We start from the raw sequence: 144,179 nt of genomic DNA, 5'->3' as shown, positions 1-144,179 counted from the left end.
CAAAGAAGGGACATAGAGGTGGGATACACCTCCAAAGAGGGAGAAAAAAAATCAGTGTTTCCATAGAATTACATGAAAAAAAGTATTCCACTTAAAATACAGCCAGATAGGCTCTATTCAAAACTTACTGGGTTATTACAAAGCAAAAGGAGCATAAGGCAAGGTACTTTAAATGCATGAAACCTTGATGCAAGCCATAAATCATAGACAAGATATAGGAGACAAAAATCAACAGCATAGCCATTGGGAGCACCTAAAAAATGCAAGCAGGGTGACACTGAGTGATTCAGGTTTCAGATATTTAGCAGTGCAAGCCTGGGTGAGCTCTGTGCTGTGCTCTTCAGCCACCTCTCAGAGCTGAGGGTGCTGGCAGGGCTCTGCTCCCTCCCCAGCCTGGGTTTGAACTGCTCACAGTGCTTGACACCTGCCCCATGGCACAGAGCTCCTCTCCATCCCCTCCTGCCAAACCTCCTCAGGGCACCATTCCCATATCTCTGCTGCCCAGCACAGGGGCACAATGCCAAATTTCAGTGCTATGATCAGCACAGCAGCTCAGACCAGCAGGATGGATTTGTTAATCTCTGTGGTGCTGTATCCTGGATTGCCACTCTTACTCCCAAGGGATCCCAACAATATTGCCTGACATTTAGGTTTGAAATAGAAAGACCTGGACTACTGTAATAAAAAGGCAAATACTAAGCCTCTGCATTTCCTGATGAGTATAATTCTGCCTAGCTGTAAGGAAGTTTGGGGTACACCAGTCAGCTGGGCCCCCTGTGGGAATTAAACATGGCATCATCTGCTCTGGCACCTACAAAAAATATCAAATCAACAACACAAGCAACCTGTTTCAGGAAAGAGTAAAGAGCTGAAACAGCTATTTTGGCTTACAGTTTGGGAATGCAATGTCTTAATTCTGCCTAAATCCTGCCTTAGGCATGGAACTGTTTTCTAGATCTAGCCCCTAGGACTTGTAAAGTGTAATGACAAATGCTATATTTTACAATTGTAAGTGATATGCAGTCTCATGTGCCATACATGCTATTCCCTTATGCTACTCCATCCTCACACCTAACAGAAATATTACAGATTTACAGCTGACTTAGAAAAGAATCTGATCCAGGCAAGACACAGAATTGTCACTGAGGATCACACAAGCAGAGTTTTTGTAAAAGCCTTCACTGTGTGATGTACCTGGTAAATCACTGATGAGAGGAAATATGGAGCCATTGCTTCTGAAATATATATTATCTTCCTATTAGAGATAGCTCTAAACCTCACTTTTATCTCTGGAAGTCCCTGACCTCTGGCAAGTCTCAGACTCTAAATTTAGAATAGCATCTGAATTTTGCAGCTGGTCTTTCCATTCATAATGAGCCAAGCCAAAACTGAATAGACCCAAATTAGAGGGGAGTATCAAACTCTGGACTCACATCTGAGTTGTGCAGCAGAGGCCTCTTTCAAATGCTCATCATGTACATGTAGCCATGATGTACAATAATTCATTGAAATCACACAGATCTTTTTTTACAGTAAACCCAGGTAATCCCTCATCAAATAGTTGTTAATGATATTAAGCACAAGTTGCCACATATATTAATGTTAACACAAATTAAGCATCCTAAAGCCTGGTGTACCAGACACTTGTGATTGATAGGAGGGTGGGGATCAGATCTGTGCACAAACAAGATCAACTGGAAGTGAATAAAAAAAAAAGCCATCACTCCTCTATAAGTCTGCCATCTGCTTTGCCAATTCTGTTAAAAAAACAACCCAAAAATTACATAAAATTCATCTCTAGAGAGAACCCCAAAGTTCAGTTGCTCCTCCCATTTCTATTTGCAGCTTTCTTCTCCTAATGTCAACTCCATCTGTCTTCCACAGGAACTTAATGTCTTTTGAATTCTCTATTTAATCACTTGCAAGTTTGTCCCCTTGTTTGCTGTGCTGTGCCCTTCATCTGTCAGCTTAGGGCTCAGCACACAGAGCACCCTCCCTTCCCCACCCACAGATCTTGTCCCTCCTTTTCAGTATATTGCATTTTATCAGGTCACTTTTCTGTTATCCTGAGGTTAATTTTTTTTCCACCCAATGTGACCCATTTCTACTTTATAAGCATGTGAATCCCCCATTGTTTTCTCTCATTTTCTATCCCTAGTTTTAAAGAGAATCCTCCCTGTCTTCTGCTTTACAGGATGTCTTAGAGACTGCTCTGGCATCTTTGTGCCTTTAAGTATAATTTTTCTACTTGGAACAGAGAAGGACTTAAAATTCCAGGAAATGTCTCTTCCAGTGGCAGCAGTTTGTTTGGTGCAGGGCTGTTGTTACACAGTGATTTACTTGATTTTTTTTTTTTTTAAAGAATAATTTTGCATTATTCATTTCTGATAAATTGTCAAGAAGCACACTCAAACTCCATTCACTCACTCATATTATAAATGAATGCTAACATATAGAGCATTCTTCTCCTTTAGGGACATAGAGGAATTCTAAACAAGTACTATTATTCCTCTTCTAATTATGCATCTGTGTTTGCAGGGAAGCACAGAGCTATTCAATCCAAATGTAAATCTTCATGGCTGGAACACCCTTGATATTTCTTTCTGGCTACTACAGCAGTCCACCCACAGTACTGCATTTTCCAGGTACCACAGAGAAAAAACAGCCAAACATTATCAGACATAAGCAAGCTTTCTTTGTTTTTTCTTACTCCTGCATTATCCTCAGGTCCTACACTTGGTTTCAGTGTGGTTCTACTTTAGGAGAAGGGAACATTTCTACCAATAGTCAATTAGAGGTGTCAGTCAAGTTGAAACAGGTCCTACAGTATTCTGGAGATAACCCCTCCAGAGCCCTGACCAGAGAGATGCTTTTGCAAATGTGGGAATCTGTGCCACTGGAGGATGCAGCCCAGGTTTTGCTGTGCTTTAATCTGAACTCAGAGCATTCTGGGACAAGGTTTGAAGATTTTTTCAGATATATTCAGTGAAGCTCAGGTATGTTTTTGCAATGTTCTGCCTCTGTGAAAACAGATATGTGGTGCTGCCTTCCAATGTCAAACCTAAAGGAAGCTGATAGAGCTACAAAAAAATATAAGCTACAGCTGAAATAACAGTTCTAAATCCCCCTATGATCAGAATCACTCTCCAGAAATATTAATGCACAGTTTCTGTGTTGGCTGCATCTAGGAGCAAGTTGCATATGAAGTTTTGATTCAATGAATTTCCATTTGCTTATGCTGTAATAGTTACCCCCTTTATTAGAATAATTGTCCCACTGCTGAATGGAAATAAACTTTTGCATCAGAAGCTAAATATGCTAAATATGTTTTGCTTTGGCTAAAATATGTTTATATTATGGAGGTAGCAAGGGAGTCACCTCCATTCTTTGCAGCTCACAGGTCTGGATCATAACAGTGCTCCCCAAGGGCATGTAATAGACATCAGAAAGATAATCCCACTGCAATCCTGAAAAGTGAGCCATGGCCATCTCCAGTTTCTGATATTGCTGGAGAGCACAGTCAGAGAAAACACACTGACCTATCCATTTTTCTGTTTTCCATTAGTTGTTCATTACCCATGTACTTCTGAAGGGAAATATCCTTAATTTATTGGAAAAGTGTCAGCTTTTACAGCTGATGGTGAATGACATGATCCTAAAGATCCCAAGGCTGCATCACGTATTCTCCTGGAGAAATGGAAAAAATATTCAGATCCAAACTTCCCCTCAGCTGAGAAGGAAAATGTAAAAGTTTCTTAGACTTCCAGGCACTAACTATCTCCAGAGAAGCAGGTTAATCTTGTTTCTGAAGGAGTTTTGCACATGCATGAAGGACTGACTTCAATGGACTCCATGGCATGAACAGTTGCTCATCACAAAAAGAAAAATGCCAAATAAAAAACCAAAACAGAACAAAACCTGACAGATTCAAAACCTTGTTCACACGTTAGATTCTAAGCCATTCTTCTTTCAGTCAATATGCATTTTTCTCACAATGGCTAACTCCAAAAGAAACTTATTCAAATTCGTTATTTGCCTTTTTCTCCCAACTCTTTCCCCCATACTGTTTCTTCCAGAGAATCCACAATGTTAAATCTGTCATTACATTCATTTCCATGGCAACAAATGGGATGCCATAAAGAGTGTTTTAATCCAAGGGCAGAGTGGTAGATAAAAGTTAGATTCTAAAACAGAGAATTCTTGCTCAGTATCAAAGGTAATTACAACGGGACTATAAAAGATTACTTGTTGAGCTAATTTTCTTTTATACACACAGAAGAAAAGTTGCTTCTCTTCACAAAGGCCATTTTCAACTTTAAGTGCTGAACTCTCAGAATAATTTTTGTAGGTAGAGGTGATTTAATATGCTAATGTTTGTCTCATCTTTCTTGATTATACTACATGCATCTTTTTTTCTAATCAGCTGATAAGCTAGTTTATATTAAAATATTGAGTAGAAGATGCTATGCTTGATTATCCACAGTGGGATCTGCTTATTTCAGTAGGCTGTGGGGAAACACAGTTTATGAGAGCAGAAACAGGCATATTTATAGTGATTTCCAGCCTGATGGATTCCAAAACCCCTAACAAACCAGAATGGATGCAAAAGAAATTAAATTCTTGATAGTATCTTAATTCCTCCTTCAAGTTTTTCAAGTCCCATGGAGGTGCTCCTAAAAGGATCATGTGGGACAGAGTCTGAAGAAATGCAGCCCCTCATCACCATCTTTGTGCAGTTCTGCACCTTAACTAGCCTCTGCTGCATCCAGACCTTCCTGTGGATCTGGAAATAAATAAATTGGAGGATAGACCATTTTCTGTCACTGGAAGAAGCTACAACTTTTGCAAAAAGGCTGTTAATAGCCAAGAAAAAAAAATAAAGTACAGACATTATGTCTCCTAACAATTCCAAATTAGCCAGAGACTGAAAATGTAGTTTATTCAGTAAGCTACAATCACAACTTACAGACTTCTGTCAAGCCATGTACTATCAGGAAAACAAAATAAAGCCTAAATCTCACTCTAAAACAGCATCAAGAGAACACTAATGTCAGGGCACAAACTGAGGTAAGTGATAAAAGGAACACATAAAAGCAAACATTATACAATATTTTTCCTAGGGTTTAGGCACACCAGGATGCCCACTTAAACCCTTTTTTAATGTGGCCTGCTGGAGAACCAGAGTGCACATGGCAAGGTTCTGTCCCACCAGGTGCTTCCTTTGATGGTGCTTTTTACCTCAGCCCTCCTGTCCTAACTACAGGCTTTGTATTTCCAAATTCACTTTTCTATAACCATCACAGAAAAGTTAAAGAAGTATTGAGTGAGTATTCAAGGTAAGATTTGAACCTAACTTTGAAGTTTTGAGGGGGATGAAAGAGGCTGGTGGAAGTTTCCTAAAAAAGCTCATTGGAAATTTGATTTAACTGGAAAATAACTGACATTTCAGAAAAATGAATAAAACAGCCTTCTTACAAAATCCTCCAGTAAGATAGAACTTGTCTAGTCACACAATGTCTCACCACTCACTGAGCAATAAAAGCAGAAATGACAACCACATGAAATTATATTACCTAGAGTAGCTTGAAGTCTGTTAAGAAATTCAGTTTTATGCTCTCACCAAAGCATTTCATCTTCCAAATTATATATGCATTTTAAACTTTTTGTCTCTGTTCTTACCTTGGTTATAATAGAATTGGGTTTGGGTCTGTTTTGAGTCTGTGTTTTGGATTTTTGCTGGAGACAGTTGATAACCCAGGGATGTTTTGCTATCCCAGAACAGTATTACAGATAAATAAATAAATCTTAACACTATAATTATCAATTGCCAATAAAAGCAATGTCATTTTTCATAATAATATGTCTCTTTCCTGATTTAAATCACACTTTCAAGGGGCCTTTTACATATAGTTGTTGGGTTTTTTTTCTTAGGCAAGTATTTTCTTATGTGCTTTAATACTGAATGGATAAAAAAATTATCTATACAGCTTGAACCAGAATCAATATCCCTAGGAAAAAAAAAAAAAAAAAATCCATAGGACTGTGTTCTCCTTTTGATACAAAGAAAATCACTTCAGTCAAAGAAACTGAAAAAGGAACAGTGAGGCAGAGAGGGGAAAATGTGCTTTTTTGAGTGAATTTGAATGTCCCATTATAATTATGACTTTTTGTCCCTTTTTGTCTGACCATAGGAAAAAAAATCCAAAACCCTACTTCATTTCAAATTACTTCTTCTGCCTTTTCTAACAATGCCATTTTAATTGTATAAAGTCACACATCTGAGCCTCCAGGGGAATATGCACTGTCCAGTTCCTGTGTCTTGCTAGAAAGAAAGTAATCAGTGCTGGTATAATGTTAATCCTTTCAGATGATACATTAAATATTTTGTCCATCCAGATAAAAAAATAATCCTAACATGCTGATAGTTATTCCAAATTGCTTTTTCTAGACTCCAGCCTGTAGCCCACCAAGTGATCCTTGACTTCTCCACACAGGACTCACAGGGAAGCCTAGAGAAGCACATTTATCTAGAAATGTTTCCTAGAAATGTTTTTTTTATTACTGCTAAAAAGCCTAAAGCAAATCACACTGTTTACTGCCAGGAAACTCGTGGGGAGATGTTTGAATGCCTTTATTTCAACAAATGGAATACATATATATTCCCTGTGTTCTTTCATTTAGATCTCTGTGATACTTTTATATCTTCTTTGCTTGCTTTTTAAATCATTTGCAGCCTGTGAGAAAAATAGGAATAGACCTCTATAAAGTGGCAAGTGAAAAGCCAGCTCTATGGTGCTTCTTGCACCCTAAATGTTACATTTGCACACAGTTAACAGCAAGACATTTAAAGAATAGTGCAATAGTAGTTTCCATTCAGCTGTCACTGAGAGGAACAAGAAACCCACCTATCAAAAATCAAGGCTTATTTCATGTCTGCTTCATGCCTGAGTGTCTCTGTTATAATTCAACTAAATTCTGCAGTTTTCTACTGCCATTAACTGGCAGAGCTTTTCCTGGCTAACTAGAAAGACATGAAGACATAAAACATGTGCTAAAATTTGGGGATTTTCTTTTTCAATCTGAGGGCAAATGTCTGAGTTCCTGCCACAGACCACTTCAAGGAATCAGGGTAAGCCCCAGCCTGGAGCACTCAAAGAGTGACCACTTCACTGCACAGCACATTGTGGAGACTCTGACACATCCAGATCTTCATACCTGGGCTGCCCACTTCACCCCTAAGATGCTTTTTGGATCTTTTTATCTAATAATTTATGCAGTCACTATCTGTTGTGGGAAAAAACCTCCAACAAATCAAAAATCTCTGCAATGTGAGCTTTCCTTAATGCTACAAGAGCTCAGGAGTTGCTATATGCATACACAAAATATATGGGAACCATTGTTCTTAAAATGTACAAGGACAATGTGACCCTTTAATGCCTACTAGTCACTTCTCTGTGTTTTTGAAAATAAGATATGGCACTTTGGGCTGGAAAGGACATACTGGAATGATGTCTTTCTCCATCAGCTGCAAGAACTCAGAACAAATACAAGCACAGGCTTCAAAGGGAAGTTGATAATACCAACAGGCAGAAAACAGTAATATTTTTATGCCCAAACTCAACATCACATTATAATATAGCCTGGGACTCCCAGTTTATGCTCTGACCCTCTTTTCCAGTCCTTAAGCATAATCACAAGACAAGTGACAGCAGCAACAGGCAAAGCATGTCTTTAATCTGAAATTTACAGATGGAACTGTTGCTAAAAAGCCCATGAACCTTGGAATCTGTTTATTCCATGGAATAAAGGTTTGTTGTATCAATATACACAGTTACCAGCAAGCCATTAAAAATTAACAAACTCCTACCCTTAAACATCATGCATATATATATGTTTAACAGCCTAGGAATAATAGCTCAGAGACTACACATGGCTGAACATTTAATCTAGAGAGCCTTTGTTTCCTCTTGTCAAAATAAGCTCAGGTTTTGTTATTGAAGAGGTAGGAAACAAGATTAATGGTCCCATGGCTGTGAGTTATTTTTAGCTTGTTTCTCTCTCCACATTGTATTGTTTGCTTGTGCAGTGTAAAGCAAATGAGACTTATATGAAACACACTTGGTTACCATATTTGTCTGGTCATTAATTTCACTATGAAGGATAATGTACATCAATAATCATTTACCTCTAAAAAGTCTCAAGTTGCAGCTTTTTGCTGAGATATTCAAAATGATATAGAGGAATTGTTGTTATCCTCATTAATTTTAATACAAGGTATCTGTCTAAATCATGCATCTATATCCCAAGATTGTTTTGTAATCTAAACCCATTTTTTTTAATGACACAATTTTGCTTAGTTATGTAAAAATGAAGCATGATTTGGCTATTTAACATCTTCTTAACTTTATATTACTACAGAAGATAAAAGAAAATAGAACTTTATCTGCATATGACATGAGAAAACACAGTGTGAGTGTTCTTTGTCAGTGCTTTGTCACAGTGTAGGCAAAAAAACCTTGATGATTCATATTTAACGGTCATTATATTTTGAGAGACCAACAGTGCCACTGATCAAAACATCTGATATGATCTCATTTCAAAGTTATCACTGAATAATTAATTTACTTAAAACTCAGACAAAATAAATATGCAAAACAGTGAGATGATACTTGACAGCTCCTTCATTCCTTTTAATATTTAATGTTTATGTGGGCAGATTGGCAAGAAAATCTAATTGAATTAGCAACATCATAATTTGAAACATGAATATCTAAGATTCAGTGGATGGTCACTGCAAATGGTGAAGTAATTCAGTGGGTCAGATTCAAATGTAGTCAATACACCACCCTACACACAAAATTACAAAATGGAAAATATAAAAGCACGAGGGAAAATACCTGATAGCTATATAATTTTGAAACATCAGAACAAATTTTATATTTGATTATCATTTCATGATTCTTCCAGGGAAAAAAAAATTAAAAAATGTTGAGTATTTTTGCTTTAGCTTTAAAAATGATTTGTGGGTATGTCTTGGCAAACTTTTACACTAAGAGACCATTTCATGTCTAAGCAACAACAGGAGGAATTAATGCTTGAAGCAGCTGAGCAAACTGGCACTGCAGGTGTTTTGGGGAGGCATTAGGGGAATCAAGGGCTGATCAGGCAGTGAACAAGGGAGGTTTCCATTCAGAGCACCATGAAGAATCCTTAGCAGAGTCAGAGAAAGGCAAGGGGTGGAAGGGACCCCACAGACCATTTAGCTCCAACCTCTGCCAAAATAGGGGTGCCACCCTCCAGCTCAGGCTGTGTGCCAGGTGTTGGGCACAAGTCTGAGCACTGACCCAACTCACTTTTCACTCACCATGTTGCAGAGCACCTCAGCTTCTTTCATTAAGAACCTCCTCAGCTTAAAGCTCTTAACGGGTGAAGGAACTCCCCAGAGAGCCTCTCCTGTGTCACCCCTGTACTCTGAACAGCAGCAGGGACAGCTGCTGTAACACAGTGAAGTCTTGTCAAGGTAATCAGGGCATTAATGTGGTGGGTGATAATATCTGAACTGGAAACATGTCCAAGAAGTCAATAAAGCATGTGATCTGACTGCCTTTGGAGAGAACAGGGTGGGGAAAGACCACTGTTTATCAAAATACTTTGTTCCTTTTAAAGACAGTCCTGGGTAGATGAAAGCTGAAGGATGTTGCCACACTAAGTCAATTGATAAAATACAGGAGACAAGATAAAGACAAGGAGATGAAAGCAAGTATTTAAAGATCTTTTCCATCCCTATAATTAACAAGACAGGGATATCCTGCAGGATATGGTGCACCTGATCTCTGATCATCCCTACATCTCACATAAGGGAAGCTCTTGGCTTCAGAAACTGTGCTGTGAGGCAACCCAAATATCACAAATCACATCAGAAAGAGAAGCTGGAAGTCACAGGGTAAACTCACCCTGCTTCAGCTGAGCCATTATCCAAATCTCAGGAGCTGACTGGTTCAGTTACAGCAGGTGAAGCCTTAAAAGAAGGACCTAGAAGAGAGAGAAAAATCAGAAGCAATATTAGAAAAGTATATGTAACTTCTTTTCTTGCATGGTGGCTTGAAGGACTTGATCCAAAGCCCACTAAAGCCAAATAAATATTCCACTGACTTCTGAAATCAAACTGAGGGGCTGATCAAATTCCTGATGAAATAATATTTTGATTGATAAAGCCTCCATTTCTGGGCAGACTCACAAACACTGTCATTGGGTGGGTTGTTCTGTATCACCTCTTTTTAAACAGTAATAGGCAAGACAGAAAGGCAGTATCCCCTCTGGTAAAACCATACAGCAAATTGACTAATATTATTACAGTTATTGACTAACATTATTACACTTATGGTCCAGCAGCTGAATAATCAAACTGGGGTATTTAAATTTAGGCACTTAAATATGAATCCAAACATGTAACAGCAGACTGGTACTGGTCTAAGCCATCACAATTCAGGTAACTGAGACCATTTCTTGCTGCCCAATGCCTGAGTTGGGCAGTGTACTGAGCAACAGTATCTGAAATTAAATGCGACCAGCTGCAAATGGGGGTCCCAGGCAGCTGAAAATCTTTACTGACAGCACTTTCTGAACTAGTTTTTATTGTTACACTGTAAAAAGCTAAATATTTGCTCTAATTCTCATTGAGAGAAGAATAAACATGGATATTTTAGGATTTTTTTCTTAAGTCAGAAATGGAGCCCACTATATCTCTGGCTGAGGATGCTCCTCCAAAAAGTTGTTTCTCAGAGTTCAAAAAGATTTGACTGCAGCACAAATGCATTGGACTTTGGCTCCTAAGCATTTTATACTATCACAGAGCATCACCAGAACATGAAAATGAAACCAAATTGTGTCACCCTAATTGTGGTACTTTCCAAGAGTCCAGGTGTGCATTTTCTCTTCAAACACTTGTTCCTGAAAAGGTTTGAGTGATCCTACCTAACACATCACAGATAACACACTCAAAACCAGCTGTTGGAGGAGTATGAGAGACTAATATTAGTATTAGCCAAGTTTTGAGGGTTAATTTTCTCTAAGATTAAGGGAAGAACTTAAAGAGTTGTACTTGAAGGATTGTACCCAAAGTACTCTTGAGAAAGAATTGTAAGAGAAGATGTGGTCAGAACTGTGACATCCTTCATTTTAATTTTGCTGGGAAGAAATGGAAATATAGATGGTGACAACTCTGGCACTTTGGGGTATGATTATCAAGCTCACTGGTTTCACTTGGACCTTTTGGATGAGGTCCAGGCAAAACTAGTGAGCAATCAAACTTTATCAAGGACATAATGAGACAGTTAAAAACCCCAAGATTCATTGTAGTCCCAGTGAGTCATGAGCTGTAACATTTTCACAAATTTCAGTTGAAGATGAGAGAGGATCATGGCAGTGTTTAAGTCAATGGACCCAAAACCACTTCCAAGATATTAAATATAGGTCTGTGCCCTTGAACACCATGGCTCCATTAATGAGAGAGATTTTTGCATGCAACAGCCATCCTGCCCTGATTTCCACTGCAAAGGAGCCCAGCTCACAGAGCAGTCTTCTGGCCATGCCCTTGGTCTGGGACAACTACCCCAGGAAGGTACATAGCCAAATCAGCCAGAGGCAACACATCTGTCATCCCAAATTCCAGTGAGAACCTAGCAGAGCAATTTAAACAGATCAATACAAAATATTGAACTATTGTGTATTAGTTCAATTTTCTCACAGCAATTGATTTTGTTTCATTAAAAGTGACCTTATGAGTAAATATTTTACAAAATTGAGAAGAAAGTTTCATAGGAATGGAAAAAACCAAACCCAGTCCTTGCACATGGAAGGTAATGTTTTGAAAACTTCATTTTCACAGTAAGTTTTAATTTCTCTGGTGAATTGGTCCCTGAATAAGATAAACATATTTTTTAAGGTATAGCTCCCATACACCCCTTTCATGTTTCTAAAGAAATGGCTATAGGAAGAATTTTATCCAAATTAGAGGTGAACTGATATTAGATCATATCTTAATCCCTTTGAAGCTTCTACATCACACTGCCAATGTGCAAGACTTAAAGTGAATTTATGTGCAGTTCAGGTGTGTTTTAAGACTCCTCAGTTCATCTTTAAGGTATAAACTGCTGTCTGCAAAAACAAAATTGTGACCCCTCCCTCTCCAGTACTACAGTGCCACCTAAAGCTGTCCCTTTGCACAGGGCTCAGCAGGGCTGCAGAACCACACTCCTGCCACTGCCCTGGTTCCTGCCATGGGCTCTGCTCTTCCAGCTTCTGGGAAAGCCCTGCATGGGCAATAAAGGCACATCAACACCCAAAGGTTGCTGTAAGACTGGATATTCCCATGCAAACAGAGTAATTCCATGGTCAGAACAGGGATCCTGGTACACTGGAGACCAGCCACAAGTACATTAGATATTTCTTCAATTTCCCATTGGAATGTACCTGTACAACACAAACTTTGAAACAGCAATATAAATATTATCTCTTAATAACCTCAGGGTAAGAATCAGCCCTATTCTCTTGCCTTGCTTAGAAAGTGACCTTAACATCTGTACCTACAGCACAACACAATTGTTTTGGTTTTTCTCTGAAGCTGCATGATTACAAAAATTTACAATTTATTTGTTTTACTTATTTTATAAGGAGTTTCTTTCCACAATGTATTCTTTCACTCTGCACAGACAGAGCACCGTTGGGTAAAAAAAGATTAAACATTTTCATCAATAGGTAGGAAGGATGAAAAGAAAATAAATGGATTTTGAATTAACATTAAAACATGAAAATGAGTTGAAGGGGGTTTTTTTGTGTTTTATGAAAAGATTCTCTAAGCCATACAGCATTCCTCAAAATGTTCCACATGTTTGGTATCTTTGCTGTGTTTGAAAAAGTAGATGCCTCCTCAAAATGCAATTAAGAGGCTGTATCCACTCATGGGAGCCTCACTCTCTCTGCCAAGCTCATTCTCACAAAGTGACTCTGAATGATCTGGTTAAGCACATATTTAAGGACAAGCTAGAAGAATTCTTAAAAAAAAAAAAAAAGTATTCATCCCATCCAGAGGGGAATTTAAATGTTTCCAAGCACTGGAGCCAGCAAAGCTGCTGAAATGTGAGATAACATTCAACAGAGGATGCCTCTATCAGGATATGACTCTGAATGTGACTTTCATTGTTGCTTGTTTTCCACAAAAGAGCTGGGCACAAGGTCAGGGGCATGACAAACCCACAAAGAGAAAGTAGGTCTTGGATTAAATGCTAGGCTGGATGTTAAAAGCAGAGAAAAATCTAAAATTCTCCAAAGAGGGATACAGGTGATGGCAGGTACTGTGGAATATGGAGAAAAGAACCATTTTAAAATTCATTCTTGTGCATGAATAAAAATCCAAAAGCCCCACAGCAGCAGCTTCTGCATAACATTCTCTGCCAAAAGCAAGCAAAGGGATTTGAAATTCTTGACTATGGTATAAATATTTGCAGGATCTACCTGCAAATTGTACCATCACCTCCTTGAACAGGTTACTGTAGATATGGTGAATGACACCACTGATGTATTGAGTCCTGTGCTGCTGTGCCAGGAAGACAATTCAGGATAATTTGGGAGGAAAAACACCTCATACACTGCCAGCTAGGAGTCCTGCACATATGTTTGTCTTCTGCTTTTCCCTTACCCCTGAACCTCCTGACTGTGGATGCACTGGGCCCCCTTGGAGCTCCCCACATCCATGAGATCTCACTAAATCCTGTTTAGTTTATATTTTCCATTGTGGTCAGGGGTGCATGGGGGACTAGCCCACCCTATCTGAATTTCTTTGCAGCTACAGCTAAAGGTGAAATACCAATAATTCTATCCTATGACATAACTGGCAATGCAAAACTGAGGTTGGATATATATCTTCTTTTTTTTTTTTTTTTAGACTCTAGCACAAATGAACAGTGTGGCACTGTACAATCTGACATACCCCTCATTATGCAAGATTTATTCATTTAAATCCTGTGTTTTCCCAGCCTTTCTCTATGCTCCTTTCTTTGCATCCAATAACACATTAAGAAAAGATACTATTTCTTTTTTTATATGATAACAAAGCAGTTTGGACAAGAAAGCCTTGTTTATTATCTGGCTGTGCAGTTCTAGGATAATGCAAAGCAAAAAGTAATAAAACCTAATAATAATAGTAATGAAAATAACAACAGAATATTGCCAACAGAAAAGTAGACATGGTAGAAAAACAAAGCATGCATCCTTGACTACACAAATGCAAAATTAATGTGCAAATACATTCATAAATTAAAGCATTGAATTCTGCTTGCTGTTATTTCTGAAGCTGCTTTATTCTTTCTTTTTTTCTGAATTATAGCCCAGTCTTATGAGAATTCCATGCAGAAAAGTTTGTTTAACTTGCCAGTTTCATGAGTTTTAGCATAAGTAATCACTGGAAGTGCTATATTTATTATGCAACACAGATTTTTTTTCTTCTTTAAAAATAATGATGATAATCTGAATGCAAATAAAGGAAAATTTAATACAATTACATTGTGTTTAGTAAATATGGAAAAAAGAATAGTTTGTTAATCTATTCTTGACTGAAATAATTGGAAAAATATTTAGGAATAACAATCAGAATCAAGAAAAATCAGAAACCCAGTGTAACTTATTTCCAGAACCTAAAAGGGCTAAATTCACCAGGGCACCTTTTGAGATCCACAGTTTTGTTGAGTCTGCCAGATCTCTGGCAGCTTCACCAGCTGCCTCTGCTTTGTGAGTAAGATCCCACCCCCCCTTTCCACTCTCGAACTAACCATCATTTTCACAAACTTAAATTGCAGCCTGTGCTGCATGTGGAAGGCTCCCACTTCACATGGACAGAAGATGAAATTGTAAAATCATCCAGCACAGTTCACTTTACCAATGCAATGCTGGTTCAGAAGCCCTTGTGCTAAACACCTGACCCATTGTGAAAATGCACAGTATTCAGCAGCCTTTAAAATTTTCCATTTGTTGCCCACAGTGAAGAAAGGAGGAGGAGAAGTGTTTCATACAGACTGTAGGATTTTTTAAAAAAGCACACTGAGACAGTGTATTTTAACTCCTTTAAAGGCCTTTTCATAATGTTCCAAAGGCACCCTGGGGCTTCCTCACCTGTTGTTTCATGCACCCCCTTCCACAGTGATATTTAATCACTCCCCAATGACACCAGGAGAAAGTTCTAAATATAACCACCCAGAAGAATGCTCTGAAGAACTAGGACCCACAGTTTCCTTTACTTTTACACAAAAACCATGATGAACATTGGGGTTTGCTCGTTGAGCAAAATGTGAGCAGAAGTGGAAGCCTGAAGATGGGTCAATACCATGAAGGGCACTGCAGTGCTATTGAGCACGTGAGGTTAAATCCATAAACTATGAACAGCTACTAGCAAAAATGGCTTTAAACTACACTGATCACACCATCAATTGGGAGGAAGTAGTTGGTTTAGAAAAAGAGCCCTAAGAATTTCAGTTAACTGCTTGCACAGTGGGCTATAAGGTGACTTGCAGAGTCTCAGCAAGAGCATATTGGAATAAATGTAGAGTGAATCATTTTCATGAATGAAAAGCTGAAAGCCCCCTCAGTGAAGAGAAAAAAAGAAAAATTGGGGGAAAAATAAAGAGGATCATCAGCTAAATCTCTTTTCTGCAATATTTAGGATAGAAAAGGAAACATGTTGAACAAAAATAACATATATTTCAGGCTCTCAAGAAATGCTTGAGTTCTGCATGGAAATGCATTTACATAAATACTCAAGCTGTAAACATCTACAATAATCATGCAAATATGCTTTTCCAGAATCTTCAGGTTAGAAAAAAATTGTACAACTCATGGTTCTGGCCAGGTGAAGTTGCAGTTTCCTATTCAGAGACCGGAAATGATCCAGGCTAAGAGAATCAGCCCTGGAGAGTGAGCAGGAGTTTACAAACAGACAAGATTCAGGAACGTCTGTTGCAAGCAAGCAAAGTGCTAAAGTCATAAAGAGCAGTACAATATAGAAAGTTTAGAAAGAAAAAGTGAGTACCCACCACAAGCTGTGCTACAAAGAACATTTCTGACACTTCCAGCAGGAATACTTCTGCAAGAGTTTAGCAGCATAAGTATTTCCTGCTCATCCTCTGCAATGTTCAGTGCCGGTGCTCAACAAACACTTCATGGGCATCACTGAACAGTAAACGAGATCAAAAGGCTGAGGACAATTTAAAAACACTCTCTAGTCCAGTAGAAAGTAAGAAAATATTTCCTTTGTGAGTTTTTAAGTCAAACAGGATGCAAGTAAGGCAGATAGAAGGAACATGCTGGAGCATGCTAGGAAGGAGCTACATAGAACATTCATACATAGAAGGAACTAGAGGGCAAAAGCTAAACCTGTCTGATTGCAGAAGTGTTTGTAGTAAGGGTGGCAAAGAAAGAGCAAATTTCACAGGTGGGAAAGACAGGGAAGGAAAATTTAGTTGGGCTGTTGATGGAAAAGTTAGAAAATGACAGGGGACCAAATTACAATCTGTCACAAACAACTGTTACACTGCATTTTCCCAGTTGCCACTGGCAGGCATTCTGTCCTCAAGCAGGAAAAAGTGCATTGGATGGAAGAGAGTGGGGTGGCAGAGGAGAGAGGGACTGTGGGAGAATAACCACTGAAAAATCCCCTTATCTAATACTGCAAACTGAGTTTAAACAGGGAACACAGATCTCCAGGATGACAAAAATACACCAAAATGTAATTTAAAAAATTGGAACAACAAGAAATGCCTTCATAGTGTGCAGCTTTTCCTCCAGAAGTTTTTAAAGATAATTTGTCACTTTTTATAAATGTCAAGTAAACTTTGTTTTGTCTGCAACATCTTTGAATTTATTGCCAAAACTGTCATAGAAACAGCACTAGCAGTTTGATCCAAAGGTCACCAAAGTCAGTGGGAAGAGCAGCAGTTTTTTCATAGGGATTTGGATGAAACAAAAATAAACACTGTACATATTTTAATATAGAATAAATAAAATTCTACAGAGAATTACAAGAACAAAGACAGGGGAAAATTACATTCACTGGGTTACTTTTCCTCTGCCCTTACTACAGCTGTTTTCAGAAGAGACAGAAAGGCAAATTCCCTTTCAGTGCAGCCTATTTAAGTACAGCAAAGATTACACTCTCCATAATCCTATGCCTCTCCTTTATTAAATAGTCCTGCTTTGAGCTACTTCTGTGCTTCTCTTGGGATGGCATGGAGCATATAATTGGATCCACTTCATATGGAGAAAAGAGCCTGTTAACCAGCAGTTGCAACAGCAGATGCTTGTTCACTCGTGAAAATAAAGACAGAAAGTTTCCATCAATCATTTAAAACTCTAAACATACAGGCTGGGTTTGCTCTCAGCAGCTTTGCTGTGCATGCAATTTTTCCCTTTCTAAACCCAGTACCCAGGCTTTCAAAAAATAATTCCTTGCTCTTAAATAATGGTGTGACTGTTAATGAGGAACACAAAAGCCCTCCCTGGCAGTTGGCAGTGCTGCCTTTGCTGTCTGGCACTGCAGGAACTGGATCTTGGAGCAGGTTGGGACAATGCCCCATCCAAATGAAAGCCCTTGGTGAGGTATTGATCAAGATGGAACTGTCCAAAAAGAAGAGATGAGTTCAAAATTCAGCCAGCTTTTATTTGACTATGCAAAGGGCAAAAGGACTCTCCAAAGAGAGAAGATATTAAACATGGTGTATCACATTTCAGTTTTGGCAGTGATAGAGGTGATCTGAGTAAACTGGGGCAAAGTCATGATCCTGATCAAAGACTGCTGCCCTCTGCAACAGACAAAAATGCTTCTTCCCTTGAATCACACATGGAGCCCTCTGCTCTCACATGTCCATTATGCACAGGGCTAATAATGAATTTCAGGGTAAAAATCACTTGCAAAGGTTATTCCTCGGCCTAAGGACTTCCAAAAGAGCACCACAGTTATGCTCATCAGCTTTTTTTTCTTCCTTTTTCCCCCGATTTTCTGCCTTTATTAACCCACAAGGCTTCTTTACACCCTAGATATGGGATTAAACTAGGATTAAACATGTTTATATGATAGATAGTGCATTGCTTAAAAGAGACAACCTCCTACCCAAAGCACCTCTTCCATCAGAATTAGGTGCACCACAGCACTGCAGGTCCAGGACCAACACCCAGGAGCTGGGATGTCTCCTCTGAGCAGCAGGTTCATGACTTTGCTCAGCAGCCAGCTACCATGGGCTGCAAGTGACCACATGCACACCTGCAAACCCCTGAAACCAGGAGGGTGACATGCTTAAAATAACCCCAAATTACCCAGAGGATGAGATAATTTAGTGTACTGTATTGGGGTAACAGCCATGGAAGCATGCAAACAACCTTAAAAAATAAAGGTGTGGCTTTATTTTTAGAAACCACCTTTTTCCTATTTCCATATGTTGCATAAAGGATTCAGACTTCATAGCCAGAGCTTTTCCTGCTGCCCACAAGAATGACATTAGCTGCTCTGCCTTTGGGGCTTTCTGCACATGGGGAAAACAAATGGGATTTGGGAAACAGAGTGATATTTTCTTGAAATAACTTGTTCCTCTGGCATTATGCAAAGCCTGTGTAAGACTGCAGGCGACCAAAGCAGCCACCAAGGGACAGCAGACAATCAAAGCAAGTGCAGTTTTAGTATCTAAGATATAAAATTCAGCTGAAGTAGGAAAATGGCTACATTAGCCTTACAATTTCATCTAGCATTCAAATGATTTTTAAGTTGTTTGGAAAAGTCAATGTTTTAACAAAGTACTGTAGGACAAGAAAGCTTCCTTTATTTTATTTTTTTTTTTCTGGTGAAATTAGGTGGAAGGAGTAATTTTCATAGGAAGCAACAATGCACACTGTAAAAAGATCAAATTTAAACCTTGCATCTCATCCTTCCCTGCATCCTCCCAATAAATACAGCAGGTTTGAGGAAGGCAGGAGTTTAGCAGAACTATCAAGGCTGATTTCATCTTTTTGTTCCATGCAACTACAAAGTAAATTCTCACATTTCAAAATAAATCAAAACAAAATGAAGAGAACAAGAGGTCTGTAAGTCATTAAGAGTTCAACTCTTCCTCTCAGCTTCTGCTTCTTGTTTGTCAGGTATTGTGTTAAATCTCCTGTGAATAATAAAAGGCAAAAACAAGAACATATTTGTAACCCATGATGTGGGGGAACATCTGACTCTGACCTGCAGCAATGAGCAATCTTGCAGTGCTCAGAGCAAACCCAGGGAGCAGGGCACTCACAAGCCCCTGCATCCCAGCAGAGTGCAGCAATCTGCAAACACACACATGGATAAACTTCCTCCTGGGACTGGACACGCTCACAGCAACATAGAGTTCATATTTATAGCTATTAATATTAAAGTAGCTTGTTTTAAAGCCATTTTCTACACAAACCAGTATTTTTTGCCTTGATGAAGGGGATTGTTTCCAGCTGCAGCACTGCTGTAATCAGCACTGGATACAAGGTGGGTGAATTCCCTGACATCACCCCAGAGGAGCCAGCTGCTGTGGGTGTGCTGGACAAGCAGCAGAGGAGTCCCCATGGAGCTGAGGCTCCTTTGCAGGGTGGGGTTCATTCCAGCTGGGGTGTCCTGGGAGCAGAGGAGCTGGCTCAGCCCTGGCAGCTTTCCTGGCATCCTGCATCCCTCCTGCACAGCAGGGCTCCAATATGATATGAGTGCATGGCTGGTGGGATTGGCAAACAAATTTAGGCCAGTTAACGTGGAGGTGGCTCAGGACTGCCAGAAAGAGCACTGAGCAGAGCCAAGGGGACCCACAGCACTTCCCTGCACAGGTCTGGGATGATCCCAGCCAGCCACACTCTGCAGATTAGGCAATGTGATGGCTCTGATGGTATTTGCCACTTCCCAACCATCAGATGAAAGGATGAATTCAACAAATGTAGAAGGCATTTTTGTGCTGAATAATTTACAAAGCATCTTCAGACTGACACTGAGATGCTCAGAGAGTTTGTGGGGTCTCATTTTCTGGAGATATTCCAAACCCACCTGGATGAAATCCTAAGCAACCTACACTAGCAGGAGGGTTGGGTTCTTTATCTCCAGAGGTTCCTTCCAACCCCAACCATTCTGTGACTGAGAATTTTGCTGTGAAGGAGGAACAAGATAACTCCAGCCCTTCCCTTCAATAAATCTATTTTTTCTTACTGACTCTGCTACTCAATCCATTTCTGTCCACCTGCCAAAAGAAACAAGAGACCCAAAAGCACAAGATAAATCATAATAAATCGACTATTTCCCCAATACCCTAATTTACACCTTTATTTTGCTCCAGTAAGGAAATAATGAGACAAAGAAACATAGCCTCATTTATAAAACCTGTTTGCCAAGAAGAGGGGGTTCTGTTTTTTCCAGCAACTTGGAGTTAGCATAACAACACTAGAGAGATTAAATTCAGACAGATTTTTATGATGCATTGCTTCCTATTTATTTCAGAATACATAACTGTGTCCAAAAGAGAAATAAGAATGCAACTGCATGAATCCTCACACGATTTAACAAGTTTTGACTGGCAAAGCACAACAAGCCTGTCAATACAAGTCCAAGTTTGCTTTGTGCCAGCAGTACAAGGGTCCCAGAGTGAGAGATGCCAAAACTAAAGAGGAGCTGCAAAAAGGGGAAAGAAAAGTGGAGAGGAGACTCTTTGGGGGGCTTTATGTATTTTATTCTAATATAGATTTGATGGGTATTTTGATCCCTTAAACATCCTGTCCCAAATCAGTTACACTAAATGTCCTCTCTCACATCCAAAATCATAATTTTAAGCTAAAAATAACAAAAAACATGAGCAATACATATCACAAATAGTCAGTAATGCTCCAATGTATTCACATCACATAAATAGTGAACTGATTATTAGGCTTCGTTTTCTAAGAGTAAGAAGAAGAAAAATTAAGAAAAATGCAATATTTTCCACATAAATTTACTTTTCATATGTTGAGTTATGTGAACTGATCACTGGAGAAATAGAATTGTGATCTATAAGCTTGACATGAAAACAGTAGATATTTTGAAATAGAAAAAAAAGACATTTTAAAAAATACAAACAATAAAAGCATCACATGTATCAGTGAACTTCCTTACTTTAAAAAAAAATAAAATTATGCATGGTTGATATTTATATGCCACTGTTTTTTTATTTCAGCAGTTAGAAGTTTGAAAAATTAGAGTTGCCATGGTTTTTTTTAGAAGCATCTGCTGAGTTAGGAATGCCCTTTTTAGTGATGCCAAACAATCCTAAGGAACCTGGGTATTTCTGAGAACCATAATATAAACCCCACTATGCTGAAATGAATCTTTTCCTAATGGAGAAGTTTTGATTGGAATCCTGGTTCCAGTTCTGTTTCTTGTATCACACAGTCATTTATTTCAGGAAAAATCCCATTAAAACCCAGAGCATATAAATTCACAGCTAAACCTTCTGCTACTGAGTAGGTGCCTTCAAAGCCAAAGGTCTTCTAATTATTTTAAGCTTTGAAAGAAAAAGATTTTGTTTACATTTCTTAATGTTCATCCTGCTTCAATGAGAAGTATAAATAATAGAGTTATAGACAGCTCATTTTCCTCTTTCCCCTGTGACCTTTTCCACAGATTGATCTACAAGAGAAAACATCTTTGGCTCCAGCTTTCAGTCCATTCACCCTGAGAACCACTGTTAATAACAGCCTCAGGTGTGTCCCAGGGTGACACAGTGAAGCTCTCCACAGAGAAACTGGCACAGATGGCAGCTCCATCTCAATATAGACACACACCATAGAACCATAGAATGGTCCAACTCCTGCCATGGGCAGGGACATCTTCCACCAGACCAGAGCCCATCCAGCCTGGCCTTGAACATTTTCAGGGATGGAGCAACCACAGCTTCTCTAGGAAAGCTGCTCCAGTCCCTCACCACATTCACTGTAAATTTTTTTTTCCTAAAATCTAATCTAAGTGTACCCACTTTGGAATTAAAAACCCTTGCCACTTGCTGTATTACTACTGATAAAAAGTATTTTTTTTCTTATAAACCCTTAAAATCTATTCAAAGGTCACCATAAAGCTTCCCACAGCCTCCTCCTCTCCAGAGATGACACATCTTTCAGAAACTAACATTTTATGACATTCCCTTACAGTGAATGATTAATCCTGAAGCTTCCATCTGAAATGCTTTTGCAGATTTTGGTGATTATACAAGATTGGCAATGAAGCAAGAACTCTAAAGAGCTGGCACTGATGTATGAGGCAACAAACACAAGGGCAGGCACACACCTTGGTAACAGTGCAGTGATACTCCAGGAAGGGAAGCAGGATCCATTTCCCAACAAATCTTTGGTCTAGTTTCTTTATAAGAGGCATCTTTTCCATGGTCAGAATTACCTTGAAATGTAATTGTGGGATTTTTTAAATTAATTTTTCTAATTCTGGAACTCAGCACAAGGGGTTTCTTTTAATTATTTCTTAATGGTCAAATGCCAGCTTTTCCTGAGAAGGTCAGTCCCTCAAAAATATTTAGAAAAAATTACAAAGAATGCAAACATTAAAATATTGACAATATAAAATTAATCTGTGAACCATTTCCAGGGGCACAAGTGTCCTAGGCCTTTCAAACAAGTATTTCTGTAAAATCTGGATGGGGATTCTACTGTTAAGCACCTCCAGATTGTGAGGAGAAGGTGCAATGGCATGACTTGAAACACATGGTTATTCAATTTTACTGGTAGGCACAAGTAATACCCTTTAGGTCACAGGCATGGAAATCTCCTACTATAAGTAGCTTTATAATTGCAGGTTCCAAAGGCAATAAATATGTCTGTAATTGGAGGATGTTCTTTCATCCCAGTGTTCAAGCAGGAGAATAGAGCCCACACTACCATCAGCTCTGTCTTGTTTTAGTGGCTGGTAAAATATTAGTTCTATTAAAGCTGGCAGGTTAAGGCTGGAGGCTTAAACTCTTCAAAGGTACCTGCATGTTTTTCAATTACCTGAGTGTTGACAGGAGACCACAGAGGACCCAGACAACCCCTGAGGCATCCAAATGTCTTTGGATGTGCAGCTTTGTGCTTAATAGTTCCAAAGTGATTTTGTTAGAAATGCACAGAATGGTTGCCCCCAGCCTTGTGGATCCAGCTCTGCTGGGCCCCCTGCAAATGCTGGGATGTTTTAGAGCTTTAGAGGGAGTTACTGAGCCAAAGTGCCTCTGTGGGTGTCAGCCTGCAGCAGCAGCTCAGCTCTAACTCCTATTTAAAATAAACAGGAATCTAATCCCTGGTGTCAACTGCCCTGGCATCAGGGCTTTAGAGGGAAGCTTCAGCCTCACTCCCTTGTAATGACCTACATTGAAATGGTTCTCAGAGGAATAATTCAATTAATTCAGTTATCAGCTGGATCCTTCTTCTCACCTCTTCTTAGCACTAGCTGTTTTATTGCCATTTTTCTTATCTTACAAAACAGAAGCAAAAAAATCCTACAAAGTATTTCTTAGATGAGGCTAAGCAACTGAACTTGAATAAAATTATTTGGGGTTATGTCTTGAGCTTGAGGGATTCCTCTTTTTAGTACTAATTATATTTTTCCTTAAAGAACATGAAACAGAGCACAGGAAAATGTACAGAGTGTCTTTTTATCTTTTAATAAGCCAAAATGCAGAAAATCCAAAGGAATTTAATTTGTAGGGTAAGGAAGTACAAGAGTAAAGAGGCAAAACCTGTCACACATTTCAAGAGAGATTGTATTTTCCTCTACAAAATGCAGTGCAGTAGGCACTGTTTAGAGATTGCTTTTCCATTACATTCCAGTGCTGAGGCTATCATCTAGCATTACACAAAATTGCAGAAAACTGAGCAGATCCCACTGTGGGATCTCAGGCTGTCCCAGTACTGCACCCAAGGCAGAGAAGTCAGGAATGTGTGAAAAAAACACACAGGCTGGGACACAGATATGTAGTTTCAAATTTAAAAAAAAAAAAAAAAATATTATCATTTATTATAAATGATATTGATAGCTCTTGATTCACTCTTATCCCCAAGGCCAGAATTTTTGTGATTTCTGTTAAAACAGTGGAACAGCTAGGACAGCAAGCTTGCATACAGCTCCACTCTTATTTCCTTGGATGTCACCCTAAGATATGCCTTGAGAACATTTCACAAATCACCTCTAATGTGGATCATGCAACTGCCAGCAACATTTGAATTAAAGATATGCCTGTTGCTTGGAGGAGCTGAATAAGCTGCAGTCTCAGGATTTCTTTAATTGTTATGAACTAGAAAACCAGGAGATAGGCAAAGACAGGATCCTTCCCTCTTATCCATTTTGTGGATCTTGCTTCCTGACAAAGTTAATTTTTAAGTAAGAGTGCATAGAGAGGTGCAGATGCATACTGCAAATGGCCATCAGCCACAAGCAGATGGTGACAAGACCCAGGAGCTGCCATGGGAGTTCTGGCTCCTTTTGTGCTGGGACAACATCCCCACATTGAGGAGTCAGTCATTTAATAGTATTCTTAACCTGACCTTGCACCTGCTTGTTAATCCAAGTTCTCAAGATGTGAGATTTCAACCGATGGCCAAGTAAATTTCAGAGAGAATTACCTTGCTTCCTGTTTCCTTCAACTAAAAATCTAAGAGAGGCTTAACAACAAATCCACATACCAAATTAAAATAGTTACTTCAGAGCTTGCAGGACAGTGGCTCAAGCAGACCAGACTAATGTATTAGTTCAGGCAGGTGGGATTACCAACATTGCAAACAAATGCTGCTGCTTTTGACCATGACCCTAGGAATGCCATGGTGCATCCAAAGGCATCACCACAGGTTCCAGACCTCCCTGTGCACTCTGGAAGTGCAATGAGGGCACAAACCTGTGCTCATTCTGCATGTACCTGTGCACATATGATTAGATTGGTTCTGCACTTGGTGTCAAAATGATAGGAAAAACTTTAATACAGTGAAAAAAAATTGTGAAAAATGTTTTAAAGAGTTACTGTCTACTGTCATCATCATGTAATAAGTGTTGATTTGGAGGTTTCCACTCTATCTGAAGGAAACCATTAAAAATTTTATCTGAAATTAATCTATTTGCATTTGCAAACCACATCTACTACAGCTTGAGCAAGTGGCACAATCAAGCAAGTGGAATTAGAAAAAATATTATTCAAAATATAAATCCCTAATTTTTACAGCTGCCAGAAAAAAAGACTACTTGGAGCCCCTTCTCATATTAAGATCCATAATTCCCTCTAAATGATGACTTCCTGGACATTTCCCCCAACTCCAAATTTGCTCAGCAAGGTTCAACTTTTACTCTTAATTTTCTAGCTTTTGTAAGTGCTGTTCATTTTCTTATTGTTATTTCTGTCACTGCTTTTCTAGTGTAGCAGTTACTTTGTTGTTTAATGCAAAGAAAAACTCTTTGAAAACCAGGGAGTACTCATAAATCTTGGAATGAAGAACTGCTGGAATACAAGATATGAACTTCCTGCCAAAGAAAGAGAAATAAGTGTCCTCCACCATTCTGTGAAAATTGTGCCTCTCTAAACTGACATGCAAGAATAAATTCCTGGCTTCAGCCTCTACAACATCCTCTGAACAGCCATTGTGAAAGTATTTTTGAGAATAACAGCCCAGCTGTCTGGTTAGCCAATTTGTTTTATTACTTCTATAAGAAAAACAATGTACCAGAAAACAAAGAAAGAGAAAAAAAAAATGCTGTTGAAGAGTAGGGTACATACTGTCATGGAAAATTCAAAGCAGCAATTTTATGGTAAAGTTAAAATTTTTATTCTGGATTTAAAAGTTGTCTTTAGTTTTGAGAGTGAAGTTGGAATTGACCCACAGAGCTTATGGTCCTTACATATTCCAATGCATTAGAAGTTAATAATGTGGATGAACACCACTATGGGTTATATCATTGCATTTTAAGCTGAATTTAAAAGTGGTTATTATGAGGGGTTTTGTTTTGTTTTACAACACACTTTGCATAGGATGTTTTATTTATAATAAAATTGAGAATAAGGAATTGCTCAAAAATTGTCTACACTGTGCTGGTCTTTGAAGCAAAATTCTCAAGATGAACTCTAATACAGAGAAAAAAGTCCAAAGAGCTCTCTTCCCTTCACTCAGTCTCTCCTATACATTAGTTACAGGAATCAAACCTCTGATACAGCAGTCTGCATGCTGACAGACTGTCTTTGAAATCTGTGACAGAGAAAAGCTGATGTGTGAGATGAGGAAAACAAGAGTGAAGAAAATAAGCTCCTTTAGATGACTTGTGAATGCTGAAAAATATTTCACAGAGGTGATTGAGTCAGTATTAGATCTGAAAATGGTTTCTTAAAAACAGAAAGGGAAATTGCTCCATTTACTCAAAAAGCATAAATACTGTAAAGATGGTATTTACCTGATCTGTTCCCTGCATGAAACTGCTCTTATCTGCCGCCTTTAACCACACAGAGAAGACTCAGCCTATTTCAACTATTTTTTCACCTGATGTTAGTTTTAACTGCCAACACAGAAAACAGGGTTGGTTCTCTATTTTTCTGGTGCTATTCTATCCCAGTAAGAACATATTTTATTTCCCCATCATGCCTACTAACAAGTGAGCATTCCATTAAAAGAGATTGTTTATTTATCCAGCCTTTTGGAAATATTTTGTTCTTCAATGATGCACTAGACAAGACATTAACATCCTCTAGTTCCTGCAGTTCATGTCTGGAATTTGGGAGGACTGCTGCCTGAATATTGTCTGCAGTTCTCAGTGAAAACTTCTGTCATCTCATAGAAAGGAGCTGACAGTACTACACACCCACTCCTCTCCCGAATCAAGAATTGAAAGTTTGGAATTTAATAAGCAAAATAAACTCTCAGAAGCATTTGGGGGAAATGGAAGTCAGGGAATGATCAGAATTCTGGCAAAGCAACACAGCATAGAACAGGTTAGGAAATCTAATATGAGAGAGAAAATCCAAGAGGAAAAGATAACTTGGAAGAACTACAAGCTGCCCCCTGAATATTGGGAGGATATGCTAATTTACCTGACCACAAATGGACAATATATGGTTAGGAAAAAAAAAAAAATTACATTTCAAAATTTAATTACAAACGTAATCCTTGGCTTTTTGCTCCTGAGTCCAACATCACCTGAAAATCCTAAGTATTCTCTTTTAAATCTTGCCATGCTCAATGAGAAATAAGGGCATATAAACAAGTAACAGTATTGCATTGAGTTTCATAAGCTTTGAACCCTGGTCCAAATACAGATGTTATGTATCTATCTGGTCATTTATGAGATAGGAAATATGGAGAGGTGATTTCTAGTTTTGGGAATAGCCTAATACAAAATCCTCACATAGCTTCATTTTTAATCCCTCACTGAGTAGTTACTATCCCTTATTTAATAGAGGTGCTTTTACTATTCATGCTCTTAACTGCAGCTACTCTAATTTAGTGGCTACCCTTGTTTAGGAGTCTCACCTTTAGCATAAGCTTCAGATTAAAGTAATTACATTTAATACAAACTGCCCACTTCTGAGGCTGTCCTTGATTTAGAGCTTCAAGGACAAGTACTTAAATATAATAGAAGCCATGGCCTGCAAATGAAGTCCAGAACAAAGATTAGTTCATACACCCAGTCTAACACTATTTATAAGTGCAGTGTGTCAGTGAGATAGAATAGTTCCTGGAAAAGACTATGCTTCATGTTGGAAGAAAGCCTCATTCAGAGCTGAACAAAAGAACCACAACTCCAGTGCACCACACTGCTTTTCCTTAGACACAGAAACAGTCCTTGTAATCATCCTTGCCTTGTTTGTTTTTAAAACCCATATCAACTCATTTGCTGGATGTGTCTGTCTCTGAAACCAATTTCCTGTATGGCTGCAAGGTGACATTTATTGTCTGTTTTGTCTGTCTGTGAAAGGGAAATTTCTGTTAACACCTCATTCTGCCCATTTACATCAGTAAAGCAGAAGCTGTTCCTCCTATGGATTAGCAATGCTTCCCCTACACTTAGGGTGGGACAATATCCTAGAATCATTCCAAATACCTCTGTCAATAATGGACGCCCAGACAAGCTATGATGGGCACTCTCATCAGCAAACAGCCCCAAGTAAACAGAGGTGGCCCTTTGGTTTCTGATTGAAGGATATATTTTACTTCACAAAAACATTGATCCCAAGGTCAAACCCAGCCAAAGGGGCAGCAACCAGTGATGGTCACCCTAGAAGAATCCCACTAACAGGCACAGCTTGTCCATGCACAGCTCTCCCCATATCCTCAGGGAGGGTTCTGGACACAACCTCCAGCCCAAAGCTGAGATCCTCCACAAGTTAAATTATAAAAATAGCCATAGAGCTGCCCAGCTTTGATTCCAGTGAGGACAGAAGGAGGTTTTCCTGCCATCTCAGGATTCATTGCAAAGACCAACACACTAGACTCTTTCTGCCTCTTCTACTGGTCAGGAATGTAATTGTAACTACTCTCATTCTTCTGTTGCTGAGCAGGGCAACACTTTTTCAGGTCTCATTTCAACCTTCTCAGAGCTTCCCCAAGGTATACACATTAGGAAAAAGAATTATAACAAATTTTAACAAGCATAATTAAATTACACACAGTAATATGCAATTACAACATAATGGAAGCATATTAAATTATAACATAAGCATATTATAATATTACATGCTGTTCTTGTGATGATTACATTAAGCCATACATGCCAGACACAGCAATGAATGTTTACCTTCCACATGAATGAAAACTCTGACATATTCAGCTGTTTGATTGATGATTAAATTCTGTCTTCCTCCTCCTATTGAAAAAATTAAACCATCCAGACTGAATTTATCTATGCCTATAAGAAATGCAAGTGCTACATGGAAAAAAAGAGTTGCAATAACATACTGTAAACATGCAATTCAGCTTTTCAACTGCTCCCAGTATTTTCAGTTGTAATCCAGTGTTACCTACTTGGCAGACAACAGTCCACATCTCATCTCTGCTATGATCCCTTCAAGGGTGTGCTTGAGACTGCTTAAGGACATCTAATTGTCTAATTTCTTGAGCTGTACTAAAAAAATCCAAAATAATTGTTTTCTACCTAAATCTACAGTTTTCATACTGCTGTATTTTCAAGACATAATAAACAGTGCTGGAAACACAGTGTCTCACAGACATGGGCAACATACAGGAATGGTGCCCATTCTCAAATCATGTGGCTCTTGCCCTGATCAGTGAAATTGTGAATGTATTTTACAACAATAAATTAAGTACACATCCTTCAAAACAAGTCTTTTAATGCCCTTGGGTTAGCAGGTTTACAAGTTCAATCTCAAGTGAAATGACAGAAAATAATAAGGTAACTACCTTATACTGAACTCATTGAATTCCAGTCAAAAAAAAAAAAAAAAAAACAAAAAAACCCCAAAAAAATAAAACAAAAAAAAAACCATCACCTAACAGAAACTTTGAGTGCAAATGGTTTCAGCATCAAGCAAAAATCACTGTCAATGAAGTGACTAAATTTTACAGCCATTCTTACTGATGACTTCTTGAAGTACTAAAAACATTGATTTAGATGTGGGAGAAGTAGACAGGAATCTATTCTAAAGCAGGAAATGCCTTGACTATGAAAATCAATGCAGCTGGCAAACAGGAGGACAGAAAAATGTGGAAAAAATACAATCATCTTTGAAGTGGCAATGAAGGAAAATGTGAAATAGGCCTCCCAAACACATGGGCTGAACAGAGAATCTTTACCATAAGAATAAAGCAGCAAAGGGGCATTAATTGATTTTTATTAGAAGCAGCACAATAAATAAAATCAGATTATTATGAGCTTTTATAGCTAGTCCATTTTTTAAGTTTACCACAAAATTCCTGTATGCCATGCTAGGGCCAGAATTTTAGCTGACTGTGTAAACTAAACACATTTACCAAAACCTTACAATGTTTTCTATTTTATAGAGGATTTTTGTCCTGTTCTTACCCAAAGAACAGGTGCTCCATAAACATGGCTTTGCCAGGTGATGCTGCATCAACATTACACTTAGGAAAACAAATTGTAAAAAATGTCCTATCAAGAAGTGGCTTGAACTTCCATATAATTAATGTCTTCCAGATAGACACTTCCTTTTCCTTTACAAAACACTAAATGTTTTATACCATAATTTAAAAGAGCCATAAAATACCTCATAAAAATAAAGATTATCTCAAGCTGTAAGATTCAGAACCTAATTACAGCCATTAGTGTTATATAAGTGTTAGAGAATAAGATTATAGTTTCCAGTAAAGACAGAAGTTATCCACATTTCAAAAATATGCATAGAATCTTACATTCAAAACATGCAAAAAATGGAGCTTACACTAGGAATTATATTGCTAGATAATATTTTGAATTGTACATGAAAAAAGAAATGAAAATATGCATTTCATGTGTAAAAAATATACTACATTTCTGTTTCAGCTAATTCTCCATCAGATCCCAGTGACCACAAACTACCTTGTTCTCATGGTGCCTTTCCTCTTCCAAACTGCTGAAAATGGTAACACATGAGCTTCTGTTACTCAAAAATAATGTTTTCCTTCATTGCCTTTGTCTCCTGACATGTTCTTTTCTCTGCAGCTTGAGAAGGATCAAATTTTGCCATTTGATTTGCATGTTATCCTTGGGGGAGAGATAAACACTACAATTCACCTTTAATGGCAAAAATGTGGCAATGGTCATGGCTGATGTACTGATTGTGCAACCCTTTTACACCATTATTTGGCTGAATTTTGGCCAGGGCTGGGCTTTCATTTCCTTATGCCAAACATTATGTGGGTCTGCAAGTGTCATCTTTGGGCCTTAATGCACTGGGTAACAACCAAATGCTCTAATCTTAAAATTTCTGTGGAATAGGTATAAACCAGCATATTTCACTGTTTCCTTCAGGAGATGACAGCCTGTCCCTGTCTTTTATAAATACACTTGCAGGGAATATTAAGTAAAAAGGTTCAGAGTTTATCTTTTAGTTTTCCCCAAAGCTCATCAGAGAGACAGTTATCTATAAGTTACCAATCCCTTTGTGTCTGAAGGTGCCAAATCCAAACACAACCATCCAACCCATCTTTGATAATTACTGTGCAGGGATTTAGTTGAACATGTCATAATGGCAGCTCAGTATTTGGGTGTGTTATATCCCTAGTGGCTAGATGGCTTTTTTCCCCACTCTCCTTCTAGTATTTCTTCCACCTAAAAGATTTCAAATCATACTAGCTGACTGCTGTGTTTAATAGGCATCCTCAATACATTAAACATTGTTCCATGTGAAATGTGCTGTATTACCCTGGTTAGTAATTTAATTTAATAGGATAGTGACAACACATTGACATTGTGCAGGTTTGTGATCTAATGATTTATGAGACAAGTAACATTTGCAGACACATTGATTTTGGTAACTGTGCAATGAACAGAACTGAAAAACAATTTTCCTCCTTTTTTTTTTTCAACATCTTTTTTCCTCCTCTCCCAGTATTACTTTATACTTGGAATGGTCCCTTTTAAAGCTCATTGATGGTTTGAAAAAAAGTTGTAGGTCATGGCATTATTCTTCAAGCCTTCAATACTTGAGGAGGCCCCTGCATCCCAACAAGTGCCAATTAATGTGCTCCACATCACTGGCCCTTGCAAGAGAGACAATAAAATGCACTGACTGTAGTAAACCAATTTAAACTATGGTGAGATTTCCATGCCTTGACACTCAGAGAAAATAAGGACAGCAACCCCATCACATGCAGGGTGCTCCCCTGCACCAGCTGCCTGACACAGGTGGACACGTGCCAGAGATGGCCCAGTTCTCCCAGTCTGAATCTCCTGGGAGTATCTGGTAGAAATCAGGATCCCTCAGTGCTCATAGGAGAAATAGTTTACTGTGCTGCTGCACAGCCACAGCAGCCTTAGTTATCTCATCAGGAAAATCAGACAGTGTGAGTGGAGAGGAGTTAGGACATGCTATGGGAGATTATTATCTGCAAATAGAACATGTGATAGTAGAAATTGCCAGATGTTTTTTCTGATTTTTTTCCATAGCAGTTGTTGGAAAAAAGCACATCAGTTTTATGGCAAGGGAGGGAGTACACAAACATTTGCCATCAAAAATTCACTGCAATAAAAGGGAAAACTTTGTGTGTCCCAGCCAGTAACCAATGGCAGAGAGCAGAGATGCAATGGCACTGATGCTCACATTCAGCTCTTTTTGCAGATAAGAAGCTACTGGAGAGCCACCAAGCCCAGGTGCAGCTCCAGCAGAGGACACCTTACCTGCTGCTGCTCAGCAATGGTCCTGACAGGCAGAGAGAGGGGCTCACCCAGCTCCTGAGGAGAGGGATGCTGCAGCAGACACATCAGGGACTACACAAGCACTGTCCTCCCGTGGGGTGTGCAACTGAACCCATCCACAGCCAGGAGCCAGAGAACATCAATTAGCACTGGCACAGTACAAACAAACAGGGAGCATCTTCCTCCACTCCATATTCAGCAAGAAAAATCACATGCTGCTCAGGCAGACTCAAACTAAAGGTGAAGGTCAGAGTTTACACCATGCTAGGTAAGACCACAATACTGCAAAGTCTAGCTTAAATCTAAAAGATGTCTTGTTCTTTCAAAATTTATCCCAGTTTCAATCTTTGGAGCTGATCCACAAAGGACTAATGGAAGGACTATCCATCCTCTCCCAGCTCCTGTCCTCATTATGACACTCTCATGTGTAGCCCAGCAATTCCTGTTCATCTGCTGTTAGCAACTCAGCCCTGTCACTCAGTTCAACCTGCTTCAATTTATGTCATACCACCTCATGGTTATATCCACTTCACATTTATTTTAAGCTATGTTCTCTTCCTCATTAAATATCTTTTATAGCTTCAGTCAGACTTGGATATTTTATAGCTATGACAGCATTTCAATATGGCTTTAAATATAGCTTTGTCCACTTTGCAAACTCCATCAGGTTACATGTACCTTACCCTTTTTAATTTCTTCTCTAAGTAACATAGTTCTAATGTGGAGAAAAAAGTTTGGGGGTTTTTAGGAATGTGTATTCCCATATATTTGTACACCCTCAAATTGCTGCATCTTACTTGCACAATGCTCCTGGGAGGATTTCTAGCTGTCTCAGTACTGCCTCAATCAAAAACAGCAGAGCTGGCTCTGCCAGAGCCCTGATGAGAAGCAGAACACAATGGATGGCACCCAGTAAGTGCAGTGCTGTGCCCCATTATTTGAGTCAGCTCATTCAGAGCCACCAGGAGTATCTTTACATAGAGCACATTGCTCTGTGTAGGTATAGCATAAAAGACACTTTAATGTGAATGTGTGAGACAGGATTAATGATGGAGGCGATTTAAGAGGGGAAAGAAATCAAGGAGCCATAGGAAAAAGGAGAGACAATTCCAGAGAAGGTTTTTGAATTCACTGCTCTGTTATGGCAAACTTTCTAGTTAAAACCACAAAAAAATGCAATAATAATAACAGCAGGAAATTACTGAGAACCTCCTGAGGCAAAAGCATAGGACCAGCAGAACCATCAATTCCTACCATCACCAATGTGAATTTGACACAGGACTTATAAGCTTATTTTCTTTTGGCTAAAGAATAAGAATTTATGCAAAATGTGCCTATTCGGTACCTAAGGCTAATACCCTTATTCCTCTTGTATCATTAAATTAGGTTTTAAAATAAAATAATTTTCTGGCTTTTGTCAAGGTGTTGATGGATTCAAATCTGTGTGACACTGATCCTTCCATGTCTGTGAATGGGAGGATTATCCACATTAGGAGAGATCTGCAGAGGTCACAACTGTTAAACTGCTATTCAGTTCAGGTTATTTCAGTAAAAACTGAAAGAATTTAAAAACTTTTCTTTTCAATAATACATGAACTTGAATAAAAGCAGTTGGCAAGGTTATCTGCTTCCAGCTCTACCAAACATCACAGCCTCTCACTGGTTTGAGGGTTTGGAGATCAGGACTCCATTTGCTTCTGTCACAGACTCCTCACATGACCCAGAGCACCTCTCACTTACAGACAGGTCTAATTAGATACTCAAAAGTTAAGTGCTGCAGTCTGGAACTTGGACAGAGTCACCCAAGGCCAACAGGAAAGGAAACACCTCCAAACAGTGCTGAACCCACAGCAGCCACAAGTAGAAGTGCTGTAGAAAGCTCTCCAACATTAACTTCATGTTTGGAATATTCTCCACAGGCTGAAGAGACCAAGATTAAAATTTTCTCCTCCACCCTGTGGTCCTGATCTCTTCCTTAAACCAGCAGGCTCTGTACATTAGGTGGGTTTCACCTCTTTTACACACTCCTCCTCTGGCCCAGAAATGTGACTACCAGTTTGTACCCAGCACAACTTCTGTAAACAGCATTGAAGAATCATGAAAGAATGAGAATGATGAGAAGAAATTAATGTTATAAAATTACCAAAAGGAAATTATACATTTGACTTGCAACTAAGAGAAAGGATTGTACAGACAATCTCATATTTGCCAGAAGAGAATAAATACATGAGTTTTATTCCAAGTGCCATAAGTTCCCATCACATTCATGCAAACAAGGTATTAAATGCATTTGCATAAAAACCACCAGATGCTCCCATCCACCACTGTAGTTAGAGGGGAATAAAGCAGGCAGTGGGAGAACAGTACACCCCTCTCAAATGAGCTTTTCTAAATTACACACAATTCTTAAATGCTTGCTAACTTCCTGGTGCTGCAATTATCTCGGCAGTGACAGCAATAACCCAATCAAATGTGGAGAAAATTAGCAATCTAAGCATTTTCAATTATGTTTTTTTCACTCTGGAATCCTGTACTCCAGGAAAATCTTTCCAATTTTCAGACTTGTCAATCCTGTTGAAAATCACCCACTATTCAGGGAAAAATCCTGCATTCACTAATTAGCTGTGAGACACCATGACTATTGAACATCCCAGGAGGTTCCTAGCTTGCCTTCATTGTTCTTCATATTCCTGCATGGACTAAAGATGCTCAGAATGATGGAGAAAGTAAATGCCGAATTCAACATACAGATTCACACAGAACCATCTGCATGGTCAAAATTAGTTCTAAAAAGCTCATTTTACTTAGTGAAGCTCAACTTGATGAGTAGTTTATGATTTACTAAGTTAGCACCACTTCAACTCCTTGCTAGAGTTTTCCATTCCAGAAAAAGAACTTCTATATTTGCTCTTAAGATTGTGGTTTCCTCAGAGAATGTGCAAGATGATCACCCAGAGACACTGCAGATGTCTCTTTACAGAAAGAGTGCTGGACCTCATGGCACATCTCTTTATTGATTTATGGTTTGAAGTGCTTCTAAAATAGTGTTGATTTCACACCAAATTGAATTATTGTGCAATACTGCAACTTTATTTTAGGGCTACATCACAAAATTGCCAGCTAAAATTACATAAATGGTAACACCAACAACTGTGTTCTGGGGAAAAAATGAAAAAAGAAATTAGGAAACAAACTTCTCTTAGAAGTCTGAGCTGGACTATTTGAAAAGTGAGAGCTAAAAACAAAACCAAAAAAATGCAAATCAAATAGATTACAAATCAAATACTTTTGAATGGAAAATACTAATTTCTGCACTCAGTGCTAAGTAATTGAAATACTTTTGAACTTGGTTGTTTTCAAACTTACTTGGAAATTAAGATGAGTACTCCTTCCTAACTGCAGTTTTTTGTTAAGTTACAGGTAAAATTGAAACCTCCCTGAGCCTTCAGTTATCTGAGCCCAGACCTAGGTGATATGACCCATGAAGGATGATCTCAGAGAGAGCTCAACACATCCCAAAGTTATCCTTCTAAACTCACCCCAGCCTGCTACAGCCTTTATCACTGAACCAAAGATGGGCACCACTGCTGTGGGCAGGGAACTCAGATAGAAACTGGTGTCATTTTAAACACAACAGCTGATGCACTAGGTTTGTTTTAAAATTAAGAAATAGTAGATGTTACAGATCTGAGCCCCAGCATGCACAGCAGCTGCAGACACCACTGAATTCTTCTGGAGTTATAACAATCTCACTGCATCTGTAAAATAGACATCTACATGTCTGGCCACTGTGGCTATTATTTTTGTTATTAAAAGAGAGTACAGAAAATCTAAATAAAATGCAGAATGCTGCTGTTGATCATTTACTTATTTCTTTCCTGGAGCAGCCTGCTGTACTGCTAAGAAAAAATAAAATACAATTATGTGTTATAGCATAACACTTAATTAGCTTTACAAGAAGACATTAAGCAACACACCAGATGCTAATGAAATCCTGAAAGTCCATTTTGTAATCAAGCACATATGTACTAATATATTTTAATATCAAACTGGTTTAGCAATTACAAAAAGAAAGTTATAACCTCAAGACCGTACATAAACATAAAATAAGTATTATTTGGAGTAGGATTTGTAGTTTAATCAAAATATAAAAAAATTTAAAATCTGCACACCCAGTGCATTCATCAGATCAAAACAACAGTGACAGCTGGCAGCACTATTGGTAAGTTCCCTGAAGATAAAAATCAGTACCAAGTGAGAAAATGTTGGTTGTCTGAAGGTAGCCTATGAAAGCCTCAAAGAAAAATATGTGCAACCCATTTGATGAAAAGTGACTGAAGATCTGCAAAAAGGGAGAGATGATCAAAGGATTAAGCCAGGAAAATTATCTATTTAAAGTCCTTTAAAGATACGAGTGTGATGCTCTTAAGACTTCTATTTCTGCCCAAATGTAAAGTCACTGAGAACCATAAATTCTGAATAATCCTGAGGATGTCTGTAATTACTGTCACTGCATTGTCCTTGTAGAGGGCAAGTGAGAGCAGCAGGTGGCCTCCAGCTCCCCAGCAAGCCCAGAGCAGGGATTTGAGCCAGACCACATCTTCTCCCAAATTATCCCAGAATTCTGGACCTGCCAGCAGTAAATGAAGCCTCTCTTGCTTCCCCTGCCCTTGCACAGAAAGCTCCAAAGTGGTGCTTCTGGTCATAATAAACAGAGAAATTCAGAGACAATATTTCTGATGCCCTCACTTCATACTAAGTTAGGTTATTTTGCTGGAATAACAGGAGTTTTGTGTGTTTTAAAGCTGCTGTGGTACTGGAGAGCAGGGTACCCAGTAGAGCCAGGGTTGGGAGCAGCCAAGTGGCCATTTCTGGATTGCTGGGGATGGATTTATAAAAAAGGGTGTTTCATGCTTCCATCAAAAACTGGAGTTCCATCCAAAGTGAATGGAAATGGGGCAATTAAGAATTAGCCTGTGTATGAAAATCTAATCCTTTAACTGTTGAGGAAGTATTTTACAACAGAGATATCTCTGTTGCTGTATTGTGGCTCTGCACAGCTGTGTTCACATTCAGTAATAAGGCAAAGAAAAAAAAAAATAATAATAAAAAAAAACCCCAGAAATAAACCATAAATAAACTATCAAACTGTATTTTACAGCAACCCTCCAGAACACTCTACCTAATCCCAGTTATATTACAGACACTAGCACAGTAAATATTTTTAAAGACTGAAGTAATTCAGCAACTCTAGCACCTGAATTGATGCTTAGCAGCACAATGGTTTTTCTTTCTACAGTTTCAAAACACTCATTTCCAAACTCTTTGAGGCAATCAGAAGAAACTGCAGTGGAAACTCATCCCATGTCCACTGTCCAGAATGTCACTGCCCACAGTTAGATTACTGCAGCAACTGAAGAGCTACCAGGTCTCTACAGAATGCTGAATAGGTTTTACACCTATTATCTAATAAATCATGCTTTTTTCTAGCATAGGTGGAACATAAAAATTCATCTAATAGCTTTATATGAAGCTGAGTGCAAAACAAAGAACAAAATGGACAAGATACATTTTTTTAAAACATGGAGACAATTAAACCCAGATAATTCTTCCTCATTTTAAATGAGCAGTTGGATCTGTGTTATCATTATGCAGCTCTCCTTCTCCCTTTCCTCTTAAGGTATTGATTTTTCTTTCCTGCTAATGAACTAGGCACTCTGACAAATGTAAACATCCCAGTGTCCAGTAATTTCACTAGGAAACACCTACAGAAATATTCTGCAGTAGTCACAAAATGCTTGTTTTGTCACTTGTTAATGCCCAGTGCATGAATGTATATAATTGCTCAAGTGCCTCATGAACAACCATTACCTGGTTGAAGAACTTGGACAAATTGTTTGACTTATTCTGCACTCTCATTCTCAGCACGAGCTGGAAACTTGCCAGAGGAATAAACTGCCCAACAGATGTTAATTGTGCACTAGACCACACTGCATGACTCCACATCCTACACAATTTTAAATATTGCAATTAGTCAGAGATGCAAGGGCAGACTCTCCAGACAGCCTTTCACACCTTAAAAAATCCTTTTGGGAAATGTGCAAGGAAGCAAGACAAAGTTAAGAGCTTAATGCAAAACACACAAACAATAGTGATGCTGCCAAAGAGCTCTTCCAGATCTTCCATGTTTTATACCAGGGAAAATAGAGGGAAGTTCAGAAAAATACAAGTAGAGAGGATTTGGGAATGAGGATGTTGAGGACTGGCAGTGAGTGAATAAACCCAGGAAAATCAAAAGGCAGAGAGAGGTTTGTGCCCCACTGTTGTGCAGGGACCCTCTGTGGACCTCTGGCTACATGGGGGTGAAGGGCTGGAAATACAAGGTATGCATAATATGCATGACCTTAGTTTAGATACTATTTTGATTTCTCATCTTTATTGTCTTTTTAAAATGCCTAATTATAAGATTGAAAAATCTGAAAGAAAGTTTAAGTCTCAAATATTTCTTTTCTCAGCCTTGTTCTGGTTGTCAAGTAAACACAAACTTTACAGCTAAAGCTTTTTCCAGAGCTGCTCTTTTGATGAGAAAATAAATAAGTTTTCTTTTAGAGACTGCAATCCAAATATAATTAGATGAGTTTACAAAATATGTTACTTCCCCCCAAATGGAAATCATATTTTAAAGGAGATCTGAATGTGTAACTTCTAAGCAGAATCAAAGAAGTTTATCAACATACAAGTCTTTTATTGTCTGACGGGCATGGAAACTTTGGCTGAGTAGAGATTGATTTGATGCCAGCTTGCTGCAATTAGAAAGTAATTAACATTCTTTCAAACTGAGGACCAGAAGAATGGACTAAGGATGACATTCAGAGAATAAGGAAATAAATTGTGTCTCCTGCTTTTGAATCAGTGATGACAGAATTTGACTGTACTGTAAACTCCACCTGCTGCCTCTAAGTCTAAGCCCAAAATATACAAACAGAGAACTTGTTAATTGGTGAACACAGTATTTGACAAAGAAGCATGCAAGTAGATTTTTATGATTAACCACCATTTTTTCTTGCTCTTTTAAGGTGCTGCCCTATTGTTTTCTGGCTAAGAAATCTCAGATCAGTTATGGACTGAGGATGGCAACACTGTGAACACAGCAAACCCTCATATCCTGTGAGTTCTAATTTGATTTTTTGTAGGGGCAGCTTTTTCTTTTGGTGTTCTTTTCCCCACTTCAATCTCTGTGCAAATGTATGAAACAGCCTTGAACATGTGGCAAAAGTTTTCAGCACCTTCACAAAATACCACAAAGCATTAAATACAGCTTACTGAAATAATTCTTTTCACACAAATACCAATGTTAGCTTTCATCACGAGCAAGTCCTGCAACCAACAGTAGGAAATCCAGAATAAATACTCAGCTCAATATCTGTTCCTTCCATTTTGCTGGCTCTCATGCTGTTAGGAATCTTGCTGAGAGCTATAGAAACCAAGAACACAAAGTATTTTAATTTTTCAAGAAAAGTCATTCCATTCTGGAATAATACAAAAATGCAAATCAGTGATTTCTCATGTGCCTTTTGTTGCAAGTCTTGTATTTTCATGCCTAAACTTGGAAAGAATGGAGAGATGAAGATGAGGCTTTGCTGATTCTCCATTTGAAGTAGTAACTGCTGGGCCACCCTTTCAGCACCCTCTTTGAACAATCATTTCCTGGAAGAAGGGGAATAAAGAGAATGAATTATAGAATGCAGTGCAGGAGAAATTGATCTAAAGACAGGTCAGGATACAGGAAAATGATACTCATTTTTCTCTTTTACTTCTCTGTAATGTCATGTTTCCTAATAATGATACCAACAAACAGGTTTTCAACGGAAATAGGCATGTGAAGACTTTTGACATCACCAGTGAGCATGGAACTCACCACTATTCCATATCCATCATTAACAGTTCTAAATTGCCAGTGAAATAGAAACACAAATATTTAGCAAAACCTCTCAAACAGCAGAAATAAGTGAGAAGAATAAAGAGCTGAAGGGAGGAGAGAAAGCATTTATTTCCTGGCTAGAACTTAGTTTACAGAGAGGATTAAATTTATTTTGCTAATTATAACCATGCTAGTTTTGAATTATATGCAGCAGTGTAGAAAGGAAATTGTGAGGGAGATGGTGTATGAGCCACTGCTAATGCTCAGCAGCAACCACAATAGACAAGATGAAGGTGAAAGCAAAAGGTAAAACTGCACAAGTTACTATTTCTTCACTTCAAGGACTGAAAGAAGAAAAATTTTAAACTAAAGAAAACATAGCATCACCAGAAGTGAAAGTTTCAAAAAGCCATTTGCCAGGGCTACACTTGGTCTGACAGACTTCACAAACAGTAAACACTGTCATACACAAGACAAAGAAAACCCTAAAAAATTTCAGAAGCCACCAAATACCATCCTACCCTCCAAAATAATTAAACAGGAAAAAAAAAAAAAAAAAAAAAAAAAACAGTCTGAAAAAAACCCCTTATTATTTCTGAAAACTGGTATTCTGGCAAGGACCAAAATCATGATCTTATTCAAGAGAACAAAACAAAACAAAAAAATAAATAAAATAAAATTATAATTTAGAAGGCTACTTAGCTTTTATTTCACCCAGGAGCATGTTTATAATGCCATGCCAAGATGAGCTTTCTGGCTAAAACTTGGTCAGGATTTGTATCTACACTGAAGTTAATGACATTGTCCTTCAAGGGTGATGAGTTCCTTGGTAAACAATTGCATGTAACCATAAAGCAAATTAATGCTGAACCCTCAGTTATAGCTCACTGTCAGGGGGTGTACTGCAACCTCAGCAATCCTCCATCCAAACACCCTCTCAGGAGAGCTCTGGTAGAAGATGGATATAGCAGAAATCTGGAGAACTCCCTCATTAATGAGGGAAACTGGGGACTGCAGTCTGGGATTAGCACGAATAAGTCTGAGAAATAAGATGCAAGGTTTGTAAATAGTTGAATGCAATTTCTGGAGCATGATGCCATACACAGCTATGAATTTATCATGTCTGGTTGGTGTCAAATCAAGGCTGAAGATCTCTGTGGAATATACACCATGATGGAGCTGAAGGAAACAGTTTCAGCATAAGATAAAGTTCCATGGCCTCTACTACACAACATCATGGTAAACAACCAAATACCTCAATTTCTCCTTAAAATCTATGATTCCACACTAAGAATAATTTCTGAAGCCACGGAATGAAAGAAAAACATGACTTTTGTACCTTGATGAGGATAAAAGTCTCCTTTTTCACTTTTTATACCCACCAAAGCAAGGAGACTTATTGTCTACACACCTTTAAATAAAAACAGAAGGCCCTCTTTAATGTCAATGCCCATTCCTGATAACAATTAGACAGTTAAAAATAAATGCACCATAACTTGTTTTAAAAATATAATGTGTTTTACAAACAAACAAAATTCTCATGTGCTGTTACAGTAACTGGGGGAGTTAATTATTTTCATGTTTCCTCCACCAAGAAAAATACCTACTGCAACTTTGAGGCCTTTTTTCCAAAATATTGATACAGCCAGAACCTAGGTTGAAAGCAGATACTTTTTGGGTAAGAATGAGAGGAACTGCAGGAGCAGAGAGAAATGGAAATGAAGGCAACAGCTTGGAAGCAGCTTCCACATCCTTAGAAACACAGCTGACATGACAGAGAAAGATTTAGTGTTCAATACAGTTTGAAAGCAGCCTAGAAATACAAGAGATTCTTTTATTTCATGCCTTGCTCTCCCTGTGTTCAGAAAAAACAGAAGGTTTTGCATTTTTTTTAATTAAATGAGGTTGCAGATGAGAAACACCCAAGTCCCTTACCAACATAACAGAAACAAATACAAGACACAGAGATTTTGACTAATTACCCATATCAAATGAAGACAGAGGAGAATACAGCTGTAAGTTTAATAATTGGCTATTGTAACAAGACTGACATCACTGAATGTCCTTGGGATCACCATTTCTTTTGGCAATAAAGCATTCAGAATGGTTATGGTGAACATTACAAATGTTTATTAACATAACAGCTCATTCTGGTTCCACAACAGGCAGGATGTGCATAATGGTGCCACATGCATTATTCATACTGTGCAAGACCAAAATAATTCCTTGCTTCAGTCTTGTGGATTCATAATTCAAGATGAAGAGACAGCCTCTCTCTTACAGCAGAGCTGTTTGTGCTGCTCTTACTTAGGTTCATTTGGGTCTTGCACAGACACAAAGCAGAGGATGTGATTTAACATATCAATCAATGTGAAAAATTGTTAACAGCATTTCCAAGTGCCCCGATAATCTCAGAATTAAAAGCAACACCACAGCCCCTTTTCTCTTGCAAAAGATTGTGTTTTAAACATAGCAGCTGGAAAATAATGTTATATAAAATAGCAGATAAATAAATTGGGAGCAGGAGCACAAAGCAGTGGGTGTAGCAGCCAGAAACCTTTTATTTCCTCCAGGTCCTCTGTTGCTCTGGTAGCTCTAAAATTGGAAACAAACTGGCTTAAACTCCTTCTGTGAGCTCAGAGAACTTAAAGAACAAGGACTTGTTGTGAATGACATTTCAACCCTGTAACAGTGTCTGCCTGAACACCAGACTTAATAAAGGAAGGGTTGACAGGTCCCTACCTACAAAATGCTACAATACAATTGAAATGTCATGTGTGGCCAGCCCTGCCTCAACAGCTCCCACCTCCTGCCCAAAGGAAGATGTGACAATTGCCTTCTTAGTAGCTTTTCTGTCTTTATCCAGGGCACCACAAAATAAATTTCAATACAGACAGTACTGAAATACTGCTTGTGTACCAGGACTCTCTACCAGTTTAGAGTCTTCTGAAGTATTATAGAAAAACAAATATTATTCTTATACATATATATTGATTTCATGTTAATTCAGTTTTGGATCAAGCATACCATTCAGGAATTTCAGACAGAAATTGTCCAAGGCATACAGCCAAAAAAAAGTCTTCAGAAACCTGGTCAGATATGTTGTACTATTTCATTCTAATATTTTCAGATATAATATTTGAATTTTATCTTAACAACCAAAAGTCATTTTGGTTGGGGGAAAAAACACATTTTTAAGATAAATTGTATCAGTCTGAAACAATTAATGTGTAAAGCCAGAGCATTAATAAGATTAACGACAGATTACAGAAATTGAAAGAAAAGCATAAGAAACAGAAGATGAATGTAGTGACCATAACCACAGTATTCACATGTAAGGTCAGGTGGTCCAAGATGAAGGCTTTTCCTGATCCAGATGAAATAAAAACAGACCAGGATGTTTAAAAAGAAAAAAAAAAAAAACAAAAAACAAAAAAAAAAAAAAAAAAAAAAAAAAAAACAAAAAAACAAAAACAAAACAAAACCACCCAAACAGTGAAATTGTCTAACATGCTCTTAAATCTCTTACCACTTTTGACCTAACAACTTCCATTATGAACATCTTATGAAATCTAATTAACAAGAATTTAAGATATTTAATAATTCACTAATTCATCTGTGAATATTAGCTGTACATGATGTGGGAACTGGCAGCCCCTATAACCTACAGAGTGCTGCTCTTAGGCAATCAAAGCAGCTCCTGGTGCAGATTTGGCACACAAAGCCCCCCTTCCCCTGGAGGCTGCCCCGTGCAATTCCCTGCAGTGTTTGGCTTCCAGGAGGCACAAATCAGGTGCCACTTAGAAACCTCTGTGAAACAACACCTCAAGTCCCTAAGCACTTCACAATGTGTGCTGTTTGTGCATCCCTCTCCACTTATCAAATCTGCTCTTCAGCCATTCACTTGGACTGGTGTACTGATGTATAAATCAGACCCATAAATTATGTCTGAAACCACTCTGGTGTCTGACAACAAGCAGGGAGGAAGGATGGCACCTAAGCAGGACAGGGGTGAAAAATGACACAAAAGATGACCTTGTTCTGTCCTTGAAGGTGGCTCAGAGGTGCTGCCCTGCCCTGCCTGAGCAAAGGGAACAGATCTGCCCTGGCTTGATCATGGCAGAGCAACCCTGTGTGCAGCCAAATCCATCACCAGCTCCCACTCTGTCACAGACTCTCTGTTGACAAGTCTCTTCATGTCCCCTTTATAAAAGAAGCCTCTAAACACTATTATGTTGTTTCTATCAAGCAGAGTGAGCAGCTTGTATCTACCCACAAAACATTGCCATGATGCCCATTAAATGTCAAGCCCAAGCCAGAGAAGAAATGGTGAATCCTTTGCATTACAATAACCAGACCACATCTGCCCCACACTTCTATTTTATTCCACAGTTTACTCAATGTTTCAATTTTTGGAGCACAGCAGTGGCATTTTTCCAAGTCCAAATCCAATTAGTCTTTTCATTATATGACTGCAATGCAGAGTATTAAAAAAAAAAAAAATTGATTGTGTTTGGTGTCGTTTATTTAATCTGAGTGTAAGTAAAACTGCTTATTTGATCATTTATCTAGGAGAGAATGTCATAACACAGTTTTACTGATCACACAATTTCATTTTATTTTCATTTGTTATTAGAGACCGCATACAGTGGAACAAAAAAAAAAGTATATTTACAACTTCCAGTAAAGAACTGAATTTCCCACCTGAGTCAACAAACCACCCTGAGTGAGACTGTGGATGTGGAGTCAAGACTATACTGGAATATACACGTGTTTAAATAAAAAGGTATTAAAACTTTGTCAGCAGGAACACAATCAATAACCACTGTGGTGTCTGAAGGAAAAAAAACCACCAAAATCCAGAATGCCAAAGGGAATTTTAGCAGAGCTGCTGTTCAAGCTCTCAACGCATTTCATCATCATAATAAAATTGAGATGATGCAAGTGGCCATTAATGAATACAAGATGACAAACATTACCTAAAAAAAAATTATCAGCATTTTTTATTTTCTTTTGCCTCACAAGCATTTCTAAGCTAAGATTTTTTATCTTGTTTCCTCCTGATGATTTATTTTTTTGCACAGGAGTTCTGTTTTAACTGTCCAAACCAACCACTTCCCCAGCTCTTCAACATAAGAGAAGTTTTGAACAAAATGTGCATGGTATAAAGAATTCATTTAGTTCTAGTTCTATGGTAGCTTTACAGGTTTTCAGCTTAATGTCTGATAACTAACAGACAAATTGCCCTCACTCTTAAGAAAACTGAGGGTCCAATTTGGAAATTTTCAAATGAGGAGCAAAACACTAAAGGAAAAATACAGTGGTCTGTATTTTTAGTGTAGCAATATATCACAATTTAAATAAATATTCTTTAAAAGAAAAAAAATATCTTCTTGAGGAGAGTTGCCTCTCCCATGAGCTGTTCTCCATAATGTAACTACAAAGAAATTGAGAGCCATAAATCTGACCCTTCAGCCCTACAGCAGTGAAATTCTCTCTCCAGTATCATCTGCAGTGCTGGAGAATAGTTTGTTTGGCACATATGCTCTCTGAGTGTGAAGTCATTCCAGAGAAATGAAAGACAGTCTGGTGTAGCTCATTCATTAATTTTCACAGCAGTTGGTGCCCTGTTGGCATTTCAAATTAACGTAAGGAAAAGTTCAAGAGATTTAATTTCATTTCAAATCATGTCTACTATGATTTTCAAGAAACGTTACAAATAGATTAAATTGCATTAGTAAAAGCTAATTGCAGAGCAAAAGAGAAGAATATTAAATGCTAAGTACCAAACTAATTTCAGGGTAACACAGTTTTACCAGCTGAATCATCCCCTGCATGAAATCTCACACTGGAGGAGCTGCAGCAGTGGCTGAGTCACAGTGCAGGGCTGAAGTCCCTGAAGGTGCTGCTCTGTGAGTGTCAAAGGACAACTTGGAATGAAAGGATTTCACTCCTGCTCGTTGCACAGCTCCAAGCCCTCCTCTGCAATTGGATCCAAGGTCTAAATAAACCTGTTCTGATGTGCATAATGAAACTGCAGACCCTCAAGAACATGCAGAGCTCTAATGATGGGGCTGGGGTTTCCTGACACTTGCCTTTGGCCACTCATTTCAAAACTCCCAGTAACTTTTTCTGTACTAAACTGATCTGATCTGACCATGAAATAGGGAACTTACATTAAACCTCCTGCAATCTCAAGTGTAATTGCAGCTCCTTATTTATTTCTGCACTGGTTGGTTTTGCTGTTTGTCCTTTAAGGTCACAGAAAACTCAAGAAATATATTAATTCAAGAAAAAAGGCCATTTGTTGATGGAGACAAAACACTTTCCCCCCCCCCAATAACTGAATATCCAATGTATTTTATGCTTTGCTTCCTTCCTGCTGGGTGGGGAATTTCAGTGCGAAAACAGTCCACTTCCAACAAAAAACCTGATAACTCAAAAAGAAATAAAGGTAATGACACTGGGGAAAAATGAAAACCATAGCCTCAAATTACCTGATTACAAATCAGGGAGCCATTAATGAAGCTGGATAAAAGCTGATGAAAGGACTGAGGTGTAATCACCTAATTTAGATATTAGTAGCACAAACAGCTGCATTTAAGCACCTCCTTTTTATATAATGGACAAAAATAGGTCCACAATGCTATGGCTCTCCTTCTCTGTGAAGGAATCAAAAATGCTTATTTTTCTCCTGGGTTGAATCCCACTCCCTAACTTCATGTTGAGAGGCCAAAATGAGGCACTGGCACCTCCAGAGACTGCACCAAAAGGATATTTGTGAGGCTGGAGGAAAAGTATGAAACTCATCAAATTTCCAAAATTTATTTACTTAAGGGCAGGGCATACATTGCTGTGGCACCACATCACAATTGTGACAAATAGACAAATTTTCACAGGGATAGGGTATTTAACTAAAAATTGTTCTGGCCTTATTTTCTTTCTCTTTAAAAAACCATATTATTTCATGCTGGAACAGAAACAGGAGCTGCTGAGACCAGGTGAATTCAAAGCTGAGTCAGAAGCAGAAACAACACATATCCAATGGCACTTCACAAATACTGCTTGCAACAGGAGTGGGTGAAAACATCCATAAGGAAGCAATTTTATGCCTGCTACATTCAAAGTGTAGGAGGAACACTGTGAGTGCAGTTCTGAGCTCAGTACACAGAAAGACTGCTTTGGTTTGTTTTCAAAGTAGAAGCTGAATAAACAGAATCATTATAATAGCTCAGTGTTTGTTAAAGCTGTAGACCCAAGGAATGAAGTCATGGGATAAAAAATAAAAATATGTGCATTGTAGACTGCTGAATAAGTGAGCTAAAGAACAAGGCTAAGAAGGAAAAAATACAAGATCAGTCTTTGGGACTGAGGATAGCCAACTATCAGCATTGCAGTGAAATTCTGCTCCTTTGGAAAAGCCTCTATCTGTCAAATGAAACATCAGGAATGTTTTTCAGTTGCTTTTAAAAAGATTTCAAAGTAATTAAAAAATTGAGCATAAATGTCAGACTAAAAGCTTGCAAATGCACTGTGTGATTCAGAATGTGCATGATGTATTAATTACATATATAATGCTGAGAGACAATACATTGCTGACAGAAACTTAGTCCCAGATCAGGAAAGGAACTTGGACATTACCACATTCAGTGAGAAAGAGAGAGTGAATCAGACTTTGCTTTCTAAAAGCAATGGAAAGAAATTACATGGTGAGAAATAGATTTTTTAACTGCAATTATCTACAAATAAACTGATTATTTCACCAAATGCTTTTGTCTCTATCAGCAAACAAAAAAAAAAAAAAACCACCACCAACAAAAAAAAAGACAGTAGCAATAGCCTAGATACAAGAAATGATGTAGCATTTGGAGAATTTCACAAGAGTTTCAGTTTAAAGAGCTTTTCATCAGATGTCCTGCAGTTCTGATAACAATTTACATTTGTAATTGAGAACAATACTGAGTGCAAAGTTAATGTGATAAATAACTTACCTCACTTGCACACAATTCCCAATGTGCTTTCTTATTACCCTGACTGACTTACAGATGGCACAGCACTGCTTGTATGATGTTGTCTGGTTTTTTTTTGCAAATATCCAGAAACTACACACAGAAGGTAACAGGATACATTTTCTTCCCTGTTTCTTGGGAAAATATCTGCGTTCATTAAATGAGACCAGATCTTTGTAGGCAACTAATTCAAACACATCACATCTGCTCTTCATTGCATTGATTCTGAAAAGGTGAGTAGAGGCACTTCACCACCCCCCCCCCCCCCCCAAATCGCCAGAGACCTGTGTCCAGCTCAAATTCACCAGAAGAATGTAGAGATAGATGACCTGGGGACAATCAGTGCTTTTTTTTTTTTTTTTTTTTTTTTTAACACATGCCCCAAACACACTCTTTTAATATAAAACAGCAGACAACATACTAAAAGATTAATTTCACTTTTTCACAAGCATAGCTGGAATCTTTTTCCACCTACTCCCTCATTCTTTGCAGTATGCAAGAAAGCTTGCCATAATCATACAGATCAGCATAGCTTATATTTATTGCCTAATTATGAAAAAGTAATAATAAAGATGAAAAATGGCAATATAGATTTTCAGTCATATAATTCCAATGTTCCACTTTGCTAAAATGATGTAAAACACCTACCCTTATTAGCCAGGAATATGCTGAAGCAGTGTTTAAATAAAGAGAAAACCCACAGTCAGGAAGAAAGCAAAAATGCTACAGACACATTTTACAGTCTATAATTAGGTGTTTCACTGCAAATAAGACATGAAAAATACAGTTTTCTGTCTCCATAACTTTATACAATGCACAAGGATCTCAGATTAACACTCATTCTATATCAACAATTTCAGAGTAGAGTTTTGAGACCTCCAAATAAAAGCACAACCCATGACTGGACATAAAGGATTTCTTTTTTTTCTCCTAGATTTGCTATATATCTTCCTTTGTGGTGAAAAGATGCAATTCCCTGCCTTCACAGGTTTATGAAATACTGTTTACATGAGCCAAGGACCAAAATATTTCTTGTTGTTATGGGAAATTGCAACATCTAAGATGCTACAGTCATTTGGTAAACTAAGCCTCACACACCACTATGTTTAAATTACAGCACATTTTGGCACTTTGATGGAGAAAACTACATACATAAAAATCAAATTAAACCAGCAGATATTAAGGTAGCACTAAGGCTGGGACTTTAATTAACTTTCCTGAAAGTCAAACTACTCAAAACATTGGAGATCCTCAGATGGCTCAACATGGAATGAGCAGAGAAATTGAGGCAGATACAAGAAAAACTGTAAAATTATCTAAGTCAAGGTCACAGTAGCAGCAGTAGCCACTGCCTTGGGAGAGGAGTTTGCTCAAAGAAGGAAGGGGTAGAAGTGACTCAGACATGCTGGGAATGCAGTTTTCCCTGATTTAACACCACCCAGCAGAAGAACAAGGGATCTACCATATTCCTATACTGGGGAGGAGCAGCTTGGGCAGGCACTGGAAGCTTGAGGAGCAGCCTCCAGGAACCCACAGCACAGGAGGCAAGGCAGCTGACACTTTTAGAAGCAGGGAGAAAAATGGCTTTTACAAATCTTTTTATTACTGTGACTGTGATGGCAGGTGCTTTCCTCAGCAGTGATCTCTCAAAAAAAACATCTCTTCATTTACTTTTAGTGCACCTGTGTTCCTTCAGTGCCACTTTCTACAGACAAGGAAATAACTGCAGAAAACTCCTCTCTTTTTCTGACATGTCCTATCACAGATCTCATTCTGTCTAAAAGGTGTTTCTGAAGGCTGCTTAACCTGACAACTTCTGGATATAAAGGGTAAGGCAGAAAGAATTCCAAAATAATTCTGCTGAGACAGAGATGTGTTATGGAAAGGGATATTTATCATATTGCAAATATAAGTTCCTCAAAAAAAAAAAAAAGAAAATCTAGAGATAAATTCCCAGCCTTCTTTCTCTCTCTTTAAAAACTCAAATTAATGTTCTGGCTTTATCTAAATCTTCTTTTTCTCCTCTGTGACTGCCTTGTCTCATATTTTGAGTTCAGAAGCTCTTTGAGGTGTCCCAAGCACATGAGCCCACATGACTTAGCTGTCTGTGGATATAGGGGATGGGTACGTGTGAGTTGTTTGGGAATCTCTTTCATCATCTCTATTTGCAGCCTAACTAAGATACTTGAAAACAATTATCACACATCAGACCTTTCATGTTCCTTATCACCTTAATTTCAACAGCAGCACACGTAGCACGGATGTCTGGTGAATTTAAAGCTCACAGTCCTTCTCCTCTTTATGGTTTAAGTCTTATTTTAGCAGCAGAGATTGTTTATCAATATTTTAGCCTCAGATCTGCTACACTAAAAAGGAGGGGGGATGTGAGCAGATGGCAATGGCAAGCTGCATGCCCTGAGTGGGTAAAGCACAAATATGCTTCTTGATCAACCACTGAACAAACTCTTTTACAAATTTATGTGCTGAGGAAGGCCACGCTCAGGCTCTGTGATGGGAACTGACTCAATTTAATTTGTCTTTCTACACTCTCCAGACTATTTCATAAGCAAAACAAAGGCATAAGTTACATTGCATCATGTGTAGAACATTTGAATTTGATGTATTAATTTCCTGTGAAGTGAGTTTGACCTTGTGCCTGCATAAGTCAGAACAGAAAAGTCCCAACAGCTTAAAATAAAAAATAACAATAGAAATACCACCAGTCAAACATACCAGAAACACTCACTGACAAGCAGCACTTCCAGAAGTCCTTTTAGTTTACAACATCATTAACTCTTATTAGCATCTCTAGTGAAAATGACAGCAATGAAAGCAGACCAGGAGCATGAACTCTTCCCTCAGTCTCTTTCAACATCAGGGAATTTGCTTTGATTCAGAGAGGTGCCACCCAGGGCATGTTTTTCTGGTGCAGTGCAGTTACCATGAGAGCCTATTGTGTTTAAACTGCTCCTTAAAAGAGCTTGACTAGCCAGCAGAGAATTGTGTTAAAATTCCCCAACAAAGGTGAAGAGAGGGGTCAGGCTGTTTTGGAGTACTCCTTCACCTTGTTGTCAGTGGAGTAAAAAGATAAGTGCAGCCAAGAGAAGGTTTTAGCACATCCAGGATTCCCTAGTGTCTTCAGTATTTTAGCCACAATTTCACCTCTCTGTGGGTGTTTTTAAGCACATTTTGAGGTAAAACAGCTCTTGGGATGCTCTTTTCCAGGCCAAGGACAAATAGCTGCTACTGGCCTCACACTGGGGCAGTGGCTGTTCCAAGGGCTCTCCTTGCAGATGACAGGCTACTATTCTGCCTTTGATGCATTTTCAAAGCCCTGGTATTTTTCATTTATGGACAAGTATGAAGAATCAAATTGGTTTCCAGTTGTACCATTCAGCCAGAAATCCCACCAAGAGAAGTCCTCCAAGTCAAGAGTAAGGCAACTACAAGATTGATTCCTGCCTAAACTATAACTATCTGCCTCATTAATAATTTTATACTCTGGATCTGTCAATCAGGCACTTTCTGTGAACATTAAATTTATTACAACAAGTTAAAGAAATAAATGGTGTCCAACCTGTCTCTGAGATTAATATCACAAGAAATGGGAAAGGTGAGCATGAGACACCAAGGGCACACCTGTGCCACACTCAGCTGAATCACAGCTTTTATACCTCTGATGCACGCAGACCCAGGTCAGGATTCTGCAGACAGGAATTGTGAAAACAAGGGTGAGAGGACAAGGGCAGACAGAGGGAACTGGGAAAGCTTTTCCAGGTCTCCCAGAAGAGCCATGACCCACCCAGCAGTGGCACACACCTGTCTCAAATACTATGCCTACCTACAGCAGCTACATCCCGCTGCTTATTTTACCATCCTTACATTCAGTTTGAATTTCCAAAGCTACTTGTAGGTATTTAATCCATTCTTAACATCACCTTCAAAGTATTTCAGTAGCCTTATGCCAGGATTTGATTTTTCTTCTGCCTTTTTTTTCCCCAAGTGTGTGGTAGCAAGCTAAAGTCAAACACAAAGAACATGTTCCTTCCATAACATTCAAAATATTTCTAAACAGTTGGGGAAAGGTTTAGGATTTTAACTGTGACAAGGTGCCATAATAAACTAGATGCTTTTATATAACTTAAATACTCCTACAAATGCAAAAGGAACTTTGTTTCTTTGAAACTCCATGGGAAACATGAATTTACTGAAAACTACCCAAGCATGGTATGCAGCAGCACATTGTTTAAAAAGTAGGTAAATCTTTAATTCATGCCAAACCATGATGGCTCCTGCTCATTCATAAAAATAACAGTTCTGCATCTGCAGCAGGACATGGACCCCCTACATTTTTTTTTTTTTCTTACATTAAATAGGTATTATCAAGTGTTCCAAAGGAATTATGCAATTATTTTTTTCTTGAAACTGGAATCACATTATGTGCATGTGAGTGCATTTGATGCAAGTATTTGGACTTACCTTTTTTTTAACATAAGTATCAACAAAGCTCTTAAATATTATTAGATTAAGAGTTTGGGATCAGAGTGAACTGAATCACTTCCCCAGAGCTTATTCCTTCAGGAACAGCACCTTCTAAGTAGAAAGTAAAACCTGGAAACTCTCAACAAAAACAGTCCAAAAAAAAAATAGATCATAAAGGGAAGTAAATTTAAAAAAAAATAAAACAGAGAGGGGTAGAGAATCCCTATCCACTTAGCAGTTAGTGGAAATTTTTGCAGCTCGCCTCCTGTCTTTGACATAAGGAAACCTCATTTTTGGGGTTTTAACAGCCCAAGAATTTTTTCATCTGTTCATTTTGAAACTGAAATAGCTGAGGCTGATCACAGCTCTTCTGTTTCAAGCTCCTGCTGAAGAGCAATTTGGTGTAAATGTCCAGATAATAACAGAGTGTGCCAGTGAAAAAAATCCCTTCCTGCAGCTTCAGTTCTGCCACTTCTCCAAAATGGGCACTTTTTAGAACATTCTAAGCAATACTTTGACTACTATTACTGACTACTAACAACAACTTTATCTTAGGCTCAATTCTTGCAGTGATGTGCTGAAAAGAACCTTCCAGTACAAAGAAATAGGAGTGGAATTAACCAGGTAATATTTTCTAGAAGAACATGAAATGGTCCAGGCAGAGGAAACCTTCCACTTCTGCTGCATTAGCAGAACAAGATTAATTATATGAACCCACAAACTGTAAAAAGCAGAAGACAGTAGAAAGTTCTGTTACAATTAAATGCTGCTGCCAGCTCAGGTAGCAACAGTGTGATTTTCACCTTTGGACTCCTCAGGGTGGGTACTTGGGACCATTATTCTAATGAACAGGAATCTTTCATGTGTGGGCAAGACAAATATTGAATAAGTGCAGCTTTAAAAATCAATATGCACTGTGGATACAAGGAGTGCTGATTTTCTCCTAATTGCTTCACAAACACACATCTAAAACTTTCTTAAATGACTGGTGCCCTCTGCTACAGTATTTATCTCAACACCTGTCTGAGGCTCATAAGTGTTGCCTGAAAATCCATTGCCCTTTGGCCCATATAATAAAATACTATATCACCAAGAAATCCACACTATTAATTCTTATGCATTTATGAAACCTGACCTCTTGCAAAATTCCATGTGCAAGAGCTCAAGGCTGCAGTTGTGACAATGGCTCCATACAAATGGTCTGCACAAAAGAATACTTGCATGCCATGGCTTCCTCTGAGCACTGAGACCTGTGCAAGCTCAGCTCAGGGTCTGACACTTGTACATGAATGGCAGAGACTGAAGAACATCCTGGCTAAGGGGAGGAGAGCCACCATCATCACAGAGCTGATGATTTTCCTTAGGGATGCACGAGCAGGAGGAGTTTAATTACAATGCAGTGCCCTTGTTTTCCCAAGAATGTTCAGCTGCTCACCTGGACTGGGCTTTCAGCTTGCTGAACTAAAATTCTGCTCAAGATTTTCTGCTAGGAAGATGGTTTATCATTCTTTCACTTGGTGGCTCTTCATTGACTTCCAAGCTCTTGTTTCTCCGTCCACAGTGGGAAATAGATAATACAAACTAATACAAAGGATGGGGAACTAATTGCTATAACCAAAGACATGACGAAGGAATATAGTCAAATATGATTACTTAATATACTGACACCCTAATACAAGATCACTTGCAATTAACCATTTCACAAATTAACAGAAACAAGATCTTTGGAAAATGGAATCCTTCTGAAAAGTGCTTATTCAGCTGTGTGTTGTGAGTGCTTGAGGAAAAATAACACATTTCCAGGCTGTGCAGGAGTTTTACCATCCACAGAGGAACTCTCACTGAAAAATCTGGCCCACAATGTTGTGTTTTCTCATTTCCATTTGTGTTTTATGGAATGCTTATGTTTGTCTAACACCATAGTGTTAATTGTTTAATGTTACAGTGTTAATTAGAGGTTCTCTACCAAGAACTACTTCACCCTTCTCATATGCAGAGCTGATTAATTCCTGGGTATGCATTATACTAAAAGGTATATTGACATTCTAACATTTTATAATTATATTATGCTTTAGCAATATTACATTTAATTGCAATAATCACTGTGATATGGCATGTGGGTTGCACTACAATTTAATACATTTTTCATTTTTCTGTCATTAGAATCATGATCTAAATTTCAGTAACTCCTCTTCAATATCTGATCTAATTTTTAATCTTTAAAGAGCACTGCTAGTTATTCTGAAGTTCTTTGATTCATAAATGGAAACTGCAAGTTTGAACTAAATTTCTTTTTCAGATGAGATTCCTACCACACACAGAGATGAGACAGAAGGTCACTGAGTACAAACTGTGCAAACTAAAGGAAAAAAAACACTCCAAAACTGAAAACATCTTTGCCTTTTACTGTTATACTGAAATACTGCTGTATTTCTTTGATAGATCTTTCACACAGTAAACGCTATTGATGTCTAGACATCTTATCTTGTTTCTGGCTTATTGTTAAAATGTCTAGTTTTCCTCTAACTTCACTACCACAACATCCTTCTAAAGACCTAACATCAATACTTCTTGCTTCTACCCCTCCTCCTTCCTCCACAAGTTCTTCCTCTGATACAGAGACTCACTGATCCTAATCCACCCTGTTCCACCTCAATGTAAAACACACAGGTGGTATCTCAGCAGGCATGAGGATGGGAAAGTTTAATCCTTGGGAACATGAAGGATGCTATCAGTACCCAAGTGCAGCCCATAATTTTTCACAGTTTAAAAAAAAAGATACTTAAAGTTACAGGAGTCACCATTTTCCTCTAAAAAGTAACATTTGCACTAAATTTTCTCCTACATGCAATAGGGAGATGTTCTAGTGGTGTCATTTTCCACCAGTCTGGTACACAGCTGGCACCTAAAGGAGATGTCCTGAACATATAACACAAAATTGAGACAGATTGCACATCTGTGGAGCCAGAACCTCAAATCCTGCAAAACATTTTTGAGAAAGCAGACAATTGGTGGTCCTTCCCAAGGACTTTTAGAGATTCCATTTTACCACATGCCTAGTAGTCCTGTCACTGCTTCATGTCAATTTTTGTATTTTTTTCCCTTTCTTCTCATAAAATTTATGTGCTTCATCATATACAGATCATTACTAGAATGGAAATAATTAATTACTTTTGTGAGGAGGAAAAGCATTTCAGGCTGAGGGAAGCAGCTGACATTATCTAATGTCTAAAACAGTTTCCTAGGAAAGATCTTAAAGCAAAGTTAATCTATTTTCCCTTAGAATAACTAATAGTGTCTGTGGTCATGTTTGCTTGCACAAATGTTTGTTCTTTATTCCACTGTCAATAGTGTTCTTTGCCTAAAGGTCACATGCCAGCAAAACATGAAGATAATGGTGTTATTACTCCTTTCCACTTTCACACTGAAGCAGAGAAAGAAATGATAACTAGAATATTTTTTCTATGGCTATATAAATCCTGACTGCCTTGAGAAATTTTTGTGTGAGGTTATTCCAGGGAATTCTTGAGGCAAACACAGTTTAATGTATGCAGAAACCCACACACCCTGAAGTGGAGAGGACAAAACTTCTCAGTCCTGAGTGACTCAGTGAAACTGCTCAGGAGGGGGAGAAGCATCAGTGGTGATGATCTACAGGGTCATACAAAGCAGTTTTACTATGGCCAGCAGCAGCTAAAAGCACCATGGCTTGGTCCATGGCAGTGCAGACACTCTAAGAGCAGCCAGACTGAAAGCCAGGTCAGGATACAATCCTCACCTGCACACCACAACTCTGGACCAGGGAGAACAGACAGAGTCTCCTCTCCCAGGAGCTGAAGGATTTAACAATATTTGTGATACCAAGATGTTAATGATGTGTCTAGCCTTTTCAGATTCATCACATTCTTATTTAAATTAACAGTTCAACCTAGCTTTAGAAAAAAGTGGAAGCTATTTTTCTTTATGCTTGTTCTTTAAAATTTTAAATTTTGTGAGTAGCAATGAATATAAGATTAGGTTTAGTATCTGATCTGAGAAATTTTTTCCTGATACTTTCATATTTAATATAAAAATGAATGTGCGAGTGGTTTTTGAAATGAAAAATTATTCCCGTGCCTTAGAAACCTTCCTCTTTGGAAGCACAGGAAATGTCTGAATTCGTTTTGGAAATTCAATTTAGCTCTTCAAGTCACTTGGGCACATTTGAAAATACTACCCTTGATCCAACTCTTAATAGGAAAAGATTAGTGTGTTCATTAAGTAATCCTGTTGAAATCAAACTTTTGTGAAGTTCTCCATTTTGATGAAAAGAGGTGTTTTTAAAGAAAAACAAGTCAAAAATGTTTTCAATTGCTTGATTAAATACACATTATGGACTATTGCCAAGACAGACAGCTTTAGCTAAGAATCAGATTTTTAGAGAGTTACTACACATAGTCTTTTCTGTATATACTACACTCATTAAGTCATAGTAATCTTCATTTGAGGAGTTGAGTTTGAAGTTGACAGAATTTAAGCAGTTTAAATCTGTGAGCACAAACAGAACCCTGGAAAAAGATTCTCTCTTCACATGAAGAGGTTATTACATAATTGGCCGTCTCTGTTCAAGTCATTGAAATGATTGTTCTTTACAGCTATTACCCTGTGTTTTCAGTTTACATAGTTTTTCCATTTAACACAAGTAGAAGATACCTCACCAAGTTGGCAAAGAGTGTTCAATTAGTAAAAACATTTTGAGCTAAGACAAACTCAATGCAATTATTAGTATAATCTTATTACCAAGATAAATCTTTAGACAAAGTTCAGACAGGAGCCAGTAGCTTCTATATATAATACTAAATTCAATTATACCTAGTTAAACCATTAAATGAGAAAGCCTGGGCTAGGCTGGGAGTTTGTGGATGTTTAAGAAATGGTCCAAGAGAGCTGACAGGTATTAATCCTGTCCTGTTCTTCCTGCATAGGTTTGGCAAGTGATTAAAAGGGGGTTTTGCAGGAGACAGAAGAATGAAAGATCTGTTCCTGCACTATAATTACAACTCCCAGCATATATAATTCCATGTATTTAGTGTACCTGGGATATGGGACCAAAACCCCTCCCCAGGAGGGTGTCACGGACTGCTGTGCATCACTGAGACACTGATGTTTGTTCACTCCTAAATACAGCTCTGCTCCCAAAGCTGCTCCTGAGCAGCTCTGCACTGTGGGACATGTCACTCAGGACACTGGGCAGAGACTCAAATCCAACCCAAGATAACCCAAAATCAATCTGAAACCTCTTCCACTGAGCAGTTAAAATGCTAACAGCTTCCAGATAAATGAACATGCATTTTACAACACTATATTGCTGAAGTTACCAGTGCTGTGAGAAACTGGCAGCCCTTCCTTTTAGCATTTTGCATTCCTAGTGATGCAAACCCAGAAGGACACAGCTCCAAGGTCTGCTCTGCTGAAGCCAATGCAATGTGATCACACAGCCCCAGGACCAGACCCTGACATCAGACATGTTTTTCCCACATATGCTGCTGCCTACAAGAGCATCCACCTTAAAAAAAGTATGGTGATGCTCTTAGATGTTTATATGATTACCTTAAAAGGCCTTGTGGCAATCAGATTCAGTGGTGACCTGCTCTTGGTTTGCAGTCATCTGGCATGGACAGCAACAGCCCTGGCTCACCACAGTGGAGAATTAGACAGGATCTCTTTTTGCTGCTAATTTAAGTCCTGTAGAGGCAAAATGAACCAAATCCTGCCAGACTTTAGAGCTGACTGGGATTTTCCACAGTCACAAAAATAACACAGAAAGGATATTGCACGTGGCACTCAATTCACACCTTAAGTGGTTCTGTAGTACAGCAGATATGGACACCTAGAGTCCCCACATACTAAATAACTAATGGAAGTCAAGGAAATATTTGAAAGAGCACCCAAGACTCATAAAAATACAAAAGCAAATCTATCCAACTTTTGAGTTTTGCATCTGTTCAGATCCAAGCTGTATCTATGACACAATAGCTATTATGGGAAACTTCAGGATCTGCTGTACAGACCAAGAAGTTATTTTTGAGCTCCTAATGAATTCAAAAAAATCATTACTTTTCAGTCTATTGCATTCTTAATTCTCACAATGGATGAGTTTTATTCATTAATACACATTGATGGTTTCAAGATTAGTTTTATACCAAATATTCCAGTGTAACATTTTGGATTTGTGCATAACAGTTGCTTTCCATTAGGAAAAGAGTCACTGAATGCAAGCTGCATTTGCAGAGTTGTTGCCATTCTAAATGCTGCAGAGCATAATATAAATTACAATACCATGCTTTGTGGAAAATCAGTCATTATTGTAATTAACCACCTTCCTTATCACCTTGCACTTTTGCCTTATCACATAATTGACTATCTGCTTGTAATGAGTAACACTCAGGGATTATTGTTACATATACAATTTACAGTAATTACTAGGTTACTGACAATGGAATGACTTATAAAACTAATAGTGCATCTTTGTTTCTCCATGTTCAATTTAAGGAACTTTGCCATTCTCACTTAATTTCAAAACATCAATAAAGCTGTTTCCAAGTTGAAAATTCATTTTGCTTTGTACATAGACTATACATTTCATAGGACTAATATGCATTTCCATATTAGTCACAGTAGCAAAGCTATTTCTCATTCACCCTCAAGTTGATTAAAAACAAAGTGCTCTAATACTGGGTGAAGCTGGATTAAAAGCATATATTAGCTTCTGACATTAAAATGGAGTAATTTTATTTCTTTGTTCCACCATCTGAGACACCATTAGAAGTAGACTTTCAACCAATATTTTGGAATTGCAATTACTGCATTAAGAGGCAAATCTGGACTCCAAGCAATTAATGCATTAAGAGATGTATGTTGACTATAAAGGTGGATACACAAAGTTTTATTATAATTTCTTTTTAAAAATATTACTGCAAAACTGTCAGAAGCAGCTTTCCAGACATTATAGATATATTTTTCTGTTTTTCTAGCCTGCAAAAGAAGAACACTAAAATCCCTGAAGTTAATATGTGACAAGAAGAATCAAAGCATCTCATTTGGAAAACTGCTTAGCAGAGCTGCAAACTGATAAAAGTGTTCTTTCACACACAAAATTCTCAAAAAACTCTCAACAGAAGAACTTTGTTGTCTTTAGCTGCTGGCACTCTCCTATAAACATTATTTTTCGTGGTTTTCTGACAGCTCTCCTCTTCCCTTCTTGCTCCCACCTTGGAGAAGTTAATAGCAGACACTTCAATGCCTCTGTCTCACCCTGGGCCACCAAGTCACCTCTGGAGAGTCCAGCAAAGGATCCATCCTGCTTGTGTTCTTCCCCCTTGGCCACCTCCATCTGCAGCCTCTTGCACCACACAGACACTGTTCCCTGTCCAATCTGATATGGCACAGCCACGGGGAAGCCCTGCTGACTCCAGGACAGTCCAACCACTCACCTTCACCAGAGATCTCTCACCCTCACAGGACAGCAGGTAACTGCCCCCTGCCAGCAGTTTGAGTTCCCAAGAAATCCAAGCCAGCCTGCTTCCCCTGAGAAACCACTCACATCAGCTGGGGCTGCCTTTCCCCTCCTGTCTATTCCCTTCTGCTACCAGCTCTTTCCAAGCTGGGCTGACACATCCAACAGGAGATGGAGCTGGTTTATTTTTAAATCAATTATTAATTTGACCCTGAGTCTCCCCACCAAAGATAATTTTCATGCCTGTGTTATTCCTATTTTTGCACACAAGAATTTATGAGACCAGGATCATTATTTCATGGCTATTAATTGCTTATGCATATTAAAATGCAAGATAAACCTACCTTTTAAATTATTATTATTGTTAGCCAATTGCATGCACAAATTAAAGCAGAAGGAGCAATGTTTGGTTTTAAATATGCCAAACAGTCTGCACATTTCAAATTGCATTGGAATGAGCCAAGATTTTTTTTCCTGCTTCTACCATGGCCAAATCACTTCTGAAGTGTTGATAAATCAAGTCAGCTATTTATCTGCAAGATCAGACTGAGTGGCTTTATTTTTGATGCATCAAGGACAATATAGTACAACTACCTAAAGTGCAAAGATGAGAGCTGGGTTGGAAAGAAATGCTAAGACCAGGGACACTGGAGCCAGAATGCCATGGTGGAGCAGTGGATTGCACAGGGGGGATTTTGTACTTGTTTTCTGTGAGCCAAACCAGCACTGCTTTTGCAGAGTAGCACAATGTACAGCAGCACAGGCACATGCTCTGCAGGTGATGGGCCTCAAGAAATTAGGCTAAAAAATATTCCAAGCCAGTGAAGGCTAATGCAGACTCCCTTAACAGTGGGCTGGGCAAACCCAGCACTTGGCCTGTGGGACACTAAGGGCTGCTGTCCTGGATACAACCCAGAATCCTGCTTTTGACCAGGAACAAACACAAACTGCTTAAGGAAATAGTCCAAGGCCAGGCTGGATGGGCCATGAGCAACTGCTCTAGTGGAAGGTGCACTCAACTCATGGCTTGGAATGTGGCTTGGAACAAAATTATCTGTAAAGTTCCCTTCTAACCCAAATCATACCATGAGTTTATAATAAGCAAGAGAGCACAAATAATATCAGCATCCCCTGTCTCCTCTGCCAAGAACTAGTTAATTGATTTGTTGAATTAGAAATGTAAATAAGACTCATTTTAAATACCCATTAATGGACTTATTCCTCATGCATTTATGCAGACCTCTCCTTAAACATAACCAATTTTGACTTTCAGAAGACTTTGTGGCAGAATAAGCTTAACAACTTAATTACCAGTTTTCCTAGGAAAAAAAATTACTTCCTACTGTTGGTCTTCATCTGTAACTTAATAATTTCTTTTTGGGTCCTTCCAATTGCAAATCTATTCTTCAAAATTGTTTTCAGATCTGTGTATCTGCCACATTCAGTTCAGAATCTCGTCTTCTAAGGAATAGAAGCAGATACCCCACAGCAATCTGACAGTGTCTCAGGACAGTAATGCTCTTCCAGTGCCCCAAGATTACATCAGTTGCATTGGTGCAAAATCTGAATTCCATTTCTTAAAAGGTCAATATGAAAGCCACCCTTAGGAATTAATTCAAGTCAAGTCCAAAGGGAACAAAAATCTACATGGGTACATTGTCTCTGAAAAGGCAGAACTTTTCTGAATGGAAAATTTAGGGGTTTTGGTTTTTTTCTCCTAAATCAACTGATGTCCATAGAAAGGCTGTGTAAAGCTTCAGTCACAAATGTAGAAGGAGAAAAAATAGTAACAAGTCTCATGCCAGTCAAGTGAGCAAGAAACACATGAATAGCAGCATAAGGTAGAGCTTGCCATTATTATAACCCCACAATGACACCAGCCTGCTCAAAATGCTCACTTTCAGTAGAATAAAAAATCAATTCTGCTTTTATGGAGGAATATTCATCCTCATCACTGTTCATTTTTAAGCACTCAGAATGAAAACAAACAAAACCCAATTATTTTTACTGTTATGGTACCACACAAGATCCCCTACCAGGGCTCTAATGAGCAAGGAGTCCTTCAAACACAAGATGGGATCTTTTGCTTGAAATTCTTACAAAACGAGTTGCCAGAAAAGCTGACATGAAGAAAAAAAGCAAGTGAGACTAATCATCAATTCTTTAGTTCCTTTCAGTATTGGAAGCTGCTTAATAACTCACAATCATTTCTATATAGTCAGGAAAGTGATTTCTGCTGCTATTATAAGTAACCATCAGCCCCAAGTAGATTGTTTTTGGGGTTTTTTTAATTTTACATATCTCTCTCTATATATACACATACATATATATATACACACACACGAGTCAGTTCTTGCTTTTTCTCTGCCCTACAAGTAACTAGTGCAGTAGTTCCATGAAAGTTATTTAGTTGAGTCACATTACACAGTGTTTTTTAACTGTGAGGACCAAGGAGGACTTTGAATCACACAAGTGGGTAAAAATGTCATTCCTAGAGCAGTTCCCTGCCCAAGCACACCAAATGTGTGGCTACATCCATCCTTAAGATTATCATAGGCTTAGGAACAGCATTCCTGACATCACAGTGCCTTTTTTTTTTTTTAATAGTACTTTAGCTTCTACTCTTTGTGTCCTGAGTAAAATAGAAATAAAACACAAAGCAATGAAAAGTGAAGTATAAAACTCAGCCAAGATACATTACAGTGAATGCATTTGGTCATCATAAAGAAGGGCAAAATCGGTTCCAACAAGGTGTCATACTATTTCTGATGAAACTGTCCTTTATGAAAGACATTATTAATTTTTCTTCTGAGACAGGTCTTGCAAAGTTAAGTAAAATCACTCAACTAAACTGCAAAAGTACTTTAAAAGAGTGAGGCTGATTGATAAAATCAAGGGCTGCCAAGTGACCTGAACAGACATACAGAAAATACCATTGTAAGGTTTTATTCTGAATTTGGCCATGAAGGCATGTTCAAGGGTGTGATTCTCCCATAAATTGACTATGCTATTAATAGCCACAGAAGCATTACTGGCAAAATAGAACAGGAACCACAATTTCAGCAACAACTAAGTCAGCAACACATCATTTGAAGCAAGTAGCTGTCAGAAGTTGCTTTCAAAACTTTTCAGTACTTCTGTTACTGACTTAGTGAAACAGGTGATACCACCTGGTAGCCAGAGCACTGTGATGTGCTTGTTTTTCACTGTTTGTGCTGATTCCACACCATTTACCACCTCCCTGGACAGAGCCTAAACAGAACATGTTTATATAGAAATAGGAAAGCTCATGGACAAATCCAAGCAGTCTTTTGAGCTGTGCAGATTCACTACAGTCAACAGAACTGAACCAAGCTCTTCAGTCAAGGAATGTGCACAAAGAGTAAATTTGTGCCAAAACCTTTAGGTATGTGAAACAATTCTGCTTCTGTTGGATGGGATTTGACAAAAAGCACTGAATCAAAGACCATGGGAGCCAAACAACATTTGTAAATTCTAATTGCTGATATTCAGGAGGCTGAGGGAATGAGAAAACAGAACCTGCTTCTTACAATGGCCTCACACTGGTTCCAGCAAAAGGGGTAGAACTGCCTGTTTCCCATTTTACTACAAAAATGAATTGCAAAAGTTTCACAAAAAAATAGAATAGCAAAATAAAACACCAAAAAAACCCAACCCCACACCACAGCCACTATTTTAGTTTCCTTTCTCATATTTTTCAGTACAATCAATCCAAAGCTGACTGTTTTGTACTGTCATCAATAATTAAATACATTGAAAGTTTTATTGATTCTCAGCTGCATTTGCATTTTGCATCTTCCTAACTTACTTTAGGAATCATAAAATAAATAATATTTTTTCCAAAATGCTTAAGACATACACACTATAATGTTAGTTGATTTTGATTCAATCTCTGCTTACATTCAAGGTCTGGTAAAGTTGAGTCACTGCAAGAAAACACAATTAATGTTTCTATAAACAAAGATTTATGTGTACAACAAACAAGTGTGCTTGAACAAATTCATGGTCTGTACACTGGCCTCAGACTCTCAGGTTAATATCAGCATCTTAATAGACTACAGTAGAAAATAAGATTTCATGGACATTACCCCCGAGACACCCAATCTTTACTGGCATCATCAAACAATTACAGCATTATGGAAACTCAACTGAGAGTGAGGAGTGGAGACACAGAAAAAACACAATTTACTATAATTAATATTATTATGTTAATAGCATGCATTTCACAAACTCACTGAAGCAGGAATCCCTGCTTTATTCCTGGGATGCAGTGCATAAACTGGGGCATTGTGCACTCAGTAGCAGTGCTGCAGGAGGCAGGGAACAAAGGGAAGATTTCCATGGCCAGGTGAGCAACTCCTCCTGCTCCTGTTACAACCATCCCACTACTCTCCCTGGTACCAGTGCAAAGCAAGAATTCTGGTCATGCTTCCATGGACAGATATTTCCCTCTGTAACTCCTAGACAACTTCAGCTTTGAGAGAAACAATTGTGAAGGGTAACACTAAATTCTGAAATGACAGGTCAGGTTGTGAGTAAATCATGTTTTTCTACACATTATCCAGGTTTTGGGGAGAAAGTTCTCTAACACAAGCATCTATTTTCTAGTTGGGACTAAGACAAATAGATAATTTCTACATGCTTCATTTACATCCATACCATCCTGTAATTTATAAATCAGTATTGATAACAATTAAAAAGCTTCATAGCTAGTGGAAAAGGTATCATTTTGTATTTAGAATTAACTCCCTTTCTCTGCTGTTTCAATAGTATCCTGTCTGGCTCCTTCATTCCTTTTGCCTCTTCCATCCTTTAGAGACACTTGTAAGACATTTTAACTCATATGTCCTCCTGGCCCATTTCTCCTGAAAACAAGTTCTAATTTTTTTTTTTCTCAGCATATTCCAGTTTAAATAATAAACCCAGGTAAAATTACAATACTTTTTTTTCTGGTTCCTCCAGATATAACATCAGTAAGAAAAGTACGAACCTAGAACTTCTAGACAGGCAAGTCTGCACCAAGAACTTTTGTGTGAAAGTCTGTAGGAAAAACTAAAATTGAAGATGAATTCATGAGCTAAACAAATGGGTTAAGGCAATATATTACATCTAGTACAGAACAGGCTCTTTCCTGGGTAGCAGATCAACAAAAAAAAAGCTACAGAAGCATCAAAAAAAGCTACAGTCCCCCATGTGCAATTCTTGTGTCCGAGAGCTGAATTCTACATTATGGGTATACACAAGTACACACACGTAAAATAATGTCATTTATTTTTAAAGACACACTAGAGATCTTCCTCGTTCTTGATCAACTGCTTATGAAGAAGTTCTCTTTAGATAATTAATAGGGCTCACAGCTATAAATTGCCAAAGTTCGTTTGCTACTTTGATTCATGGCCAATACTTATCAGACATTTAAATTTCTAAGGAGAATAGAATCATCTGCTCATCTGTTTGCTGATAAGTAGAAACTAAATGAGTTTTGATGTAAATGAGGAGGCTGATCAGAGATGAAAATTATATTAAATGTTAATTACTGTAAAAAATTGATGCAATAGTTTAAGTCATGCCTAGGAGTGAATATTTGACTCCTTTTGTGTTCAAGGCTAGGAGACACCCATTAGGAAGTTTGGCACCACAGACTTCCAAATCATTACTAGAACCAGCCAATGTACTGTCTAATGCAAAAACATTATGCCTGATATAATTCTAATTACAGAATTATTGTATGCTCATCCTTATGCCTTTTTACTGTACACTAACAGAATCCAGAGTGCTACAGACTCAGAGTTTGCCCTGCAAACAATTACACACTCGAGCAGCCTTCCCCTTAGGAGAGGTTCCACTCCAATGGCTTTAATGAGATGGGCCATGTGACCAAAATTCTTGTTACATATATTAGAAATTTCTCTCTGTCCTTAGTATTTGACCTTTGGGATCTTTTTACATTAGCAGTGTTGATTTAAAATTTGAGTCTCCCCCAGAAATATTTTTCCCCCATTTGCTTACTTTTGCCTGTTTTCAGTAAATTGGCAGACCAGATCTATTTCAAACAGACTTCCCAAGACAAAAAATATTTCATTGCCACTGGGTTTTAAAACAATGTCCTAGTTGATAATAAGCAAAAAGACCAAACATTACTTTGGGGAGAGGAAAATTAAAAATAGAAGTCTGACATAGAAAAATACTAATACTTCATTTTTATAAAAATAATAACAGTTACTATCCTTACTAAAAGATTCTCCACTAAAATTTGAGTTTCTTTTTATCTTGTGTTAGCTTTATGGTATCTACAAATCTGAACAACATAGTGTTTTAAATATTCAGGACAAGTTGATATGATTTCTTTGCTGGCTTGACTTGCAGCAGGGAACAAGATCTGGACACTTTCCCCTCTTTTTGCCCCTTTCAGCACACCAAGCATTCAGCAAACAATGAAAAATCCAGCTGCCAGTCTCAGCATACAGCAGTATAAATCTTGAGGTTGCCCTGGAAGTGAGCAGACATCATCCTTGAGAGAGTGAAGATTTATCAGGGCATGGCTGGGCGTTTCAGCCCTGCTCTGTCCTCCCAGCCCTTGATTTAAGAGATGTGGCACAGACACAAGAGGTGCCTGTGAACAGTGGCCAGAGTTCAGCCAGAGGCTTGTCAAGCCTGCCCTGGTATTTGAGCAAGGCTCATTCTGTATGAAAACTGCTGATTCAAACCTCTTTAAAAAAATAAATAAAATCTGAGGACATGGCTCATTAAGTGCATTTTCAATTTGCACTGGAATATGCATCTCTTTAATCAGGTCACTCAAAATTTACATGAAGCCACAGCCCATAAATTGGTCACCATAACTTTTCCAAAATCCTTCAAGAAGGTCCATCCCTGCATCTGAAATATTTCTGTACCACTCCCATTACATTCAGTAGGACTTGAACACTTATGTCTGCAGTATGACATTTATACTCTAATGAAACTCAATATTTATAATACCAGGTTATTTATTTACTGCCACACATAACTTATAATGGTGCTGGTTTTTATCCTGTATTTCTGATACACTCTCCATTATTGCTTATTTATGAAAATAACCTGTGCCATCAAGAGTTCTATTCCTCCTTAATAAAAGAGTCAGCAACTAAAATTACAACTACAGAGACAGACCAGGCTTGCTGACCTGTGACAGTGCAATCACAGGGAAAATAAATGCTAGTTTTGAATTATTATGAGCATGTGCAATGCAGACTAATATTTTTTATCATTACTTTTTACACAATATTCATATGAATTTGCTTAAATGCACTTGAGCAGCACTTAGGGACAGTTCTTATTAGTCTCTAAGATAAAACACCTGCATTATCAATGTCTCAGGACCTCAATACTGTACCAGGTGTACAGCAGGGTCCACACTGGACAGTGTGAAAAAGCATTATTTTGCTTTTTCTCTGTTTCTACTGTATTCATATGAAGCTTTATGAAACATGTGAGGCTAAAAGCCAGAAGTTTTGACTGGAATATCAGTCCATTTTTCAGACAAAGAAAAGGATTGATGGGCCCTTAACAACTAGAAGAGGAGTTAATCTCTGCTGGGGAGTAACTGAAGAACCAAGGGGGATTTTAAACTAACAGTATAAAGGCAAGCTATTAAAGGAAAAATTGAAGAACAGATAAAGATTTCATGAGAATTTAGCCAAATTAGGAAAGAAAGACAACACTTCAGTTATCACTATATTAATGGCAGGAATCTGCAAAACAAAGGAAAAGGAATTGGAAACCCAACAGTGGGAAGAAATTTCATATAATTAGCATTAGTGAAACCAGATGGGATGGTTTCAGCATCACTTAAATGTTAAAAATCCTGCTTTATAATGTGCTTTAGGGCAGAATGGGTGATAGAGGTGGAAGTGCATATTAAAGACATCATTACTTGTTTTATGGTTAGTGATTACTGTGGAGGGCCTGGGTTGAATATGCTGCAGTGTTTCCAGCAGCAGCTTCCCAAAAGAGGCTCAGATGTAGCAAATGCAGCTGGGAAACAGGATGGGCATCTCTTCCAGCACCCACCTGCATTATTCAGGAGAAAGCTTCTAACACAGGGCTTTGGTTTGAGAACCACACAAAAGTTACTCCTGCCTTGTAGTGTAAAATATGTGTGAGTTACTTCAAGTTACTCTTGAGACCAGATATTGAAATGAACCAACAGGATTATTTAGCTTTATATACAGCCACCTCCTAAGCTAAAGCATAGATTAAACCTTGGCACCAAAGTCTGAATTAATTTCAAGTGACCACAAAATACAATACTTGATGCAAGCAAAGGAAGAACATGGCAAAATATTAATTCAGGTGTCTGATACAGTCCAAATGAAAGGTGTTAAAACAGTGGATCCTTACAATACCCTCTCAAGATGGGAACAGTCTCAGGAAACAGCCCTACACCCACAAGGTGTGCAGCCTCTAACATTAAAGCACTCGAAGCAAAATGGAATCAGTCATGGAATCATAGAATATCCTGGAAGGGAGCCACAGGATCAAAACTCCAAAACGTTCAGAGGGTTGTATAAAACTCTCATCAGGTCTGAGATCCAGTGGACACAAGACTTTCCAGGTAACCCCTACAGAAAACAAGTTTGGTCTTCCTAGATGAATACTTTCACCACAGTCACCCACATCACCCAGCTGAGCCCAGAGACCACCTCAGGGACTGGTTTTAAAGGCAGAATCCAGACCCAAGAGCAGAGTCCAGAAAAATACTCCATTTATTACCATGATATTGCATAGTCTAGCCTGATGTGTTCATGTCAGGAAGTTTGTTATCATGAGTCAAAATGACACAGAATGCATCAACAGACAGCTGCAAGGTGTCCAGCCTTTCCAGTGTGTTTAATGACACATGTATTTGTGATTAGAACTAGGAAGCTTCATTTACCTAGTAGCTTGCTTTAATAAGGGTGTCTTCCTATGATTAGGCAGACTACATAGAATTTATAAGCAGAAAGAGGAGCTGATGAGAAGCCATAAGCTCTTACATATTGTCCTGAATTGTAAAACATCCCAAGAGAACTCACCAAGGAAAAATTACTATGCATTGTGAATAAGCACCCAACCCAGCACTTGCTCTTTGCATTTCAGATTTGATAATCATCACTGGAAGTCTCAGCTTCACCAGAAAAATGCATTCAGTTCTATAGTTCAAATGGCTATGAGACCTGCTTGCTAAAACAAATACATTTTCAGTCTAGTTTTCCAATACAATCCCCACAGAGAAAACTCAAATGTACCATTGCATAGAAATGTATTCTGTGCCTTTATCATGTAAGTCCTAAAGCATGTTATTATTGATTTCTTCTGTTCAATAGAAGGAACTGAGTTGCAGACTGAGTCTTAACTGGAAACCCTGATGTCAAGTCATTACTTTCAAAACACCAGATATTACAGCCAAACCCACACAATTCTTGAGCACATAGTAAAAAGTCTATCTCCAAGGCTATTTTGGAATTCATTTAAAAGCAGCTGAAAACATCCTATTTCTATGTCAGAAAACATGATTGGGTACTTTGAAGGCAAAAACTGCTCTCAGCCATCAAATTTTAGGATTTTTGCTCCTTTCAGTCCAACTGTTTGTTATCTCTGTAGTGCTAACAAGAATTGTGAATTTTTCTTTGGGATGTTGTATGACAAGACAGGCTGCTCAATGAATCTTTCCTGCATATTGATAACTTTTTGTGAGTATGATTTAAGTGAACAGGAAAAATTGTAACACAAAAAATTGAGAACATCTGAATCGAGAAAAAGCACTCAATCTGCTTGACAGGCTTTTTGTTTTACCCACATTTTCAAATGCCTCAGAAAATAAAGTCCTTGTCTTTGCAACAGAAGAGAACAAATATAAAAAGAGGAACACATGTTCTTAACTAAAAATTAAAAAGATAATTTAGACAATGAGGAAATTAAATGACACAAGATGAGAGAAAAGTCAGTGTTTTATTAAGAAACTGCCATTTAAGGTTTTCCAGGTCCTGAGCTGGTGCTATAACTATATTCCATCTGTAGGAGCTTCCTGCTAAAAACAGAGTCTGAAAGTGGATTAAAGCACTGGAGGTTATACTTAATGAACTAATCTGCTGAAGCTTTATACTACTACCATCTTAGATAAGGGAAATTAAGTGGAAACATAAGCATATTCAGATTTCCAAAGGGTACTTGATGAGATTCTATGATTTAAGATTGCTTAGCAAATTGGGAACCACCAGGTTAATTAGGACAATTTTCTTGACAGGCAATGTCTCAAGAGCAGGAACTCATGCATTAGCAATTCAGAAGAACAGTGGTAAGTACAGGAATCACTTGAAAAGTCTAGAAAGTAATAATAATAATAAAAAAACCCTAACAGACCACATCATGTAAAGTACCAAGAATTGGCATGAGCTCACATGGATCATAAGCATGAAAGGCGGAGGAGGAGAAAAACCAGAAAATTAACATACTAGAAGAGTGATTAAAAGTAAACTACACAGTTCACAAAAAAACTTTAAGCACATGACTCAGAAATGTGCACCTATAAAAAGCTGATGGGGAAGAGCTGTTTGCTCTCAGTGTTTTGGAACAGGACTAATCATGGATGATAAACAGCACTGACACCATGGCATTGCAAGATAAAGCTTTGTGTGAGTGTGCTCTACATCTTCATTACAGATTACATGGAAGCAACAGCTCGAGCCACAGAAGGAAAACATTCAGGCTGGCTATCAGGAAAATGGACAGTGTAATTGGGACATGAGAATCAATAGTCTGAAATATACTCTCATCACCTGTGCAATGGATGGTTCTTCACCCAAGATTTAAGAGGAAAAGAGAAATTATAGAAAATATCTTCCCTACAAACCCACTTTCCGAGTCAGGCAAAGTGGCTCACACAATCTGCACAAAAATGCTGCTCTTCCTATTCCTTACATACAGAAATGTGGGAAAAATGGAGAAAAACAGGCTTCTACACAGGGGATAGATAAGCTTTTTTAAAGACTTTAAAATGCATTCCAAAAAGACTTTGTCTCCTTTCTAACTAACAGGACTTGGGAAGACAAACTATCTAATCTAGAAAACTCTTGAATTTAAGCATGGTGAATACTGCACTACAGCTCCACCTGGATCAACAGAATTTGTGTAAGTTTCACAGTAGTTAGTGCTAAGACCTTTACTATTTTATAAATACAAAACTAAGTTTGACTGAAGTTAACAAGGAAGAATTAAAGCTGTCACAACAAGCAGAGGTAAAAAGGCAGAAACCCCACTGCTGGAGAGCTCATCCCAAATCTGCACAAACTACTGAACAGCACAGACAAAATGCTACGAGCCAAAGAGATTGCAAGTGCCTCAGTAAAGTGTTTGACAGAGAAATACAGTTCAGTGTAAGTTAATGAAGAAGCAAATAAGCAATCTGCCCATACCCTACCCAAAAAGGGTTTGAAAGAGCTGGTCTATGAAAATGGTTTATCCCATGGTTTGTGAGACCATGTAACAGCTGGCAGAGGAAGATCCTGTTGCAGTTTTGTAGGAATTACTGTGTCTGTAACAGTGGGACATCAGCACATCTCTGATATTTGGCATCCTGGACACACAGGACACTGTCACTGGCTTGGCACCATCTGACATCAAAACCTCACAGCCTCTGAAGGACAAAAATGTGAAAGCTTTTAAAGGATCTAAAAGATCCTGTAAAAGATGATTTCTTGTTGAGGGAAAATGAAAAGGCTGAGCTAGCCTAACATGAAAGATTTATTTAAACAGTTAAAAAAAAAGGTTAAAAGAAACAGTCAGGTCATCAGATGGTGTCAGCTGGCAGAACTCCATTGGCTTTAAAAGTAACTGCACCAATTTATGCTAGTTCAGGATTTTTTTGGCCCTTATCATGCTCCATTAAAAGGATCTATTCTTAAAAAGAAAAAAGAACAACCTTTTAGGATTGATCAATATGCCAGACACAGAGAAAGAATAAAAATTTGGAATACAACCAAAGCAAAAAAAATTTCAGATGTAATTGTCTGACTGTTGACCAATATTGTTAACTGCATTTTGATAACAAGACAGACAGAGGGAAGAGGAAAAATGCAGCCAAGATTATCAAGAATATTGATGATAATGATGCAGCGGAGATACAAACATTTCCAAACCTAATGCAAACTAGAATAATTTAATATATTTAATTTCAGGTCAGCTTATATAAAACTTCTCATCACCTATTTACTGGTATTTTCAAATATTCACAGTATCAGGTTTCTGCTAAATTTTACAGTAAATTTTCTAGAGCCTCCAGTAGGAAGAAATTATGCTAAACATATCTGGTAGGTACACTCCTGGCAGAGAAAACTGCTTGCCATGGATATTTCTCATTCAGTGTTTGTCATCCCCTCCTGGGGGCTCTGCTTTCTTCTGGGAAATGGGAACTGCAGGCCAAGATCTTCCCAGGGATCCATTACAAACAAACTCCATCACCTGAGTCTGCCTTGATGGATGGGTTCTATGAAAACAGAGGTGTGAATTTGAATTTCCCCTCTGGGTTTGGATTAATGTCTGCACTTTCAAGAGGACACGTGGAATTAATATTTGGCTATTCAGGCTAGAGCATCAAAGCCATCACCATATTGCCTTTGACTTCTGAGAATGGTAAAGTTTTGACATCAGTCTCCTAAGCCAAGGTAACTCACTTCCAGGCTAGCTCTTACCTAGGTACATCCTGATTTTGTATCAGTCAGAATTAAAAGCCTTGCAAGTTAATTATGATCAAAAAGAAAACACACACTGTACGAAAAGTTCAGTATTAGAAGACAGCACACAAACATTGGGAGAAAAAAAAAGATATTTCCATTAATTCCTATTTCTAGCACTCAGCCAGATATTTTCCTCATATGAGGGAAAATAACATTTGTCCATTTTATTTCTGTGGTACCTACATAGCAAAAAAATCTTTACTAAATGACATTTTTAAATCACTTAAGCCACCATTTTATTACTACCTGACAATTCAATATTAAGTTGCTTAGGGGATATTACTTCAATTTATTCTCAGTATGCTGAATAGAGCTTTTAGAAAGCTTTCATTTCCCTATTGGCATTCATATTCTTTTGTGTTGATTTTCTTAGTGTTGATTTTTCCATAATAGAAAATTAATAAAGGATTATTTCTTTTCAATTATAGACTATACAGTAATGTGAAAATTGTAGACTTGGCACAAAGAAAAAAAAGCCTTCAGTAAGAGAAGGCTAAGTATTACCCTAGTGGGAGTAGATAATACACAATCTTTAGGTGAAAAGGAAGCAGCTTCATCAATTTGGACTGCTTAATAATTACATATCTAATGCATTCTCAAGACAAAAACTCCCACTGAAGATCTGCACTAGTATTAGGTTAGACAGCAACATAATAAATATTAGGAAAAAAAAAAAGAGTCTGTTACAAGCCTGGATAACAATTTTGCAGTAATTTCTGATTGTGTGTATAACTGCATGTTACTCCTGTTTAGCCAGGAGGGGGTTACCTTTTTTAGCTGGAAGGAAAATGAAATGAGAGTAGAGTTATATCATTGTAAGGATCAAGTTTTGTGAGATACACAAAGATTATTTCAAGTAATAATACACCTAAGAACAGCAAACTCAACAACCAAACTAAGGTTTATAATATCAGTTGTAAAAGCTTTTCACACTTCATTCCATGCGAGATAAAAAACACTTTAAAATATCCTTAAAAATACAACTTTTCACGAGGGCAGTGAAGGCACATCTGAAACTGATGGAGCCAAAAGCAGGTGCAGAAACTGAGCAGGTCAGTGGGTTTCACAGCTCTGCCCTGAAGCTGCTGACAGAATTTGGACATCAGGATAACAGTTTCTCTCCTGCCCACACCAGCAAGGGAGGGTGAATTTCTGTAGCACAGAAGACAGAAATGACTACTTGGATTGGAGTTCCACTGAGATGAGAAGTCATCAGAAAAATCAGCAATCAATTAAAATACACATTTATAAAAGTGCTAAGTCAGAAATTACTTCAGTGTCATTAGAAGGCATTGACCACTCATTTTTTCAGAAACACTGGCAATTTAAGAATGCCTATCTAGACCCAAACAATAGCAAACCTGTATTAAAATTTTATAGTGAACATTTTCTAGTTCTCATTTCCACAGTCAGATGCTGCCATGTGTACACATTATTCCCCTAGACAATAGAAGAAATCTCTATCCTATTGATTTCAAATTTGATGGAAATCCCACTGAAATAAAGACAGCAGCTAAATTACATAGATAATTTATTTGCATTAACTGAATTAAATTAATAATCAAATTATATTTTCTTTAAAATATTCGATTATTACATCAAAATAGTTTTTTAACCTCACTTCACATATATGGATCAGTATTTATCTTCAAGATTTCCATCTTAATAACTAGCTATTACTGCATACTACATAGATTTTTTTTTTCTACTACAGCAGAATTACAGTAATTAACTTTGTACCAATTACTAGGGTGCATATTAATATTCATACATTTTTACAGAAAGAATGATCTTGAAATCTCACAGCAGGGATAGTTAAAATGATTCATTAATGTTCTGCACAGGTTTCTTTTCTAATTCATTAAGAAAATATTAGCATAATGATGTGAAATTAATTTCCTTAAAAAGGTTTATATAAGTAAGGGATTAAGGGCACTGGTTCTAATATAAAAAACATGGCTTGCACCATGCTCTTGGTCTCCAGAGGCCAACTATCATATTTGAGGTATTACTTGCCACTGTACTTTAATAAGGAAGAAGAAATCAGAGATAGATGGAGGTAGTTGAGCTGAGGATTTCATTTTCACATAAATGAAGTCTCCTGCACTTTCTTCTTACAGAGACAGAGAAAAAACACATTACTCAACATGAACAGGAGGCTGAAAGAAAATAAAATGAAGTGATAGGCCACAAATGAGAAGACCATCAAGAGAATGGAATGCATAATAAAGGGTGAAGAGAAAGTTCAGCAAAGACAAGAAAAAGTAATCCAAATAGAAAAAACTTGAGTGAAAATAAGTGTCCATTAAAAAAAAAAATTAGGAATAAAAAGCAAACTCAATAACAATTGGCAGTGAGGGTATAAGAGACCTTATTCACACACTGGTGTAGAAAGGGAAAAGGACATTAAGATCCCTTGTGCTATAACCCAAAGTGACTCTTGATAAATTAAACTCTGGCATATGCAGTTAAGAAAAAAAAAAAAAAAAAAAAAAAAAAAAAAGTGAATTGTGGAAGCTACACTGAGTGACAACTTCACTGAAAGAAACCCAGAAAAGTGTGTGCTGTGAGCCAAGCCCAGGCTTTCTGTCAATACCACATTATGGCTGGCACTGCTGTTCCATTTTCCTCCTGATGACTACACTTTCCAGTCAGCTTTTAGCTCTGTGACAAAACCCAGTTCAATAACACTTTAACGTCCTCCAGAGACAGAGGAAAATTGCTCTTCTACTAAGAAAGTAAACACAAAGGTTTTAATCTTCTTTGCCAGGACTATATCAGAGGTGGTATTCGAGGAGCTCATTATAAAGATAAATTTGGTGGCCCATTTTTTGTATTTGTGGGGTTTTTTTCCCTATTAGGCCCAACAGGTTTTCATAACCCAAATGCTTGAGCTCCCTGTCCATGAACCTGCTGTGCCATCTTCATTACTCCTTTTCACAAAAGCATCTTATTTAATATTCCAATTAGATTAAAAAAAAAAAAGTTTTTCCAATCAGTTTCTATAAGTCATAAAGCACCTAGATCTCTGTACCAAAAAAGTGCACACAGACTTAACTCTTCAGCTTCAACATCCTGAAAATTAGTATTTCCTAGTGTTTTGCATCAGTGATGTAATAGTTAAAGCTTGGTACAATTTCCCAGTGCATTCCATTATTTATGATCTCTGCAATTATTATTCTATGGCACAGAGAGTCAAACCTTTCACAAGTAAATTATACACACATAAATCCCACTGATTTATGATGGACATCCATTAATTCTTATACGTGCTCATATTATTCCATCTATTGATGTGAAAAGGCCATATCTCACTTTAAGCAGCAAATCCATACATATAGACAGGGAATGCAGCAGAGTGAATGTGGCAGGGGCAGAGGGAAGGGCACTCTTGGATGAGTTCTCACCATCTTTGCTGCATATCAGAGTTTTGCACAAGTCCTGGCTGAATAGGCCTTCACTGCTCTGCTGTTGCCCTAACATTTTTGGTTTATCTCAGATCTAAAGTTTTAAAATGACTGTACTAAAGTGCTAGCATGAAAACAAGGGTATTAAAACAATTCAATTAAATAATCCAGTCAGAGTTTCCTAAGCTCTTCTATCTGCTCTGCTCATTTTCCTCATTTATCAGCACCAACGCTTGAAAAATTGGGTATTCTACCATTCATCAACACTTCTTTGACAACCTTTTAATCAATTCTCTGTTTGATCATCCTATTAAAACTGGCAAACCTGATTTCCATTTTTTATGTCAGCTAGATCTATTCTCTTAAGAGCCTGGACCATCTGTCTTTTCTTGCTATCTAGGGTCAATGCTTTTTTGTTCTTTAAGTCTTTCATGAGATTGCAGTGCAGTGTGCCCTCACTCTCTCTGGAGGTTCTCTCTTTTGCTGCACTATTTTTTCCTCACCTCTGTTTGCCATGGGGTTTTTGGTTTTGGTTCTTTTGGCTTTGTTTTAATAGTACACTTCATCCCCCATCTCTTGTCTGAACCAAGCTGGTATAAGCTGCACACACAGCCTTCTAGAGATAGCTGAAACATACATTGCAAAGAAAAGATAAACATTAAAATTATTCTGGGGAAAGCTGCACATCACCTATATAACACTTAACTAACCAGACTTTCACAGGCATGAAGAAACCACCCTATTTCAGAATCAATCCAATTATTCCTTTTTAATATCAAATATCACATGCATCAACCATCACACTTCATTTGTGAGATGATCTTCAGCCATCACAAAATGAAGTAAACATAAAAACATAGATATTTTGAAGTTAACCTCACCAAGATGCATGGCAATAGGGACAAGCTTACAACAATACATTAAATCCAAACCACAAGAAGTAAAACTCTGCCAATTAATCAGATATAGATTTTGATTGAATTGATTCAAGGCAATACAAGAAATACAAATTATTGCCTGACTTAAAATCTGTGGGGAATCTTGCTTTAAAAACTGGAGATGTGAATTAAGCTTGCAGAAGTAATAAAAGATAAGTAAATTCAACTTTTATAAAACTGAGGATGTGCACAGTAAGTTGACAAGGTTTCCTAAGAGCAGACCCAGGAGACTGGTGAAGGCTCACAGATATCATGATGCACTTGAAGTGGATTACATCAAACTCATCAAATACATAATAGAATCATGATCCAGGAAATTACTTTCATGATTAGGTATTCCTTGAAACGATGCTAATGACAGAGGTGTCTTAACACAGAAAAATGCAGTAAAGGAACAATTTGACCATATGTCATTGCAGACAACCCAATTAAAATGTCTATTTGATGTTCAGTACCAGAGGAAAAGTAGAGTTGTTCAATTCTATTGAAAATGAATAAAAATAGCCTAATAAAATAGAACTTTTAGTTAGATTTCAGGTACACTGACACTGAACTAGTGTCAAACTTTGACTGTCCTATTGAGAGGAACCCAGGACTGAAGAAGTTTCAATAACATAAAAATAAAACTAAAAAATAAAGGATTTAGGGAAAAATACAAGAACATTATTTGAACCTATTAGTGTAGGAGTTGCAAAGCACAAATCCAGAAGTAGGCACACCTCATCTTATGGGCATAATTGCTGTTTCCTTTAACACACTCACCCCCCTGCATGCACTGATTTCTGCCTCTCCTTCCAATGTTCATTCCCTGTCAGTTCAGGGCAACAACACATCTTCTCATTCCTAATGTACACCACTCCTATATAAAAATTAACTATTATAAAGCACATATGTCACTCTGCTTCCAGCCTGGAGACTGTTAGAAATACTCAGTTTGAGGTCCTGGGGATCCCCACATGCATCCCAAAGCTGCCTGGAAGGCACACAGCTCTTGCCTATTGCAGCATCAATGGGCACCCACTTCACCCCTCAAAAAAGTGGCCACTTCATGGGCACTCAGAACTACTTCTTTTTAAATGCAATAAAATATCCTGCAGCTGAATTCCTTCCCTCTTCTGAATATCTCAATAGGTTTTCATCCTTAACCGCTTTGCACCTCAAAAGCAATAAGTACTCAAGCTTCAGGGTAGACTCAGGTACTCCTGCTTGCAAATTTACCCAATTGCAGTGCTTCTGTTACCTCCTTCCCACTCAGCATTGTAAATGTTGCTATAACATCAAGTTATGTGTTTGGTTGGGTTTATGTTTGTGTAACTTATGTGATAATCCAATCCACTAGAGACAAAAGAAGCTAACATGATCTCATCCTACAAATGGGACTGAAACTAACAAGAGAAAAAACTGTGATTCTAGAAACCTGCAGTTCTTCATCAATGGCTACATGATTTGTCCATTCCCAAAGTTACAATTCTTTTATTTGCAGCCATCACCTTGAACAAATAAAGGAAAACATGCAGAGGGGCAGGTGGCTGTGCAGCTGCAGATGTCACTGTGAAATAGATTTGATCAGGCTAAACTTAGTGATGACCCAGTAGGAAACAAATTAGAGATTATAAAAGGGACTTTGGGCATTTTAAACAACCTGAATCGCATTTAAATTAGGCAAAAACCCTTATGCAAATCTGTGCCACTTTGCAGCTTCAATGGAATCTAAAATAATCTGAGAACGTGACATTGCCACACTGTTTGTTCCCTTGAAGTGTATGATGGTGTTATGGTTTATAGCACACCATTACAGATGACAGGACACAATTGTACTGCACGTTGTCATTATGGAGACTCTGGGTTTCACAGTGCAGTTACTCAGAATAATGTCACCAGCTCACCAGAGACAGCAGGACAGCAGCCATTCCTTCCTGCTGCTTTTCCTCCCTGTTTTCTCCCCTCACCATTTGTTATCGAGACACTTTTCAGCTGTTTACCTCTGAGCAGCTCATTCCTACAATATATGACACAGCAAATAACTCAAGTTCCCATCACATTATTACATCAGTGTGCAATAGGGGAGCGACACATGGCTCACTGTAGGGTTATTAAATCACAGGGCTATCTACACAGCTGCCACAGACATGCAAACAAACCTAACTTATTATTCCCCTCCTGTTTTTTCATTTACCCTCACACCTCCCCTCCTTTTGCTACCTCACTATGCTCCGTGCTGTCTTTCCAACAAATACACAAATAAATAACTCCAGAAGAACGTGTGTTATTCCTTATGGGTTGCATTCATCTAAAAGGAAATTAATGGCAAAACCCTCATTGGCTTCAGAGGTGCCAAGGCAATTCCATTTGTCGTGCTAATGGACTGAATGAAAACATCGTCACTGGAATTTCCAGTCTTCTCCAACCTCTCACAATGAATTTGCATCCTTATGATTGCATCTAACCATTAGTCCCTCTCCTTGGAGTGGCACTTAGTGCAAATCTGTGCAAATTGTTAAATGCTGTTCCAGGCTGCAGCCCCTGGCTGGATAAAAATGTTTCTCCAGAAAAAAAGGACAGACACTATCAACTCATATGAAACACCAGCATTCTTTCAGGATATGTTACAAAAATAAAGATGTCCAAGATAGTTCCAATAATGAAGTTTTGGAACCAAAAGCAATATATTAAACATTAGCCCTTTAACCCACTAATTAGCCTCCCTGAAAGTGAGGTAGATTAATTTGAGCAGGGCACTAGGAGCTGGATCAGTTGCAAAATTTCTGTGTGGTTTTTGATAGCTTTTTGACTTTGTTTTCACCTGACATCTGCTCCTTTGTAAAAGCATTTCAGTTTACATTGGATTCCTATAGACAAGTAGTCCCTGAAGCTCATTTTTACCTTTAGCCAGTTAAGAAAAAACAGAGGAAAGTGTTGTTAATATATGCCTAGAAAAAAATCATACAGCTCAAATTCAGGCAGACCAATATAGGACAGACTGGAAGGAAGTTTGTTGTGGTTTTACAGTTTGGGTTTGTTGGCTTTTTTCTTTGTCTCTAGTCCTTTAAAAGGTTTTGCTTCTTACACAAAACAGTGACCTACAATTTTCAGATATCAGTCTAAAACATATCACAAAATGAAACCCTCTGAAGAAAAGAGACTGAACAAATGTGCTACAAGCACTGGGTCACAAAAACCTGACCAATTCTGAGACACAGAAATTTTTATTCCTCTTTCTTACTAATCCTTTTCACCAGCAGGATCTTTTGGGCTAAAGGGATTAAATTCAGTATTTTTGTAAAGGTCAGAAAGGACCATTTCTAAAATCTATTCAACTTTCTTCTTCGCTTCTTTTGAATGGTGCACCAGAGAGAGCAACTGTATGGGCTCAAGTTTCCATTTAACATATTTTTGACATTTTGCTCCTCTGGTGAAGGAATGAAGGGCAGTCAGTTAACTTTACCAGAGCTCACAAAGGAAGAGATGTCAACAGAGCTTATCCCATTTCTTTAGAGCTGACACAAGTCTTCAGAATGCCTAGGAGGAAGCCACATGAAGTATTTTGTCATAAATTTTTTCTTATTATTTTATATTTCAAGTCCTTCAGTGTTCCCGGGGATGGACCTAGGGTTGATAATGCTGTATTTCAATTTATTTGATAAAGCTAACTCTCAGTGCTAGTACAGATTATTTTAAAAGCTCCCTTAAAATATTAAGTAGTATCTTGGGTCTGCACAAGAAAAAAAATTATCACCTAATCACATCACTATTGAGTAGCAGAAATTAGGGATGGAAGAGAACATCCACTCTATCCCCATACCAGTGAAGGATTGCCCTCTAGAGTACTCTTTCTGCTGCTTTTTCATGTCTAAATTTAAACTCTCTTAAGTGATGAGTCTTTCACCACTCTCACCACTGCATTCTCAATGTAGTGTCATGAAGCTTTATCATGGAATTGAGACCACATTTTATTTTTCTTAATTTCAACCCATTATTCTCTGTTATAACCCTCTGTTCCTCTCCATAGTAATTTTTCACCTTCATTAGTCTTCACTGAGCAAGTATTTCAAGATAGTTATCATGTCCCCTTCTCTATTTGCATATCCAGTCTAAATATATTGCACTCTTAATTTTACCTGATAAATCAGATCCCTCTAGTCACTTAATCTTTCTGGTTGCTCTTCTATAACTTGTCCTCAAAATTTTGCATATCCCCAGGGTGGCAACAGGCAAAGACATCAATTTATCTTTCAAGGCTTCACTCAAGCTAAATCACCAAAGCAAACCCTGGTATCATCCTGCCAGTCTCCAAGAAAAGTGCAACTTTTGGTGGCCTTGCTGCTCTCCAGGTGCTGTGTTTTAGCTGTGAGAAGAGAGGATAGGATGGACAGCCTGCAAAAGTTTCACAGGATAGAAAGCAGCAATGCATAAGAGAAGATGACCAAAAGAAAGGAATATAATCCTTTACTACCACATTTGGGGACTTCTTTCATAGACAAGTTACAGAATAAATTATTGCTTTTATCAGTAATTCCCATAACATGCAGCACCAGATTTCCCAAGGCATAACAGAAAAATTGCTGAAAAGAGAAACAGCAGTCAAGGGTGGAAGAGCAGATGGGCCATGGACGCTCTTTGAGGGCCCTTGTAGGTGAGCAGTGCAGTGTCAATCCCCTCTCAATCATGGTTTGCTGCACTCTCAGGTTCTGATGGAACAAAGAAAGCTTTTCACATTTCTTGAAATATGAACTCTTGTACTGCTCTGCCCCACCTAAAAGAACTTACAGTTGTTTTATAGGCAAATATCCTGCTGGCTTTGCATAAGACATAAATTAAAAGGTATTGTTCCTGAAGGACTGATTTTTTTTATTTTTTTTTTTGCAAGTCCAGCTGTCAAACTGGTCATAAGTAAATCTGCTTTTGAGTGAATTCATTATTAACATTTTTAGCCAGAAAGAAGTTCACATCTGATGATACCTACAGACTTGCTCAAGTATGGGTTTCCTTTTCTCTTTTAAATATTTTTTAGTATCATCATCTGGAGTCACTGTTCTTCAGGGTGAAAAAAATGCTGCTTTAATTGTCTTAGTACACATTCATATACATAGATTTTAATCAGAAAAAGAAAATCTTGGATAAAAACCAATCACAGGAGGTTATTTGGGAAAGAAGAAGGTTGTACAGTCAGCAAGGCTGCTAGGGCAAGAAAATACAACAACCATAATCAAAAGATAGATGAGAAATCAAATCCATGTACCAAAGCAGAAAACTGCAGTCTCAGGAAATGCTTTGCTTTGGTTTTACTTTGAACTGGCTAAATACAGTATTTCCACATAGCTGTGAATCTTGGAATCTGTTGCCACTGAGTTGAATAGTATTAAAGGGATTTTGTTGTAAAAAAATTACTAATCCCTAAAAACACTTGTTTGCCAGTTTCACCAGTCAGCTTGGAAATCTCCACCTGTGCCTCACCACACCTCAGTACTATGGGTAGCACACAGTCTTCCATCCTCCCTTTTCAAAATAAAAATTATTATTTTTTTTTTCTTCTATTAGAATAAATTGTCTCAGTATTAGCTGTCATACTCAATCCTTATTCCTCAGGACACACATGAGAGATTCTCAATTTTCCCAACTTTTCTCCCAACCTCACCACACATGCCATAGCAAATCAGTGAAATTTGTTGATCTCCATTTCAATCCAGGCCCCACTTCATGGAAAGGAAATAGAGTGGGGACTTCTTTTCTATTGCACATGTATTTCCATTAAGTTATTCACATTTCATATATGCAAGCATGAAGATTTCTCATCTGGCAAAATTATGTAGTAAAACAAGAATGAATTTCAATATTTTCAGGTTTGACATCATATTTTTTAACCACAAACCCAGCACAGATGACTTCCTCTATAAATATTGTTCAAATTAGTGTGCAAATTTAAAAACTACAAGCACCACCTCAGGGTGTTCAACAGCCTTCTCCCTTATCTGTCCTGATAAAAACATTTTGTTAATGTCCAGAAACATCTCTCAGCTATTTCATGCATCTTGTCCCTAAACAATAATGATTGATTTTGTTTGGCCTGGAAAACACAATTTATCCTATAATCATTTTATCTTGCCAGTCATGCCTCCCTTGACATGCTTGCATTTAAGAAGAAAATGCAATGATTGTAATGAAAAATGGAAAAGGCTAGAGGCACACAAAAGATTTCTCTGCTTCTGGAAACGCATCTACTATAATTGTCTACCAGACTAGACCTAGTTTTTCTGTGAAAAAAATAAATTTATAAATAAACAGGCACATTCCCTTTCAACTTGCCTTGCAACCAGCCAGGGCTTCATTTCCACATTTTTCCTGCTTTATAACAAAACAGCATTTACACAGAGATGTTTCTTTCCTCGTTTCAAATACTTTTTATACCTTAAAAAGACAAACAGAATAGAATTCAAAACTTTAGATGTGTAAAAAAAGCCTTGAAGCTTTTTTTTTTTTTTTGAGACAGCACAGTCAAGAGAAACAGGGATTGGGCTGGAACAAGGTAGGCTGATAGCTAGAGACTGAAAGAAAAAACAAAACTCAACACATTTTTACTAAAGAGAAAAAAAAAAAGTGTGGCAGACAGGAGGTAGAAATGTAACCTGTACGAGTTAATGTGCCTGAATGTCAGCATTTAAAACTTAGTTTTCTGTGAAGAATAACTGACAAGGGATACTGAGATCTTTGTGGAAGGAAGGCAGCCTGTCTGAAAACATGGATGTGGTGTTCTTAAAGTCCTGATCTGAAAACATTGACATGGAAACAAAGATTCCTCCCTTTTTTTTCCCTCCTTCCAAAATTTTCCAAGTTTCATACAGTCTCACAGATAAATTATTTCTTGAGAAATATTTATCAATAATAACTTCCAGAAAATTTCACAGCTTTATTACACTAATAGCAGCCTAAAACAGGTGTTAGAATAATATTGCTTCTGATCTACATCTTCAGTCCCAACAGAATGATCCCCTGTTAAGGAAAGGGAATTTCCAGCACTTAATGTTAAGTCCAGCTATAGTCTTAGTAGATTTTGATACCTTTATGGTTCTCCAATTTCCTGTTAGCAAGATAACCCACACAGCACTTCTCTGAAACAACAGGAGGGATGTGCCTGCACTTACTGCTAGTAATACATCATATTTAATAAGTTCAATCAAAAGCTGAGGTAGCCATTTACAAGGAATTATTGGATCACAGCTCTCAAAAACCCCATAAGCTGGAAGGAAGAACAACTTTAAGAGCAATAAATCTATCTTTAATGCCAATACAAAACTCACTGCAGTGGTCAACAGCATTTCAGAGGAGTTTCAGGATGTTCAGAAACAAAGCACTCCCTGGAAGTTCCACCAAATGTAGCTGCTGTGTCAAGTCAGCAGTTTTGAAATGCTCTATTTGGTAAAATAGCAAACAGCTCTCACCCAGTAAATTCTTCTATTGATTGAACCCAGCAGTGATCCAGCTGGGGTTTCAGCCAGCACATTTCAGCCAGAGTCCCCTGCACTGTCCTTGTCCCCCCCAGCCAAGCACTCAGCTCCAGTCTCAGTGGAGACTAAGTCCCCACACATTTCAGCTGTTAGAAATTTCAGCTTCTTAGAACATGCTGTCAGGTGTTAAAGAACAAATAACTGTTGAGAAAGGATAATCATATAGCTGCCACAAGCCTCAATGTAACAATTCACCAAAATAAATAAAAAAAAAAATCACCCAAATCAAACCAGAAAATAATCTTTTTTTATTAATGTTGTTTGGCTTTTCACTCCAATTTACTCCACACTTTACATAGATCCATCTTACCACCCAGCTTTTTTAATAGTAGTGATTAAAGATCAAGGAGTAATTAGCTTCACTAATAAATATTCTTATGTACTGGGGATTCTCAACTACAGATCTCCTTAGGTATGCACACAGGCCTTTGAGGTGAAAGGTAGAGGAACAGAAATGGCTCCAGTGATGCTGCTTTAATCAGCCCTCTGCCTCCAGACCCAAGCCACGTGTCAAATTCAAACTGGAGTTCTTTGGGTGAGAGGAGACTAAGTGCACTCAGACTCTCAATAGGATACTGTTAGATTTCTTTTAAGGTTGGAATAAAGTTGACAGCACAATTAATCTTTCACTACAATAGAAGCTCCAGAAGAAATGCATCCAAACAAAAACATTTGGGCTTTTTTTTTCCTTAAAGCCAAGGACCTTCCTGCTCCTTCAAATTAATTATTCATGTTAGTCTACTGAAATGAAGCCACCTGATCCAAAACTCATCTGTATTTTAATAAAATATTTGAAAATATTTGCTAACTGGTTTCCCCCAACAGGGTGGGATGATGAAATAAGAATACTTGTTTCATCCATTTCAGCCTGTAAGCAGCCAAAATTAAAGAAATAAGAAGGAAAAAGTCTTTTCATAAGTGATTTTCATTCCTGCCAACAGAAGTAATGTGTCTCTCCTGGTTTGAAAACAGTGTCCCTTTGACAGCCAGCCTACAACATGCCTTTCAGAGGTTCACCCAGAACCAAGACCAAACCCTGCCAGTAGAGCATGAAGCATCTGAGCTGTGTCTCACAAACCCAGTGACCTTCTGCTCTCCAAGCTCTCGTGCAAATCTGCAATCAGCACTCTGCATTTGACAAGGGCAGCCCTTGGAAGACAAAGTCTCTTACCAAGTGCAGTGGAATTCCACCACCTGATCCAAAACAAAACCAGCAAACTCAACTCTAGGTCTTGCCATTTCTCTGGAAATAGTTTATTTATTTGCCCAAGAGCTCACCAGTATTAATATTTAAATTCCTCCCCTCCTCAGTGATGTCCAGCATAACATATCACAGGTAGCTCCTCCCTCTCATTGCCTGGAGGACTGAGCCTAATCTGAAATTAACTTTTTTTCTTCCATTTGCTTGGGGGTCACAAGCCCTTTCTCACAAAGGAAAGGCTGCAAATGGCAAGGCTGACTAGAAACCATCTTGAATTTGTGTCATTGTAAATTTTGTCACTGCAGGGGACTTGCCAACAAATTAAACAAATAAATGTCATCTGAGAGCCTGGCTCTAAATTGACAGCAGTCAGCTAAACTCTGGCAGGAGCAAACAGACAGCAAGAGCTGCTGCTTAAGAAGATGATGTTAGCAACTGGACAGCATAGAGGTTTAAGATTTTTGAATGGATGATTAGAGCTGAAATTTCTCCCCTCTAAGTAGCCAGGGTCCTTCCCCTTGCCCTGCACTTCTGTTATGTTGCTCTGTTGAGGGGCACTACAGGCACCATCTGTGGGCACTGAGCACTTCATTTACATTTATTAGGAACAAAATGGAAACAGATTGAAGCCCAGTGCAATCCAGCAGCCACCTCCATTTCCTGAGCCTCTCAATCACCCCCAAGCAGCTCAGAGTCCAGCAAGGCAGAGCCCCCAGGCCCAACAGCTGAATTCTCCACAATTTGCCCTGGAAGACAGCAAATATAATCCTTCTCAGCAATACCCTTCCTAAAGACAAGGGGTATTTATACTTAGTCTTGAATGCTGTAAAATTATCAGTGCCCAGCAGAGGCACTGATAGGAATCCAAGGGAATACCCTGCACTCCTGGAATGGGAATTGTATTTGCACAATGGCATCACAGCTCAGAAAGACCCTACTGTTTCATATACTCACTATCTTATATTTGTCCTTTGATGAAAAATTGTGTATCTATGATGTTTCATGTTTCAAGAATATTCCTCAGAGCACTGTTATCACAGATACAGAGGAAAAACAAAATCTGTGATTTCATAGCTACACAGTTATAAAAATCTGCAGGAAAATAAAAATTGTGAGGATATCAAGAACAATATTGTACTTCTTGAAGAGACAGGCAGACATATCTTTAAAACCAAATTATTTACTAATCTACAGCTGCAGTCTGCTATGTATGAGCTACTGCCTGTCTTGGGATCTAAGCTGAATAAACATTCCTCACTTTCAAGTCAAAGAGCATAAAACCAGGGGGAAGGATCTGACAGAGCTGAGGGCTGTGTCCCCAGCTGGGGGAGTTGCTGCTCTCACCTTTCCACCTGTGAGACACTGTCCTGTCACCTGCTGACAGGTAACCTGCTTTGATTCACAGCAAGACAAAGGAGGGGAGCAAAATAAATCAACTAACCACTGGTCCATAAGTATGGGGTATAATGGACCTTCAATTCATCAAGCTAAAATGTCACATTAAAAATAGGCAAGAAACTTTCTATGAGTAGTGTTTATTTTTAATTGCAAAATAATGTAGACCTTTCATTCTTATTTTCGATCAAATTATCACATCTTGTTAAGATGTCAAATCAAGGACAGAAAATGCCCATATTTCCCCACACTTACATATTAAATGCAGACATTGTAGCTCCCTTTTACTTATGAAAGGGGTCAGGCTTGCAAGTAGGAGAAAATTAACAAATGCAACATCTGAAAAGATTCAGTCTCAAAACTAAGGAGGACAAGAGAATAGAGAAGCAACCTGCTGCAATTCACAACAGTTTTCACCACTCTGCTGCCAAGGGCTTTGTAGAAAAGAAAAAGTGGCAGAAGTAACAGCAGAAGCCATTTCTGAGTATTGGCAATAATGCAGAGGAACATACACCAGCAAATCACATATTTTGCAGAGTTATTCTAACGAACTGACAATAAAATGCAGTGAAATGTAGTGCTGGGATTGAGCCCCATCTGTAAATGCAAATGCCTTTTAGACACATCAGCTGTTCACAGCGTTCATATCACCACTGGCTTCCTCCAAACCCACAGGAGGAAGCCCTGCCATGGAAGAAAAGGCCATCAAGGGCTATTAAATGCAAAGATAGAATATAATCTGCAGCTCTGAAAGTCCCTAAACTGCAGATTGCCAGACGCTGGAAGAGCACAATCAGAGCTGCAGGATTGATTTATCCCCACACTCTTCCCCTGAAGCATCTGCTGCTGGCAGCTGCTGAGGGGACAAGGCAGGGCTTCCCTCACTCCCACTCTGGCTGCTGACACTTGCCAGTGAAAAAAGGAAGTTGGAGATTCAGGTTCTCAGTGGTATCCCCCAGGCCCCCAGAACATCAATAGGGTGAGGAAAAGGATACTTTTACAAAGGAAGCAAAGGTGCAGATCTCTTGTGATCATGAAGTGTGGCATAGACAAAAAATGTTAGGCAGGAAAATGAGACACGGGACTTTAAATAAAATCCATGGGAGGATATCTCAGCAAATTGTAATCTCTTCAAAGTAAGGGATATTGACAGGAAAATACAAACTGGGACATACCAGAGCTCTCTAATACAGTCAATAGCCACATTAATATCACCTTTGGCTCCTCACAGGGCCCACAAAAAACAAACCTGTTTGATAAGATCGCTAAAGTAGAAAAAATTCTAATGAAGGACTTACTGAGAGTGCAAATGGGAAGAGATTTATAGAGATCTTGCACAGTTGCTGTGGTCTTGCAGGAGCACACACAGTTTTCAGAAGGATTTAGGACATTCTGGCACATCTTTCTTAGCATAAACAGTAATTTAGCCTGTACAGAGAAAATAGCTAGAAGAAACAACCTGCACATAAAAGTTTGTCATAGCAAGGGTGACAGACAGGAGCACTCAACTCTCAGCTTCTACACTTCCATCAAGTGCTCTCAGCAGAGCTCAAGAAAAATCCTTCAATCTCTCACCAGTCATTGGATAAAGTCTTAAGAAGGATAAGGAAAAAGAAAACTCTTCAATTCCCATCCCCAAGCATCTCTTCACAAGCGTGGAGATCACAGTGCTTCAGTGCTATAAGTGAGCAAGAGCTTCTCCAAACCTGCCATGTCCATAAGGAACAGAAATCTAAAGGCTCTTGTTAAATTGTCTCTTATTCCTCACTCAAATGCACATTTTCCCCTTTAAACTGCAGGTTCTGCTGGGATGAAACATGTTTTTCCCCCCTTCCAATGAAATACAAACCTGGATTCAATTATAATGACATCTCCCATGGCTAATAGTAAAAAAAAAAATCTCCTGAACAAGGTATTCTGCTTAGTAATACTCCATGAAACTGCATACACAAAACACCTGAATTATTAAGATTTCTATTACTCAGGCCAGTAAGTATTCATAATTAACTGCTGCCTTGAGTAATGTTCACAAGAATCTCTGTTGCTGTGAGCAAAGTAGAACCAACCCTAAAGAAATAATACCACTGTTAACTTTAAGGTAAATAAAATTAGAAGTGTAAAAAAAAAATAAAAACAAGCAACAGAACAGGATCAGATACTTAATATCAGGGGTTTTTTTTCTCACAATAAAAAAAAAAATATTGCTACATCCAATGTGAAATGGATTTTCAGAAAATGCAGTGAAAATAGATCATCATCCACAGGAAAGAAAGTCCCACTAGGCAAATCCCTAGGTATTTCTAGGACAGGCCCAGTGTTAATAGATTTACTCCCTCACAAAATAGCTGGCACTGGAGATTGGGTTTCTGCAGTCATGGGCTGCAAGTTCAGATCAAACCTGCTGCTTGCAAGGTGTAGGAAACATTCTGTGTTTGGAAAAAGTCCCTTCTGACTGTGGAATACCAAAGCAGCTCTGTACTCCTCCAGAGTAACTCAGCATGGTTTGACTTATAGCCCTAGACAACTATTCTAATTCAGGCACTCTTAATTACTGCTTACATTTCATGACTTCATTAATTCCCTGGAGAGGATAAGAACAGCAGCAAAAAAAAAAAAAAAAAAAAAAACAACAAACCCACAAAAAAAAAAAAAAACCACTTGAGTCATCCAGCATTGTGAAGGGCTAATGGTGCCACAAATACAGATTTTAAAAAATAAATTAAAAGGAAAATCCTGTCCAATGTAACTAAAGTAATATGAATCACAACTACTGAATGGGAGAGGAGGCAGAAACTACAGCAGAAAAGCAGCTGATAATGGTCCTGTGCCCAGCCCATCCTCAGACAGTCAGCAGCTGAAGGCCAATGCTGTTTCAGAAGACAGATGAAAGAACATCATCATAACCACTAGGTACTCACAAGAGAAAAGTATATTTTCTCCAAATCCAGTCAATTGATGCTGAACCTCTATTGATCAGAGCAGCTGTGAAATGCTTCAAGTGCAGGTGCAATACTGAGACATCCTGGTAACACACACTTCTAAAGAAATCCCCACAAACCTGTAGCAAAATCCAGCCTTGTCCTGCAGAGGCACCACAAGCAGGTCCTGAAGCAGCAAGTAACAGAGCAGGGACAAGCCAGCAGAGCAGAGCATGGTTCTTTGGGTCCCTCTGGATCTAGGGGGACACAGCATCACAGGAACTGGAGAACCAGACTGGCAAAGCTGTACCAGAGCTCACAGCAACCCACTCAGCTATAGAAAAGGAATTTCTCTTTAACACAGCTTCTCTCCAAGAATAAAAGCATTTCCAGAAGGGCTGTTGGCACAGCTCTGCTCTCCAGGTGAGGCACAGCACAGTTACTTCATGCTGCCCAAGCCACAGCTGCTTTCCCATCTACTTCTATTTCCTCCACATGAAAAGAGTGGAACAATCCATACCCCTGGTTTTAACTTAAAGCTGAGACATTTCAAGGCACAGACTAGGCAATAGGAATTGAGAAGCATTTCTGGGTCTCCCATACTTCAGCTTATATTCAGCCACCCATTTACACACATGCAAAAATCCAGCCCAACACCATCCAAACTCAAGTCCAGCTTCTTGAGCAAGCACAGCTTGCTGATAGTTGGGTACTCAGCTGACAACAATGCTCACACCCAAAAATGGCAGGTTTCCATCCCAGGAGAGACTCAGGGCTTGTGGAAACACTAGAGCAAAACAGACAATGTGACTGAATCAACCAAAGAAATCCCACTGAATATAAACACTCCTCTGAGTGTTTTTATAGCCAAATGTAAAATTCTAGGCCACAAATTGATTTGACAAGAGCACCTTTTCAATAAGTCTTTGCATTATTCAGTCAAATTTCTAAATAATGAACACTCTTACATGCTTTTTGAACAAGTCCAAGCACTCCTGAGACAAAATAAACCAAGAGAATAATTGTATGGGTCACTGTCCATAACAAATCTCCATTTCATACATTCTATGCAAATGCTGCTGTTTACATCTTTGAGAATTTCATGCATCCTGAAAATCCAAAAAGGTTTGTACTGAGTAATTATCTCAAAAAGCACAGCTTGATCACTATAATCAAAACCTGAAAAATTCAATTACTGCTTAGTAAAGGCAATTGGTTCAATAAAATGGGATGAATTTTGTACCTTTTTTGCATTTCTTTAAAATCAAAACTTCCTTTGACTTATATAGAAAAGCTGGAAAAAAGAAACAATTCATAAACTGATTCAGATTTCAGTAGTTCCTCATCTCCAGATGGCTGAATGATCTTCTCTGGAGCCACAGTAACTCAGACTGAGACACTGAACTGATTTCCCATTTTCCAATATTTCAAAGGGTACAAAAACAGTTCCTCAAACAGAGCCAGCAGCTAAAGAGAGTTACTGTACCACAGGTAATGGGCCACTGGGGATTCAAAGAGGCAGCAGAGGAAAAGAAAACAGGTGGAAAAAAAAAATTATTTTTTCTAAACTGTGAATGTGAGAGAAATACAAATAAATAGATGGAGAGAGCGCAAGGAAAACTATGGAGATTCTTCATTAGAGTTCTTTGAGGCAAAAGGAAGGTATTGAGCATTAATCAAATTCTAGTTTTCCCATATGTGGTTCAATTCCCTGAAAGTTGCTACTTGTCTTTTTTTTTTTGGTGCAAAAAGATATGAAATAATATTGTTTTATCTGCAATTAATTTTGATGTTTAGCAGCAAATCTCCACTGACATTTGAGTCATATTGTCCCTTAGAAAACACAGTTTCTAATTTGCAAAACTCACCGTATTTTCTTTTAAAAATAAAATTACTTTGGCCATTTCTGTTTGAAATTAAAGAGAACATAACATCTCATGCTTTAAGCAGATTTGCATGTCTACAGCTATATCACAGCAATTTTTAATTTGTACCTGAGGACTTTAACAGACATGGGCACAAATTGGTTTAAGGGCAGTCCATGATCTGTGGGGTAACACAAAGAGGACAAACACAGTGACACAATGGAGCACAGTGATGGTGCAAGAACTAACGTGAAACACATATGGAAAAGGTCTGATGTCATGAGACAAATGTCTCCAGGGAATGAAAAATTACAGATAGAAATAGCATTGAAAATATTTATGAAGAACATTTGCCTGTATCCACCATAGAATGAGGACAGGCACACAGCACCAAAAAGAGCCACAAGAATTAAGTTGAAGATAGCTGAAGATTTGCTGATGCACTATCTAAAGATATGAAACCCATATGTTACCCCTCTGCTGCCTTGACCTTTCAATTTGAATGGGAAAGTAGAGCCTGTTGGTTTTCAGTAGTTTATCTCATGTAATTTTTATTTTCCATTGATTTCCTGTTGTAATCATACTTTGTGTGAAACAGCATACAATGGAAAATAATATCTATGCCCATTTTACTGTCACAAATTGGATTTCTGTGCCATTTCTTCTGATAGACCAGTTTTATTTCATCCCATCATTATTTTGCCTTATGTGCTCTCAGTCTTCATTTCATTTCAAGGAGAAATTCATCCCTATGCAGGAAAGCCAGCATATGAAATACCCAACATTAGAAACCTGCTGAAGCTTTCTTTGGAAGTCATAGTTCACAGCACACAGATGAATTTCACCTTCAATAAACACTGAGGATTTCTGGCCAAATGAGGGAGAATACAAGATGCCAGCATTCAACATATTTTCCTCACAACAGAGTTAGTGCTTCATTTCTGAAGTGATTTGTGGCCAGCTCCTATTCCTGACTTTCAATAGCCTCTTAGCATTTTCTCAAATGACAAAACAGCTCAGGTTATGATACTGTCTGTCAGACAGCTCCTGCCACAGAGTCAAAGGTATGGCCATGTAAATTTGACTCTTGATGACTATTGGACCCTTTTTTCAGGAAAATAAATAGATAGCTCTATTTATTTATTATAGAGCTCCATACCTCTAAAATTTTATGCCATGTACATCAGGATGGAATTGCATACCCAATTGTTTTTCCTCACAAAAACAAAATTCTTACCTTTCACCCTGTGCCACCTTTCCACACTTAAGCCCAGCCCAATAAAACTGGCTCTAAAGTTAAATTCTTTAGAGGAATCCAAGTATTTCTTCTTTGTCATTTTCAATAAGATTTCTGTGTTTAGGGGAATATCTACAATATCTACGTCCCTAAAAATGAATAGGATCAGCAGAGGAATGTGAAAAATGTGTGTTCCTTCAGCCTAAAACAATTGGAGCAGAGTAGTAAACAAGGACATCTCAGAACATCTTCCATGTGGTCACAGCTGAAAGGAAAAGACTCCCAACAAAAATTCCATTTTCAAATTATTTGTTTGTGCTGATTACACAGGAATGAGGACAGCTACATAGATTGTCTTGGGGAAAAAAAACAGCATTGACTTTTAGTGTTACCAGAGCTGAGTGCTCTTACCTCCCCTGGTCCTACCTCCTTGCTCAGAACTCCTGTGTCTGTGTCCCCTAAAGCCAGGAAGCAGCAAAGCTCTCAGCCCAAGAGTTTTGAACCCCATGGAACACTCGAGGATCCCCACAGCTCTGCACCATGTCCCCAGGCTCTCCTGGAGTACATACATGCTCCTCTTCCCCTCTGCTCCCAAGAGCTTCTTCAAACCAGCCAGCTTGCATTGCTTGAGGATTCACCTCATGTTAAAAGGTGTTTTTTCCATGTGGAATGCTCAGCAGTATTTCCCAGCCTTGCCAAGCTGTTTCCTGTCTCTCCTCAACAAGAGGCAGCACCTCTCAGTGTGATATATGAGCTGCAAACACAATCTACCATGACGAGCCTGTACTAAACTTCAGGCTCATTAAATAACTCCCTCCTCTGAAGTCACTTGCATTCAGCTGCAGATACATCTTTCTCAAGGCTCTTTGGTTTCACTTACAGGTTACTTCTTTTCCTTTTTCCACTTTCTGTCAGTTTGACATCTTTCATTATTCCCTTAGACCAGCAGGGGCATCCACAGACTTGCACAAACTGAATTTTATTAGACCCACCAGGGAAATGGTGCCATGGGATTCATCACAAGTTTGTATTAGAGACTAATTGACAGCAGACTAAAGGCATTACATGGTTCTGATTTCATGATTCTCACAGCTCTGCAACTATTTTTTTTCTTTTTCTCTTGAAAAGCAGAAAATAGTCATCAAAAACAATACCAAGTAGTCAAAAACAAAAATAACCACACATTTATATGAACAAATCTATTGCAAACATCTTTGGGAAAGCATAGCAGTTTCATGAAATGTAATAATTACTAAAACAGAAATTAGAAAAGAAGGGGTTATTTAGTATTTACAAATTAATTATATAGTTCAAAAGGGTGTAAATGTACCCAGCCATGTTCAAGCAGTAATTTTAGTGGCAGAAAGATACTGAGATTTAATCTCAGACATTTGAGTCCAGTTTAAATGGAAGTAGGAGATTAGGCAGAGTCACAGGAGTTTATTTTAACAATGGTCCATTTTCTTATCTCTGATCTGTCTGGTTTGGAAATAATACAATTTTCCATGAGTAAGTGCATTAGTTCTCCTGAAATCCTCCCTGTTTCACATTCCACACACAGGCAGAATCATCTAATGTGCAGTGACAGCTGCCAAACTGCTCTTTCCTCCCCAAAAGATGGGCCCTGTCTTCTATTTCAGTCTGTTAACATCACAGTCACAGCACTCCTAATTATCCACAAATTCTGGATTGTCTCTTACATCCCTGAGATGGAGCAGTCCCTTGGAACCTCAGCCCTCCCTGTTGCTCTGAGCCACCCCCAGTTCCCAGGGGATGGGCCAGGTCTGTCCCTTTGGCTTCTGCTGGGGACACCAAGTACTGACACATCAGTGCTCAAAACTCACTAACTGCTGACCAGCCAATGGCAAAAAACTATTTTCTGGTGTTTTGGGGGCAATTCCTGGGATGGGAGGAAAACAACAGGGCTTCTCCATGGTGTTTTTTAACCTTTTCCTCAAAAAAAAGAAAAAGGACCAAAAAAACCACCCCTATTTCCTCACAGCAACAAAAATACTAACATGCCAATTTCCTGCAGAGTTCAGGACATTCTTAGAACCTCGAATTTTAAGGCAATTTAAACTCAGAAGAAAGTAGAAAATATAGACTAGAAGCCATAATGAATACAAGTATGTCATGCTATAATTAAGGTTTTAAGCCAACTAAACTGATAATTTGCCAGCTTCCTATTCTTGTCACTGAATTACATACAGTGACTGGTGTCTCAGAGTCCCTTCCTTTTCAAAAGGACTTTAGACCTTTAGAAATTCTTGTTGTTCCAAGAATGTAGCACAATCACAAATTATTCAAAGTTACCAAAATACTAAAGTTCCATGCCAATGAACTTTACTTGTTTTCCTGTTTATTAGCAATGCAAATGATTTACAATTATTTTATTTCACATTAGCACTACAAATCCAGGAAAGTTGATAAAGTACCAAAAGGCAAGTTGGATAAAAATTTTCATAGAAAAATGTAGGAAATGCACAATATTACTTCCTTTACTATCCACAAAAGCAATGTGTTATAGAGAGGAAGAACACCTTGTCCACAAAATTGCACAGAACAGCCACACAGCAATATGAACCTAGCAAGAATTAGGTTTTACAGAGCCCAGACCAATGCAACCATCATTAGGCTTCCAGAAGATCCTTGGCTTTCAGTGCTGACACCTTCCCAAAGGTCTGGAGAATATTTCCTCAGCCTGCAGCTGTGCTGTCCTGTTTGTTCTTACTCTCACAAACACCTCAGCAGACCCAAAACCTTTTGACAGTTTTTCTCTTAAAATGGTTCCCTAAATCACACCACTAGGGCTGTAATTGATAAGGCCAGGCACTTTCTCACACATCAAGTGAGAAGTTGGTTGGTTGGTTTCATGGAGGAACTTGGTCACAGAGACAGACAATACAATGTTAAATCACAAATCATGGTCCTCCAGGGATGGCATTTTAAAATGAGGAGCATTTGGTGTTAAGACAGCAAAAGCAATGACTGCAACCACACACTGGTACTGTGTCACTGACTGTCAAAGGCAGAAAGCAGAGAAAAATACACATGCAAAAACTGTATATAATGTTTAAAAGGCCAGGTATCTTTAATCCAAAGCAACAAGTATATTGTGAAGCACTGAAGAAATTTCAATGTGAAATCTCCTTAAGGGAATAAAAGTGGAGCTCGAGAACCATGATGATTATTCTTATCCAGTCTTAAGAAATGAAATGTGCATAGGACTGCAAAAAATTAAGTAGGATTCTCTTTTTCTCTAACAATTTTTCTTTCCCTGCATACATCATCAAGATGGATCTCACATTGGGGAGGCCAACACAGAAATATGTGCTTTGAAGTTTTAGTGTTTCTCACTACCATGAAACATCAGCATCATTTATGAGCCCAACCTGGATTGAAGGGATGCAATGACTGAACAGCTTAACATTTTATCCAGACAAAAAACCCCAAAATTAGAATATTCCTTTCAAGGGCTAAAAGGCTCCACATGAAATTGGAATTTTAGGCTGTTTCCTCTGCTGCATCCAGGGAGTATTTCAGCAGTTGCACAGCCATGATGGGTAAAAACAATCCAATTGTGCAGAGCAGCTTCAACCTTTCCCAGAGAGAGTAAATCCAAAAAGGGCAACAGCCAGTGAACACAGGGACACATGAGAAGATTAAATGTCCACCTGTTTGTCCCTTAGGTAGAAGGGAACACATCCTTTTAAAGCAAGGTCTCCTCCTCCACTCAGATGAAGGCTTCATGCCACTACCAGGTACAGAAACACATCCAAGCACCCAAGAACTAATTTGCCCAATTATTCAAAATGTGAAATTTACTCTCAAGCTCAATTTTAACAGTTATTTAACACAACAACAATATAATCAGGAGAACTTGTGGCTGGCTACACAATGTTTGATGGTTCTTGAAGGAGAAAAGGCAAGAAATTGATTAAAAATACCTGTAGGGGGTTGTTCAATTTTTCCCCCACTATAGAGATGCTTCTAAGCCTTACAAATTTGAGTGTAAATTTGATTTGCCATATTCTTGTCCAGTAAAGCAGGAATGCCAACCAGCAAACAGGTCAGATAGGGCAAGAATACATTAGTAGCATTTAATCTCATAATTATCTTGGCCTGGGAAAGTTAATTTCAAGTGTCAGGTATCTCACAGCATTAATATATCACAGCAACTTGTTTTTAATCCTTCACCTCTCAAATATTGTTGGCATAAAAAGCAAAATGTAAATTAATGTTTATCCTCCTCTGTTGCAGTATGTATTTGATATATAGCTCTCAATCAGTATGGCTCTTCTTGTTTGGATTGAGCAGAATATTCCTTTTTGCAATTGGTTTAATTCAAAATTTGACCTAAACACATCTTTTTGTCAAACAAGCAGTGACTGTGTGGGGAGATGCAACTGCACATGTAGATGATGTGTATATATTGTAGGTTGATTAGATGAGGCTTTTTGTGTGCTCTCAACTTGAATAGCCTCTCTTCAGAGATCTCTGCTCAAGCTATCTATTAGTCATGGTTAAATGAGCAACAATTTCAAATATACCAAAAACAGACACACTTGAGTCATAGAAATTCAGTGTGTGCCATGCTCAACATTAAGCACAGCAACAGAGGTTATCCAGAGCCAACAAAGTGTATCTGCAGCTGTGGAAGGAGAAGGGGATGCTCTCCTGCTCCAGACACAGAGCAGCAATCCCACCTTTGTGCCTGAGGTGCTGGGGCATTACAGAAGTGAGCCTCAGATTGTGCAGACCATGCTTTGGAGGCACATTTTGCACCACCATGGTTTAATTGTAAGATTTAGCACACAGCATATATCTGCTGCAGGGATTTCTGGTCACAGAGCTTTATATTTACTCTTTGCTTCAGTGCTTTCAGAATATAATCAAACTCCTGGTTGATAAAATTCAAGAATTGAGGTCCCAGAACATCTGTGCAACCTTTCTACTCTGTGTCCCCTTTATCAAGCTGATCTTCCAAGCGTGGTACTGATGCCCCTCACCACATGAAATACCAGAGAGTATTGCTTGACAGCTACCAACCCCTCACTGTGGTCCTCAGAGTTTTCATGGTTCATAAAATAGAAAGGAAGAGCAAGGGGTAATAAATGTGATGTACCAGGATAAGAAAAAAAATCACGTGTGGAAATGCAGCATTGAGAATCATAAAAAAACTACAGCTCTCCTTTTAAAGCAGGATTTCAATCTCTTTTTTCATACTTGTGCAGTTTTGGAAAAAAAAAAAAACATAAATAACAGAGTGATTTATATCCCATGTGAGTAAAAATAGTCCTCCATAGAAGCCTAAATGTCAAAGATAACCCAACTACACTTTTTAGGGAATGGGAGGGGCATTTTTTTCCATGTATTTTTCACATGAAAGAGCACAAAACACAGCAAAGATCAGTGAACATGCATAATGATAATACATATAATAATAAGTGATGTAGCATTACCACATTTGTTTTCCCATCTTAGGGTGCTGGGAAAAGAAGTACCTGGGTGAAATCTACCAAGCCCACCTCTAAGAGAAAACAGGAGCTTAAACTTCACAGCACAGAGACTGAGCTCAAATTGAAGCCTCACTGAGGGCTTATCCTAAGAATCAACATCAAATTAGAGACAGTACCTGGTGAGCCAGACTGAGGGACCAGACATCTCTCCTCCCTCAAGTGACCTTTGTCAGCAGATTTTTAATCATGAGCATGTTATTCCATCTACCCCCTTCTCTCCAAGCCCTGGGCTTTGTACACACAAAATTTTCAACATTTTTATCATGACACTTCAGAACAAGATCAGGCTCTGAGACAAAGTGTAGAGATAGAAGTGGCCACAAGCAACCTGAGCCCCCCTTGCCCAGACATCAGCCTTCACCCTGCTCAGTCAGCTGTGTCATTCAGCAAGAGCTCTCACACATGCAATTTAAACAGTGGGTATTTCTCCAATATTGAAGAGAGAGACATAAGTATAGGAATATCCTGATAGACAGATTCTCTTCATTGGCACTGCCTCTACTGATTTAAAAATACTGGTTATGATTGCACAGTTAAAGCAAAACTAACCATTGGTTTGTTCTACCAAGCTACATATAAAGATTTTTTAAAAAGACAGTCAGAGAGCATTGTGGCATCAAGTAAAATGACTAAGAGAAAGCAACTGATGTTTTCCTGATCCTGTTCCCCCAAGATAAATCACATTCCCAACCACAATGGTTTTGTCATTTGTCAGTGCAAGCCAGAGCCAGCAAGGTGTGCTCAGAGCAAGTGGATATAGAAGCAGTGCTGGTGTGTGGAGAACTGTGTGGTGGATAATGCTCAGCCTTGACATTCTGTGAGCACTCAGCACAGCCATGGCTTGGGAAGAAGACAAGGGCAGTGGTGCTCACACACTGTGCAGCACCACAAGCCCCCAAAGCAAAGATTTAAAGAGTTACTTGAAAGAAGAGCAGAAGGTACAGTAATGAAACTGGAGAGTGAGAAACTCATGGGGTCCAGGCTTTTCAGAAGCACAGTGTGATGTATGTTTACAGAGGCCTCAAGTGCCCTTTTCCATAACTCTGTTTATGGCTCATCCGTGCGCAGTAAGTCTCGACCAGAATTGGTCTTTGACACAGACTGTAAAATACAAACCTTAAAAGGGCCCAATGGAAAATAAAAGTCAGTATCATGACAAAATGGATGATTTCTGATGTAATCGCCTTCCACTTGTGCCTTCCATGTAAAGGAGACATGGAAAATATGTTTCCTGCTAGAGAAATTAGGAGCTCTGCTTCAGTAAAAACACACCTGGCTGCCATGACATTGAAGTAAGAGCTTATTAGGATTATTGCTGCAATTATTACAGCTGCTCCCAAACAGGCAGCCCTCCTTCTTTGAAGGTCTTCCTCAGATGCCTTCTACTTGCCAGAGAGAGGCTGTTATAAGAGATGGCAGTGCCCTCCCAGTTATATACCAAATTATTACCAGGAAAACAACCTGAATGCAGCAAAGTTGCTGCTGAACTACATAGAGATAAAACACCTATTTATCTGCTCCAGATATTTTGACATTGACACAGCTCGGTGACAAAGACATTAAAAAAAAGTTTCTTATGCAGGTAGCAACAAAGCTTGAACATGGGAGGAAATACAAGTAATTTGTTTCCTGGGCTGTCAAGCCCTTTGTCTTGACCCAAAAACAAACCCATTGATCTACTTCAAAACACAAAGGAAGTGGTAACCATCATGACAGTATGACACAAACCAGATTTAGAAACAAAAAGAGAAAAGTAAAAGCAGCTTGTTTATACTCAGAGTTGTATAGCTCTGCTCCTCCATCACATTCTGTGCAATCACATCTATCCCACGTGGCTGTGCTCTCTGGGTGTCACTCAGGATCCCCTCTGCCCTGCCCCATGGGCCCTGTGGCTCCAGCTTCCCCAAGGAAGAAAACATTATGAGAAAACAGAACAGGGCAGCCTGCCATCTGCCCAGACAGGGGAATTCTCAGTCTGCTTTGCAGGAGGATACCTGGCTTGGGTGCAATGGCACAAGGTGTAAGCTCAGCTCACCTCTCCAGGAACAAGAGCTCATGCACACAAGTCACTCCTTTCCTGCTGGATATCTCCCAGAAACTCTGGAGTTTCCATGATTTCCCTGCACTGCCAGGGAGCAGCACACCCACCTAATTCCCATCCCTCAGGCAGGGTTACCCACAACTTTCATTTGAATGTGTCTACCTGGCTCCCCTGTGATACAGAACAGTGTGGCCAATGTCTCCATATCACCTGTCAGGATTGCAGTTGAAGCTTCCTTAAACCATCTCCAAGCCCATCTTCCTGAAAAGCACTGAAAAAACCTTAATATTCAATGTGTTTTGGTACTTAAAAGATCACCTTGCTTGAAGAAATACCAAAAGGTTAAATTAGAATTTCATGTAGCCTATCTGGTATTTTTCCTTTAAGAATGTTACTAGAAAAAAGAGTTAAATAAAAGAGAACATGTTTTGTGCAGTTATTTTGATCAGTCCAAGTTCAATATAATCAGACACCCTGAAAAGTTTCTCACTGCAGTCTGACTTGATCCCCCTCATTTATTGCTTTGACTGTAGAGCAAAAATATATTTCCCAGCTGTATTAATCAGATATTGAGGATATTCCATTATTACAGACAGCTATACAGAGCTCTCAGGTCTTCTTTTAACAGAAATGAAGTTAAATCAATACTAAACAAATTTCCCAGAAGTCAAATTACAATGAAGAGGGATGAAGAAGAATTATGCCAGCTAACACTGCAAAACTTGAGGGCATCTGGGGCCAAAGGTCTGTCAGTAAGAGCTGCTCCTTTGAGGAGATGGACAACTACACAATTCCTGCAACCTCACTGGTAAGCAGATCACAAAAATGATGATAAAAGAGCCTATTCCCCACCACCACCAGTCAGACCTTTTCTCTGACACCGTTGGAAATACCTGGACTGATGGACTGTGTTGGTTGTGATGCTCACCATTAAGTACCAGAATGAGTCTGTTATATTGACTGTATTTTAAAAAGACACCAAAGGGTACCCAGACACAGCCCCAGTGACAATGTTGTATGTAGTGCTCATAAATGTTGGTCTTGCTTTTACAGGAATACTTCCACTGAATATAATTTTTCACTAATCTTCAATTCATGCAGCACATAAAACATTCTTCCCTCCAGAAAGGGATGTAAGTAGGAGCTAAAATTTAGCACTGGGGTACACACATTGAAGCACAAAATAAACATTTTAAAATGCTGTTTTAAATCCCAATTTAGCTTAACTATGCTAAGACATGACTAATTTTTTCTTTGAAATTTAAAAACTGAAGAGGATTCAAACATAATCAGATGAGCAAGAGTCCCTGCACACACACAAAGACAGTTTCACTAAACAGATACAAACTGCATAGTAACATATGCAAATTACATAAAAAATTAGATAAGGGCTTTGGTATTTACTGTAGTGCAAAAGGCAAACTTTATAATGCTAAATATAGACAGTGACAGGAATAATAAACAAAACAGATGACTGTTTTGTAGGGAAAAAGCAACCAATTTTCTTCCTGCAAGCAATTCATGTTATGATGTTTATGTACTTCTCACTTTTAAAAAAATATCCACAACTACAGCAGATACTATTTAGTAAATAGTGGCAAAATAGTGGCAAACCAATCTTGGCTATAAATCCCATTTCTAGATGTATGCAATTTTCAGACACGGCTGCTTGTGTGGTCTGTGTCAGCAGCCTATGAGTAAAATGAATTTATTCCTTCCTTTTGGACAGCAGTTACACCTCCCAGGTTACTTTGCAGCTTGGAAAACATTTTTCCTTCGTGGTTAAACCCTAATCTGTCAGCCACTACCTCTTCATGAACACTGAGGTCTAAAAAGTCCTGCTAGAATTGAATCCTAGATGCCCTCTAGTATTACTTTTCAGGGAGCTATGCTGGCCATAGTTGACCAAGTCCTAAATGCAAGGCACAGAGAATCAATAGTGCAGCCCCATGACAAAAATGTGCATCACAAACCAGAACTAATACAGCCACACTGCAGATATTGAATAAATCACCATACACATCTATGTGTGATAGGCAAATACAAATGTACATGGGGGGTTTACTTCTGTGTTCAAGTATTTCTCAAGAACAGACTGACAGGGAGCACAAAAGAAGCTGTAACTAACCTTTCCCTTTTATGCTTGGACATGTCATGTAAAATGGGAAATATCTGAAACAGGGAAAATTGGAAGATGATTGTACTTAAAAGGATTAAATGATTCATTCAATGACATTTCTGCAGTCCTCTGTGTAATTGAACAGCCTTTCTTCCACTTTTCTCCTGAAAAAAAGCCTTAATTGTAACCACTGAAAGGAAACAAGTTTCTGGCTATTTTTACAAAATATGTGTTATATCTCAGCAAGCCGCTCCCATTTAACTCTGCAATACAGCCATAAAATGGTTTATTTGATTTAGTACCTTACTTCTCAAGTACCTCACACACCACACGAGGCAGTGAACCACTGAAGAGGTTCAGACTGCAGATGGAAATGCAAAATCTTGAATAAATCCTCTGTAATGAGAAACTTCTGAGGGACTTTGCTGCTCTTATTTCAGGAAGAGGAGGAAAAGTCACTTAAGCCTGCAGAGAACTTGAGATCACATCAGTCCAAAGTGCCATCAGCCACATTTCAATAAACCATTTGTGTATTACCTGGAAAACAGGGTAAGTCTTTTTCCACCTCTCAATCTGTCCCAAGGGATGTCTTATCTTTCCAATTTCATCCCCTGGCATTATGTCATGGATATTATTCCCATCAGATTTCAGTCACCTGCCTGCTGGTTTGCAATCTTCAGGAAGGCTCATCTCTGCCTCCCCCTCACCTGCACAGTGCTCTGCTATATTCCTGCATCCTTGCAGAAGGTCCCCTTCAGCCACAGAGAAAATAAAACCTGTTGGGCAACTCATCTCAACATCATCTCATCATTGATTCAGCCCAAACAACCTCATGGCCCTGGTGCTCATTTACACTAAAGCAAATTAGCCTGAAATTTCATTGACTCTAAACCCACAGTATCACCCTGACAGAACAGAGTGGCTTTAAAATGAGCCACCATGTCACTCATTCCTTCTTTACAATGACAGAAGAGCATAAAGTGGCCTGAGTGCAGACAAGATGTCAAATGACATCTGCCACTGATTTCATCAAAGCAGAATTCAATCCAATTTACCATTTATTGAATTGAGTGCAAAACCCAGCCCCAGTGGTGCTGGAGTCAGGGGAGCCACCTGTGTGGCCAGCTCAGACACTGGATATGGGACAGGCTGCAATTCAAATTCTTCTATTAACTCAATAGGTGTACACTAAAAAAAAAGGAAGGGATTCATCAAGTCCAGTTGCTCTTGACCATAATTGCTAGGCCAGTTTTCAGCTACCATTATTTCATATGCAGCTTCATATCACATAACACTGATCTGCTCTGTGTCTCTTTTCACTCCCCTCTCCCTGATAGTGGCTGGAGCACCAAGAGATCTTTGGCAAAGACAGTCACAGGTTTTTTTCTCAATGTACAGCTAAACCAGATCTGTCATGTTCTAAGACACAGGGGTGTCACACAGGAAGAAGTGGAGAGATCAGAAAATACCATCAATCCTATTCTTTTCCAAAAGCCTGTTTAAAAGCAGATTTTCCCAATTTTAGCTTGTGTCCACCTGTGGCCCTCAAAATCATAATTTGACTATTTTCCCCCCTATTTTTCCGACCTTACTTAGCAGCCTCATGGATGAGCACGTCCAACATTCTCTTAGTTTTAACTCCAGAGTAAGGTAGGTAATTTGTGGGATGAAGATCTGATGTTGTAAAGGGAGCTCAGCTCTAAAGCTCTGGATAGAAAATTGCTTAGAAATGCAAAGTATATATCAGTGAGGTAAAGATATGTCACACATATCACTTGTCACTCCCAGCTATTGTAGGTGGACAACAACTCTGAGTGCTGAAAAACAAATGTTTTCATGCATCAGTCCTGCAAACAGTTTAATGGGAAAAGCAGTGCTATCTTCATTTTCAGTGTGTATTTAAATCATTCCTCTTTCCTGTCCAGCTGCTGCAGCTGACATAACATGACTAATCACCACTCCCTTTTCTGCACAGAATAAGCATGTGGCTTCTGACACTTCAACTAATTCACTTCAGCTTGATATTAGGCTTGAACTAATATCAAGCTCAATTTCATTACAGGATGTGACATGTATATCCTCTAAAAATAGTAAGTGCCAGTCAAATGAGTACTACTTGCAAACTGAAATCAGTGTCTGAACTGTAGTTTTGAGAACACAGTAAGTAATGAAAAATAGCTAAGATTTTGTTTAATAGATAATCATATTACTTATTTAAGAAAGCCATACCACATCCCCCCAAAAAAATCCCCAAACAAACTCAACAAAAATTTCCCTCCTTTTCAAAAGTTTTGGAAATAATTTATTTTATCCCTTTTCCAAAGGAAAAAGAACTGTTCATTCATTAGGAAACATTCATTAGAAAATAAGCTTTCTATGAATTTAGCTAGACACCTTGCTTTTTAAAAAGACAAAAATATAGTTACATCTTCCAGCTAGCAAAATTAGCTTAAATGATTAGCAATAGGAGTGCAGAACTGAGACCTGTCATATCTTTTCCATCCCTGAAGTAATCAGACCCAGCCATACAAGATATGTCAACAATGCCATTATTTTCTTTAGCCTTTTTTAAGCAGTTTCCTCATTACAGACTTTTAGAAACAACATATTCTTTAGCCTCTTTTCACACAAACATGCCTATTAACAGGTCCAATTAAGCACAAGCTATGTGATACCTCACTTTGTTCTTATTATTACAACCAGCACCACATAGCTCCTTTATAACCTCCAGTTTCCTCTCCCCATACTCCTACTTGAGTGCATTTCAATGAGTATTTTTTCAAATCTCATCCTGAAACCTGCCCACACACATTCCCAGCCTGTTTATAACCTTGTTCAGTGCCAACAATACCCTTTAATTTAAGCACTCATGTTTGCTTATGATGTTTTAGTCATATTTTACAAGCAGCAGTAAAATGCATAGTCAGGCAGAAAAAATATTAGCCCAGTCCAGGTGTAATCTTGCAGCCTGCAAACCTGGCTTGGCAGTGGATGCCCAGAGCCACATCCTGCATTGTGTTCCTGCAGAGGCCACACCAGGCACCAGAGAATCCCAAACACTCACAGAGTTACAAAGTTGGAAGAGACCTTCAAGACTGAACCAGCCCATGCCCTAACTCAACTAAACCACGGCACCAGGTGCCACACCCAGTTTTTTTTTAAAAACATCCAGGGATGCTGACTCCACTACCTCCCCAGGCAGCCAGCTCCAGTATTTGATCACTCTTTCTGTAAAAAGCTTTTTCCTAATAGCCAACCTATGGAAATACCTCTCCTAACTCATCCTCCTGCTGCATTTGTCACCATCACACTGTGTCTGTGTTTCTGTTAGAGCTCCCAGCTCAGAGCAGCAAATATTCACCATTCCTTCAGTTGACATGGCTTTGGGCTGCTGAGTTGGACCCTGTTCTCACTCCTCTCTACTCCAAGAACATAAATTTATTGTGTAGAGACCCTTTCTTGGTATTCAGTCATTCCTTTTTGATTTGATCTGTCAGGAATTTTCATTAACCTAAATGGTGGGGAGTTTTGGTGATTGCCAGGTTTATTTCATTACCAAAGGAAAAGGAATATTGAAAGAGATCATAGAATAGTTTTGGTTGGAAGGTGTGTTAAAGATCATTAAACTCCAATCCTCTCCCATGGGAAGGGACACTTCTGATTAGATCAGATTGATCAGAACCCATCCAACCTGGCCTTCAACACTTCCAGGGATGGAGCACCCACAGCTTCTCTGTACAACCCATGCCAGTGGTGAAAAATCTTGGTATGAGAATTTCTAACATCTAACTTAAACCTCTTCCCTTAAAGTTCAAAGCCATTCACCCTTGTCCCTGTGCAAACACAAATTTGATTTTGGTGTTCATCACAGTTTTGTGTAGGAATCTGCTGAGCCCTGGTATGCTGAGATCACTTAGGCATTTATACAGACTGTTGAGGTAATTAATTCCTGTTAGTACAGAGGCAGCCCTTAAAAAGTTCAAAAATACATCTCTTACACATACATTTAACTTAGATAAAGAATAAATCAACTACCTAAGAAACAAAATAATTAGTTGCCTCTCATTTTCAGAAACCCTTTCTATACAGTATTAATAAAGGACAAATTACAAGGCACATTTTACATATTGCCATTACATCTACATATGTGCCATTAAACTGGTAAGATTAAGTGTCCAGAAAATGCCTTTTGATAGGAATAAAACACAAAAAGCCCAATCAGACAGCACCATCTAATTTATGACACAACCCAAGAATTTTTTGGTGATTGGTGCCACAACTTCACAAGTCTGATATATTACAGTGTTAAGAGGTACATAGCCTTGTCATAAATTATTTCACTTTTCGCTCCTGCGCATCTGAGATGACAGAATGAAGGTAAATTTCTTCCTGACCCTTTAGACAGCTCATTATTTCCCCAGAACTCTCCTGTGCCATCACTAATCTCTGCAATGTATCATTATTCATTTTAAATATCAATTTTCTGCAACCCATGTTTAAAAGCAGGTTTTTTTATTTTTCTAACTTTTTAATATTTTTGAGGATAACTTCCCAACTGAAATCTGCAAAGACTGACAACAATCTGAACAACTTGAAGAGCCATTCATTAAAAGTGAGGAGATCATAAAAACTGGTTTACCTACACTGCACTGGTCTGACTTAAAATTCCTCCCAGACAGAAAACCTTAACTCTTCAACAACATGGTTCTGCTGGAGCTGAGACTTTTGTCCTGAGCAATTGCTTTAGTGTCTACAAGGTTGTCCTTTCTAGAGAGTACCTGGGGTGCCACCATAATACACAGACTCTTAGCCAATTTCAAATTAACAAGTGAAGATCAGTTTTAAAAACTTATTCTAAATACCAGAAATTTTTCCCACAGAGCCTTGATTCCATTGATATTCCTTACTCAGACCAGACTGCTCTGGAAGTTTTCCTGCAGTTACTCATGATTCAGATTTGTTAAGTCTGAATAAACTGTCAAGTGTATTGACTTAACCTGCACAACTGAGGGCAAAAAAAGGCATACCAAATTTTCCTATTCAAATTTATTCCATAACTGCCATTTACAAATGCCAATCTTAACCGTTTAGGAAATATCAGAATATCAAACAGATGTCAAAAGCTTTAAATGGGCAGATTTCTCACATTGATTATGAGGTGAAATATTCAACAATCAACTGCACAGTGTAATACATGGTACATCTTCCAGGCCAGAAACTGCTGATGGCCATTATCATGGCAAACTTGCTTTTAAGGAGAATGAACTAGAATAAAGGGAAATAAACTGAAAGAAATCACATCTGCTTTGCTCCTTTGCACTGAGGCAACAGAGAAAGGTAGGCTGCAACCAAGAAGTTAGAGCTGACTTTCCATAAAGAGAATGTGTTTAAGTTCAAAAAAGCCTGGAAGAAAGTGTTTAGCTTACTGAACAACAGTTTGCCAGCAGATAGCAGCAAGCTCAGAGGAAGCAGCAGCAGCTCAGGCTCAGGGGGTTTCTACAAGGAGCAGCAGGAATCCCCACTAGCAGAGCTGGGGAATAACTCACTTCAGCCATATCCCCAGCACTTTGTCAGTGAGTAAAGACCATTTAGCTCACAAAATCCTCTGTTTTCTTTCCTTCAGCTGCTCTAGGTCCCCAAAGAACACAAATATGAAGTGCAGTAATCGGAAGCTGAAATTCTCCCAAGAGCGCGGCCGAGCAACAGGCGAGTCCTGGAGATCAACACTGCCCTGCAGGTGCCTTTGCCCAGGGAGAGCAAGCATCAATCTGTGCCCAGCAAACCTGCCCCTGGAGATGTGCTCAGAGACTGTAATTAGACCCATGACAGCTCCAAGTAGAAAAAAGAAAGAAAGAACACAGCTCCAGAATTCAACTTCCAGTGCAGCAGTTTGCAATCAGGTGCTCAGCTAGGACTGAGCAGACAGGTTTTAAATAAGCTCCCTGCAAAACTGAAACACTTGAACAATATTTTCTGAGATACTAAAATAGATGTTATTTTTTTTTTCTTTAATACGAGACTCAAGTCTGCAGGATTGAGTCGTTAAATCCAAAGTTGTCACCTAATGGAGAGCAGCTCCCTGCCATGTCAGGGACCAGCCCAGCAGCACAGACACCCTCCAGGTGCCACCCCTCTGTGCCAGAGCAATTGTCTGCAGGCCACACAGCAGGGAGGACCAAAGGGAAAAACACACCACAGGGATGCAATTCTGCAAATGGAGCACCACAATTTAAAAATAAATTTATGGCACTTCAGTGCATCCGAGACATAGCTGCAAAACAGACCCTCAGGAAAAACAGCAATAAGAGGAGCTTATAGAGAATTCCCTAAGAAAAAAATTAATACCTAAAGGCAACTTTTAATCTGCTATAGAGACTGCATCTCCTGAGTACATTACTATATATGTCATAGGCACAGCCTTTAACCAAGCTCACAGGGAATAAAGAGAAGCAGAAGAAATTAGAAATTAATACTTCCACCAAAAGGAGATAAAAATTCAACAAAGATCAGAATGTAGTAAGAGCATTCCTAAATAGAAGTTTTAGGGAAGAAATAGTGTTCAAGCCAGAGCTGAAGTTGCCAGAAAGTCACAGAAATCCAAGTTACTTATTTCTTCACTAGCACTTTAGTGTTTGGTACAGCTCCTGTGTTTAAAACTACCAGTAATAGCAGCTTTCAGCATTAGCAATTTCTTTTACAATAAATCTTGGAAGATCTAGTTACAACAAAAGTCTTTAGTTAAAGCAAAGGTGAGATAGCTGTAGGGGAAAAAAAACAGGCAGAAGTCTGGCCTCAATTATTTTATAGTATGTACAAACAGAAGCAAGAACTCCTGTGGGAAAACATAAAGTAATTTAAAAGATGTAATATTTTTTATTTTGTCCAAAATAGTTTTATTAGTTTTGCTATTGAGGTGAAAGGAACAAATGAACCAATGTAATAATTCTGAAAGAAAAATCGAGTTTAATAACAAGCAGCTGTAATGTATGACCTGCCACCACAGAGGCTTTCAAAATGATAGTTCTGTGCCAGCTTTTGGAAAGATGTGGCTAAAAGATTATACAGTGCATTTTATACTGGTTTCTGCTAAATGATTACAGTAAAACTGTGTTGTTTCCCCTTGTCTCTCTAGCATGCCACTACATGAAAATGAATTTTTTATTCTTTTAAAAGTTACCTAACTGTGCTAAAAAAAAAACATTGTACCTGCAGAAACACCAGCTCCTCCAATACTTACAAAACTAATAACCAAAAAAAATGCAAATTAAGGCAAGGCAAAACCAACAACTATTAATACAAGGAAGATACTGGACTGAATACAATGAAACACATTTCATTGAAATACAAGGAAAGACTGTGCTACTGCTACACACAAGTCAGCAGAAGAGTTTAAGTGGGACTTGTATAGGCCAAGTGATAAAAATCAGCCCCCTCTTCACTTATTTCCTTGCTCTGCCTTGATCACTTGATGTAAACTAACATTTTGTCTTCTGGTCAAGGCAACAGGGTGCAGGACACAGGAAAAGAGAAGGGGACATGCTAAGGCTCTGTGTAAAGACCATCAACTCCAAAGGCACAACAATTCACAAAGGAATCCCCACATTTGTTTAGATGAGGTCCAAATATAGCTTTCCTTGCAGAATCCAGACCCCCATGGTACAGCACAGCCCTTCAGCCCCTGGGTCTCTTGGTTAAACAGTTTACAGCTCATTGATCCATTATGCAGGACTCAGCTATTCTAGCACCCTGCTACATCCTTTAGTCCCAGCAAGTTGAACTTTGTGTCTCATTTGTCCCTGCTTGAGGGTGTTTGGCTCTCCTGAGATAGGCTCTGTATGCACTTACAGTTCAATCACTAACACAACCTACTTTACTCCAGTTCTGAGTTCCAGAAATAGGAATAAACACCAAGATAGACATTTTACAAATGGACAAGGTACCTCCACAGCAGCTTGTAGCATCCAGCAGAAGACACATCCCTCACCTTGCAGCAGGCAGCTCAACCAGAAGCATCCTCTAATATTCCTTATTAACACAGGTTATTGGAAAATCATCCACAGTCCTTGGAGAGCACTGTAGGTCCACACACACCTCAAATACTAAACCCAACCCTTTATTCTCCCAATCTCCCTTCCTGTAATGAGCCTGCTCCATCCCACCCTCCACATGATGCAGATGATACCAATTTCCCAAGGCAATTTACCTTAAGGTGTTCCAGCTGTCCCTGGGGCTGGACTCAAGAGGCTCCTCACATGCATTTAATCCATAGATTAATAATCTGTGCCTCATGGTTGTGCACTCAGCAGCATTGTGTCATAAACAATGTGAATCCTCATAGCAACCACAGCTGAGGATACAGAGATTTGTCAGGGTGCTTAAGAGAAGTTTAAATGGAACTTTGATAGCAGGTGAAGGGCAGAAGTCCTTTGCTCTATTCTCTGTGTGCTTGGAATTGATATCACTTAATTTCACGCATTTGGGGAAGAAAAGTATGCAATTAGCAGTCTGTATTTTGAGGTTTTAATATCCTAGAGGAGCAGCTTTTGGCTATTCTTGTTGAACAAGCACTACTCATTCAGCTACCCTGAGCAATGTGCCAGGGTTGCCAGACCAAAGAATTTAGCAATCCTGAGTTGGAAGCTTCAGAACCGTGAGATTTCAATTAAAAATTGCAATTTTTTACTCTTTGCCTTCTGATTCTTTTTTTTTCATCTTCAAGGTTCAGTCAATACCTACTTGCAAATTTCTTCACAAACCCAAGAGCTCAACAGAAGCTGAAATTCTCATATTAATTGCCATGAACTGGAAACTGATACCTTGAGCAGGACAGTAATACTGTAACAAAGGCAGAAGTTGTTAAGTCTGAGCAATTCATATTTCCAAAAAAGGTTTATGACTAAACTTGTGGAAGTTCTTAATTGTTTAAATTCACCATTAACACAGGAGACTCAAAGGTACTGCCAGGGTTATCAGACTTGCTGCAGGTTTTGAGATCCTTACTGAATATAATTGGCAATTCATATGATGACTTTGGTGGAGCTGCGTTGATGGACTCCAGGAGGTGATCTCAAACTTCACCAAAAAGAGGTTATGTTCAGTAAAACTTCTGTTGAGAGTTAAAAGGAATCTTGGAAATGCCATCTTTACCCATGAAGCAATCTAAACACATCTGCACCTTGACCATGCTTGTCTTGAAATAATTGAGCTTTCTTTGACAACATCAAGTTTCAATACTCCAGAAATACATTTACCAGTCCTAGTTTTTTGCTCTGGTGACCAGCTTTTTCCTTTGATCTCCATGTAAGAGTTTTCTCCTGCATGCTCTTTGCTCCAATCTTTTCTGGTCTACATCCAAGAGCTGAACATTTTTAGTTCTCCCATTAGCTTTTAACTTTTGTGTCTTTTGCTTTATTGAAACTGGCAACATGGTGCTGTTTAAACTCAGCTCCATCTGTCAGAGTCAAGTCCTGCAGGTAGGGTGTCATGTTTGATTTCATGTTATCATTTGTTGTGTAGTCAGAGCTAAAGAAAAGAAATGTTTACTATAAAGCAGTTACTTTCATAAATTCCTTTGAGAGCTCTTTTACTGTAGTTGTGGGACCTACTTGTGTCCTTAGGAACACAGCCCCTTCTGCACTGCCAGGGATAAAACAGAAGGGATGTGCTCAGTTTTACTCTGCTCCTTGTGTTTCCTTCCCTCTTCTGCTCTCCATGTGTCCTGAGCATGTAGGTGAAGGGAATGGCAGTGTTACAGCTGATGGAAAACACTGCAGGCTTAAAAGAAAGCTAACATTTTGGAGACTGAGTTTTCAGATTTGAGAAGGAATCTACTTTGATTGCCCAGCTTCAGAGCTGCTGCCTGGTATGAGGTTACATCTGACACTGAAAGAAGAGATTTGGTTGACTTTTATCCCTGCAGGACAACAGTTGTGCTTCACAGTCAGGGCTTCCCAGCCAGAAGGGCTGGATGGGAAACAATGCTTAACAAAAACTTTATTTCCTGGAGCCTTCCTGACACACATAACAAATAGGTCTCGTGAACACAATTATTTCCTTTGCATTCTCCTAGACTGGTTCCACTGCTCCTTTTTCTTCTCAAAAAGACATAACCTAATAAACAGCAAAAATGTGATGTTGACTATAGTCCAGGGACACCACAGCATACTAGGAGCCCATGAAGCCCATTAGAGTGCTTGTCTTTTCACAAACAACATGCACATCTTGCCTTGCAGGTCTCAGTGATCACACATTTTCTTGGGAAAAGGATTAAACAAAAGCTTTAATTTTGTTTCATCTTGGACATTACATCAATGTTGGCATTTTTTAAGCCATATAGAGGGAGTTATTCAGCTGTAAGAGCTTTCCTGAATTTCTTTCCTTTCCCTTAAAACTTTCACAGTTGTTTTGTTTTGTTTTGTTTTATTCCAAAGAGCAGCATGAGTGTTTCTAGCCTGATATTTCTTAACTAGACCTGCAGCACACACCATGCACAGCCTCACCAAAGCAGTGGTGTTCCAAGAGCATGGCCAGGATGGAGAGTGTTCTCCTGCTTGGAGAGATACCATGATCAAGTGCTGGCAGCCAACCCATGTTTCAACAGTGAGACATCCAGCTCCTCTCAAAGGACTGATGTGTGTGTCCTCTTAATATTTAGGAAGAGCTTGAGGCTGTTCCCTTGTGGAGGATGTGGCAGTAACTGGCAGTGAGAGGGGTGAGCTGTGCAGAGGCAGAGCAGCTTTCCTGCCATGAGGAGCAGACCTGAGGGGTCAGAGGGGCTGAAAGTAAACACAGGGAAGTAGGATGCAGGTGCAGGGCTGGGTGCAGCCCTCACAGATGGCCCTGCTGGCACAGGCACCTGCCTCAGCACAGGAGCCTGGCCTGACTCTGCACTTGGAAAAACAAACAGCTGGGGAAAGGCCATGCCTTAAACAATCAAAGCTCCTCTGCTCAGTAAATGTGAGGCATAAATCTTAGGGCTTACATTGACATCAGCACAGCTGACCCAGTGCTAGGCTGCTATCACAGGATCTGTGTTTTAGTGCAAATAAAATACCGTGTCAGGGGCAGGAGTCAGCTAAGCCCTCTGCTATTAGCTCTGCTGTCATTGTAAGCACTTTTCCAGAAAGTGCTGCTGGAAGCAGCTATTTCAATTCACCCACAGTTTGTTCCAAAGCCAATACATACAGATTCTCCAGACCATCTCAGTGGATGCAGAGGGTCCAGACCTTAGGACACACACACAGACTCTCATCAATGGTTGTAGTGAGCTGGGGGTTTGGAGACCCCTGGTGTGCTGGACATTGTGCAAACAGCACAAAGAAATCATGTGCACCATATAAAACTAGAAACAAAATTGCAAATGGATAGCTTCTATTTTCACAGGTGACTTGTGATGCAATTTAAGCCAGAACAGGACAATCCAAGCCCTGAGCTAATTAATTAGAGCTACATTAACATTGCCTTTGCTGAGGAAGGCTGCTGGGATTCCTGGGACTCTGCTTTCTAGTGCAGTAAATTTAACCCTCTCAGTTATTTAGTGGCTGTCCTGCACATGTGGAGGGAACTGGGGACAGCTGAAAATCCCTCAGCCTGCAGAAAGCAGCTCTCAGAACCTCACTGCTCACAGCCTGCAAGGGCCCCAGAGCCTGAGCCTGGCCTGCAGTGATTCCTGCTTCTAAACAAAAGGAGACAAGAGCAAACTCTGGATCATGTACAGCTCACGCAGCTCAGGCCCTGAAGCTGATAGTACAACACTGGAATTAAAGAGCTCTTTCATTTGTCTGCCTTCCTTTTATTTACAGCTGCAAACATCAAAGGCTGGCTCACTGCACAGACCAACAAGCACATTAAGTACCAGGCTTTGCAGAACAGCTTCTGCCTGACCAGGAGAACCACCCTTCAGGAGCACTGTCATTAACAATTCTGTAATTTATACTGATGGCAGTGCAGGGAAACAAAAACAACTGTTGTTCAGGCACTAGAAATCCTCTGCTGGACAGCCTGTCTCTCTCCAAGAGTTGTATACAGCCTGCTCCAGTTTAGGGAAGGATGGAAAAATGGAAGATGCTGCTGGTCATGTTCCAAATATCTGTCCCATCCTTGGGGACAGCAGAGCAAAGGTGATCACCAAGGCTGCACCAGCACCAACCAGGCTCTTTTTTGGCAGAATTAGAAGTTTGAGCTCATCTTTTGCTTGCTTTTAAATAACATGGATGACAAGCTGATTCAGGATTTGTGTGCAGTGATGTGTGAGCTTCTTGCCCCCACATCAAGATGACATGACTGATGTCACTCAAGAAGGCTGTGACACATTTGGGATTTGACACCAAATAGCCTGAGCACCTTCACCACCATGATTCTGACAGCTACAGACCATGAATTCACACCAGGGCACTAATTCCCCACAGGGATTGTACCAAAGCAAGCAGAGGATTTCCCTTTAAGGATTGCTTTCTGATTGTAATCTGCACCTTTCTTGCTTTTGTTTCTCTGTACATCACCTTTTCCCATATTGGTATTTATAGTCTCTAATTCTCCAGACACTTCTGTTTCCAGGCAGTGATGAGCTCCTCCTCACAAGTATATTTTGTCTCCTCTTTGTCTGCAGCTTTTAACACTGTGCTGCTTAACCAACATGTGATGAAAATAACCAGAAAAGCATTAGCATTTTTAATCACACAGACAACTCTGGGAGAGCTTCAAATGCCCTATGATTAATGTAGAGATTCTGAACAATTTAAGGCTCCTTCCCAGGCTTTTGACACAAAAGAAGCTGCAGCTTATCCAGCTTGGAGAGGACAGAGGTGATATGCCCTGTCTATAGGTAACACAGATGTAAGTAGGTCTGTGGGACTAAAACTGAGTAAATTGATATAATTCTAATTTTAGATAAAAGCAGCTAACAGATGAGATAGAACTCCTTCCTACTCTACAGATATTTTCCTTTCAGATCCCTCTCTGTGTCTAACCTATCTGAAAATTTTCTCTGGCACAAGGCAGAGGAGATTGCTTTGGAAATTATGTACATTCTTTCAATCCTATATTTTCTTCCTTTTTCACACAGAAAGTTTTTTCCTTTTTCTTTTTTTTTAATACAAATGTGCCTAAGTCCAACCATATCAGACTACATAGTTGTTGGGCATAGTTACAGTGAATTTTCATTTCTGCTCAGAGCTTATTGTTCACAAATTCCTTGATTTTCAGTTAAACTCCCTGCTTCAAATTTTAGCCATATTCCCCCAGATCCTCAAGGTAGAGCATCTCCAAACAACTAGTCATTGAAAAATAAAACCATGATTAGGGGTGGAAAAGCTGATTAAAATGGAAGGATGAGTTGGCTACTTCCATGTGGAACTGTTCAATAGTCAATACCTGTGCATGTCACACCCTGCTGTCTGTGCTTCAAACACAGGAGCACTGGGTCTGAATGAGACATAAAGTCAGAAGTTATCCTCTGAAAGGCAATGGGGAGGAAAAAGAAAAACCTTCACTGAATATGGGGAGGTGCTTCTGAGGTTTCCTCCTGAGATATGTACAGTTAGACCTCTGATCTCATCATGCAGTAAAAACCTGTTCCCCTGAAATACCCACAATTTTAATGTTACAAAAGTCAGGAGGATATCTCAGACCTGAAGCTGATTTCCAACTGGACAGTAGTGTGTTGTTCATCATTCTTCTAACCCTGAAAGAAAAACTTAAGGATGAGGCAGAAAATGTGGAAGCTTTTCACAAATTGTAGTAAGTTGCACAAACACAGTTGTGTGTTCTGCACAGGAAAAAGCACATGATGATATGAATGACATCACATCCACAAAATTAATTAGCTGGGCATTAAATCCTTCAATCAGTTCCATGGGAACCCTCTCCTCCCACTCCTCCTGTTACAGGAATGACTTTCTAGCTACTGATAAAAGGTGCAGTGGATGCAGAGAATTATTCCAGCACATTTAATCAGGTACCCATGGTGAGAGTGGCTGTGCTCTGACAAGAGGCAGCTTGCAATACACAAATGGGCTTCAGGAGGAAGAATGGAAAATTGAACCTGAGTGATGCTTTTTTTCTCTGAGAATCTTACTGGAGAACTGTAAATTACAAAACTTCAGATGCAGCAGGACTGTAGTCTAGCATGTAAATCTTACTCACTCTCTCTTGAAGCTGAGAAACAGCTCTGCTTCTTTTTCTGTCTGCCTCGTGGATCTATGCTCTAGTGATTAAATAACAGCAAGTGGGATGTGTCATTAATCGTGCAGTGAAATCTTAGAATTTTTTTTAAGAGAGGAAATCTACTATCTGGTATAGGAATTATTATTATTATTATTTCTTTTTGATGACTGCTGATTTGTCTATCAGCTAGAAATATGGAAAAATTTTTGGTTTCCTTTCAAATAAGTGTTTTGCAACTCTCAGGAGAAAGAATCTCTCAGAATACACTAAAATTTTTCCCAAAAAATGGAAAGGGAAAGGACTAAGACAATATCTGATGAAGCAGAAACCACGAAAACCATTGCTTGTATAAAAAGCCTAGTTTCTTTCATTGCAAGGAAAATGTTACCAGTATTTTAAATGCTGTAGATTTCATAATTAGTGGTGTTCACAAATGAGCAATAATAATTTCCTACAAAAACCTGAACTGAGGCAATGATGAAATGCTGGAAATATTTTTGAAAATAATGACATCAATAAAGATAAAGCCAAATGCATTTGGAGCAATGGCATGACTCTGTGATGTGAAGCCTGAATGTGAGTGGAGAATTCCCTTTATTGCAATTTTTCACTCACATGTTCATTTCATTAACTGTGCTGAACACCCAGAAATCATATTGCCACAGCAGAAGTGCCTGATTTAAATATTACAGCCAGCAATTTCACAAGTTAAAAATGAAACTTCTTCTCTTTCTGCACCAGGGTTTGTGCTTGGAGCAGCAATGGTGGGCTGGTACCAGAAGGGAGGTGAGTGGGACATGGGGACAGCAGGGCAGGGGGATGGAGGGACCTGGCTGAGCAGAAGGAGGGACACTGAGATGGAAGTGTGGGATCTGGACCAGAGGCACTGAGCAGGGTCTGTCTCAGTTCCTCCACCACTGGGGAAGTCCAGAGGGACAAGGCAGGTCCAAGGTCAAGCCAGGAAGACAAGCCAAGACTGAAAGTTCTCAGGCTGTGCTACCACATTTACACTTACACACTGCTCAACATTAAACCACTTAAAAGTTCTATCCATTATTTTAGGATTATATTAGTTTATATTCTGCTTGTTATTTCAGAGGAGAAAAAATCCTTAACTGAATTTACAGTGATGTGGCAAAAAAACAAACAAACAAAAAAAAAAAAAAACAACAAAGGAGGAGTCAGCACTGTACTTTGAGAGGTGATTGTGCTTCCTGAGTGCATTAGACAAGAGCCACAGAGCTCTTGAATATTCATATGCATCACAGATATACTAAAACAGAAAGGAGAAATCCCAGACTCCTTGAGAATCCAGTGTGAGGACAATTGCCTGGGCTGCAAGAAGGCCAGGATTAACTCCCTGCTGAGCCATTCTCCCACTTCCCACAGTAAATGCCTTAGCTCAGAACATCATAACTGCTCTAGGTGACATCAGTCAACTTCAGAAACCATCTGCCCTGAGAATACTGTCCCAAAACAAGATTACCTAAACTTTTAGCTTCAGGAAGAGTTTGCATTTTCAGGTATTTTCCCTTTTAATAAATAAGGGATGTTATGAGGGGCAATAGGAATCTTCTTTTTTTTTTTTAAGAAATCAAACACCTCAAAAGAAAAAGATCCTGATGCAGCTCTAATTCTCCCACAACATGACTCTCAGCATAAATGGGCAAGACCAATGAGAATAGTAGAAAGAATTATTCCTTCAGAGGAGGGCAACTGAGAGGCAAAGTGGCTTGCCCAGAATAAATCTTCTGGGTTACCATTTAGTTAGCACCTTACTCACAAGGACATTTCAGATATTCAAAATGAATTCCTCTTATTTTCTGTCCCATACAACAAACACCAGACAGATGCTTGTATTCTCGTAAGTGTGAATCTTTAATTCTTCTTCTATCATCTCTTTTAAACAGCAGAGTCTGATCTTCCTGTGATAAAGTTGTGGAATCACAATATATAAATCAGTTTGTGATTTGTAAATATATACAAGTACATATAGTACTTGGGCATTTGATTACTGGCTGCCTCGAGCATATAAACTAGCATATTAAAGCTTTGGCATTCTTGTCAGAATTAACTCATCTTAAAGCTTCTGAAAACATCTCTCCCACTCAGAAGTAATTCCTTTCAAGGTTTTTCAAATATTCTTTCATTTAAGTTATTCTACTTGTCCTTGTAAATGGCAGAATTTGTTTCAAAAAGATCAAACTCACAGGGTCACGTGTGCAAAGTATTTAACTCCTTTAATTTTGAAGGACAAATATGAAGCAAGCAGAAGCCTAAAAGTCTTCAAAGTAATCCCAGTCAAAATCATACACCAGCACTGTGTGCAACTCCCACAGCTGTGACTATAAATAGGTATTCAGGCCAAAGCTGTGAACAAAAACAAGTGAAAATAAAAGTCCGTCCTTTCACCTGATAAAATTTAAAATATTCAAAAAATTTTAACAAATGCCACCATTTCTCTGCTGACAAAATAACTGATCTTTCCTCTGTTATCCATCTCTTGTTCCTCTTGTCATTTGATGGAGTCCCCTCATCTTTCTTACTCAGATTCTTCTCAGTGGAATTCACTTTTGCCTTCTTGTTGCTATCACTGTATGGCTTCTCTAGCAAATCTCTTTTTGGTCCAGTACAGATGAATAATAAACATCATCTTCAGCTCCACAAGCTTGTAAATTAAAGCAGCCTCTATGTACCTCTTTTTATTTTCTCTGTGCTCAAAGAATGTCACTTCAGGAGCCACAGTGGCACAAAGAGATGCAGGGCAGCTCGAGTTTCAGTGCCTCCACTGCACAAAGGCCCAAAGAGAGAGGGACAGATAAAGCACCTTCCCTATAAAGCACCTGCTCTGCTCCATCTGTTCCAGCCTGTTCTGTCCTTACACTGCTCAAAGACACATTTATAACGTTACACAGTGCAATATAATCCACAGGCATGTAGCATATTGTTAAACAGAAGGCTTGATTTCTCTTGTCTAAGAAAGACTACTTTTACATGTTGGAGTTTAATCCTATTTCTCTTGAAGCTATTAAGATTAAGCACTAGCTGATGAAGTTGAAAACATACTTAAAACATAAATCATGCACTGTGTCCATGAAGACAACCACTTGTGGATGATTGTAAAATAATTATTCAAAAATTTGTATTAAAAGGTTCAAAAAAGAACCCTATAACTTCCAGGATGTTACTCGTTGTTTTATTTGGTGTGATGGGTTTTCTACTGTTCCTGACCTTTAATTTTGAACCGCAGCAAAGCAACCTGTCCATTTAATTTAGAAGTGGCAGCCTGATATAACTCCAGAAAATCCTGCCTACTGAAAATTCTTGGATTTTATGTTAAGGATTCATTTTTTTCCACATGAAAGTGAGGGATCGTTAACAGTAAAACAAAGTGTTAACCATTTGTCTAAAATTCTGTAATTTATGGAAGCCTCATGTCTCAGAAGACAATGGTAACAGTCCCTTCTATTCACTTTCAATTAAATGGAAAAGCCATAGGAATCCTACTGTTCTGCCATGGGACAGTGAAAGGCTTCCATGGTCAGTGCAGCATGCAATTAGTGAAACCATTACTTTGGAGCACATTGCCAGCACCCTGCAGGGAGAATTAGATGTTCACAGCTGCTACTATACCTAAGTTTTCACAAGCTGCATTGAAGGCTTCCTGCACTGAGGATCGAGACTGAACAATAAACAAGAGTCACTTTACTTCTGCATATTTAATTCTGTTTTTCTGGTTAAATTAGAAGTAGGAATTGCAGTGTGATGCAATATTAATGGGCACATCCATGTAGATGTTTAACTGGCTTAAAGAAGTGTGTAATTTCTTGGAAAACAAACCATAGGAACATTAAAGTAATACCTAAAGATTCAAGAGGTACAAACATACCTATCTATCCAGCCATGTATACTGGGTTTTCCACAGGAGGCTAAGGAATTCTATTGCAGATGGGTTTGATTCTTGCCACTTTGTGTGCCTCAGGTCTGCTTCCATAAATTGTGACATCCTTAGTCTGCAAGGATGAACATTGAACATTCCTGAACACTGCAGTATCCTCCTAGGGAGAGATAAAACTTTCCTACCCATCAGAGACCTCCAGCCACTGAGAACTCAGAACACTCCCACACCAAACTCTTGCAGCATCTCCCTTCCTTGGTCATCACAGCAAAGGGTACAAGCTCAATTTGGACAAACTAATTAGAAGGAGGGAATGGGAAACTGAGATTTAAATCACAAAAAGTTTCAAAAATAAAGCAAAGTATCTCCAAATCCCTGCTTGAGTTTCCAAGGGATGCAGCACAGGAAACCACGTATGAAGTAGCTGGCTGTGTGCTAAATCCCTCCATGGCAGAGAGCACAATACTTGTAAGGACAAGTATTAAATATCCACAGAGACTTGGATTCAGTTCTAGTGCATGGACAGGTTTTTTTGCACCCAAAAGGAACATTGAATCCCTGCACAAGAAAAGGAAAAGGGCTGAGTTTCTGTAACCTAGATGCTTTTGGTAATGCAAAACTGACTGACTGGGTCCAGCAGACAGTCTTGTTCTATTTTCAAGGAGGTGCTGATTATTTTGCTTCCCTTTTTTGTTGCTAGAGCTGGGACAGCCATAGAGAAAACCCCACTGGGATGAAATAACCACAGAAATTTTCTGAAATTTGTAAGGATTATTTAAAAGCAAAGAAGTTTTCAGGTAGCATGACATAATTGAGAACCGTGAGAACTGTGCTTGTCTGAAAAGTAAATAAATATGATTGAAAGCAAAGAAACACATTTCCACTTAATTACTATTTGTTCAATACCTACTTATGACACATTTGTCTTTAGGAAATTAAATTAATTGTTTAATCTCACCAGTGAAATTCTATACTTGTGCATCCATGATTATAGCAATCTCAAATTAATAACCCACTGATTCCTGATTATTAAAGTTTAATAGTTCTGTGATTAGCATTGTCAATTAAGCAATACAATTCATGGAGCTGGTTGAGACAGCAGCACTCTGTTGTGCACGTGCTTGATCTACAAGTTATCACTTGTAACTCTTCAGGAGGAGTGACACAATCAGGAATTTGCCACACACCAATGAATTAAACCATGACTTTTCAGTGGGGACTTTTTAAATTGTCACAGACTTATAATATATGGATCCCTAGTTATTACAGGTTGATGCACATTAAGCACAAAAAAAGCCATAGACACAGCAACTCAAAGAAAGGACTCATAACATGAACATCACTGCTTAGCCAAAATTTTAAATCCCTTAAAATCCAAACCTCCTCAGGAGGCTGGATCTAGTCTGGTCGTTGTTTTATTTCATGTTGCATATTCTTTTCATTAAGGGATAACATATGCTGTGCTTCCAACAATAAATCTGGGGAATTAATCTTTACTTCCTGTGAGCTTGAATGATTGATTCTCTTTAAACATCACAGACAGTAAAATTCCCAAGAGAGAAAATAGCTCTTATTTCTATACTGAGCCAATTTTTAGAACGTCACAAATCCGTGATTCCTAATGTATGTGCTATCAACTGATATATTTTTTATTATTCTTATACCATATCAAAGTTTGGTGACATGTATGGCATGAACCTGTACTGGGCTACAAAAGATAACTTGATGGTATCAATCAGCCATTTTTATGGACAGCCAAGACTAGGCAAACAAATACCAGCTGTGTTTCCTACACCAGACAGAGACTGGTCAATACAGCACATGGCATATTATAAAAACCTTGTAGGGCTTTCAGGGAGGAACTCTAATCAAATAAAGCTCATTATTAGAATCCAGATAGTTTAGATATCATCAGTGGTCCTTCTGTGCTTATGTAAGACTTTATTGACCCCTTATTTGCACCATGAGTCAGTAGCAGTAAGGTCCATTCACATGAAATTACCATTTTAACTAAATAGTAGGAGTATTCACAGAGATATTGATCTTTGATTTAGCCCTGCCCCCATGTGGTCTCTTATGTAGTTTTCTTTTGCTAAAACCACCACTGCCAAATACTAAGTAAAGTCAAGATATTTCTTGCTACCTTCTATTCTTATTTTTAGATTTCTCCATCCACTTGTTCTACAATTTCATCTTGATCTACCTACTGTTTTCACTCCTTCCCATTTCTCATTACCTTTCAAGTCTATGACTGGTCATTTCCACACCAGTTGTAGTTTACAACTGAGTCACTGCATTTTGATGACTCATAATGGTTGAGCAGAGATACCTGAGTAATAAAATTCAGAAAAAATTACAATTCACAGTTGTTACACTGGATAGGAAGAAGAATGGGGACAAATTCTCTGTGTTTCTGTGAATGAGCTCTGCTCTCAGGAGTTTCTTTCCTTCCCTACAACAATATAAAGTAGCACAACTAATCCCACCAACATGGGAAATTCTGAGTAATACTGGTCAGCAGTTTATTTGCATTTGAAACTCAAGGCAAGGCTATGGAAAGCTTGCTCTTGCAGTGGAATTTATAAGACTTTCAAGTTACAAGTGGGCATTTTTAGAAGACATGAAAGGAAATTAGGACAAAGAAGCATTATTAATAGTTAGAAACATCTTCTTTTGCACCCAAATTTTCCACTTCCAGGAGTGCATTGGCACTGTGAACTTCATTTTAACAGAGAATTTTTTTATCTTTGCAGACTGCATGACAGGTTAGACTGAAGTTTAACAAAGAGGGATTCTGCTGATATACCCTAGTTGTGCTCTTTTCTTCACAAACTCATCTGGCAAAATACTGTATGATCTCACTCAACTCCAGTTCAGTGAAACTCCTGAAGTTCAGTACAGGTTCCCTTCATTCAAAGACTGCATTCAGACTTCTCTTACTCATTTTAAAGGGTTTTGATGTCATCATCTCTGGAGACACCATCCTTGCTATATCCCAGCCATATACCAACTGTATCTCTAATGGTAAAACATGCTCATCAAAGCAACTTTTATTTCTCAGAGCATGCACAGCCTTTTTCCAGACACCTGCCTGGAAACGCATTTCTGCCTTGTCCTGCCTTGTCCTCTTGACATCAGCTCTAAAAACACAAACCTAGAAATGAAAATGCTGCCTGCAAAGTTTGTTGCCCTCCTACCCTGATCAGAAGAGGACAATCTTTGCTTTTTGCTGGGGGGACACCCCATTTCATCAGGAACATGAAAACTTTGTGTTGCTTTGAAACAAGCAAAGCAGAAAACCTTCCCATATGAAACAGTGAATTCCATTTCCCCAGGCTATGTAATGCCCTGTGTAACCCTAGTACCAGTCAGAAATAGTTATAAATAAGTACTTATGACTACATAAGCTGACTTCTGGTGATAAACTACTTAATCATGAGCTAATAGCTCTCTTACAGTCAGTTATTCCAGTGCCAGAGACTGCTGGCTTAAGTTGCCCTATATGCCCTTGTGTTAATTACTTTGACTAACTACAGGAGCAACTTATTAAATTTACTGATTGCCCTGTCTATAAACCAATATTTTCCAATTCTTCTGCATCCATAACCACACTACTGCTCTGTTTAGCACTGATAATTTTTCATTGGCCTATGTTGCTTTTGTAGAAATTCAGTGAAATTTCCCTCTGTTTACATGGCCAGCACAGCACACTTAAATTCAGTGATTGTGTTTTGTTATAGCCCTCTCCAAGGGGCAATTTTTCTTCCAATGCCAAGGTTTAAACATTTAGCAATCAGTAAAATAGACAAATATCATATGCCTTTGATATTAAGATATATGGGACCTCATTCAATTTACATCTTCTTCCAATGCTGCTGAACTATTCTTGCAATTTGCAGAGATGCTGTAGCAGTTCAGGCATTATTAGCAGTGCCACTTTCAATTTCTTTCAAGAAGAAGTTAATGTTATTATCATCACTATGTAGCAGTGGCCCAACTGAGCTGACAATTATGAAAGGAAGAACACCACTGGAAAAAGTCCAAGACTTCCTCAGAATTACTAATGCCAGCGTGCCTGGTAGTCTGCAGATATGTATCAGGGAATAACTTCTTTCAGTCTACTATTATATTTTCCATCCTCTCCCATCACTAACTAGTTCCTGAAATTACTGCTTATTTTGATCTTCCAAGACCACAAATTTAAATATCTTTGCTTAGTGTGTCTTGCAGCAGACTGAAAAGGTCACCCTTCTGCCAGGTGCATTAAACTTGGGTATCTCAGGTGCAGAGTTGGTGAGTACCTCTCTCCCCTCTCAGTTATTATAATTACTTATCTCTGCACCTCACCAGTGATTGCTGGCAGAATCCAGAGCAGGCAGTGATACAGTATTGCCTCTGTTACAGCAGGGTAACAACGGCAAGGTCTCACATTTCTCTAAGAGGAACAGAACTGTAATTTCTGCTGTCTCTAATGCATTTCCTTCCATATGTGTGATTCCCTTTGGCTTCTCAGACAGTCATCTGCATGTAGAGGTCGTGTGGCAGCACAGCACAGCTCAGCACAGGACAATTAAGGGGTCATTAAACACCTTGGTACCACCTTCTGGGGGGAATGCAGCTTAATTAGGATAAGGACCCAAGGCTTTCCAAGGTACATTGACTTCCCCAAACTGCTTGATGGCATTTCAGTATTGCCCAGAATTTCAGCAGAACAGGGATTTTTTGCAATTCAGTTCCCCTCATGAAGCATTCCACATACCTTGTGCAGGAATTTTCAGAAGGCAGCACCTGATTATACCTAAGACAATACAATATTTCCACGGCCAAGTGACAGACTCCTAGGAGTAATTTGCCTTTGTTTGGAGTAAGGAATGTAAAGAAGAGAGGGATAATGAGGATTTCAGACCTTTCTCTGTATAATAAAAATCACAAAACATTTTAAAAATTATTATTTATATTACTACATTATTTATATTAAAAATATTTGTATTGTACTCCAAACATGGGAGCCATTATAGAAGAATAAAACCAAAGAGAAATTTAATACATTGCAGTTTTGTCACTGAGCTGGTATTTTACCAGGCACTAGAATTTAATAGTTACCTTGTATCATCATGAAGCACAAAGTTTTGTGAGTCCACGCTGTTCTGGAAGCAAGCCAGGCAATGAAATAATGAGGGATTTGGACACGAGTCAGAGATAAATGAGTCTGAATATTAAAGAAGGAACGAAAGAAAAAAGAAATAATAAGAAATATAATTGACCACAACAGAATAAAAATCACAGTGTTTTAGAAATCATTGGTCATTTTTCTAATGCTGCAGCCAGGAATATAATGAAGAACCTAAACCCAAATCTTTTCAGAGATTCTGAGCACTCTTTCACACAGCTGGAATGGTTTCTGCTCAGTTTAAATGCTATTTCTTTCTAAAAGAAATAATTTCCCACACTACTCTCTGTCACCTTTCACAGTGTTACGACTACAAGCAGTCAAAACCTTATGATGACATAGACTTCTGTTGAAAAAGGACAATTAGTTCTAAAAAAAAATGTGTTTCATGGTGAAGGCTCAGATTTGCAAATTTTATAAAGCTTTTCTACTGGAAACCTGGGTCAGGCTTTTCAACTTTGGAGTACATTCAACTTGGAAACGTTTAAAATATTGCTCCCAAGGAACCAGAAGCATTATGAATCTCACTGTGAATCAAAGAATTCAGGGTCAAGGCAGTGCTTGGCATTTCACAGATCTAGTTTCTCTGTCACAAAATTTTGATCTTAAAAATTACAGGCTTTCTGTTCCAAGATGATGGCATTAAATAAAATACCAAACCCGTATTTGCAAGTTTGTGGTCATAAGATTAAATTATTCATCAGCCCAGGTGCTTTTTTGGAAAGTGAGGTCTCACCTAAAATGAGAAAAATCACATGGATTTCGGTTCTAATCTCTTAGAGATCACAGGGAACACATTTCATTTCACAAAATGAAATATGTCATGAGTCATTTATAAGCCTTTTTTCTCATTTTTACTGGATTGTAATCTGGACCAGAAATAAACAAAACATTTTTAAAAGTGGGGAAGGTTAAGACTCACAGCCAGCTTTAGACAGTGAAATCCCCAAGGACCACCATTTCTTTAGATTTCTATGGAGCTCCTTGGGACCTCTTACTAGAATGCACAAAAATAATCTTTATAATGGCAGAACAGAGTTAGAGGGCTTCCGAGACATGTGGGTGAGCTCATTTTAAAGAGCAGAAAATAAGTATTTGTGCCTTTTCATTTTTATTCTTTTTTTTAACACAAAGAGAAATCGCCTTTTTATCAATCCACACTTCAAGCAGTAAACTATGTGTTATTGATAAATACACATTCATATTCCTCAAGTAAGAATGGGGGAAAAACCCTTGATACAAGGCACAAAGGATTGAGGGACTTTAAAATCACCTATGAGGAAAAAACCTAGAATAATTGATTCTTCTTCCCCAAAACTACTTTGTCCAAAAGGAATGAAAGGCCCATACTCTAAGTTCTCTTCCAGACATTTTCTAAAGCTTGTTCTACTTTACCACCTCAACTGTTTGATCAGACCTATTTGTTAAAAAAAAAAAAAAAAAAAAAAAAAAGGTTATTGACTTCTAGAACCTTCCCTCTACAGATGGATCAATAAAGCCTCCAATGGAAAAGCTGCTCATATCTCATTGCCATTGCTGCATTTGCACTTAAATCCACTGAGAGTGACCAGAGACATGGGCCCTGCTGATCTCCTGAACCTCCCAGGATGTGTGCCAGAGGGAATTTTGTGTGTATGGATGGATGTCTATACATTAGAGACTACCAAAAACACAACATAAAAAATTTAGCTGATACATACCTACACAGGAGAAAACAATGCCTTTTACACACGTTTTGTTAAGAAGCCCTGAGGATCCTTTGCTGAAGTGGTTTCAGATGTTATCTGTGGATTTCTCCTTTCCTGCTTCTCAGTAATCAGCATTGATTGGCTGGACTGTGTACAGTGTTGTGCATGCAAACTAGGTACAAAATTGTTCACACTGAAGAATCACCTGCCTTTAAGCTGCACTCTGTGGATACAAATATAGCCTGCTCATAAATGGAAAGCTTGAGAGGGGTACAGAATGCCCCTACAGCTACAGCTCAGAATATTAATCAGTTTGAAATATGTTTAGACTGCATGAGCTGGGATTAATAACATCTCAGAGATAATAGATCTTTCTTCTTTAGATAATCGATCCAGGTTTTACTTTATTGCAGTTTTATGGCAGCATGATGGCCCCTGTGAAACAAATGGGAGGTTCTGAAGTTTCCTAGTGAACTGCTTTGCTCACATGTCAAGGTCTTTCATCTCAAGCAGTATTTGTGGTCCCAGATGAAAGGTGATAGCCTGAGTGAGCAAAAGTAGCCCAGAGTGGGATTTTCAAAGGCTGGATCAGAGCACTGTCTCAGACTTTCTTGCTTTCCTTCCCCCTACCCACCTCAGGGTCAGAGAGCTCATCCCTGATGGAGAGGGTTGCTCTTCTTCACCACCTCAGCCCTGCCAAATTCTCCACTGAAAACCAACATGGCTTCAGCAGGGACAGCTAAGAGGGAAGATACCTCTGAAATCCAGTGGTTACAGTGTCCTCCTGGGAAGAGAACACATTAAACATTCCTTCACATGCAAAGGGAGATCTGCTAAGCCACATTTCCTGGTGTGTACAGCTTGTACATGAGGTCATAGGGCTCCTGCCCTCTCATCTTCCTTGACTGGAAAGTGAGGTCACACAGTAAGAGAAGGTCTCAGGCACTGAGTGGCACAAAACACAGTGCAGCACTGCAGCTGTGCTGGCTCCTATGAATAAATCTGGACTGCAGCATTCCTGTCCCCATGTTGAAATCCAGCTCCATCTCCTCCTGTATTTTACCTATGTGCCTCTCACACACCCTGCTCTGACACTGGCCTTATCCCACAGAAATCCACTGCACCTCCCCAAGCATGAATGCTGTTCAGAATACACATTTTGAACTAAGACATTGTGTTAGCAGCCTTATGAAACTCTTCCCCAAATCCTTTTATAGGTCTAAATCCAAGACTAAAAGACACCTAAATTCTGTGTCCATCTGGGTCAGGCAGCACTTGAAACAGCTTGCCTTATGGTCCCATTTTACTGTGTCTAACTCAGCATTGCTGAACCTCCTGCAGGCACTGGGATATCCATAATCCATATTAGCACAAGCTTTGCCATACTTGCCACTCAACACTCTACAGGTGTTTACATGGGTGCCTCCTATAGTTTTCAACAGAGCTTAAATACCTCTGAAAATGGGATCCTTCAAGTCCTCTTTTTCTAGCCTCAGCCCATCATTTGTTCCCTATGTTAAGAACTATCATTCATGGTTACAAGACTTACAATCAGACCTTACTGATGACCTAAATACAGGACTTCAATTTCTGAGAAGTAATTTTGAAATATGAGATAAATATGCCACAACTCTTATGCAGCATGGTTTCCAACTTATTTTACTGCTGACTATCAGCCTAAAATGAGATTTTATACAACCCAACCTAAAAATGGAAGTTTATCATAGAACTGCTGATGGACCCTCTGTAATATGATATATGCCAATGCTTTTAAAATTCCTTACCTACAATTTAATTTTAAGAAAGGGAGGAAAGAATGAAACCTCATCACTAATACAGTCTTTTCACTGTGAAAAGATCTTAGGGTATTTCCATGCTTTACCCAAGGGTAATTCACCTTTCAGTTGCTAGCAAAAAAATTGCTATCTCCATAAAAAGAATTGCCTCAAGGAATTTGACAAGACTTGAACTATTCCATTAATGAGATTTTAATGAGCTACCCAGTAAAGATAAGGGAATTTCACAAGGACTTTCTTTTCCTGTTCCACAACTACAGTTTTATCACAGTAGAGTAAACACATCTCCACAAAAACATCTGTCATTCTTCCAAGTTTTACAGTAGGGCTAAATTAGATCTAATACTTCTTTTTGCAATTCTGTAGTGCTAGCTACAAAAACACCTTTATGCTTTCCTCTCAGCAGCAGAAACCTTGTTATTCCAAACACTGAAAGTTGACCAACTGGATGCAACTTCCAGGCCATGTTTGGCTAGTCTTGGCAAAATAACCTCAATGCAGAATTTCTTTCCTCCAACATTGCATTTAGCTACAACACTTCAGCCTTTAGTCCCAGAAGCAAAAAGGGATCAAGTCTTATCTCAGAAATTTTAGATAATACTCGTGATCAAGATTTTTCTGATGGTACCTTCAGGTCATTATCAGTATGTTGGGTATTTACTTATGTATGAATTCCTCTGGATATTTATTCTGCAGCATGCAGATCCCCTTTCCATAGGACCCTACTTTCCATTTGTATGTCAATTGCTGTCACCAGCATTCTTCTTCTCCACTTATTTTCTGCACCCCCTGTACACAGGAAGGAAGATGGGATTCTGTGGGATTGGACAGCTGTGAGCATTTCCCAACACAAAAACACAAAGTTCTTACATGTCAGCTATTACACCCCCCTTAAAAATACAATGAGAACCTGAACAGTCACCTCATTTGCAGTAGGGAAAGAAATAATGTTTATAATATATTTTTAATCAATGGAAAAGGAGAAAGAAACTTTTCTTGAATCTAAGCTATTTTTGACAGTTACAGCTTTGACAGCTAGAGCTTTTACAATCCCAGATCCTCTCATCTCCAGCCATAACAAATTTTTAAAGCAAATAAATAAACATTACCACAGAATAAGAAGAGTGCCACATACTAATTACAGTCACAATTTGTGAGGAAATTAAATTGTTGTGATCACTGACAGGGAAAACAATACACAATATGGTATTTGTTCAGAACCAACATAAAAGCCAAAACCAAGCAAGAGTAACACTTCTCTTTGAACTCCTAAATTGTTTGTTTCAATTAGAAACTAACAGGCAGACACAACAGAAGCTGACCAGCTCAGAGAGATCAGAAAGGATTTCTTCACATCTCTTCAGAGAACATTTGAAATTGCAAATCAGATCATGGAACAAGCACAGAGCAGTAACAGAAACCTCCTCTAGTCTGAATTTAATGCAGCTCTATGACTCTAGTGAAGCTAATTTAGGTACCTAATTCTTGTTTATTAACCCCCTCTACAATTAAAAAAAAAAAAAATTAAAAAAAAAAAAAAAAAAAGTTTAACTACTAATTTTTATGAAGTATCTTAATATTTAGTTTCCCGGTAAGTTTTCAAATTGGGCATGAGGTATTTCCTTCATTTTACCAAAGGTTACAGCACAAGAGCAGCAGTGCTGCCCCAGGTCAGAAGCAGAGCAGGAACAGCAGTGCTCAGCTCGGTGGAATTCTGTGGTCCTCTGGTACAGAAGGCAATCAGAAAACAGAGGCACCACTTCCCCCTGATCACCAGTTTGTCCTCTGAAAGCACTCCTGACCAGCTAATCTGGAGGCACACAATGAGAAACCAGAATCAAGTAACATGTTCAAAGTTCTGATCCTGAGCAACTAAGAAAACCAGAAACCTCATTTACTGTATGTCCATTTCCCCCTTACATTAATCTAGAGATGCACCCTCTTCACCCTTCTCCACCTCAATCAGTGTATGTGCACTACTCAAAAAGTCCCAATAACATCTAAATTTGGTTATAATTTTCCATAAACTGTACAAAATCAGCTCCTTTTTGAGATGACACTTTGTTTCAGTGTTTGGTTTCTCCACTCCCACACACATTTCAGATAGCCTAAAATGGCACAGGGACTCGAGCTTGATTTATTGCCTTGATTTATTGAACTGAGCAATGACAGAGCTCCCACTTGACAAGTTTTCATTTCTTCATGGCAAGTAATTAGCCTTCATATTGCCAAAGGGCCCTTCAGCTGCCCTGTCAATGCTGCTCCAACCTAATGAAAATACATCATGTAATCATAGTAAGACATTTACATTATTCACATGCTGCTTTCCAGTAGCCTCTCATTAGCTCCAGCCTGCTTAACTTTGTTGGTTTATTTGTTGCAGCAAAACAAAAAATATGATGCTCAAGGAGGAAGGGAATCACCCAGCTGCAACTCTGCCTCTCTGCTGGGTTAAAATGAAGTCTTCTGACACCCCCATGCCAATGATTTTGGAGAGAGAATGTGAGGATATACACCCCAGCACACATTCCTGGCTATATATTTTCTTTTTAGCCTTCACAGAGCTGCATCCTGTCATTAGGCACAGTCACAAATAACAGCTAGTGTTATAATGCACACTTCATCACAGTCATAATCCCTCTCCTGCCTCTTCCTCCTGACAGGTGCTTTACAGCTCTCTGATCCTGATACCAACCTCATCTCCTACCAAGCTGCCAGTGCTCTAGCAGCAAACAAAATCTATAACCACATCCCTAACTGCCTGGGGGGAGGATAAATGTCAGTTCAACAACCCTGCTAACTCTTTCAGGCTGGGACCAAGCCCTGCAGGCAGACAGTCCAGCTGGGGAGGAAGAGGAGCAGTGAGGGCATGTGCCAAGCCAGAGAGCTGCCAGGTTTAAACTGAGGAACATGTCCTGCTGAGCAATCCCATAAAATCACACAAACAGTGCTCCCCAGAGATTTGCAAAGTACCTCAGCACCTTAGCACACTTCATGCACAGACCTACCCAAACAACTTTAATACAGCCAGTGCAGCTGCCAAGAGCAATTCTGTCCAGCAGCAAGATCTTCAAACTGTACCAGATCACTTTGGACCCCTGGTTAGGGTGCAAGAAAAATCACCTGCCACAAAATATAAATTCAGCCAGGCTTTCTTATAAACAAATCATGGTAGATCTTTTCAGAACTTATTTAGAATTCCAATCCACAGATTAAGATTTTAAGGTGCTTTCTCCACCTTGCAATTATTTTGTTCCTGTTTCTGGGACAGAGAACTCTTCCCCATCCACACAGAACTGGTCTGTCTCCTGACTGGAAGTCTGGACTCTCAGAGAGAGAAATTAGAAAGCAAAGCATCATTATGAAGAAAATCTAATTTCTTCATCTAGAATGGATGATGAAGTAAGATGAATTTTTCCTTGTAGACTTCAAAGCTATCAGTGAACTGCTTAATCTATAGCAAGCAGTTTCAGTCTGCCACCAGCAAGTATTAAAAAGAGGGATGAATCCTACTAGGAGACAAGCAGCAGGCAAAGATATTTCTCCAGGAAGCTGATTTCTTCAGAAGCTACCTATGGCCAGTGGAGTATTTAGAGAGTTTACATTCAAGAAGCCAACTTCCATCTGGACTGCCAGAGCCTTGCTTTGGTTATGCCAGATAACAATCTAACTCTAGGTGGATGCAAAAGAGTAAAATAGGGAATAAGCCCCCTCCAGCTCTACTAATCTGTGGCTTGTGGTTTTCCTCAGACCTTGCCTTCTCCAGGAGACATAAAAGAGGGAAAAGTAAATCTCACCATCCTCTGCTTAATCCTAACAGACAAGGATAGTGAGGAAAAGGTGAAGCACATTCTCAGTCTCTGCACTCCCACTGGATTGCACACCTGAGAAATACAATTGGAAATATTCATGAACTGGGCATATTGCTCCCAGCAAGTGAGAGATAACAGATAAAAACAGTGTCCTCTAAATCCCACATTCTTCCCTACAAATCCTTTGAGGATGATAAAGACACATCTAACTCCAAGTTCCAGTTTTCTGCTTCGGCCTTTTACTGTCCATAGAAGGAATGCCTCATCATCAGTCTGCTACTTACTCTTTTGTTTTATTTCAGCTTTCAGGACAAAAAACTCCCTAATGTAAGACAACTGTCCAGTAGAGCAAATTGATGTGGTATTCTGTTTGCTTGTGTTTATTTTTGCTGGTATTGCCTTTGATACTAACACTGTATCTTTCTTTCAATCTTCAAAGCACTGGAACACTTTCTACTGCCTACTTAAGAAATAGGAGATACTCATAAAATATCACTTGGGAGTAACAAAAATTGAGCTGTCCTACAGCCATGTATTCTGACAAAAAAAAAAAAAAAAGTTTAATGAAATTCATGCTATACCATTTAAGTGTTGCTATTCCAACTGTGAGCAACTAGATTCTTCATCTTGAGCTTGCTTTTCAAGGCAATGCCTTAGGAGGGTCTTTAGTCATAGTTCCTTGCTATTTCACAAGTTTCCCCATGCCAGTGCTATTATGCATAAGCACCCTTGGAAGATGTGGCAGAAAGAAAATATTGGGCTTCTGCTATTAAGGCCAAAGGCTGCAGATAAATAAGGATGTGGGGACCCAAGGGAACATGCTGTATTTCTTCTAATTGCTTTTTTCATTTCCAATCTGAATGTACAGTGACAAAAGCCTACTGAAATTTCAAAGTAGGGGAAGAAAGAAGGATGAGAACAGAAAAGTAATCACTTTTCAAGTTTCCTTAAGCCCTAAGGGACATTCAGTGTGAAATCTTGAAAGTCAAAAAGTAGGTTCTGCTTTTCCATCTGAGTGATCAGAAAAAAAGAAATATGCTACATTTGCCTGATAATTAAATCCTAAATGTAAAAATGAAAAAAGCAAGAGCTGAGAGTTGGGAGAAAACTAAACTACATTTGTAAGGATTTTAATAACAAAAGAAAATCCACCTTCTTTTCTTTCTTTTGACCTACTTATTATCAATTTCATTGAAATCTTGCTGTGGGTCATGTAAGCTCCAATGCCTCTCCTTTAAGCAGTAGGGAGCTTTCTTGTAAGCTGAAGTTTGTATGGCAGATAAAAAGGCTCCCCAAGACATGGGGGCTTTTCAATCTCCTTGAAATTTTGTCTCCCTGTTCTGCGTTTCTTTATAGGCTTTGTTATATTTCTGCCAGCTCTGGAATTCTCACTCCTTCACTTTTTTTTCTTTTTTTTTTTTTTTTTTTTTTTTCAATGGCATTCTTATTTCCTTTCTCTTTTCTTTTATGAGAAATCTCCCTAATATTCCATTACTTCCCCTTTGGTCACATCTTCCTTCCTTGATTCCCCTGTGTGGAGGGGATGCTGTCATTCCCTGTTGCATGTAACCCATCCAGGCAATGCTGGAATTTCTCTTCTCAAAGTACATTCCACAGCTCAAAACTGGAGATGTCTGCAACAGCCCTGGAGGGGCTGGATCTGGTTTGCTCACAGACCTCCCAAAACCTGCTTAAGTGCAAAGAGGTGTCCTCAAAGATGACAATTCACATGTCATTCTCATCTCTAAAAAGCTTCCTGTACTCACCTTGAAGAACTGGTGGAAGCAGGGGGGAAAGCTGTGCATCAGGGACTTCTTACCTGGCTTGAATATTGCTCAGTGACTCTGAAACTACAAAGTTTGCAAAGGTGGGGTGCAGCCAAGATGGGAGGTGCAGATACAGATGCCAGCTGGAAGGCAGTGGCAGGGCAGAAGATGATCTATTGTTAGATCTTGACAAGCTGGCACCAAGTCCTACAAGCTGCTGAGTTAATGAGTCAGGAGAACTGGACTGGAACAAAGACATCCCTCAGGATAAAACTGATGTCCTTCAGGGACTGAACCATAGGCCTTGGAGAGAGCTGGGTCAAGAGGAATTGCAGTTAATCAGTATCACCACTTCTTGCTGCAAAGCAGCCACAAATCCCTTTCATTGTGAGATTGTCTCACCTCAGAGACCTTTACAATGCACCTTTCTCAAGCATCCTCAAGCAAAACAGATCCATCCATGGAGCCCTTAAATACAATTTTCAGCTCATCAGTGTGTTACAGTCCTTTGTGTAACTCATGTGAGTCAAAGTAATACAGAGATTTTGCTTGCAGCAACAAAGCAAACACTAAATCTCCTTTTAATTCATGTTAGGCTTATCAGAGCCAATGTGTTTTTATAGCATTGCCAAGTAACCAAATATTCTGCTTTTCCCTGTTGCTCTTGGTCTTGCTGGGTTCCTCCTCTTTGTGTGAATTGTGAAGACTAAACCAGACACAACTGAGAGTAAAAAAAATCACCACCATTTTAAAGATTTTTAGCAGCATTTGTCAATATTTTCCTTACTTTTTCCTGTTTAAAATTTCCAAAAGAAAAGAGTTTTAAAAAAAAGAGGGGGTGGAGGGGTGGTGGGTGGTGAGGTCACAAGCATGTTCCAAAACCTAGTGGCGTAGATATTCTTGAGATGCACACTTCTCCAGTCCATGCACCCCAGTGAAGGAGTCTCCCAACATGCAATAGGAAGGATTTCTGCTTTCTATTCCTGCATTCTCACGCAGAGGAACAGCCCAAGAACTCTGACAAACAGAACAAAACCAGAATGGAACATTATAAGGGTTTCAAGATATTGCTTCCGATATCCTTCTCTCATCACATCTAGATTAGATGTCCAGCATGTAAGAGGTTGCAGAAGCTACATACAATAAACACCTTTTTTAATGTGGTGAGAGATAGCAATAAAACTGCTAAATACCATATATCCAAAACACCAACCAGAAGAGTTAATAGAAAACTCACTCAATAGCCATAACTCCCTCATCTTCTTCACTCCATCATCTTCTGTCACAGAAAGTACATTAGCAGAGTAAAAATGTGATTCTTGCTGGGTGACATTATTTGTAGCACTAATGTAATTATGAGATTAAGAAATTCAGGGTATAACCTACCTTCTTTTTTTTTTTTTTTAATATATTTGTTCAATCACCGAAATTCCATTAGAAAACAAAAAAAACAGTGTAAAGATGCTTCTCAGCAGTGCTTGGGTTACAAAGTAGGAAAATTATGATAACATGACAGGCTTTTTTTTAAAAACAAGATATTAAAGATATCATCACAGAGTTTATATAAAGTGTACAAGACATAGTGCAGCCAATTAATGCATCTAATCTGCATGGATAAAGTCCATTTAATGTGTATGCTTATTTGAAATGGCTGATATTAAATTATTAGAAGAGTTAACCCAGAAGTTTCTGTGCCTGAGTCTCCATGCAGAGTGGACATTAATCACAGTTAAAACAAAGCTGAGTGAATGTGGAAATTACTGGCTCACACACCAGACAGGATGAGAGAAAGGGGGTTTAAGTATCACTATTAAAAGCCTAAAAGTTCTGCTATGAAAGGGAAAGACATAACCTCAGTGTGCCTCTAAACCCTGAGGTCAGTATTCCTCCCAGAAGCACAAAGGCAGATAAATGCTCCCTGCACTCTGAACCACTCTGATCTATGTAAACACTGGCTGAGCTGTTCTTACAGCTGTTGAAAATCCTCATATCCAACTAAGAATTTTGGCATTACAGATGCCAGCCCAACATTTAGGAAGAGGAAGAAAGTACACTAATAATAAAGCACCGGATAAGAGTATTTCAAAAGCTTTTTTTTCATTAAAAAAAAATCAACTAAAGTTGTTCACACCTTCTAATAAGAGTTCCCTTTGTATTCAAAGAATACAAATTGAACTAGAGGAGAAACACAGTTTTTATATAATTTATTAAAATAAACCATAATTTGTATAATATCATCTGTTGATTCTTGTTATGTTACAACGAGATGAAAGAACAAATAAAAAAGGTATTTTAATTAGATGTTTCTTCATTATAACATTCTTATCAGTACTCATTTCTTAACAAATGCAAGGCAACCCTGTCATTTTAGGAAACAAGCCTGGGAAATAATTACATTCTTAAATAAAATTCAAAAAATTCCTTATCTTTTTCTTGTTGCTGGAAGGTGAGAAAACATAAAAAATGCACAAAGGTACAGCTGCTCCAGTGCAGCCCCAAAGACTCCTTTTTGCAGGTCATTTTAACAACACATTTATGTGTCAAATCTAAAATGTCAGTGCTTTGAAGTGCCAAGAGGGAAAAGAGAAGTAATACTGGAAGTAAAAAATCAGTGCTCATAGGGACATGTCAATTTATTATTTACTAGGCAAATTTGATAAGGGCTGATAAGGACTTCAGCTATGAACTTTGGTGAGTCATTTTAAGACACATCTAAAGAAAGACTTTGGTGGTACAGTCCTGCCTAATTTCCATCTGAGCAATGCAAATTCAAGTTACAGTCCTCAGAATCACCATGCAGGTGACACTCCATAGACTCTTCATCTTTCTTTCCCTGTCCTGTGTGCTCTCTTCTCCACCTGCTGAGCTCTGCAAGGAAGTGTCTGGCTTCCCCCACACCTTTAATGGGGACAGTAGATGTCTGGTTTAGCTTAGGTCACAATGTCCTGAATGAAGTGTTGAGCAGTAATTTTAAAGCCAGTACAACTCAAAAAGTTTGCTCAAAAAGCAAGGCTAAGCTAAACAGTTGGGCCAGCACAGTTGAGACTCAGGCTTTAGGAAAAAAATTCCAGGTTGATGCAAACACAGACCCACCATTAGAGAAGGAAGAGCTGGAAACTGAAGGACTACAGGAATGTGACCTCTAGAAATCTATAGAGCCTGAAAACATCCACTGAGGGTGTTAAGCTGTGAGCTCATTTTCCATTCTCCAATGGCCGTTCTCCATTCTCTTAATTCCCCAAACTTTGAGAAGTAATGAATGTATAAAGAAAGAAACTTATTGTTTTATTGCCATACTCCATGCAGAGACAAACACTGCCTTATTGACTTCAGAAGCCACAGGACAGCTTAAGACACTGAAGAAAACAGTTTTAGAAAAGCAGAAGCAATGGGTCCTGAGGGAAAAGGGGTTGAAATACAATCCTCAGGTTTTGCTCAGATATCCCTTGAAGATTATTGATAATCTTCAAGGGATTGAACACAAAAATTCTCACTAACATAAAAGGAGCAGTTAATTAAGAGCACAAAAAAATAGCAATAGTGTAGGGAAAGAAGAAAATATTCAGAAGGAAGAGTACAGGCATATTAATCTATGCCCAGCCTGTAACAAACAGAAGAAACCCCATCAAAAAGTTTAACTTCAGTGGGAAAACAACCCAAAACCAACCAGCTTTAAATAAAAGTTTAAAAAGGAAGTAGCAGAAAAGAAATGGCAATTTCACCTTCAGATAAAAGCTACTAAGAGAAAAAGAAAGTACAGAATGTAAAAGAGTATTTTCTTTAAAAAAATATTTTACATATTTCAATTCTTGTGTTCCCCTTGGGGTTTGCATATTTCAGTCACACATTTACCCAATTAAAATGAAAACTCTGCCTTATCCTTTAGGCGAGGACAGCTGCCAGCTGCTAAGTTTTATAAAGTCTTTAATCTTGTCCATAAATATTTAACAAGAATTGGTTGGTACACAAGCCAAAATAAAGTAAGAAATCAAAGGCACGAGCTCTGCAATAACCTCTGTATTGTCTGAATGGAGATGAACTACTTGAGCAAAATTATGACTTTTCCCTTTTCATGCTAAAATTACTATTAAAATGTATTTGGGCAACTTTTCTGATATTTTTCCCATTTTCTACTCCTCATGTAATGTAAAAAAGAGAAACAAAGAACTAAACATTTCAAAACCAAGATAAATCTCTCTTTTCCAAGAGAGTTTATATCACAGCAAAGTGCCAATCTCTGCCATTTTATCCCATATGCTATAGGGGTTAATAAACTGTTTCTCAAGCACAGCTTTCAATAAGGGGTAAATCTTCTCATGATGCAGGTGCAATGAGTCTGGAGGTGCAGCCCACTCCAGGTCAGCACCAGCACACCCTGGCACGTGGGATGCTGTGTAAAGCCCACAGCATCAGCAATGCTCATAGTGAAATACCATTTCCACTGATATTCACCAGTTTGACTGGCAGCCTAAGTCACACCCAGCAGTGAGGAGGAGCCCTGTGAGCTCTGTTTCCATGGATTATGTGCACAGGAATGTAGCTGGGAGGAGGAGCCTCCAAAGGCACATGTTTGGGGAAAACATGCCAAGCAGCCACATGCCAAGCCAGGGAAAATTGGCAGCTCTTGCTTGGACATAGAATATTCCAACAAGTGTTGAGCTGAGGGACTTGTACATTTACATTTTTAAGACTGCATGCCTTACACAGCCTCATTTTCCCAAGAAGCAGAGGAATATTCCTGTTGGCTACAAGGAAATGGTGTCCAGTGCTCCCTGGCAGGCCCAGGACACCAAACCTTATTGCCATGGCCTGGACTATCAACTCTCTAGGATTTTACACCTATGGCACTAGGGAGAACAGACAACATAAGGAGCAAGGATGAAACAGCACCTTCCAAACCTCTCTACCAGTGATGGACCATCCATGCCCAAGACAGAGAGCAACAGCTGCTGACTCACACTTGCAGATCTCTTTTTTTCCCAAATATTTGCAAACAGAGTAACGTATTCTTATGTCTGAGTGGATTTAGCCTTATTTCACCTTCACCTCAAGGAATTATTGCAGTTGAATTTTTCCTTGGACTAAATATATTCTTTTAAGTATAATCAAACAGAGAAAAAGTCTTTTATCACAGCCTTAACAAAATAACCATTACAGTGAGTGACCAATTTCTTGCCCATTCAATTGTTGGGCCTGTAGAAATTCAGAATTGAGATACAGGACAGTGAGCAGTTTCAGTCTAATACAAAATATACAACAGCAAGCACTGTTGGTTTGAGAGTAGCTCTTCAAATATCACACTATTTCAATGGGCAGAATATTAAAATTGAAAGCACAAGCTCTCCAAGCACAGGCTGCTGAAGAAGAGGATCACCCAGATGACCTTATGACTCTGTGTCTGTCACCTGTACCCAGCCCAGGTGAGTCAGAGAGATGCTCTTAAACTGATTGGTTTTTACTAAGGCAGCTGCAGTAGATATAAAAAAAAATATTAATTTTAATTTCCATAAAGATTGTATCACTTATAAAAAATCAAATAAACCTCTGTGTCAGAAAGTCAGCCTTGATGTAAACAGTTAGATATTGGAACTGCACTCAGAAAACCACAGCTGCATATGCTATAAATTTGTTATAAGGCACTCCCTGGCACAATGGAGCAAAGCATGCACTAGAGCTTAATCCTCTTGCTTTCAGAATCAATAAAAATATTCTTCTCAATTTAACAGGATGGGATGAAAACACCAGAATCAGCTTCACAGAACTGGCACAGTGAATTGTGAGGAATGCTGGAGATGAAATTAAATGAAAAGGGTAATTTCCAGGAGCTTTGTGAGTGACAGGTGCTTTTCAGAACTTTGCATTTTCAATTTTAATCTGAAACCTGAAAATAAAGAAGCATGACTTTTCAAAACAAGATCTTTGACCATATTGTTTTGGTGGGAGGCTGGGAGGAAGACAGGCAAAAGAAAAGAATTCTTGTGAGATTTCTGGAAAAAAAAGCCTTGATATATTCAAAATCACCAGCCATTAATGAAAAAAATATGACTCATTCTCCCATCTCTGTCACTGATGAGTCAAGAAAGGTTGGAAAATTATGGTTGGAAGTACAGGTGACTGCAAGTCTCTCTGAAGTTGATGAAAGCTGCAGAGACTAAGCACAGTGGGAAAACTCAGGTTATTAATATCCCTGCACCAAAATTTCACATATTAGGGATAATTTTGAGGCAGTACTGACCTGCCTTCTTCAAGTAATTAAAATAAGGCCTTCAAAACACATCCATGAAAAAACTGCTTTAATTCTTCTGAAGACATACTCAAAGTACAAAGCCTATGGCTTATCCCACCCAATCTGTGATTAAAATGCTTTTGAAACTTTGAGTCCTTCACAGGACTGTGAATAATTGAACAAAGGAATTCACTGCTATGGTCAAGGTGAGCAGAACTTGATAAATATTTTCATGGAAGAACTTATCCTCATAAGAAAATTTCATAGCAGAGATTTATTTCTGACATGTATTAATTATAGATGAGTGAGCTCAATGCAAAGGTAAGCTAGGCTGGGTAGGTACCAGGAAAGACTCAGAAAATTTGCACTTAGCCTAGGGAGCAAACCCACTTTGGTCAATGCAGAGCCCCTCAGGCTCACAAGTCCTTAGGGCAGAGCTAATTATAAAGTTCAGACAGAGCAGCAAGAAGTGATGATCTTGACAATTCCTCTGATGGAGAAAACAATCCAGGGGATATCCGTGGAAGGCTGGACATAATCAACCTGAGATGAAACATATCAAAACTGAGGAAGGCCATATGAAATCATTGATATCTGGGTGACTAGAGCTGGGGTAAGCAGGAGGCACTCCCATACTTTGCAGTGAGGGGCAGACAAAATCAGGAAGTTACTTCTTTTTCTATTCCATGAAAATTTTTCTTCAGCAAAAGCACAGTTAGTGTGCCAAAGGGCAGTGTGACTAACTGAGCCTGAATTAGCTGAAGAGCAGTAAATACTGCTGGGTGGAGCCATGGCTCTGACAGCAAAGCTGTGAGTGGATCAAAATGTGCAGTTCAGCTGTAGAGGCTGCCAGTGACACAGGGTGGCTGCGAGTGAAACGTGTCCCACAGGAAGGAGAGGGAGCATTTCCCCTCCAAGGTGCTGAACTGCCCAGCAGAGCAAGATCAGCCTGCCAGAAGAGAGGCACAGACACCCCTCTGCCATTTTGGATCTCCCCTTTATATAGTACAGATAAGACTTCGTACAAGATATAAACAATTTGAAGTGCAGGGCATACTGGAATTCTATTTTTACCTGACGCTACATTGGAAAAAATTGCAATTAGGCAAATAGGAACTTCCAAAGCAGCACCAACTCCTGTAACTGACACTACTACTTTAACTGATTCCTTCAGCAAATAGCCAGCAATTGCCTTTATTTTCTAGCTTCCTTTCCCACTGCAGTAATCGAATCCTTGTTAACCATTTTCAGGAGGAAATCTGAACAAACTAATCTCCGCTAAAGCGCCTCTGCTCACAGCTGTGCAAACTGCAGTGCTTCTGAGAGAGAGAGAGAGACATATAAAGCCTTGAAATTCTTCCATTTACTAGCCTCATGCCAATGAGAAAATGGAACATTTTAATTGACTTTTGAAAGAGTGTTTGCAAACTGCTGATCTAGGAGGAAAACCCTGCAAATCATTTGCCATAGATTTCTTACACGGCTGGTAAGAAATCTGTCAGGAAGCAAAACAGCCACAGCCACAGCGAGTGAGTAGTGCATAAAGATCAAGGTAAACACTGTTTTTCATAAGCTTCAGCCAGAGCTAAATGTAGCTTTGATTCAGCAGCAGCTGAAGCATTTTGCACCAGTGTCATGCACACCATTTAAGCTTTCCTTGAAAAGGGAAAACCCAGGAAAACTCAGGGAAATAGGAAAATATAAACAGATACAGATGATCTGGTTTATAGTGTTTGCCTGTCAGACAGAAATTCAGGTTGCTTAAGCAACTATCTGCTTGTTCTCTAATTTGGAGGAACTCTACACAAATTATCATAAAACTTAGGAATAGAGTGGATACTCTCATCTCATTCTGATAAGAATTTATTCAGCACAATTCAAGTGCCTCAAAAAGACACTGCCACACACCACCATTAGGCAGCTCACATAGATCTGCTCTAATGTGAACTTTCTTTAATGAATTATTTGGATTTCATTCTAAAACTACATTCCTGATAATGAAATGTGCTACTAAGCTTAGAGATGCTTACAGCTGCAGAGGAACATGCACCAGAGTTAGCAGTAAGGAAAAGCATGGAATGATACAAGCCACACTCTTGCACTTCCAGACCAGGGAATTATATTTTGGGTTATCTTGACAGGCTGGATTGCAATACTTCAGATTTTGGCCAGAATATACTTGTGACTTATAGTGATGGCTCCCTTCTACTCAGCCCCAAGACAACACATCTGGAGTCTTGTGTCCAACTCTGGATTCTCCAGAGACAGGCATGTGATGCTCTGAATCTGTGATATGGTGAGCCTGCAAATCATCACAAAGACTACTAAGGGCTTTTAGATACAAGTAGAAACTGAGAGAGCTGAGGCTGTTCAGGCTGGAGAAAGAATACTCAAAGTAGTCTCAGCAATGCAAAATAATTTCTGATGGGAGAAGAAATAAAACAGATTC

General features: G+C 38.7%; 2 long non-coding RNA genes across 3 annotated transcripts; both read right to left on the bottom strand.

Moving 5' to 3' along the window:
• Window positions 1-3,731: 3,731 nt before the first annotated feature.
• Window positions 3,732-10,027, bottom strand: LOC306804222. Its single transcript, XR_013774834.1, has 3 exons — window positions 9,941-10,027; window positions 9,365-9,559; window positions 3,732-4,783 (listed from the first exon to the last, which is right to left on the bottom strand). It is a non-coding gene; the product is annotated as an uncharacterized lncRNA (long non-coding RNA).
• An 18,781-nt stretch (window positions 10,028-28,808) lies between these two features.
• LOC306804223 lies at window positions 28,809-111,305 on the bottom strand. 2 transcript variants are annotated; one of them, XR_013774835.1, is made up of 3 exons: window positions 111,152-111,305; window positions 29,038-29,137; window positions 28,809-28,879 (listed from the first exon to the last, which is right to left on the bottom strand). It is a non-coding gene; the product is annotated as an uncharacterized lncRNA (long non-coding RNA). The 2 variants fall into 2 exon arrangements; XR_013774836.1 differs by having other exon boundaries at window positions 111,196-111,305.
• Window positions 111,306-144,179: the final 32,874 nt, after the last annotated feature.

The sequence above is a fragment of the Erithacus rubecula genome (genome assembly GCF_903797595.1).
Source record: "Erithacus rubecula genome assembly, chromosome: 8".
In the NCBI taxonomy this organism is placed as follows: Eukaryota; Metazoa; Chordata; class Aves; order Passeriformes; family Muscicapidae; genus Erithacus; species Erithacus rubecula.
The sequence above is the reverse complement of the archived record's forward strand: the minus strand, read 5'-3'. Positions and strand labels throughout refer to the sequence as shown.